Source organism: Geotrypetes seraphini, chromosome 12 (assembly GCF_902459505.1).
Source record: "Geotrypetes seraphini chromosome 12, aGeoSer1.1, whole genome shotgun sequence".
Taxonomy (NCBI): Eukaryota; Metazoa; Chordata; class Amphibia; order Gymnophiona; family Dermophiidae; genus Geotrypetes; species Geotrypetes seraphini.
This window is the reverse complement of record NC_047095.1, coordinates 30,566,992-30,711,170: the sequence shown is the minus strand read 5'-3', so window position 1 is coordinate 30,711,170 and position 144,179 is coordinate 30,566,992. Positions and strand designations below refer to the sequence as shown.

Here is a 144,179-nt window from a genome sequence, read left to right as displayed (position 1 = left end):
TGTTTGGTACCCTTTAGTCCCAGCGTCCTGGGCTAGACCCTCACCTGGTCCATGGGTTAAGCCGGTCCTGGTTGGTGCTCTCTAGACCTGCATTGATGAAATACAAATCCACATGGCATTGGCATAGTGCCTATTTTTTTTCTGGCACCAGCCATGTAGAATAGTCTTCCTTCCCAAATCCATACAAAACTGTTTCAACAGGCTTATGAGAGACCATGACCTGAACAGCGGTGGAAGTCGTGTTTGAGGATAGATATTGTGTTTGTGTGTATGAATGTTTGGACTAGCTTACCTCTTCACCTGCATCAGCTGAACACATATTACAACTTTTGGCAAATGCTAAAGATCCATTTCTTCGCTCCAAACCAATAACTCAAAAGCTTAGACATTATAGAGCTCATAACCAAAACAAAAAAATGTCTAAAAAGTGGCCTAAATCGGTACTTGGATGATCAAAGTTAGATCGTCCAAGTAGCGATAATCAAAGCTGGTTTTAGACGTATCTAAAACCAGCTCAGGCCTTTCCCCTGCCTCTAAACGCATAGAGCGAAAAGAGGCATTTTTAGAGGAGGGGAAAGGGCAGGAGGTGGGCTGACCTAGACATAGTCATACAAATTGTTTAAACCTAAACAGGTTGCCTAGTTGACACTTATACGTTTTGACTTAGACCAAGTCAAAACAGGTATAAGTGCCGAAAAAGGGGCCACTGAGCTAATTGCGGCTGCCGCGATCAGCTCAACAGCCCCGGCAACTTGCCCACCCCCCACCTCAACTATCGTGGCAGGAGAGATGGATCATCTCCCCTGCTGCAATGGCAATCGCCCATCCCCCCCAAACTGCAGCACTCTGGGGTGAAGATTGCGGCAGGGAAGATGAGGCATCTCTCCTGCCGCAGTCGTTAGGGGGGGTGGATTCTATAACTGGTGTTATTTTTGACAGATACCGGTTATAGCAGGGGTAGGCAATTCCAGTCCTTGAGAGCCAGAACCAGGTCATATTTTCAGGATATCCACAACGAATATGTATGAGATGAATTTGCATGCACTGCCTCCTTGAGATGCAAATCTATCTCATGCATATTTATTGTGGATATCCTGAAAACCTGACCTGGCTCTGGCTCTCGAGGACCGGAATTGCCTACCTCTGGGTTACAGAATCCAGCTTTTAGGTCAGTGGTTCCCAAACCCTGTCCTGGGGGACCCCCAGCCAGTCGGGTTTTCAAGATATCCCTAATGAATATGCATGAGAGAGATTTGCATACCTGTCACTTCCATTACATGCAAATCTCTCTCATGCATTTTCATTAGAGATATCTTGAAAACCCGACTGGCTGGGGGTCCCCAGGACAGGGTTTGGGAACCACTGTTTTAGGTGAAGAACTGGCCCCTCCTTCGCCTAAAAGGTCTGGTTTTGGGCATTAGGCTGTTTTTGGGCTGATTATGTGTTGTAAGTGTAGACATTCTGGTAACTTAATTACAAATTACTAACAATAGCTCTGCAAGTTTATTTTTCAATTCTATCTGTACTCTGGGATGTATACCATCTGATTCAGGAGATTTGCTACTCTTCAATATTTTAAATTGCACCATTACATCTTCCAATGTTACAGAGATTGTTTCAGTTTCTCTGACACATCAGCAGTGGCGTACTAAGGGGGAGGGGGGGTCGATCCACCCCGGGTGCAAGCCCCGAGGGGGTGCTCCCGGTCCAGTTCCCCCCCCACTGCACCGGGTGTCACGTCTGGAAACAGCCTGCACAAGATTGCCATGCCAGCGATCTTTGCCTGCTTAAGATGTTTCCTCCGCCGTGGTCCCGCCCCTCTTCCTCTCAAGGGCTGGTGAGGGGGGGCAGCTTCGTGCAGCCGCTCCTTCACTGCATCTGCCTGGCGGATAAAAGCCCTGGGTGACCCTCCCGAAATCCGCTTAAGCCACGAGTGGCCGCGCGACTGCTGCGGGAGATAGAGCACGAGCTGAGAGCAGCCAGAGGTGCGCGAGACTCATAGCGGAATGTTGAGATCTAGCAGCTCACACCGCCCTCTGAAGCTGCTCACCCCGCTGCACAATCTTTTATATTGCTGACGTCACGCGTCGTCAGAGGAGGGGAGGGACTGCGGCGGAGGAAACAGCTGAAGCAGGCAAAGATCGCTGGCATCGCGATCTTGTGCAGGCTGTTTCCCCAGGTAAATGGTGCGAGGAGGCCAGGGGGATGAGCAGTCCTTCGTGGTCGTGGTCATGGTGGGGACGAGTGGTCCTTTGGGGGGGCAGCAGGCCTTCAGGGTGGGGCAGGCAGGCCTTGTGGGGGGGGAGACAGGCATTCAGGGGGACAGGCCTTCGGGGGGGGGCAGCAGGCAGGCCTTGTGGGGGGGGGAGACAGGCCTTCAGGGGGACAGGCCTTCGGGGGGGGGGGACAGGCCTTCAAGGGGGACAGGCAGGCAGGCCTTCAATGGGGAGGGACAGGCCTTCAAGGGGGGGGAACAGGCCTTCAAGGGGGGGGACAGGCCTTTGGGAGGGTGCAGGCCTTCAAGGGGAGGGGACAGGCCTTCAGGGGTGGGATGCAGACCTTTAAGGGGGGGACAGGCCTTCAGGGGAGGGGGGGCCCTGGTGTAAAAGTACATGGAGGGAAAGGGGAGGGGTTCAAAGAGACGTGCATATGCCGGACTTTGGGTGGGAAGAAATAATGGGTCTGAAAATAGAGGAGAGGGAGAGAGATGATGGACCATGGGTTTTAGGGAGGGAGGGATCAGAAAGGGAGAGAAGTTGGACACAAGGGATGATGTGGAGGGGGGGATAGAGATACTGGTTAGGAGGGTAGTTGGAAAAAGAAAGAGAGAGATGGTGGACCCTGGGGTGGTGGGGAAGGAGGGAGAGCTGCTGGATGAAAGGGTAGTTAAGAAAAGGTGGATCTGTGGAGGGAGACGAAAAAAAGGAAAGATGCCAGACATCTGGGGGAGGGAAGGGAAACGGAAGGGGAGGACAGAGATGGCAGATGGATGGTTAGCATGGAGAAAGAAGAAAGAAGGAGACCCTGGCAAGCAAGTTATCAGAAGACAACCAGAGCCTTGGACCAACAAGATTTGAAAAATAACCAGACAACAAAAGGTAGAAAAATTAATTTTATTTTCTGTTTTGTGATTACAATATGTCAGATTTGAAATGTGTATCCTGCCAGATCTGGTGTTAGACCGCAAACGTGAGCTAGGATTTAACAGAGAGAGGAAAAGTCTTTTTTGTTTCTTTATTTTATTTACACCACAGCGCTAGTGTGGTTAGGAGAAGCCAAAGGGGGGTGAAAAAGCTATAAAATAAACCCACCAGGATGTTTGGAAAAAACACCCAATTGGGCAGGAAAATCAAATCGATAAACCAATTCAAATGGCTGAATCGAATCAAAAATTTTTTTCCTGAATCTGGCAGCACTAGTTTGCACTACTGTCTTAGACTTTAGGACCTGGGATTGGGGAGAGATGGCATCCTCAGTACTTTATAATGCAAGTGAAATGAGGATTTGGTCAGACTTTTGAAGGGTCTGCAGAAGAAAAATATTGTATAGGCCGGGGACATGAGACAGCAGGAAATGGGAACTTTTCTTCCTTCTATTTTTGTGAATGGAAAGGCTGAGGATGTCAGAGAGTTCAGTTAAAATATGTGCTTTATAAGAAAATATAATAATGTGTTTTATAAAGTTTATAGCATTGCTGGCCTACCCGGTAAGGTGTTCCTAGTGGTGGTAGTGGCAGCGTGTCAATGTGTTGAGAGAAAGAGGTGGTCTGGGAAATTCTGCTGAGCAAACTCCGGACCCATTTCCACCCCCCAGTTAGTCCACTCCACTCAACTGGTTCACACACTGAGTGGGTCTTTGGGTATTGTGCCTAGGTAGTTGTTTTGGGATCTCTTCCAGTGGTTTGTCAGTATCTCCTTGTGGTCCAAGGAAGGAAACTTTGTTAACCTTAGCATTGACCTTTTGTAACAGTGCTGCTTGTGTGGCATTGTAGTGATCGAAAAAAAAACAAAAAACAACCCCAGACCTTTGCACATTTTTGCACTATAGGTGGGTGTATGAGGAGATTCACATTTCCTGCACAGCTAAGTCCGTATGAAGTTCCCTTGTGCTGTATTTGACATCTAGCAAGGTCTCTGTTTGGAATGAAAGATCTAAGCTTAAAAATGAAGTGGCCAGAAGTTATGGTAAAAGCAGATAGCTTAGCTGGTTTTAAGAAAAATTTGGACAAATTCCTGGAGGAAAAGTCCATAGTCTGTTATTAAGACATGGGGGAAGTGTCTGCTTGCCCTGGATCGGTAGCATGGAATGTTGCTACTCTTTGGGTTTTGACCAGGTACTAGTGACCTGGATTGGCTACCATGAGAATGGGCTACTGGGCATGATGAGCATTGGTCTGACCCAGTTAGGCTATTCTTATGTTATGTTCTCATCTGTAGGGGCCTTTGTTTTCACTTCTTATTTTAATGTATTTTTTTTCTGGGAACTTATCAGTGTTTTTTATAATGGGAACAAAAATGGAAGAGAATTAATGTGTGTGGAATGAGGGGGTAACTAATTTCTTCAGCTAAATAATTCAATCCACCTCAACCAGACATAGGAGAACTCACGCACCATTCACACACCCTCCAACCAAAAACGTCAAAAGAAAAAAACTGTTCCGACAACCTCCTAGCCATTCGAGCTGCAACACTCGACCCCCAACTCTACAACCTATTGACCTCGACCACAGACTACAAAACCTTCAAAAAGAAATAAAAACCCTTCTATTCAAAAAACACAATCAGAACTGTCCCAAGCATCACCTACAACTACTCCATATGTACTTCTGATGTCATGACAATTCAGACATAATTTATGTTATGTTATGTTTGGAATAATGGTTACATATATGAGGTTCAATAAAAGAAAATTTTCACTGCCTGTTTCTGTTCTGACCATTTATTCCTTTTCATGGTCATTACAAAAAATATTTTTTTACATGGGGGGGTGTCAAAAAATGTTGGGCCCCGGGTGCCACATACCCTAGGTACGCCACTGCAAATCAGCACTGAATACTATTTCTGTTTTTTAGTCTGTACATCACTTTGACCTACTTATTTTGATAAGATGGTACAGCAAGTTTTAATAAACTGTAATCTGTTTCATGTGCGGTCATTGTGGATGGTGGCTGCATGAAGGAGAAATGCCTTCTGCTTATATCCAAATTAAATTTTGCTTTGATTGGGAGAAAATAAAATTCATACTGCAGCAAAATAAAAGAACAAAGGACAATTTTTTATCTAAAGCAATCCAGATTTTCACAAAAGCATTCAAAATTTAATTAACTAAGTACCAAGAAAATGGTCACTGGGTTCCCAGATCATTCATATGGCTAACCATGAAAGAAACGGTACATTGTAATTTTGCTTGGATGGCTGTCCCACAGTGTTTTCATTATGGGTTCAGCTCATTATAATGAGTAGTTTATGCACTCAGAATACATCTCCAAGAAATAAACTGGCAGGAAATAAGTACAAAGCTGCTCATAATCATGTGTGTAAACTCAGTTTGAGCTTTAATTTAAGAAAATTGTTTCCAAGTGATGATTGCAAATTCCTTTGCTATCTATATTTGATTGGGCTATATGGACTTTGAGAGCTAGCATCCCGTAGTTCCATAATGAAATAACTAGACAAAGTTATAACCTGAATCTTTTTTGGATATGATCTAGTATCAAGCTTTAAAAGGTGAATATATTATGAAAATGATTATGGCAATAGTTATACGCTAATTTACATAATGCATTCAGAATGCATTATATTCAAGATGATTCAGCCTGTTCCATTATGTATTGGTACATTTATAAGAGTATTCATTAAATAAGCTTTTGGGAGGCATTAAGTATAACACATCTGTTCTAGACCTTGAATAAAGTCCGAACCAAGAACCGAACCATGAGGCACACCACTGGTAACATCCTATCCCTCAGAGCGATCTCCATTGACCACTACCCTCTGTCACCTTCCACTCAATGAGTTCCTGAGCCAATCCGTCGCTTTGGGGCCCATACCGAGGGCACTCGGTTTATTTATGAGATGCCTATATGAAACACTGTCAAAGGCTTTGCTAAAATCTAAATACTTCTTTACACTTCTTGTATTACACACTCACTTCTCCAAGTAACTTGGCTGTTGTAAAGTCATCAAATTAAGATCTCGTAGGTCAAAATATTTTATATACTTCTTAATGGATCTCAAGTGTTCGCAGTCCTAACACCACTCGAACATGTCCGGTGTATGACCAAGTTTACGAACTATCATCGGTCCAGAAACTTTGATGACTTTACAACAGCCAAGTTACTTGGAGAAGTAAAATCTAAATACACCAATCTATCCAATTATCTGGTCATCCAGTCAAAGAAATTGATAAGATTTGTCTGCCAAGACCCGCCTCTAATGAATCTATGTTGACTCGGGTCCTGTAATCCACTGGACTCCAGAAACTACACCTTTCCCTGTTTAAAAAAATGTTTTCACCTTGAATAAAGCGATGTAAAACATTACTGCTGGTCTCAAAACACAAGCAGTAGGATACATCAGTAGAAAGAAAGCCACCCAATCCAGAACCATAAGACTCATCCCCTACTGTTGCAACAAGGATTGAAATTTCCATACGTTTCTATAGATTGCATAGGGAGAGGTATGGATAGTAGGAAAAAGGAGGTATTGATGCCTCTGTATAAGACTTTGGTGAGACCTCATCAATAATAAAACTCTAAGCGCACATGCGCACTTGAAACCCGTGCCTCCGCATGCGCAGAAGAATAATTTGCCTTCTGCTGCCGATCACCTGTGCCTGAGTCAGCTGATTTCCTGCCTTCTGTCCCGATCGCCGATGCCAGCTGACTTCCTGCCTTCTGCCAGCTATATGCTGCTAGGACTCCTCTTCTTCTCACCCCCGGACCAGCAGCTGCAACTCAGTGTGATTTTAACTTAGTCACACAGCTGCCACTAGCTTTAGTTTAGCTTTAGCTGCGGTTTCATCAAGCAGCCGCAGGGCCTTTGCTAGGCCGGCCCACTTCGATGATGCAAGGCAGGCCAGCCTAGCAAATGCCCCGAGGCTGCCTGATGAAACCACGGCTAAAGCTAAACCAAAGCTAGCGAATGCTGGACAGGGGGAGCAGGGAAGGAAGAAGGGGTACTGCTGGACAAGGGGGAGGTAAAAGGAAGGGAGAAGGGCTACTGCTGGACAGGGGGAGCAGGGAAGGGGTACTGCTGGACAGGGGAGAGGTAAAAGGAAGGGAGAAGGGCTACTGCTGGACAGGGAGAGCAGGGAAGGGGTACTGCTGGACATGGGAGGTAAAAGGAAGGGAGAAGAGGTGCTGCTGGACAGGGGAAGCAGGGAAGGAAGAATGGGTACTGCTGGACAGGAGGTAAAAGGAAGGGAGAAGATGGAGGAGGGAAGGAGGACCAGAGGAGAAGCATACAGGAAGCCCTGGAAACATAGTTAAAAGCACAGAAAAATAAAAGTCACCAGATAACAAAGGTAGGGAAAATGATTTTATTTTCAATATAGTGATTGAAATGTGTCAGTTTTGAGAAAAGAAATTAACTGTGAGGGCCACAGAAAAAATAGGGTACTTGGAGGACTGCAGATAAAATAGTTAATGTCTTATTAAAGAATTGACAATTTTGCATGAGGTAAAAACTCTTTATAGTTTATAAATCTTTGCTTTAACAGTTAAAGGAAATATTTATAAACTATAAAGAGTTTTTACCTCATGCAAAATTGTCATCAATAATAATAAAGCCTACGTGAAGGTTGATGGGGAAAGGGGAAATGGAGATGGAGGTGAAGGAAAGAGAAAAGGGACAGTTTTTTAAGTTGGTGGAAATAGGGAAGGGGAAATGGGAGCCTGAATATGGGGGTAAGACATAAGAAGAATAGCCATACTGGATCAGACTAATCTATTCTAGTACCTGTTAATGTAACAAGCTTAAACACTAGTTTAGAATATTGTGTACAATTCTGGAGGCCACACCTTCAAAAAGTTATAAAAAGGATGGAGTTGGTCCAGAGGAAGGCTACTAAAATGGTATGTGGTCTTCATCATAAGGCGTATGGGGACAGACTTAAAAGATCTCAATCTATATACTTTGGAGGAAAGGCAGGAGAGGGGAGATATGATAGAGATGTTTAAATACCTACATAATGTAAATGCGCATGAGTCGAGTCTCTTTCATTTGAAAGGAAACTCTGCAATGAGGGCATAGGATGAAGTTAAGAGGTGATAGGCTCCAGAGTAATCTAAGGAAATACTTTTTTTTACAGAAAGGGTGGTAGATGCATGGAACAGTCTCCCAGAAGAGGTGGTGGAGACCAGTGGCGTACCTAGCATATGTATGTGTAAGTAACTCTTCCAATGGGAGACAAATGTGGTCATAAGATGTTATGATACAATTGTTGCAGAAGCTAAAGAGAAGCAGTATCAAATCTCTATTGCTCTAAAGGAAGGAAAAACGCCTCAGAAAGGGCCCCCCCACCTCCACAATGGTGGATCTTAAAGGTGGTTCAGCGATAACCTCATAGGCGAAAACCTTCTTAATAAAGTGAGCAATTAAATCATAAACTATGCTTCACACAAATGCTGAAATAGATAGAGGCAAAAAAACCACTTATCTTAGAGCTGATCGGCACACCGACGGAGGCCAGCGTTTCACCGACAGGCTACATCAGGGTGTGACCCGACCGATCAGTCTGCAAGAATAAAAAAGAAAACACAGGAACTTAGCAGTTTCACAATGAGTTAACTTTTTTAATGTAACAGAGCAAAACGTACCTAATCAAGAGCGTGTACTACGCTTCAAAAGTCCAAAAAATGGCTCCCATGGGGCGGCTCCAAGATGGCGATTTTTAAATTTTCGCGGTGGGACACGTCACCACCGGAAGTGAATGAAATGACAGCTGAGAAAAATCTAACAAAAACAGATCTCATCCCTTTAAACAGAAACAAGAACATGAACCAAACAAAACAAAAAATGGTTGCACTTTTAAATGTAACCAACGTTTGGTTAAATATATGTCTTCTTTCTTATGTTTCACATTTTCTGTTTTATTTATATTATTTATTATGCTTGTATAATTTATATTATCTCTCTTCCTTGCTTTCTTACTAGCGACTCCTGATAAATTCAATGTAATTTCTATATGAAAATTTTTGGTCGTGTTCCTGTTATTAATTTAGAAAAGGGTCTTCCAAAAAGATTTAGCAAAAGTTGTTTTAATAAAACGCACTCCAATCCAATCTCTGGTTTAACCCCACAGGCTCTTCGCTGTTGAGTAAGTGAATCCAAAATTGCTCTGCTCGCAATAACTGGGTAGGGCGATTGTTGACTCCTTCTAATATATGGTCTATGACAAAACAGCGTAGATCTTCAAAACTGGTGGCACATTGTCTTGAACAGAATCACAGTTTTGAAGATCTACGCTGTTTTGTCATAGACCATATATTAGAAGGAGTCAACAATCGCCCTACCCAGTTATTGCGAGCAGAGCAATTTTGGATTCACTTACTCAACAGCGAAGAGCCTGTGGGGTTAAACCAGAGATTGGATTGGAGTGCGTTTTATTAAAACAACTTTTGCTAAATCTTTTTGGAAGACCCTTTTCTAAATTAATAACAGGAACACGACCAAAAATTTTCATATAGAAATTACATTGAATTTATCAGGAGTCGCTAGTAAGAAAGCAAGGAAGAGAGATAATATAAATTATACAAGCATAATAAATAATATAAATAAAACAGAAAATGTGAAACATAAGAAAGAAGACATATATTTAACCAAACGTTGGTTACATTTAAAAGTGCAACCATTTTTTGTTTTGTTTGGTTCATGTTCTTGTTTCCGTTTAAAGGGATGAGATCTGTTTTTGTTAGATTTTTCTCAGCTGTCATTTCATTCACTTCCGGTGGTGACGTGTCCCACCGCGAAAATTTAAAAATCGCCATCTTGGAGCCGCCCCATGGGAGCCATTTTTTGGACTTTTGAAGCGTAGTACACGCTCTTGATTAGGTACGTTTTGCTCTGTTACATTAAAAAAGTTAACTCATTGTGAAACTGCTAAGTTCCTGTGTTTTCTTTTTTATTCTTGCAGACTGATCGGTCGGGTCACACCCTGATGTAGCCTGTCGGTGAAACGCTGGCCTCCGTCGGTGTGCCGATCAGCTCTAAGATAAGTGGTTTTTTTGCCTCTATCTATTTCAGCATTTGTGTGAAGCATAGTTTATGATTTAATTGCTCACTTTATTAAGAAGGTTTTCGCCTATGAGGTTATCGCTGAACCACCTTTAAGATCCACCATTGTGGAGGTGGGGGGGCCCTTTCTGAGGCGTTTTTCCTTCCTTTAGAGCAATAGAGATTTGATACTGCTTCTCTTTAGCTTCTGCAACAATTGTATCATAACATCTTATGACCACATTTGTCTCCCATTGGAAGAGTTACTTACATATACATTGGTTTCCATCATATCTGAGTTTTTTTAGCTAGTACCTAGCATATGTGACACCCGGGGCCAATCATTTTTTGACACTCCCCTCATCTATATAAAAATATGATTTTTAGTAACAATCCACATATCGCACAACAAGAGTGTACCTAGGAAAAGGCAGCATCTTAAACACTGCAGTGAGCACTAGAACACCAACACATACATTGTAAAACTAAACAAGCCAGATCCTGCACAGTCAATTGATCCTGTACAGTCAATGCCAACAGAAAACCATGTCCTTTTCATACACACAGAAGAGAGATACACAAACTAAAAATAGAGATTTTGGAGTGCTGGTAAAGAAGTTGAAGCAGATAGGAGCACAGGTGGTCTTTTCATCAATTCTTCCAGTAAGAAACAAAGGCAGAGCTAGAGAAGAGCGTATTCAATGGACTAACGAATGGCCCCGAGAATGGTGCATAGAAATGAACTTTGGATTCCTAAACCACGGCGAGACGCTCCAGGGACTACAAGGACCAGACGGACTCCACCTATCCAGAAGAGGTAGAAGCGTATTTGGACATCGATTGGCCCGCCTACTCCATAGGGCTTTAAACTAGGTACGTTGGGGGAGGGTACATACTTATATTCCAGAGCAGTAAGAAACCACCCTGAGGAGGCAAGTCGCACTCACACTACCAAGTCTAAGGTAAGTACCAATGATATCCACAATAATTCAGGGAGAAATATCACTGATAATTTAGGAGCCACACTAGCTCATAAAGGAATCTCTTCACAGATATGGAGGGCTATGTATGTTAATGCACACAGCTTGGGCAATAAAATTCTAGCATTAGAGACTGAGATAACAAATGCCGATCTTGACGTGATAGCGATATCCGAAACCTGGTTCACGGAATCGCATGGGTGGGATATGGTTATACCAGGGTACAACCTACTTCGTTGCGACCGAGAGGGTAAATTGGGAGGAGGAGTAGCGCTATACACTAAGGAAAGCATCAAAACCACCAGAATCACAGATGTTAGATACACCGGGGAATCCCTCCGGGTGAACCTGGCCAGAGGGAATGAAAAATGCCTATACCTTGGGGTGATATATAGACCTCCCAGGCAACAGGAGGACAAAGACATGGAATTAATCGAGGACATAGAGAACATCACACTGCGCGGGGACATAGTAATGCTAGGAGACTTCAACATGCCAGATGCAGATTGGAACACACTCTCCGCGACTACGGGGTAGCAGCAAAAGAATATTAACCTCCATAAAGGGTGCACGTCTCAAGCAATTGGTATTGGAGCCCACCAGGGACCAGGCGTTACTAGACCTAGTTCTCACCAACGGAGATAGCATCACGGAAGTCTCAGTAGGAGACACACTGGCCTCCAGCGACCATAATATGGTATGGCTTTTGCCTACTATGTTGCAAAGTTTGGTGTCGTCGGCGAACAGTGATATGACGCAAGGACTTAGAGGAAGGGTATCACTGTTCGCCGACGACACCAAACTTTGCAACATAGTAGGCAAAAGCTTATTACCTGATAATATGACACATGACCTACTGTTGCTGGAACAATGGTCAACTACTTGGCAGCTAGGCTTCAATGCTAAAAAATGCAAGATAATGCACCTGGGTAAGAGAAACCCGTGTAGAACTTATGTACTAAATGGTGAGACCTTGGTTAGGACCACGGCGGAACGCGACCTAGGGGTGATCATTAGTGAGGACATGAAGGTTGCCAATCAAGTGGAGAAGGCTTCCTCCAGGGCAAGACAAATGATGGGGTGTATCCGCAGAGGTTTCGTCAGCAGGAGACCTGAAGTTATGATGCCGTTGTACAGAGCCATGGTGAGGCCTCACTTGGAGTACTGTGTTCAGTTTTGGAGACCACACTACCGAAAGGACGTGCTGAGGATCGAGTCGGTTCAGCGAACGGCCACCAGGATGGGGCTCAAGGATCTCACGTATGAAGAAAGATTTAAAAAATTGCAGCTGTACTCACTTGAGGAAAGAAGAGAACGGGGAGATATGATTAAAACATATAAGTACATCACGGGACGCATCGAGTCAGAAGATGATATCTTCTGGCTCATGGGACCCTCGACCACCAGAGGGCATCCGCTGAAAATCAGGGGAGGGAAGTTTCATGGCGACTCCAGGAAGTACTTCTTCACCGAAAGAGTAGTGGATCATTGGAACAGACTCTCACTCCAGGTGATAAAGGCCAGCAGCGTGACAGATTTTAAGAGAAAATGGGATACTCACGTGGGATCTTTAAGGGAGTAAATTCAGGGGAGGGGATACTTGGAATGGGCAGACTTGGTGGGCTATAGCCCTTTTCTGCTGCTTTTTTCTATGTTTCTATGTTTCTAACCACCATGAAACCAGACTCTGCATACAATGCAACACCACAACACCACAGAAATAGTGACAAATATCCCCTAATAATGTGCAAAATATAAAGCCAGTAGATGTAAATTTGAAAAAACTGATACATAACAATCACCACTTTACAAATTAACAATAGAAATAAAACAAATAATGAGAAATAAGAAAATACATTTTATAGGACTAATCCATTTTTCAATTAGCTTTCAGAGGCCAATCTTTCTTCAGAACAGTACAGTATACTGCTGTTATGGTATCCTGTCCTGATCTGAGAAAAGGGGTTTAGTAAAAAAAAAAAATAAAAAAAAATTGCCTCATTTCCATTTGCTATTTATAAACTTTATCAATACAGTTACAATACTACTTGATTCTAAGTAAAGCAACAACAAAATCTTTTACCTTTTGTCATTTCTGCTTTAATCATCTTCTCTTTGCTCTCTTCTTTCTATACATCATTTGTCCTCTCTCCCTTCCATGCAAGATCTGCACCCCCCCCTTTTCCCCTTCCACCCAGCTTCTGCCATCTCTTTCTACCCCTTCCATCTACTGCCTACACTCTCTCTGCCCCTTCCATCCACTGTCCACTCTCACTCTCTCTTCCATATGGCATCTTCCCTCTTTCTATGTCCCTTCAATATCCTGTGCCCCTTCTCTCCTTTGTACATGATTCATTTCAGCTTCGCCCCTTCTCCATTTTTCTGTCTCCACCCCTCCCCTATGCTTTGGCATCTCTCTCTCTTCTCCTTTCTTTCCTTTCCACTCCACACCAAGGTCTGACATCTCTATCTTCTTCCCTTCCTTCCCCCCCCAAAGCCCTGGCATCTCTCTCCCTCCATGCTCTGGCACCTCCTCCCCCTCTGATCTGGCATTTATCTCCTTAGTTTCCCTTCCCTCCCTCCATGCCCTGTCTTCTCTCTCCTCTCCTTCCAACTCCCCCTTCCCCTCCATTATCTGGCATCTCCTCTTCTTCCTTTCTCTTCCTCCCTCCTCTTCCCTTTCCCCTGGTCTTGCATCTGTCTCCTTCCCTCCCCCCATGCCCTGGCATCTCCCCTCCCCCTCCATGGTCTGGTAACTCCTTTCCTTCTTTCCATTCCCTCTTCCTCCTTCCCATGGACTTGGCATCTCTGGTTCTTCTCCCTTGTCTTCTTTCTCCCTCCTTCCGTCTCTCCCCAATTGTGTGCTTCTGCTGCATTTTTCCCCACCACTTCCCTGTGCAGCAGCATTTCTCCCCCCTTCCCTGTGCAGCAGCAGCATTTCTCTCCCACCCCCTTGCCTGTGCTGCAGCAGCATTTATCTCCCCCCTCCCTTCCCTGTGCAGCAGCAACATTTCTCTTCCCTGCCCTGTACAGCAACAGCGTTTCTGGCCGGTTCCTTGCTGCAGCCGGTTTTCCATTCCAAGCCATGGGCGTCGACACCCCGTGCGATCCGTGGCTGCGTTGGAAGCTTTCTCTCTGACGTTGTGACATCAAAGGGAACGCTTCTAACGCAGCCATGGATCGCGTGAGGAGCTGGTGGCTGTGACTTTGAGCGGAAAATCTGCTGCAGGGGAACCAGCCAGAAGCTAAATACCCGCCGAAGGGAGCACAAGCTGGGCCACGGACACCCCTGATTTAAAGTTTACTGCCACTGCTGCTGATTAGGGAAAGCAGCAGCAGCAGAATATGGAGGGTGACCAGCTGTGCACCCCCTTGGGGCGTGTACCCAGGGCAGACCGCCCCCACCCCCACCCCCACCCCCACCCCCACCCAATACCCTTGGTACGCCACTGGTGGAAACAGAGACTGTGTCTGAATTCAAAAGGGCCTGGGATAGGCATGTGGGATCTCTCGGAGAGAGGAAGAGATAATGGTTACTGCAGATGGGCAGACTAGATGAGCCATTTGGCCTTTATCTGCCATCATGTTTCTATGTTTCATATTTTAATTGGATGTCTCCAGTTCTGGATGTATACTCCTGATGCAGGCATCTGCTGAAGTGTGGCCGTGTTGGGTTTAGTTGATGTACAAATAAATTTCCTCTGTTGCCATCCTGGTGTCTTTTCGTCTTCTTTGGGATTTCTTAGTTGCTTTCTGTAAACACAGAACCTGATCAGAATACTTTCTTTTACCCAGGGTAGGATTTGTTTCCATAAGTCTTCATCTTACCATTTGGGAATTATTGTCTGTTTGTCCCAAACATACTCAGGTGAGTTACTGCAGTGACCACCCTGGGCCCTGTGTCCTACCATTTAGCTATTGCTCCCATTCAATTACTATAACAATCGTCCCACCTCACCTCTGCTCACACACATTTTACCAGGGGCTATGAAGGCTGCCTGGGCTATATCCTCAGCCCTAGCCAAGCTAGGGAGCAGAAGTCCTGACCCTGGGGGAAAAAAAACCTGAGAACTTTCTGTACTGTGGTACTGAGCATGTACTCCAGCAGGTCACTCCCAGAATGATATTTCCATTTAAACTGGTGACTTCATAAAGGAACGCTGACAATTTTAGGCTGAATGAAGACAAGCTGACAAACCAACATATCACAGATACTTTTGCCCCGGGTACAAAATAAGTACCTGTATAAATAAATAAATGTAAACTGCTTTAAATGTGTAGCCACGAAAAGGCGGTATACAAGTTCCATTCCCTTTCCCTGCTATCGGAAATATACCACTACAGCAGCCTGCTGTCCGCTAGAAAGAGGTTTTCTGAAGCAAACCCTTCATTCTGCTGTTACTTGTGAAATCCACAAATGCCTCTTTTGATAAGGAGATATGGTGTTGTAAAGTGCTAGCTGCTGAAGGTATTCAAAATATTTACATTTCTTAGTCAGTAGAAGTAGGGGCTTAGGCTAATCTCTTTTCTTAATGACTCCTGTGGGCAGCTGGGAGAGTGTTCCTGCTGCAGGCAGCTTCCCACCTTTGTTGTGGCTCTATCCTGCTGGTATGACAAAACAACATCACTGGTCTTTGTTCAGAAAAAAAAAAAAGAAAAAGTGAATTCCAGCAACATTTGGACCACATTGGATTATCAGCTGTCAGAAGACACTAGATAAGAGGCTGTTATTACTTTGCCACGCACTTGACGTGACACCTCTGCATGCTTATGACATAGGCCCTGTCGGGGCATCTATTGACAGGTCAAAGCCTGCAGGTCTTGAAAGAAGATGGTTGGAAGCCAAGCAAACTGGTTTGGCTTTCAGCCCTTAGGCCCTGCTACAGCTCTATTGAAGTTACTTGGCAGCTGCCTTTGGGAGTGCCACCACAAGTAGATGAAGGCTCCATTACAAATCAATAATACCCAGGCCTGAACTTTAGAAAACTAGCCAAGGGAATTAACGATCTCAAACGTGTTTAAACAATTCATTTTTCAACTGTGTTAATCTAAAGCGCCCACATAGTCTTCATTTCTATTTTTGATAAGAAAATATGGTATTGTGCAAAATCTAGATGTTATAGTCACATTCCCGTACTGTTCTGTTTTCCTGCAAGTATAGTATAGTCCAAAAAATTAATTCTTCCTCATCTTTGGCTTCTCCTGTTAAAATATATTTTACTGTGATACTTTATTGTTATCTAGAATTGAGTTGTTGCTCGTGTGTCTCAACTACTGTAGACTGGGAGCTGGGAGCTACAGGGAGGCCTGAAGAGGCACAAACGCCTCCAGTTTGGGCTCAGGCTCCTCCATTGCCCTAAAACGGTTCAACTTTCAACTTTATTTAAAATACTACAAATTAGTAATAGGTAAGCAGTACACAACATGAAAATAAAAATGGATAAAATTGGTAAGGAAGAAAAGGGAGGACCTCTCAGGGGAGCTAGGTTATAAATATTCATATATTAAGGAGCGAGGATTGACATATGGGAAATAATTAAACCCTAAGAAGAGCCAAAAGGAAGGGAGGAAGTGACAGTAATGGGTGACACCTAGATGAGATACCATCCAGTGCTATAACTGGGCACCCTAGGTAAAAGTCGAGGAGTCAACAGATTCAGGAGACATAATAATGGAGCTGGTGAGGATCCTCAAACCCCACCAGCCAAAAATACTTGAGTATAGGGCCATCTTGAGGACTGTGTGAGCAGTGCAGACACATAGGACACAAGGGAGATGGGGGCATAAGATTAGGTTACCTCGATAATCATCTTTCCAGTATAAAGAGACATGAGTCTTGACCAGTGGGTTACTTCCCTTCACTCTTGAGAATTGCAGAAGGCATCATCTACATTTTTCAGTTCCATCTCCTTGTGTCACTAGGCAGTGCCTCAGCTCCTCAGTTCGTACCAAAGCAATGGATAACCCTTATGAAACAGAGAAACATAAAACACGATGGAAAATAAAGGCTAAGTGGCCCATCCAGTCTGCCCATCCAAGCATCCACAGCATTCACTATCTCTTCCTCTCCCTAAGAGATCCCACATTTTCTTGAATTCAGCCACAGTCTTTGTCTCCACCACCTCTACTGGGAGACTATTCCACTCACCTGTCACTCTTTCAGTAAAAGAGTATTTCCTTAGATTACTCCTAAGTCTATTATTGTATTTTTCGCTCCATAAGACACACCTGACCATAAGTCGCACTCTAGAGTTAGAGGGAGGGCGCCAGTATTTAAAAAACTTACAGGGGGCAGGGGCCTGGGAAAAAGTAGGTACCGGGGGGGGGGAAGGGAGGCTGGGGCCTGCCTGTCCTGCTGAATTAAAAATAAGGAGGAAGGAGGGAGAGGCTGGGGCCTACCTGGGGGGGCAGGCCTGGGGAGGCCTGGAGGGGATGCCTGCCTGCCTGCTCTGTCCCCACCTGCCTGCCAGCCACTAGGCCTGCCTGCCCTGTCCCTGCCTTCCCTGTGCCCTGTCACTGCCTGCCTGCCAGCCACTAGGCCTGTGTAGTTTTCAGAATCAAAGTGGTTTACATATTTTAGACAGGTACTTATTTTGTACCTACGGAATGAAGTGTTAAGTGAGCTCAGGCCCATATTCTCAAAACTTTAACACGGTCGCTAAACTGGTTTCCAAAAGTTTAGCCTACATGCATTTTAGCTGCGGATTATCAAAATGGCTTATCTAGGTCTTTAGTGAGCTTTCTAGCAGACTCCGACACTGTCATGGGCTCTTCAGTAATGAAATGAGCACTCCAGTGACATCTTAAAAATCGCAGAGCCATTCTCCAAGAGCCTGGGGGGGGAGGGGAGGGTTGGTTGCTGGTGGGAGACATTGAATCTCTCTCCCACTACCGGGGACTATGTGTCGGTTGGGCGGGAGACGTTGGGCATCTCTCCCACTGTTGTTGTGGGGTTTTTATTTTTTTTTTGGGGGGGGGGTTCATTTATTCTGTGCATGTGCCCATCCCTATAACTAACGATGGGCATATGCTAATTTAGTGAGTCTTCGCTACTCTCCACCAACCTCATTTGCATGAGTGATTTTTAGAGAATGACTCGCTTTTTTAAAAATCGCTACTATAATGGCTGCAACAGCAGCCCCTCGGGTTTTTTACATGTGTTTTTTGAAAATCTAGCCCTCAGAGTCGCAAGGAGCTGCAGTGGAAATCAAACTCACAACCTCAGGGTACTGAGCCAGCTGCTTTAACTACTAGGCCACGCCTTCACTTCAATATGCATTACAGTAATATAACGAATATTATTGCCATTTAATGCTCATTAAAGGAAAATAATGTGCAGTATTACTGTAATGCACCTTAATGACTACCCCTCTTAGTTACCGATTTTGAGAATTCTTTGTATGCGGGATGCAGTGATCCACTCAGTTGAAATCAACAAAAGTAAAGCGCGCAACACTTGAGCCTCCAGAGCCTGCATTTCAACAGCTAATTGAGGCGGTCCAGAGGAGGGCGACGAAAATGATAGGAGGCTTGCGCCAGAAGACGTATGAGGAGAGACTGGAAGCCCTGAATATGTATACCCTAGAGGAAAGGAGAGACAGGGGAGATATGATTCAGACGTTCAAATACTTCAAGGGTATTAACGAAGAACAAAATATTTTCCAGAGAAAGGAAAATGGTAAAACCAGAGGACATAATTTGAGGTTGAGGGGTGGTAGATTCAGGGGCAATGTTAGGAAATTTTACTTTACGGAGAGGGTGGTGGATGCCTGGAATGCGCTCCCGAGAGAGGTGGTGGAGAGTAAAACTGTGACTGAGTTCAAAGAAGCGTGGGATGAACACAGAAGATTTAGAATCAGAAAATAATATTAAATATTGAACTAGGCCAGTTACTGGGCAGACTTGCACGGTCTGTGTCTGTGTATGGCCGTTTGGTGGAGGATGGGCTGGGGAGGGCTTCAATGGCTGGGAGGGTGTAGATGGGCTGGAGTAAGTCTTAACAGAGATTTCGGCAGTTGGAACCCAAGCACAGTACCGGGTAAAGCTTTGGATTCTTGCCCAGAAATAGCTAAGAAGAAAAAAAAATTTTTTTTTAAATTAAATTGAATCAGGTTGGGCAGACTGGATGGACCATTCGGGTCTTTATCTGCCGTCATCTACTATGTTACTAATGTGTTTCTATCATGTAGGGGGATTCACGATTCCCACTTGAACATCGGAGAGCTTATTATTGCACTGAACTTTATCCATGACTCACAATGGCTCTTCATCATCAAGCACATTCCTTACCTGTACCGACCAAAGTTCTCAAACGTTTCTTCCCAAATCTTTCACTAGCACTTCAAAGCACAAGCTAATATTTAATCTGCATAGACTTTGTTTGCGCGCAAGCCATCTAAACTTTCTCTTTTCCAACATTCCTGCTTCTGTGGCTGGTACAGGTTTCTTGTCTGTACTAGAAACACCTAAAACTTTGAATCAAATTCTTATGAGAGACTACGGAAACCTCAGAGGTTTACAATCGGGCCGAACAATCGCTCGAGCATTGTCTTTTCTAGGCAACAGAGAAACTCCTGGGTGCATCTCTGAATCTTGTGATTCTGTGTTGACTCAACTTGCTCCCGATTAGAATATACCAAGTCTAAGGGAGCATTTCAACTTTTCAACAACTAGGGTGAGATGCTCCAGCACAGATGTAGTACCAAATTTGCAAGGATAAATAGCTTTTCATAGTAAAAAGGCACTTTTCCCAGACTTACAGTGTCTGTCTGGTGTCCCCAGGCTCCAGGGCTTTCTGGGGACTGTTGGTTGACTGTTGAAAAACTGCTTTAACAGATTCTTCTCTAACTGAAAGAATGCAAGAATATGGATTATTTACAACGTCTATTGTTCTCTACATGCAGACTGCCCCAAGACAACATCTGCCAGCTCGAATCCATTGAACGCAGCCTGTGTCCTAGCCTTTATATGCACAGACCCTCCCAATCGTGTGCTCAGTTAACACAATTTATTGGCAGCTCTCAGGAACCACTCCATCTGGAGCTCTATTTGAGTGGGGCAAAATGGCACATTACCATTTGGTTTATTGCATGAAAATTTCTGCAGTCATTTTTATTGTGTTGCCACAGCCAGAATCTTCATGCAGGATTAAAAAAAATATATATATATATATCCCCAAGTTCAGTTAGTAATATCCCAGGAGTAAGTTGAGTGGATGTTAATGAAATATGTTTACAGTATGTAATTACTCTAAAATAGAATATTAATTGCACCTTATCTAGCTTCTTTTATTTGTAATCTGTTTGGAACCTTCATTGGCAAATGGTGGAACATAAAAACTGTAATTGTAACTATTACCTAAGGCCATAGTTCTTTATCTGTATACACCCGGTGAGAGAAAGTATAGAAACTTTCTCCCAAGTCCTACCCCCTTTAAAAAAATAGTGGCACCCCCTGAACCCTCCCCATACTACCCCTCTTAATCCAGGTGGGTCTGGTGGGGAAGGGTATTAAGCGTACAGTAAACCCCCGCTTAATCGTTTTTCAGATTTCGCACCCCCCAGTCATTCGTGTTTTTTTCAACTGCATGGGATCCCTATATAGTTCGGGCTCTCAAAGTTCATAATGGCATCGATGCTTCTATTCAGACATAGAAAATCCTCCTTGCCACCATGAAGAAACAATGACAGCAACTTCCCATCACAATGTTCCTCAAACCTATGAAGGAAAGCCAGAACAAAACCCCACCCAGAAGAAGACCTGTCAGAAGATATGATTCTTCCTGAAGCGCCTGAAAAAGAGGCACCACCCGAGCTGTAAAACCTTTGCTTTGCTGCTTTCCTGTGCATACATATGAACATAAGAACATAAGCAATGCCTCTGCTGGGTCAGACCTGAGGTCCATCTTGCCCAGCAGTCCGCTCACGCGGCGGCCCAACAGGTCCAGGACCTGAGCAGTAATCCTCTATTTATACCCTTCTATTCCCTTTTCCAGCAGAAAAATGTCTAATCCTCTCTTAAATCCCAGTACTGTATTCTGCCCTATAACGTCCTCTGGAAGCGCATTCCAAGTGTCCACCACACGTTGGGTAAAGAAGAACTTCCTGGCATTTGTATTGAATCTGTCCCCTTTCAACTTTTCCGAATGGCCTCTTGTTCTTTTATTTTTTGAAAGTTTGAAGAATCTGTCCCTCTCTACTCTCTCTATGCCCCTCATGATCTTATAAGTCTCTATCATATCCCCTCTAAGTCTCCTCTTCTCCAGGGAAAAGAGACCCAGTTTCTCCAATCTCTCAGGGTATGAAAGGTTTTCCATCCCTTTTATCAGACGTGTCGCTCTTCTCTGAACTCTCTCGAGTAACGCCATATCCTTCTTAAGGTATGGCGACCAAAGCTGGACACAGTATTCCAGGTGTGGGCGCACCATCGCCCGATACAGCGGCAGGATAACTTCTTTCGTCCTGGCTGTAATACCCTTCTTGATTATACCTAGCATTCTATTCGCTCTCTTAGCGGCCGCTGCGCACTGTGCAGTCGGCTTCATTGACCTGTCCACCATTACCCCCAAGTCCCTCTCTTGGGTACTCTCATTCAATGACATCCCTCCCATCGTATAATTGTACCTCGGGTTTCTGCTTCCCACATGCAATACTTTACATTTCTCAACGTTGAACTTCATTTGCCATTTTGTCGCCCATTCTCCTAGTTTGTTCAAGTCCCTTTGCAATTCTTCACAGTCCTCTTTAGTCCGAGCTTCCCTAAATAGTTTGGTGTCATCTGCAAATTTTATTATCTCACACTTCGTCCCTGTTTCTAGATCATTTATGAATATATTAAATAACAGCGGCCCGAGCACCGAGCCCTGCGGAACACCACTCGTGACCCTCCTCCAGTCAGAGTAGTGTCCCTTCAACCCTACCCTTTGTTTCCTACCTGCCAACCAGTTTCTGATCCATCTATGTACGTCTCCATCCACCCCATGGTTCTTCAGTTTCCGGAGTAATCGTTCATGGGGCACCTTGTCAAAGGATTTTTGGAAATCAAGGTATATGATGTCTATGGGGTCACTTCTGTCCATCTGTTTGTTAATTCCTTCGAAGAAGTGTAGTAAGTTGGTTAGGCACGATCTCCCCCTGCAGAAACCATGTTGGCTGGTTATCAGAAGTTTGTTTCTTTCCAAGTGATCATCGATGCTTTCTTTTATCAGTGCTTCCGCCATTTTTCCGGGAACCGAGGTCAGACTCACTGGTCTGTAGTTTCCCGGGTCACCTCTTGATCCCTTTTTAAAGATGGGCGTGATGTTGGCCGTCTTCCAATCCTCCGGGATCACGCCTGTTTTCAGGGATAGATTGCATATTTGCTGCAGTAGTTCTGCTATCTCCTCCTTTAGTTCCTTCAGAACCCTTGGATGGATTCCGTCCGGACCTGGAGATTTGTCTATTTTTAGTTTATCTATCTGCCTGCGCACATCTTCAAGGCTCACTTCCATGAATGTTAATTTTTCTGCTTGATTTCCATTGAAGAATTGCTCAGGTTCCGGTATGTTGGTTGTGTCTTCGTTTGTAAATACAGACGAAAAGAACATGTTCAGTCTTTCCGCGACTTCTTTCTCCTCCTTCACTACTCCCTTCCTGACTCCATCATTCAGCGGTCCCACCTCCTCCCTAGCTGGCTGTTTCCCTTTAACATATCTGAAGAACGGTTTGAAATTACGAGTCTCCCTGGCTAACTTCTCTTCATACTCTCTTTTAGCTTTTCGAACCACACGGTGACATTCTTTTTGATACTTCCTGTGCTCTATCCAGTTTCCTTCAGTTTTGTTCTTTTTCCATCTCCTGAATGAATTTTTCTTATTACTTATCGCTTCCTTCACTATTTTAGTCATCCATATCGGGTCCTTTATTCGACTCTTTTTGCTCCCCTTTCTGAATCTGGGGATGTAAAGATTTTGCGCCTCGCTCACCATGTCCTTGAAAAAAGACCAGGCCTGTTCTACCATCTTCCATTTCTTGGAAGTGTTCCTATGTTTATTCCTTACCATTTTCCTCATTGCTTCATAGTTTCCTTTTCTGAAGTTGAAAGTTGTCGCCATGGTTCTCTTTCCTTTTGGTATTCCTGCTTCAACCTTGAACTTGATCATGTTATGGTCACTGTTTCCCAACGGTCCCACTACTTCCACTTCCTTTGCTGGTCCCATTAACCCATTTAGGATTAGATCCAAAGTGGCATTTCCTCTCGTCGTTTCTCTAACAAGCTGCTCCATGAAGCAATCTTGTGTAGCCTCCAGGAATTCTGTTTCCCTAGCGCATTTTGAGTTTCCAAGACTCCAGTCTATCCCGGGGTAGTTGAAATCTCCCATAATAACTGTGCAACCGTTTTTGCATTCTTGTTTCATCTCGGCTTCCATTTCCTTATCGATATCTCCGGTTTGCCCGGGTGGGCGATAGTATAGGCCCATTTTTATTTCATGTCCCTTTCTTCCTGGTATTTTAACCCATAGCGATTCCAGCTTGTTGGTCGTCTCCGCTGTGTCTATTCTTGTCGATTGTATGGTTTCTTTTATGTACAGGGCTATTCCACCTCCTTTCTGTCCTGACCTGTCCTGGCGATAGAGCTTAAATCCCGGCAGTGCTGTATCCCATTTGTTTTCCTCATTCCACCATGTTTCAGAGATTCCAATGATGTCTAAGTCTTCTGCATTGGCCACGGCTTCTAATTCTCCCATTTTGTTTCCTAGGCTCCTTGCATTAGTATATATGCAGTTTAGATCCTGGCATTTAAGTGTCTTCATTTCCTTTCCCTGTGTTTCGGTCTTTAGTGTCTTCTCTTTTGGTACACTCCTTCTAACCACTTCTTCTGGGTTAGTCGACTCCTGTAATTTGTCCTTTGTTTCTTCCGAGCCTTGCATTCCCTTAGTATCATCACGTGATACCTTCTTCCGAATCATCGACGCTAGGTCGACTGTCGGCTTTCCCCTTCCTCTTAGTTTAAAGCTGTTCTATTCCTCTCTTGACGTTTTTTGATAGAAGTCTTGTTCCCGCCGTGCTCAGGTGCAGTCCATCTCTCCTGTAGAGCTTGCTCTTGCCCCAGAACGTTGTCCAGTTCCTCACGAAGTGGAATCCTTCTTCCTCACACCATTTCCTCATCCACGCATTTATTGATTGTAGTTCCTCCTGCCTTTTCACATCTGCCCTCGGTACCGGTAGGATCTCTGAGAACGCTATCTTCTGGGTCCTCATCTTCAGCTTCATTCCCAGGATCTTGAACTGTTCTATCAGCGTGCTCCTTCTGTAGTCTCTCCTGCTGACATCATTCGTCCCGATGTGGATCATCACTGCGGTCTCTTCCGTCTCCGCTCCTTCCAGGATCTTCCCAATTTTGTCCACGATGTCCTTGGTTCTTGCTCCTGGGAGGCAAGTCACCAGTCGATCCTTTCTCCCTCCTGCTATGTGGCTGTCCACATGCCTTAGGATCGAATCTCCCACTAGGATTGCTGACTTTCCCTTCTTTTCGCTTCGGTCTCAGGTCAATGTCCCCGGTATGCTTCGCTCTTTCTTCTTCTGGGCATCGATTAGCCAATTTCTCTCCCTCTTGTGGTATTCCTCTGTGGGTGTCTTCTTTGGGGTCATCTGCTTCTTGTTCTCCCTTCCGTATTGGTGTTGGTATATCTTCATCTTTCATCTGAAGTTTATCCTCTTCCACCCTCCTCCTGTATGCCTCCTCAATGAAATTCTCGAGTTCTCTGACTTCCTCTTCGATGTGTCTCTCACTCATGAAGTCTTCAGCTGTCTTGACTGGGTCCTCCATGGTGTAGAGTTCTTCTAGCTCCTGTATCTTGTCCTCTAGTCGCTTGACTTCCTTCTTCAAGCTTTTCAGCTCCTGGCACCGACCACATACATATGACTGTCTCCCCGAGGGGAGGTAGTCATACATATGACAGTCCGTGCAGAACACTGGAAAGCTCATCATTATTGAACACTGGAATACCTTCATCATTATTGGTGAGTACACACATTTTACTCTATTTAAATGTGTTTTGGAGGGCATATTTAGGCATTTTAGGACCACATCCAATATTCACAGTTTTTCAAAATTTGTGGGTGCTCCTGGAACGGAACCCCCATGAAATTCAGGGGAGTACTGTATTTGGTGCACTAGGGCCTAGACCAATGGTCTCAAACCTGTGGCCTGGGGGCCATATGTGGCCAGCCAGGTACTATTTTGAGGCCCTCGGTATGCTTATCTTTATCACAAAAGTAAAATAAAACAGTTTCTCGATCATATGTCTCTTTAGCTATAAATTACAATATTATTAAGACTTAGCAACCAAGCCAAATATCCTCTGATAACAATAAGCTTCTACTCATTATGACAGGGGTTGCCATACAACAGATTACGAATAATTGGAAAAATTGGGATAGGCTGAATTATAGCTTTTGGTGGAACTCTTGTGTCACATATTCAAAATGGAAAGGATAATTGCCATGCAGCAGGAAAATTTTAAGAAATTTCAGGTTATTTGGGAGCCATTAACAAGATACTGTAAAGATTGAAATTACTGCATAGAATAAATATGAGTTTTTTCCCTTTTGTTCATACACGTCCAGGGTGGGGGGGGGGGAATTTCATAATTTCTTTTGCTTATGAATAATTGTTGGGTATAAGGGAGGGGGAATATTTGATGAGAGTTCGAATTTGATGATATATTAAGTGATGTTAAAGTATAAAATGATTGTATTATATGTTCCACTTATTGTAAGCTTTAAAAATGAATAAAGATTTATTAAAAAAAAAAAAAAAGACTTAGCTAAAAGGAAAGATTTATAAACTATAAAGAGTTTTACCTCATGCAAAATTATCATTTCTTTAATAAGATATTAACTATTTTTTCTGAGGCCCTCCAAGTACTTACAAATCCAAAATGTGGCCCTGCAAAGGGTTTGAGTTCAAGATCACTGGCCTAGATGCACTAAACAATCGTTTACCGATGGTCGCTGAACCAGTTTGATTGGTTTAGCAACCGACTGAATTTGCTGACCCGATTTACAAAATGGCTCACCGCATGGTTTTCGGTGCATTCGTATGTTCTCCGACTGCCAAGAAAATGGCCTCATTACTATTAAAATTAGGTCATTAGTGTTAAAATGAGCCATACGATCGATGGCCTAACATTCCAAAGGCATGCACTAAATTTTGCGACCAGTAATACTGTCCTGAAAAAAGACAACAGGTCTAGCAAGACCTGTCTGTAACTGTGTTACGGACAGGTCTGCCATATTTTTCCATTTGTTTTAATGAGCGCAGATGTTGGGGGGGGGAGTGTAACACATGCACATCTGTCCCATAAAATAAAAAAAAAGTTGATCCCCTCCCTCCAAAAAAAATCCATTCTACTGTTACACCATTTGTAAATTGGAATGATTTGCTGCAATAAAAGTCATTTCCTGCTACCATTGTTTACATCAAGGTGGAGTCACTGTTGAATTCTAGAGACAACTGTATTCACTGATTATTTATATTGATTTTTATTGACTTCTATTTCATGTGATTGATAAACCTGTGAGCTTCCAGTTCATCTACTCCACTTTGCCAGTTTTTGATTGACGGCTTTTTGTTTTGTGATCTCTTCTTTTTTCAACGGAGGTATGAGGTTTTCTGTTTTGTTGTAAGGCTAAAAATAAAACATCCCCCCCTTTTTATCAAGCTGCACTAGAGGTTTTTAGCATGGGCTGGCGAGGTAAATGCTCTGACACTCATAGGAATTCTATGAGCGTCAGATCATTTATGGGCAAATTCTATAAACGGCATCCCAATTGTAGGCAGTGGTAGGTGTCCTATCGTTGTCTAACCAGCCAATCAAGACACACATTTTCTATTTTTTAAAAAACCCTGAGGCAAGGAGGCGCACAGGGATGCTTAATCTCACCCAAAACTGGACAGTTTCACCCAGATGTGGCCTTGGGCATGCTTAAGTGGCCCTAGGCATCTCCTAAGGCCTGTGACAGGCACCTGAAATGTAAGCCATTAAAATGCCGACCTACATTTCAAATAGATGTGGCTGCTAACCTGACCGCGGCAAGGAAATCTCTCTGCTGCAATCAGCTGAGTGGCCACAGCCCCCTGAACCCCACAAGTTGGCCTGCAGGAGGGATGCCCTCTCTCTCCTGCTGCCACCCCTGAACCCCCTCCCCGACACTGTCCCTGGCAGGAGGGATGCCCAATCCCTCCCGCTGCCACCCTCCACCCGAACCACTACCCAACACTGTCCGCAGCAGGAGGGATGCGCAATCCCACTCACTGCCACCCCTGAACCCCCACCTCGAAGTATCCCAGCAAAAGGGATATCCACTCCTTTCTGCCATTACCCCCGAAACAACCCCAACCCACGTTAGGCAGGAGGGATGCCCACTCCCTTCTGCCAGCAGGCCCCAAACCCATCACACCACCCCCCAGGTCCGAACCCATCACCCCAGCAATCCACCAGACCTGAATCCCCCACCCCGACACCCCCCAGTTCCTTCTGTAGTTTGGCTGGAAGGATGCACACTCTCTGCTGCAACCACTTCCGAACCTCCACCCGCCACTGTCCACAGCAGGAGGGATGCCCAATCCTTCTCACTGCCACCCCCATCCCCCTGAAGTCCCCCAGTAGGAGGAATGCCTACTCCCATCTGCCAGCAGACCCCCCCAAACCCATGACACCACCCGCCAGACCCGAACCCCCACTCTGGCACCCTCCCAGACCCGAACCCCCATCCCGACACCCCCCAGTACCTTCTGTAGTTCAGCCAAAGAGAAACCTACTCCCTCCGGCTGCCAGGAGGCTTCCCCTTCCGGTGCATCCTGGGATGCACCGGGGAGAGGTCTAAGACCCTGAATGACCCAGGACTCTAAGGCCCCTCCCATATGATGGGCCTTAGACAACTGGGCCAACCAGAGACTTAGGTCTTTGGGAGAGGCGTTTGGTATCTGGCCAATTGAAATCTTAGGCCACTGGCCCCAACTGAACTACAGAAGTTACCGGGGGAGGGGGAGTGTTGGGATGCTGGGGTGGAGGTTTCAGGGATGGCGGCAGGAAGGATTGGGCATTCTTCCTGCCACAGACAGTATTGGGTGGGGTTTTGGGTGTGGCGGCAGGAGGCATTGGGTATCCCTCCTGCTGACCAAGTTTGCGGTGGGTTTTTTGGGGGGTTCCCTGCTGCAGCCACTCAGCTGATCACAGCAGGTGGATTCCCTTGCCGTGATCAGTTGATGGGAAGGGATCAGGCACGATTCTATAACTGGCGCCTGTGACATGGGCGCCGGTTAGAGAATCGGGCTGGTTAGGAGGGGCTGGGCATCTGTCCCTTAGAGCAGACAAGATTCTGTATAGGACGCCAGTGTGTGATTCTCAGCTGCAAAAACCGGCATCCTATACACAATTTCCCTCTTACTGCGCCAGCCCATGCTAAAAACCTCTCATGCAACTTGATAATGGGCATTTTGATAAGAAATATAGCATTTACAGGAGAATCTAAGTTGGCTAGTAGCCCCCCCCCCCATGATAGAATAGCTGAACATGTATATATAAAAAATGTTTATGCCTAAATTGCATCCATCTAGAGATGTCTGGAAAACAAACACACTTGCTCCCAGAAAATTGGTATTTGAAGATTTGTAATAGTCTCAGAAGTGCAAAGGATGCCAATAAAGTAGTTCTCCTAGAAACTTCTACTTCCAATGACTCTAGACAGCTGTTTGAGCATTTTGAGTTTGTTTCTCCACATCTGTTATAGGTAAATGATATTAGTCTCAGGCAGTTTAAGGACCAATATCAAAAAGTGCTGAAAAAAAATCCCTAATACTAACTAATTTACAGACTGGGGAAATTAAACAACATAAGATTTAGGCTTCTATTATTATTCTCTAAATTCTTGATTTTTCTATCAGTATAATCATATCATGAGAATGCTGAGAGGTCACAGTTTTTAGTTCCTGTATACGAGTAGAAGCTTCCTCAGTTAGTGTCATGCTCAAGCAAATTTCTTTCCTAAGTTTGCAGCTTAGTAGAAGCATTTAAAGAAAGAAATACAAAGGAGGGAAAACCTTGAGGAGACTTTCCACTGCTGACCACAAAGGCTCCAACCTCACCTCTTAAGGCTTCACTAGGGGTTGAAGAGGGACTAATTGAGTAAGCACACCATATTGGGTACTTCCTACAGCTTTAGCTGTTTCTCAGTGCCTCTCTCGCTCTGAAATCTCTTCCCCCAAAGTTGGCACCAAAGCACACACTACTGCCAATAATGAATCTAAAATACCTGGTGTCAACTGAGCAGCTTGAACATACAGCCCAAGTTCCATTTTGGTCTCCTCCCCAGACCTGAGCAATCAATCCCAGGATCAAAGGAGAGGTGGGCCCCAATGGGCTCGGTGAAATTTAGCTGTCCAGGTCAGAGTCTTTCTTAATTTTGACAGAGGAGATGCCCAATGAGGGGACTATAAAGGCTGTTATAGAAGACTGTTGCAGCAGTTAACTCACTGAAGGGGAGGGAGTTACACCTTTCAGCTGTCACTTATGTTTAGACATAAGGAAGAAGGTAAGAAAGACAAATAGTTCAAAAGCACAGCAAGCACCTTGGGAGCCTCTACAACAGTGAGACACTGCTAGGCGCGAATCTTTTGTGCATAATGTGTTTTATTACCAGTTATGCAGTAACAAATTCCCTGATAAACAACTTGTGTTTTCTAAGAATCTTGACAATAACCTCTCATACTATTTATAGCTCGTCTATCACAAATGACATTCGCTGAGAATAGCAATGGGTTGCGTTACCTATCTGAGATGAGGGGATGGAGCTCCAGACATTATACAACAGTGGTCCAGGTCTAACAGCTGGAAGACTGCCATCAGACTGGTTAAGCCAGATGGCGGGATGAAGCTCCTGCTAACTAGATATGAAGAGTCAAGATACTGTAGCCCAGACTAAGGCTGGCTGCAAGCTGTGATGTGCTGATGATTTCTTATTAAAGGACTCTCATCAGTTCTGCTCAACTTGGTAAGACAGTCTGTTTTCATGTTTAAAAATGTAAAAGGCCTCTCAGAAGCCTTCCTAGAGTTTTTTTCCCTCTAAAGAGCAGGAGAATGCTGCCAAATTTTACAAAAAAAGAAAACAGGAATGACAGTGAGTGAAGATGGCCATGCATGCTGCTGATTAGAGGCTGAATGGTTTATTTATGTACAGAGAAGCCAAGCCATGAAAACTGCAGGCACTAAAAGCTACCTTCCAAAAATGAATTCTATGTTCGAGTTTGGCAATGAACGGGCTTCTTTGGCACTGAGGGCATGAAACTCCTCCTTGTTGCCCTCTCCCTGTGGAAGTGTGCTGTGTGGTGTATTGTTAGAAGGTTTGGCACCTCCCACGATTTAGCTTGCGGGGCCATTGCTCTCTTTAGCAGTTGGCATGCTCCCAGCCAAACCCTCAGCAATTCGTCCTATTATACTGTGCAAGGGTTTCATTCTAAATATATGATGAGGAAAAGAAGAGAGATGCTGAGGCAGCCAAGACAGTTCTTTCTTTTTTTTTAATTAATAATTTTACAACCATGTCAGGTCTTGCAGGTGAATTAAAGTAACGTTTATATGACCTTACAGACTTTTCTTATACCATTAAAAACAGGATGAGGAAAACAAAATCTAATTAATGAAAATTTTCAGTAAATGTGTTCATAAAAGGAACCTTTTGTTGGGCTCTCAGGTTCCCAGTCTGAATGCGTAATGGATCCCAGTTACACAGCACTTTAAGCCATCTTTAGATCATGGGCTCAGGAATGGTAGTCAGTCGTTTTCAATTGAAGCCAGTCCAAGGAGGGAAGGAGTGGCCCGGTTAGAACTGCTGTCTCAAGGGGGAAGGAGTGGTCCGGTTAGAACTGCTGTCTCAAGGGGGAAGGAGTGGTCCGGTTAGAACTGCTGTCTCGAGGGGGAGGGAGTGGTCTGGTTAGAACTGCTGTCTCAAGGGGGAAGGAGTGGTCCAGTTAGAACTGCTGTCTCAAAGGGGAAGGAGTGGTCCAGTTAGAACTGCTGTCTCAAGGGGGAAGGAGTGGTTCGGTTAGAACTGCTGTCTCAGGGGGAAGGAGTGGCTCGGTTTGAACTGCTGTCTTGAGGAGGAAGGAGTGGTCCGGTTAGAACTGCTGTCTCGAGGGGGAAGGAATGGCCCGGTTAGAACTGCTGTCTCAGGGGAAAAGGAGTGGCCTAATTAGAACTGCTGTGTCAAGGGGAAAGGAGTGGCCTGGCACCTCAGCACCCCAAGGTTGTGAGTTCAAGCCCAGTCTGCTCCTTGTGACTCTTTCTTTCCTGAAATTCTCCTTCAAGGGCCTGGGGGCCAATCCATTTCTCTGACAGCACCTCTTTCCCCCAGTTTGAGCCCTGCCAACAGCTGACCCTGATATAGTAGATTTAGACCTGCTGTTATGATTTCAGGATACCAGGAGAAACAAGCACATCATGTTGTTGTTTTTTTTTCAGGGCAAGGAAGAGGGGGAGAGCTGTAGCTCACTGGTAGAGCTGCTGCTTCTGCACCCAGAGCTTGTGTGATCAAAGCCCAGTGCTGCTCCCTGTGGCACTGGGCAAGTCACCCAATCCTTCAGTGCCCACCACCTTGAATGTAAGTTTTGAAATGCCAAAGGCAATATACAAGTCCCCTTTCCCTTCCCCCATGTCCGTCTCAACAGCAGACCATGAATTTTTCCTCCAGGAACTTGTCTAAACCTTTCTTAAACCCAGCTATGCTAACCACTGTAACTACATCCTCCGACAACAAGTTCCAGAACTTAACTATTCTTTGAGTAAAATAAATATTTTCCTCCTATTTGTTATAAAAATATTCCCATGTAATTTCATCGGGTGTCCCCTGGTCTTTGCAATCTAGTCCACAGGGCTTTTGTGCTCTTCATAGCACTGAAACTTTATTGCTAACTTTGTTAGCAGAGATTAGATCCTACCTCAGCAAAGGAAAAGATATAATTCTTATACCATTTGACATTTCTGCTACTTTTGATACTATAGCCCAGTGGCCCGCAATCTTTCTCAAGCTGCGGCACACTAAAGGTAGTGGCCGCAGATTGAGTCACCCAGAAGTGTGTGGGCATCGCCATGATGATGTCACACGCATGCGCGACATCAACATGTCGACATCCACGCTTGCATGAAGGCCCTTCAGATGGGCCCTGAGACGCCAGTGGGGGGTGTCAGCAGGGAACAGGGCTGGAGAGAAGGAGAGGCGCCAGCGCCGGCTGATTGCCTACAGGATGTGCCTCTCGCTGCGAGGTAGTCAGCTGGTGCCTGTCCTCCTCCCCACTGTGTTGCGGCATACCTGAAATCTCAGGAGGCACACTATGCACTGCTATAGACCAACAAGTCCTAATATTCAGGCTAAATGGGCTAGACATTTCAGGTTCTGTCCTAGAATGGTTGACAGAATTTTTAGGCAAATAGCCATATCGAGTACAGAAGGGTGAATTATCTGGTCATTGGCAACCTAAGTGTGGAGTTCCACAGGGCTCACCACTCTCTTTGTTATTATTCAATATTTACCCTCCCCCCCCTTGACAAAACCATAGCGTGGTTTTTAGTGCCAGCTGTAGCGGTAACAACTCCAACACTCATAGGAATTCTATGAGCGTCTGAGCTGTTACCACCGCAGCCAGCGCTAAAATCAGCACTACGGTTTTGTAAAGGGGGGGGGGTACGTTATACTGATGACATCTTTTTACTTTGTCCAGCATTGGACTCATGCCCATACTACTGAGTCTCTAATTAAAGGCCATTGGTGTGGTGAATACCTGGGCTACAGATAATTTTCTCAAACTAAACAAGCAAAAAACGAAAATCTGGTTTGATGATTATGATCTTCTACAAAAAAGAAAATCTAATATCTTAATAAAATATATTAAGAGTATAAATATTCAATGACAGTGCTCAGTGAAAGCCATTTAGAACTTCAAGGCATGAAGAGTTTTTAGGTATTTATAAGACATGTGTGAGTTTTGATTGTTTACTGATACAATGCTGCTTCTTTCAGAGTGCCGAGTTAATCTTCCTCTTGAAAAAGCCAAAGAGGGGAAACACGTATTGTGTTACCGAAGATTTGGACTACACATACTGTGTCGAGGAAGTTGAAGGATTAATAGAATAATTTATGGATTTTTTTAATGTTATGGAATGGTTGGATTGTGACTTTTTTGTATTTTTGGGGTTTTGTTTTTTCGTGTGGGGATTTTTGAATGGTTGGGAATACTGAACACTGAGCACTTGATTGGACTTGAAGCAGAAGCCGGGGCTGCTTAACAACAAAGCACACCAGCTGAGATAAGTACTTCTCTACTTATACACTTATATAAATTTACAGCTTTAGCTTTTTTGAAATCTTTAAAAGTCATATTGGTAGGAAGAGAGGAGTGCTATGATGGATTTAAGCCAGAACTGGTAGAGTCCCGTGCTCTTCATGCCTTGAAGTTCTAAATGGTTTTCACTGAGCACTATCGAATATTTATACTCTTAATATATTTTATTAAGATATTAGATTTTCTTTTTTGTAGAAGGTGTTAACTAGAACAGAAAATTTATATTTCGATATTTATAATTCCCAAGAATATTGAGTGTGTTGGTGATTATGATGACATCCCTTGTAAATGTTTCCAACTTCTAACTGGAGAAACTCTCCAAATTGAGAATAAATCCAAAGTTTTCTCGGGATTAACTATGAAGAACCAAGTAAATTTTCTTGTTAGGAACGTAGCCCACAAATTACGTTAGCTACGCAGTATTAAGTCATCTTTAAACCGCAATAGCTTTTGTACTATAGCTCAGGCTATATTGTTACCTCAGTCTGATTACTGCATTTTACTATCCCTTCCTTTTACAAAATTGCGGAAGTGGTTTTTAGCACAGGCCAGCGTGCTAAATGCTCTGTGCGGCTCCCAACGCTCATAGGAGGGGGGGGGGGGGGGAAGAAACTGCAAAACTGAATTCAGCTCCTGCAAAATATGGCAGCCAGACTGATTAGTGAGCTAAAAGGATTCTTCACAATCTACTTGTGATTTAATCGCTTTGAGCAATTTTTTGTCATTGGCAAATCTGTTCACCTCACTGGTCATTTTCTTTTGCAGATCATTTATAAATATGCTAAAAAAGTATCCATCCCAGATCCCTAGGGCATTCCACTATTTATCTTTCTCCACTGAGAAAATTGACCATTTAGTGCTATTGTCTTTATTCCCTATCTTTTACCTAAGTATCTACAACTGGATTTTGCCTCCTATCCCATTTTAGCTTCCTCGGGAGTCTCTTTTGAGGATATTTGTCAAACACCTTCTGAAAATCCAGATATATTATGGGACTCGTTTTCAAAACAGATAAATGTCCAAAAAGTGACATATAGGGGCAGATGGGTGGGTGGTTGTTTTTTTTTGCCAAAATGTCCAAATTGCTATTTTCCAAACCCTTGTATGTGGTTTTTCTATGTTGCTTTCTGCATTGCATCTATATCTCAAGGGAGCATGTTGGGGGCATGTTTTGGAAAGGCTTATAATTTGGACAATTTTCTGTAATAATGGAATACTGTAGAAAATGTCCAGGGCAAAAATTGGATGTTTGAGGTGTTTCAAGGTGCCCAGACTAACCAGATGACCATTGAAGGGATTAATAAATTCACTTGAAATGGTCACTTATTGGTGGGAGCTCTTACATACAAGATATATTTAGACTCTGCGCCATAGAAATTCAAATTAGTAATACTGTTCCTATCAGACCTCAGTGGCGACTGGTTTCACTCACCAAACTCTTCATCGGTCTCTAACTGTATTTAACCACTGTGCTAACCCTTATAATAATTATTATTGTTAGAAACTAGTATATCCAATCACACTTACATTATTAAAACTGAAGTGTGCTCTATGATTCTCCTACTTAATAGCCATGAGCTGTTTCACAGTAGCTGCTGTCTCAAAGCAGGTCCTGCATGAGTTTAAGAGATTCAACAAACTTTGTGATGCAAAAGCATTTGGAATACTCAGTACTGAGATGTTGAAGTTTATATTTGAGTAGTTAAAAAAAACATAGTATGTGGGATCACAGGAGAGATTGAGGGACCCATTGACAGAAATATATTGCTTCCAATTATTTCAATCTGAATGAGATAAGTGCCTATCTTTATAAACATAGAGGACTGCTATCTTGAAATTGATTTGCTGGAAGGGCATTGATTAAAAGTGTAAAGTTTTTTCACAAACAGTGGGGTCGCTCTGAGCATTTTTTACACATAATATAAAATATGTTTAAATGAATGGAAAAAAAAATGTTTGCCTTATGATGTGTGTTGAATAGATAACATGAGACATTGTATTTTTGATATTCCCAAGATTTAATTTTTATGTTTATCATTCAACATTTCTAAAAAGTGGGGTTTACATTTTTTTTTATGTTTGCTTGATATGTTGGGTTTTGTTTTTTATATGTACTAATAAGATTTCATAAATGCAAGGTCAGTCCTATTTATAAAACTATGTAGAACCTGAATCACAAAGGATTCTTTCCCACTTTTTCTGTACAAGTGTATAGGAAAACACCTTTATAAATCAGGTCCATGTAACAAGTAGCCCAGTGCATCAAAGGGTTATTGCTCCCTCTAGTGACAGACATTAAGAGCTGCAATTGAAACCCAGAAGATCTAATGTTTATCCAGCGGACAGCCTAGTCTAGCTTGTGGTTTAGTGCCTTTCATGTGAGAGCTGCTGTCTCCAGAGTAGTTCATGGCATCTACTGTTCAACAGGACAACCGAATATGGATGTGAATCTTTTGAACCTGAATAATAACATACTAACATAGTAAATGATAGCAGATAACAATCAAACTGGCCCATTCAGTCTACCCAGTTGTGACTCTTCTGCTTTGGGATAGATGAGCATATAAATCCCCATACACAAGCCATCACCAACTCCCTCCTCCTTCCCCACAGATACACATATCTCATTCTGTTTCATCAGCAATCTATACAGTGGTAATATCACCTCCTTTTTTCTTCTTTTTATTGCCTCTCCCCATACTGCAGTCTACCGTCTCTCTGCTCAATCCATCATTTTATCACACTCTTTTGCTATCTTGAGATCATCAGACACAACCGTCTGGTGCATATGAACTCCTCAAGCTCCGTCCCACTGTGTACCTCTCCCTTGGATTACTACACCTCTATTGCATGACCACTTTTTTCTATTGAATCTTATCTGCCAAGCTTTAGACTCCTTCAGTTTTCTTAGATGACTACTTGCTTTGTCTACTCTCTCAATGGTATCTACTCTTTTGAAAATCTTAGTACCATCTGCAAAAATGTAAACTTTAACTCCTAATCCCTCAACATTGTTCGTAAAGACGCGGAATTGAACCAACCCTGGAACAAATCCCAACATATTCCACTAATTACCCCTCTCTCCTCAGAATGAATTCCAGTTACCACTAGCCATTTTTGTCTATCATTCAAGGGACCCACCCCTTGACTTCTCAGTTAATTTTGGACCAGGAGGAGGAGTCTGCATTGCACTGGCTCATGTGACAGAAGAAGGAAGCGTCACACTCACCAGAGAGAAGAAGTGGCAGGCTGTAGCTGAATCAGAGCTCAGACTTAGCAGATGAACTGGTAGGAGTGCTGGAGAGTGAGAGTGTGTGTTTGTACTTGAATCAACCATCAATCTGATGGTGATGGACTGGAGGTGTGAAGGGCAGAGTGCCAAAGGGGAAGGAGAAAGAGAATGCATCTGTGAGAGAGTATGAGGTAGGGAGAGAATAGAGGCATAATGTGATAACATGAGCTTGTGTGCACCCTTCCCCAACTAATCTAATCTAAATCTTGTATTTATATACCGTGCCATCTCCCCAAAAGGAGCTTGACTCGGTTCACATAAAGATCAATAATCAAAGTGAAAGTAGTTAGATTAGAGAAAAAATAACTTATTTATGAAGACCCTCATCCAACATCTTAGAGAGAAGATAGCTAATTTTCCTTAGAACAATTTTCTATGAATTGTTGAAATAACAGTGTTTTCATAGATTTACGGAAAATCTGGAAGGAGTGAAGAGTTCTAAAACAAGAGTGAATCCCATTCTAAATCATTGTAAAAGAATATGAGAAAGATCGAGTAATATTGCCAATAGATTTTATTCCTTTTAAAGATGGAAAGGACAGTTAAAATTTCTGACCACCACTTGTGACCCCTTGCACATTTTGAAATTCCAAGACACCAGTCTATACCAGGATAGTTGAAATCTCACATAACTATGGTGTTTGGGTTCTTGCATTCCCTTCTCAGCTTGGCTACCATTTCTGTATCCTCAGCTTCAGTTTGCCCAGGTGGACGGTAGAACAGTCCCATCTTTATCTCGGATCCGTTGCTTCCTGGTACTTTGATCCACAATGTCTCCAGTTAGGCATTTGTCGCTGCTGTGTCCACATTGGTTGAGTGAATGGTATCCCTTATGTATAGTGCTATTCCTCCCCCTTTCTGGTAAGTCCTGTCTTTTCGGTAGAGTTTGTATCCTGGCAGTACTATGTCCCATTTGTTTTCCTCGTTCCACCATGTTTCCGTGATCCCTATGATGTCTAGTCTCTCATTATTGGCCATGACTTCTAGTTCCCCAATTTTGTTCTTTAGGCTCCTTGCATTAGTATACATGCAGTTCAACTCCTGGCATTTTCCCTTCCTTTCTATTTTCCCTTGCATTCCATTCTTCATTCTGTCCCCTTCCTGCCCTGCCAACTCCTGAGTATTGTCTTTTTTGTCCTCTCTTTGTGGTAGATTCCTATTGCCTTCCCCTTGTGGCGTGTTCCTATTGTCCTCCTCCTGTTCCTTATCATCCAGTCCCATTTTGACTTCCCCTTTCAGCATGCTCATCCTTTCCCCCTCTCGCTTCATCTGACTCCCTTGTTTGTTTATAGTCTGTTGCTTGCCACTTGTGTCTTCCCCGTAATCTTTCCCCTCAGTACCCTCACTGGATACTGTTTCCCGAACCGTCGATACCAGGTCGACTGTCGGCTTTCCCCTTCTCCTTAGTTTAAAGCTTGCTCTATCGCTCTTCTGACGTTATTTGCTAGTTGTCTAGTTCCCGCCTTGCTCAGGTGTAGACCATCCTTCTTGAAAAGCTTGTTCTTTCCCCAGAACGTTGTCCAGTTCCTCACGAAGAGAAATCCCTCTTCCTCACACCATCTTCTCATCCATGCGTTAATTGATTGTAGCTCCGTCTGCCTCTTCGTTTCTGCCCTCGGTACTGGCAGGATCTCTGAGAAGGCTATCCTCTGGGTCCTCATCTTCAGTTTCCTTCCTAAGATCTTGAATTGTTCAGTCAGTGCATTCTTGCTGTAGTCCCTCCTGGTGACATCGTTCGTCCCGACGTGGACTATCACTGCTGTCTCTTCCGTCTCTGCTCCTTCCAGGATTCTCTCAATCTTGTCAACGATGTCCTTTGTTCTCGCTCCTGGGAGACAGGTCACTAGCCGATCCTCTCTCCCTCCTGCTATGTGACTGTCAACGTGCCTCAGGATTGAGTCTCCCACCAGGATTGCAGATTTCCCTTCTTTCAGCCTCCGTGTCGGTCGCAGGTCTGTGTCCTTGGTGTTCTTCGTTTCTTCCAGCAAGGTTCCTCCGTGGGTATCCTCTACCTTGGTGTCAGATGTTTCTTGTCTGCTCTGTGTGTCTTCCTCATTTCCGTGCTCCTGTTCTTCCACTCTCCGTGTCAGTCGCAGGTCTGTGTCCTTGGTGTTCTTCGTTTCTTCCAGCAAGGTTCCTCCGTGGGTATCCTCTACCTTGGTGTCAGATGCTTCTACCCTGTCTTCTGCCCTTGCTACTGTTCCTTTGATGTGTGGTCCTTCCTGGGCCTACTCCTTCCTTCTTTTCTGTGTTTGCTTCCCTTTTGCTTGTGTGTGCGTGTATGTGTATACTTCCTTACCTTGCTGTCTTCCTTTCTTGGAGTCCTTGAATATAGTGACCCGGCCTGCCCTTCTTAAGGCCCTTCGCAAAGGCGCTCGCCTTCGCCGCGCGCCGAACGGCTGTGCGCCGTTGGCTCCCCTCCTTCAAGGGGGAGTCTGGGCGATGACGCTGCGCTGACGCGGTGGGGGTGGGCGGAGCCTCCTCTCGCCGCTACCCGCTCCTCGCCGCTTCTGAAGCTGGTCTCCGGCCCCTGTCTCCTCTCTCCGGCTCCCCTGGCTTGTCTCCTCTCACTCCTCCTCTCTTCGCTGCTGCTATCACGCGGCTCTGGTTGCCTTCGTGCCGCGGCTCCCCTCCTTCAAGGGGGAGTCTGGGCGATGACGCTGTGCTGATGCGGTGGGGGTGGGCGGAGCCTCCTCTCGCCGCTACCCGCTCCTCGCCGCTTCTGAAGCTGGTCTCTGGCCCCTGTCTCCTCTCTCCGGCTCCCCTGGCTTGTCTCCTCTCACTCCTCCTCTCTTCGCCACTGCTATCACGCGGCTCTGGTTGCCTTCGCCTGAAGAGCTGGAACTCTCTGGTTATCCAATTATATACAACATAAAGCATCAGTAAGAACTACTAATATTCTCTTAAACTGAAAAGAGAAAGTCTCCTGCTCATTAGTGCTTTAAGAAACAGTATGGTGAAGTGATGTGGCCAGTTCCAGGCTGGAGATTTTGAAACATCCCTGGATTTTTGACCATCATGGTGTATTTTGGGACTTGAAGCCCTGATTTCAATGGGTAGAATCAAGCATGGGCATCAGAACTGGGGTGGGCACAGGGCTACTTGCAAGAAACATCAAGAGAGAAATTGAGAAGTTTTTAAACTAGGAAGAAGGGGAAAGCCGACAGTCGACAGAGAGTCGATGGTTTGTGAACCGTGCAGAGGATACCATGCAGGAAGATAGTGGGGAAGACTCACTGGATCATAGGCAAGACAGAAATCCTGACAGATCGAAAGGGACACAAGAGGGAAAGAAATGCAAGAAAGTAACAGGCCACAAACTCAAGTGTATGTACATGAACGCAAGGAGTCTAAGGAATAAGATAAGTGAATTAGAAGCTATGGCACAAAAAGATAACCTTGACATCATCGGCATCACAGAAACATGGTGGAATGAGGAAAACGTCTGGGACACTGTGCTGCCAGGATACAAGCTATACCGCAGAGACAGAGTGAGTCAAAAAGGTGGGGGCATTGCCTTATACGTCAAATAAGGAATTGAGTCTACCAGAGAGAACACATCGGAAACGAAGAATAAGTTAGAGTCTCTATGGGTAAAAATTCTGGGAACAAATGGAACGGAAATGAAGATCGGCATCAACTACTGACCCCCAGGGCAGTCCGAAGAAATTGATGGAGGGATGACAAATGAGATTAAATGCAACTGCAAGGGAGGCAACGCAGTGATCAGGAGTGCCTTCAATTATCCTGGGATAGAATGGAACCTAGGCATCTCCAGCTGCGGTAGGGATGCTGTAGGCGATTGCTTCCTGAAACAACTTGTCAAGGAAAATATGAGAGGAAATGCAATTCTGGACTTAATTCTAAGTGAACTACGAGGCGCAAGATGTAGAAGTAGAGGGGATTATGAGAATCAGTGATCACAATATGATCCGCTTCGACCTGGACACAGGGGCGAAACATCGATCCAGAACGACGGCCATGGCACTGAACTTCTGAAAAGGGGATTACAAAGGGATGAGACTCATGGTGGGGAAGAAGATTAAGAAGATGATAAGCACTGTAAAAACACTAGAGCAAGCATGGTCCTTTATAAGGACACAGTTACTGAGGCATAAAATCTATATATACCGCGTATCAACAAGGGATCCAAGAGGAAAAAGAACAAGGAACCAGCGTGGCTCACTGTAGCGGTGAAGGAAGCGATCAGAGACAAGAAGACTTCATTTAAGGAATGGAAAAGGTCAAAAACGGATGAAAACTGGAAAAAGCACAAACAGCATCAAAAACGGTGCCAAAAGCTGGTAAGAGGGGCCAAAAGACACTATGAGGAAAAAATAGCCAAAGAGGCGAAAAACTTCAAGCTGTTCTTTTGAAATATTAAGGGGAAACGACCCGCGAAGGAAGCGGTGGGGCTGTTGGATGACCATAGAATAAAGGGAGTGCTAAAGGAGGACAAAGCCATCGCTGACAAACTGAACACATTTTTTGCGTCTGTATTTACCAAAGAGGATATACACAACATACCGGAAGCTGACAGGCTATATGTGGGAAACGAAGACGGGAAACTGACAGGGTTGACGGTCAGTCTAGAAGAGGTAGGCAGGCAGATTGATAGGCTTAAAAATTATAAATCCCCGGGACCAGATGGCATCCATCCGAGGGTAATCAAGGAACTGAAAGGGACTATAGTTAAACTGCTTCAACTGGCAGCCAATCTGTCAATCAAATCGGGAAGGAGTCCGGAAGACTGGAAAGTGGCGAATGTTACGCCGATCTTCAAGAAAGGTTCGAGAGGAGATCCGGGAAACTATAGACTGGTGAGTCTGACCTCAGTATCGAGAAAGATGGAAGAGGCACTCTTCCATCTCTATTGTTTTCTCCATATATGGTTCTCCTCTGTACTTTAAAACACTGAATTGTAGTTCTGTTCCCTCTTACCTTGTGTATTAGTCAGTCTGTAAGTCTATTTGTCTAACCCATTATTCTAAATTTTTTATTGTATGTCTAAATATATGTTTATATTTTTATCAATTTTGTACCTTGCTTAGTAAAACTAAATAAGCGATTCTTCAAACTAAAATAAAACTTGAAACTTGACCGCATCATTGATCACCTTGACCTTCAGCAAGGGGAGATCTTGCTTGGCAAACTTGTTGCACTTCTTCGAGGGAGTAAACAGGCAGATAGACAAGGGTGAGCTGGTCAACATTGTATATCTGGATTTTAAGATGGCGTTTGACAAGGCCCCGCATGAACAACTACTACGAAAAATTGCAAGCCATGGAATTGAAGGTGACATACTCATGTGGATAAAAAAAACTGGTTGGCGGATAGAAAACTGAGAGTGGGGGTAAATGGACAATACTCGGACTGGAAAAGAATCACAAGCGGAGTGCCGCAGGGTTCGGTGCTTGGACCCGTGCTCTTCAACATATTTATAAACGACCTGGAAATTGGTACGACGAGCGAGGTGATTAAGTTTGCAGATGATACGAAGGTATTCAGAGTAGTGAAGACACTGAAGGATTGCAAAGACCTGCAATAGGACATAAACACGCTCGAGAAATGGGCCGTGACATGGCAAATGAGGTTTAACGTGGATAAGTGTAAGGTGATGCATGTTGGTAACAGAAATCTTATACACGAATACAGGATGTCCAGGGCGGTACTTGGAGAGACCCCCCAGGAAAGAGACTTGGGAGTACTGGTCGATAAGTCAATGAAGCCATCTGTGCAATGCGCGGTGGCGGAGAAAAGGGCAAACAGAATGCTAGGAATGATTAAGAAGGGGATCACGAACAGATCGGAGAAGGTTATCACGCCACTGTACCAGGCCATGGTACACTCTCACCTGGAATACTGCGTCCAGCACTGGTCGCCGTACATGAAGAAGGACATGGTACTACTCGAATGAGTCCAGAGAAGAGCGACTGGTTAAGGGGCTGGAGTTACCGTACAGCAAGAGATTAGAGAAACTGGGCCTCTTCTCCCTCGAAAAGAGGAGACTGAGAGAGGACACGATAGAAACATTCAAGATACTGAAGGGAATAGACTTAGTAGATAAAGACAGGTTGTTCACCCTCTCCAAGGTAGGAAGAACGAGAGGGCACTCTCTAAAGTTAAAAGGGGATAGATTCCGTACAAACGTAAGGAAATTCTTCTTCATCCAGAGAGTGGTGGAAAACTGGAACGCTCTTCTGGAGATTGTTATAGGGGAAAACACCCTCCAGGGATTCAAGACAAATTGGACAAGTTCTCAGTTAGGGCTCTGGTCTTGACCTGGGGACCGCCACGGTAGTGGACTGCTGGGCGCGATGGACCACTGGTCTGACCCAGCAGCAGCAATTCTTATATTCAAAAAAATTGTCAGAAAAGATTACTCTCATTTTAAATCTTCGAGCAGTGGCAACAAGTGAGCCTGCTGCTGTCGGTATGCCCCAGAAGTCTTCATTTTGCAGCATCCAGTTGCTGCAGATTGAAGACTTCCAGGGCAGGCCAATGGCAGCAGACTCAGTCATTGTTGCTGATAGCTGGCCAAAGATTTAAAATTACAGCGGCCAGGGTGGAGCTGGGAGCTGGATAGAGAGGTCTAGGGCGGAGCTTTGCCCTGCCCCCCCCCCCCAACAAAAAGCATTTCACTGCCTAAGAATCAAGCACTACAAAGCCCACACTGCTTTGGGATATAAGTTCAAAACTAGAACTAGTCAAAAAGTCTCCAGCCTGGAACTGGCTAACTTGGCATCTCTGGTGCTGACTAGACAAGGAATGAAGCAGTGTGAGAAGTTCACTGCATTTTACTTGAGAAAGAAGCAAATCATGCACAACTTGATGTGGAAGACTCTCGGGATCCAAAATCAACCATATTACAAACAATACTCCCTCTAAGGATTGGTCAGGTGCACGCAAATTTTTCTCATGTGAGTAAGACATTCTAAAAACCAACAATTTTCCAGATTTGCAAGTATTTTTGTGAGCGACACTCCTAGAATATATGAGCAATTGCTCACATACTCAGCTTAACGGGAACACAGATTACAACCACCTCAGGTCAGTAGCAGATCTGAGAAACAATCCCCTACCCTCCATGTGTCTCCTTTCCTCCATGTCCTCTCCTAGCTTGGATTGTAACATAACTGCCTTCTGCCTTGTAAAATACTGTGGTGGACAGGAACATCCTATATAGTAATAACAATTTATGATGAAAGTGTACAATTAAGATGATCACCATGCTCCAGGTCTTAAGGAAAACACAAGTTTTCAATTTGGGTTTCAAAGTGGGGCGCTTTTTTAATATATAGAAAAAATCTCAGGATGCATTTAACAAAATCGGTTGGAGTCAGATATCACTCAGTGTAAAACTAATTCAAAATAGTACTGTCTCCAGGACACAGATTCTCACACCTGGTATTCCAAATATTCCAAATTCCAGCCAGTCTCTTAACACAAACAGGCATAAGGCAAGAATGCAGAAAGCTGATTTACTCCAAACAAAGGTGAAAAGCAGAACGCTGGTAACCGCATGAAAGAGCCCCACCTGTGCAAGGGCATCCCCCTTCCTGTCAATCAGGGAACAATCTGTTCTTCACACCTGTGTTTGATGAAGGCAGCATTGCTGTCTCAACCTGTACAAAGCACACCCTTAAAGCAAATCAAGCTGTAAAGATTCTTCAGACTACCCACTTTGTTTTATTTCCCCCCTGAGGATGTCACAGAGCCAGCATTCACAACTGAGGGAGGGGGGGGGGATTCCAGCTATTGTGCTGTAGCGACACCTAATGATCAGGCTCAAGGAGATATGTGCTAAAGGATCTTTGCGCAGTGGTTAAAGCTACAGCCTCAGCACCCTGCTCCTTGTGACCCTGGGCAAGTCACTTAACCCCCACATAGCCCCAGGTACATTAAATAGATTGTGAGCCCACCGGGACAGAGAGGGAAAAAAAGCTTGAGTACCTGAATAAATTCATGTAAACCGTTCTGAGCTCCCCTAGGAGAATGGTATAGAAAATTGAATAAATAAAATAAAATAAATAATAAAAGGTTATTAATACTCCGGAAAGTGCAGAATTACCTTTTGATACAATATGTTTCCCCTTCCTGCTGGCAGACTCAGACATATTGAAGGGGGTGGGAGTGTGTGTATGAAGTGTGTGAGACCTCTGTTTGTATAAGAGAGCTGCAAGGGAATAGGGATTGCAGGATTCCCACGAAGATGGAAGAAGTCACTTAACCCTCCATTGCCCCAGGTACATAAAAACAAACAAACTGAAATTGTGAGCCCACTAGGGTCAGAGAAAATACCCGCATAGAATGTGAACAGCACTGCATACATTTGTAGCACTACAAAAATGATTAGTAGTAGCAGTAAGAAGTTGCCATGGGATTCCTGCCAGGATGGTAGAAATTGCTGTAGGATTCCCACAGGAGTGTAGTCAAAATCTCTGGTGATTCCAGAATGAGGTTTGGAATGCACTGAGAGAAGCAATTGGAGCATCAGAATGAGGCTTGGAGAGCTAGTCCACCAGACTGAGGCTTGGAACACTCATTGAATGAATAGTGAATCGAATACCATAAAAAAAAAACCCACAGGAGGCTGTAAGGGTTGGGAGGAAACAGAAGACCATGAGCATGTAAATAATAGCATCAATTCTTGCGGATATGGATGGGGATGGAAGAGATTATGGGAATGGACTAGATCTTGGAACAGGAGGCAATTTTGGTACATAGGTAGGAGTGTTTTATAAGTCACCTTAGGCTTACAATGAAGTTAATGGCAACATCTCAGCAACATTCCTATTTGTAAGAAGCATCAGACAAGGTTGCCCCTTCTAAGTGTCATATCATTAGAAACATAGGCAGAAGGATCCAGACTTCTCTAGATATCAAAGGAATAAAATGGGCCAAGGTCAAGAAAGCACTTTTTGCAGTCAATGTCATATTTACTCTGATTAATACCCAATTTATTGCTTGAACTACAAAAATTTGGAGCTCTGTTGGGCTTCAAAGTAAATATGGCTAAATCTGAAGCCCTAAAAGTAACCTCAGACAATCACTAAAGAGGCAGCTGCAACTACGTTTCCAATTCAAATAGATTAAGGCAGTGGTCTCAAACTCACGATCCGCCAGATACTATTTTGAAGCCCTCAGTATCTTTATCATAATCACAAAAGTAAAATAAAACAGTTTCTTGATCATATGTCTCTTTAGCTATAAATTACAATATTATTATTAAGACTTAGCCAAAAGGAAAGATTTATAAACTATAAAGAGTTTTACCTCATGCAAAATTGTAATTTCTTTAATAAGACATTAACTATTTTTTCTGCGGCCCTCCAAGTCCAAAATGTGGCCCTGCAAATGGTTTGAGTTTGAGACCACTGAATTAAGGGATACATAAAATATCTGGGGATCTTAATATCTAACACCCTGGCAAACCTATACTCCCTGAATTATAGGCTGCTGCTGTATAGACTTGATCTGGGTTGATCCTTTACTGGTTGCAACAAGTAGCTATCATTAAGATAATGGTATTACCCAGATTTATGCATTCATTCCAGACCCTGCCCTTGTTAATCACAAAATACATCTTTCTACAAATGCAGAAAAAGTTGCTCTGGTTCAACTGGAATAGGTGGCTACCCAGAATGGCTTGGCAGTTAATGACTAAATTGAAAGAGGATAGAGGTTTGGCTATTCCAGATCTATATAAATACTATTTAAATATGTCTCAATTCCTGGAATCATCGAAGGATTTTATAGCCAAAAGAGCAACACTGTTGGTCACTTTTAAAACTGACATAGAAAAACAAGACATTCTTAAATTATATTTTATAAATAAGAATGCCCTGTTTTGTGGTCAACAGATAAACATCTTTCCAGATGTCTCCAAACAAACACAATACAGGAGGAAACAATTCCTACATCTCAAGACTCGAGTCTTGGGTGTAGGAGCCTCCTTTTTCCTTAAATTCCCATGCAAATGTTTGGTGACTTATCAAAATGTTAGATATGTTTTTGTAGATCCAGCTCATTTAGAGAATTTTCTTCAAGATAAAAATAAAGTAAATATTTTACCTGAAACTAATACAGAGATTGAGGTTGAGTGAAATATAGAAGTTCTTCTTTTGCCTGATCTGAAGATTATTGAATAATTTATTTCCTGTTAATCTTTTTCTTATGATTCGGTGATGCCAATAGAACAAGCAGCCCTCATATAATGTGGATTTGAATTAGATTTTCTTTTATTTTGATGTATTTTCCTTGATTATTTTTTTTCATGGAATTGTTATAAGTTGTAACAAATGAATAAATTTATAAATAAAATAAAAAATAAAATAAATAAATAAATACTATGGGGAGCATAATCAAAACTTTTAAACATCCAAAAACCTGCCTAAGTCAGCACTTGGATGTCCTAATAGCAGTGATGTCCAAGTGCCAATAATCAAAACCAACTTTCTGGACATGCAGCAACACTTCTAAGCTGCTGTGCATCCAGAATTCAAAGAGGGAGGTGTGTTATGGGTAGGAATCAGGCAGGCCTCCGCCTGGATGTCCTGAAGCAATAATCAAAACTTTTCTAGACCTCCTAGGTGGAACTTACTCACCAGAACTTAGACCAAAGTAAAACAGATCTAAGTACCCCAAAGGTGACCAAACTGACATGATGACCACTGGAGGGTTTAACAAAATCCACTGGAGGGTTTAAAGCATGACCCCCTCCTACCACCCAGAGATGGGGGGGGGGGGAAATCACATTGAAGGCATACCATCAGCTGAACATGGCAGAGAAATAACATCAGCTGAGTCAGTTTTGAGGATACCTGTTGGCTCAGCTAAAGGGGACTCCCCATGCCAGAATCAGCTGGAGCCCTATACCCCTCCCTTGACCCCCCCCAACATCCCTCCACACCCTTCAACACTCCTGCCTCCCTTCTGATACCTCTGACATCAGGCAACACCCCCAACACATCACCCGAAACCAGCAACAACCCCCACATCACCTGACACCCCTATACAATCTGATGCAAAATTGGCAGGAGGGAAGCCCACTACTGCCTACAGGGCCACATGCTGCGAATAACGGGCCTTCCTCCTCCCAATGCATCTTGGGATGCAGTGGGAGGGGCCTAAAGCCCTGATTGGCCTTTTAACTTTAGAGAGTGCCCTCACGTTCTCTCTACCTTGGAGAAGGTGAACATGTCTCTATCTACTAAGTCTATTCCCTTCATTATCATGAATATTTCTATCATGTCCCCTCTCAGCCTCCTCTGTTCAAGGGAGAAGAGGCCTAGTTTCTCTAATCTCTCACTGTACGGCAACTCCTCCAGCCCCTTAACCATTTTATTCGCTCTTCTCTGGACCTTTTCGAGTAGTACCGTGTCCTTCTTCATGTACGGCAACCAGTGCTGGACGCAGTGGGGGCATATCATGGCCCAGTACAGTGGCATGATAACCTTCTCCAATCTGTTCATGATTCCCTTCTTAATCATTCCTAGCATTCTGTTTGCCCTTTTTGCCGCCGCAAATCCTCAAGGTGACCTGAATAAGGTACATCAGTCCCTTCAAGATCATTAAACCACTCACCCACCCCCACTTTACAAAGCTGCTGTAGCGGCTGCTGTGCAGCAAATGCTCAACACCCATTAAATCCCTATGGGCATCAGAATAATAATAGCTTTATTTATATCCCGTCATACCTTTCAGTTCAAGACGGTTTACAAGAGAGGCTGCAGGAATGCAGCGAAGTTCCATCAAGAGCATGAAGTAGGAGTAAACAAATAGGCATGTAACATAATTATATATATCAGAAGGCAGGAGCATGCAAGTAGACATAGAGGAAATCGTTTGAGGAAGTTTAAACGAATTTATCAAATAAAGGGGTTTTCAGTGATCTTCTGAACGATTACCACAGCAGCTTTGTTAAAGGAGCCCTCAGTTTGCCAAAGCTATATAAAATGTTTAGAAAACCATAAAGGGCTTGGATAAAAAAAAACTTTAAAAATACCTATAAAAAAACAAAAAAACACACTTCTTGCATTAAAACTAAAATTTCTGTCATTGGTATCTCAAGGTGAATTACATACAGGCACAGTTGATATTCCCTCTTCCCAGAAGGATCACAAATGAAGTGTGTACCTAAGCCAATGTGACTTGCTCAAGGTGACAAGGAACAGCAGTGGGATTTGAAGAAAGGTTTTCCTAGTTCTTAGCCCACTGCTCTAAACCAGTAAGATCAGGAAGAAGAAACATATCCATATGGACAGACTGATGAATAGACTTGCTTGAGCAAAACATACCTAAGTACATAAGTAAGTACATAAGTAGTCGCCTCCGCCGGGGCAGACCAGAGGTCCATCCAGCCCAGCGGTCCGCTCACGCGGCGGCCCATCAGGCATATTGCCTGGTCAGCGGTCCCTGACTAATTTTATTGCCTACCTCTACAGTTATCTCTAAACCTTCCACTGCTCTTATCTGTACCCCTCAATCCCTTTGTCTTCCAGGAACCTATCCAGGTCTTCCTTGAAACCCTGTACTGTGCTATTTCCTATCACGGCCTCCGGAAGGGTGTTCCATGTGTCCACCACCCTCTGTGTGAAAAAGTACTTCCTTGCGTTTGTTTTAAACCTGTCCCCCTTCAATTTCATCGAGTGACCCCTTGTTCTTGTGGTTTCTTTCAAATTGAAAAATCTGTCTTTGTCAACCTTTTCGATGCCCCTCAGGATCTTGAAGGTCTCTATCATATCTCCTCTGAGTCTCCGCTTTTCCAGGGAGAACAACCCCAGCTTCTTCAGTCTGTCAGTGTATGTAAGGTTTTCCATACCCTTAATCAGTTTAGTTGCTCTTCTCTGGACTCCCTCAAGCATTGCCATGTCCTTTTTGAGGTACGGTGACCAGTACTGTACACAGTATTCCAGATGCGGGCGCACCATAGCCCGGTACAGTGGCAGGATGACTTCCTTCGTTCTGGTCGAGATACCCTTCTTAATGATACCTAACATTTGGTTTGCTTTCCTCGAGGCTGTGGCGCATTGTGCCGACGCCTTCAATGTCGTGTCTACCATCACTCCCAAGTCTCTTTCCAGATTACTGACCCCTAGCATTGATCCCCCCATTTTGTAAGTGAACATCGGGTTCCTTCTCCCTATATGCATGACCTTGCATTTCCCTACATTGAAGCTCATTTGCCACTTTTTCGCCCATTCTTCCAATGTCGTAAGATCCCTTTGGAGATTCTCGCAGTCAACCGTGGTTTCAACCTTGCTGAATAGTTTGGTGTCATCTGCAAATTTGATGACCTCGCATTTTGTTCCCTCCTCCAGGTCGTCAATGAATATGTTAAACAGGAGCGGTCCCAGCACCGATCCTTGAGGAACCCCGCTCGTGACCCCTTGCCAGTCCGAGTAATGGCCCTTTACACCAACCCTCTGCTTCCTGTCTGCCAGCCAGTTTTTGATCCATCGGTGGACCTCCCCGTGCACCCCATGGTTCCATAGCTTCCTGAGCAACCGCTCATGTGGTACCTTATCGAAGGCTTTCTGGAAGTCTAGGTAAATTATGTCTATGGGTTCTCCTTTGTCCACCTGGTTGTTTACCCCCTCAAAGAAGTACAACAAGTTTGTGAGGCACGACCTACCCTTGCAGAACCCATGCTGGCTCGACCTTAGCTGTCCATTTTTTTCGATATGGTCACAGATGCTGTCCTTAATCAGTGCCTCCATCATCTTTCCCGGGACCGATGTGAGGCTTACCGGCCTATAGTTTCCCGGGTCGCCCCTCGAACCCTTCTTGAAGATGGGCGTGACATTAGCTATTTTCCAGTCCTCCGGGATCTCTCCAGTTTTTAGGGATAGGTTGCATATTTGCTGAAGTGTCTCTGCTATTTCATTCCTTAATTCCTTGAGCACCCTTGGGTGAATGCTATCCGGACCTGGCGACTTGTCGCTCTTTAGCTTGTCTATCTGCCTGAGGACATCCTCCTGGCTCACCTCTAATTTGACCAGCTTGTTATCTTGATCTCCATTTTCTATTTCCTCTGGTTCCGGAATGTTGGATGTGTCCTCCCTCGTGAAGACCGACGTAAAGAAGTCATTTAACTTGTCAGCTATTTCTTTTTCCTCCCTCACTACTCCCTTTCTATCCCCATCATCCAAGGGCCCCACTTCCTCCCTCGCTGGTTGCTTCCCCTTTACGTACCTGAAGAATGATTTGAAATTTTTTGCCTCTCCCGCTAGTCTCTCTTCATATTCCCTCTTTGCTCTCCTAACCACTCGGTGGCACTCCTTCTGGCTTTCCTTGTGTTCCTTTTGGTTGGCCTGCGTTTGATCCTGTTTCCATTTTTTGAACGATGCTTTCTTGTTACTGATCGCCTTTTTTACAGCTGCCGTTATCCATGCTGGGTTCTTTATTCGATTTTTCTTATAAGAATAGCTTATAAGGCTGCATTTTGATTACAATTTTAATTGTGCAATTAAAGATATGGGGGGGTTTTCTCCCCCACTTAACCCTCCACTGCCCAGAATCACAAGGCGCTGCAGTGGGGAAAAAATAAGTAAATAATGTACTTTTAATTGTATGGATTACAAATTTTAATAGAAATTCAGCTCTAAAATATTAAAGAATGAAAAGTAATGAAAAGATAAGAAACACAAAATACAAACTGAAAAATTACATATTAAAGAATCAAAAACAGCATGCTGAATAGCTATAAACAGCTTTACAATAGTCACAGCCTACTTTAGAAATGAAACCCTAAACGATCAGAAATTTTGCAAACAGGGTGATAAGAAAGTAGTAAGGACTGGGAGATGCTCAGAAGGAACTCCAGTGCCGTAGAGAACAACACCAGAAAACACTGCAGGAACAGCACAGAGAAAAACCTTCCTAATGCTCAAAACTAATAACATGATAATTATATGTATGCTATTAGCATTGAGCTTTGGAAAGTCAAGGGGGAGGAACATGCCTGGCACATGCACAGAAGTTTTGTGGTAAGCACAGTTCTTTCGCGTATGCCCAGGCAAACCAGAAGTAAAGCATACACTGCACTGTTCTACACCTTTAAATATAAACTTTTCACTTTTTTTATTTTTTTTTTTTAAGACTTATACAGTAAAACCTTGGTTTATGAGTATAATTTGCTCCAAAAACATGCTTGTAATCCAAAACACTCGTATATCAAAGCAAATTTCCCCATAAGAAATAACGGAAACTCAGACAATTCATTCCACAACCCAAAAACTTTAATACAAAATACTATATGTACTTGTATTGCAAGACCTCGCTCATTTAGAACAGTCGCTACACTCCTGCAGCGTCAGAGAGAGAAGAACCATCGGCTCAGTTGTGATGTGACTGTATACTGTATGTACTCGTATTGCAAGACATTTATTGTATCTAAAGTTAAAATTTAATAAAATGTTTTGCTTGTCTTGCAAAAACACTTGCAAACCAAGTTGCTTGCAATCCAAGGTTGTACTGTATTTAAGTGCAGAAAGCAGGCACTGATGTGTACGTTCACTTTTGGGTTTGCTCTGATTTGCACACATTGGTCTCTCATTGCCAGCACTTACAAGGCTTACACAGACTTCCTTCTGCTTCCAAATAAAATAAAACCCAGCAGATTTTAAAGAAAAAAATCATGGGAAATTCTCTTTTTAAATAACCTAATGCTTGCTCCGAGCTGACGTTATTTTTTTCAGTGGCAAGGTGGCCTTGTTTTGTGCACTGTTCTCTGAGAATTAGAAAATGACCCCGTTAACATCCATTTGACTACGTTTGCATGCTATTTGTGCTAGCCTTTGGCATGCATGTTGTCTCCCATGCTAAAGCTCTCTCAGCTAGGGTTACCAGATTTTTACTATTGGGTAAATTTCACCATATCACCATAACTCCAGCATTTATATATAAATTATTAATTCCATACTATCCAAACAGAGCTTTAAGATCTAATGAACAAAATTTATTAACTATTCCTTCGCTCAAGATTATCAATACAAGACGGCAGTTTATTTTTTCGGTAACCGCTCCACAGACTTGGAACGCCCTTCCAATTTATTTACGAAAGGAGCATGATCTGGGAAAACTCAAAAGTAATCTAAAAACATTTCTTTTTAAAGATGCCTTTGGTATTTAATTTAATAATCCTTAGGCCAATGATTTTACTGTATTATATTATGTTTTTAGTTGTTTCCCTTGTGTACTTTTCCTTTTTTGTTCTGCTTTTCTATATTAAATTGTTTTTCGCATCCCCTTTTTACCTTATGTTATGAATATGATGAGCTAATTTTTAGCCCTATGTCATTGTTCAAAGTTTGTACTGTATTGTTTCCCACTGAATGTATTTTAAATTGTTCATCGCTTAGAATTATGATTAAGCGATTAATCAAAAGAACCATTAAACTTGAAATGTGGTATCTGAGCTCCTGCTCTAATGGCATTTTAGATAAAAAAAAGTCTCTAATGTAAATGTGGAGGTATGAATATGCCTTTAGAGGCTGACCACATTTCAGGTTTAGTTACAGTGCCAGAATTGACCTAAAAAAAAAAAAAATTCTGCCGTTTTGTATTCAGGTAAAGGTTATTTTGAGTTTCGGACATTTTTGAGTTTTGACTGAAAATGACTCTGTTTTTGAACATAAGAATAGCTTTACTGGGTCAGACCAATGTTCCATCTAGCCCAGTAGCCTATCCTCACGGTGGCCAATCCAGGCCACTAGTACTTGGCAAAAACCTGAATAGTGGTTGAAGCTGAAAATTTGTGCTTTGTCCCTCCCTCCCTCTCTCTCCCCTTAAACAGGAGTTGACCCTCCTCCTGGTCCCCCCCCCCCGTACCCCACCCATTGGTCATCCTTGGCTTATCTTACAATTTCTAGTGGTCTAGAAGTGTAGTTGGGGCAGGAGCAATCTCCAGTTACTCCTGCCCACTCTGATTCTGCTCTCAAAATGGCCACTCCAAATAAATACTTTTGATACAAATTTTAGCAGTAATTTAATTCTTTAAATTTAGAATAAGTTCCTTAGGAATTAGCCTGCTGGCAAGTCAGTCAGTTCGCCTGAGTACGTACACCCAGTCAGCCCGAGTTAACCAAATCAGTTGAGTCTGCCTAAGTCAACCTGTTCACGTCTAGTACACCCAGTCAGCCTGCGTTAGTCAAGTTGGCCAGAATATATCCAGTCAGCCAATACATCCCAGTCAGCCTGAGCCAACTTGAATCAGCTTGAGTACACCCAGTCATCCCAAGTCTACTGAGTCAACCCAGATCAGAGGTTGCTTTCAAGAAGTATGTCGATACAGGCCTGGTTGCATGAGTGGTGGTCAGAACTCCCAGTTTTTCCTAACTCACTGACTCACAGTTGGTTGACAATGAGTCCAGACTGTAGAGGCTGAGGAGTGAATTCATGAAAGGGCGTTAAACAACAAGGGGGCATCCGTGGAAAATCAGGGGCGGGAAACTGCACGGTGACACTAGGAAGTTCTTCTTCACTGAAAGGGTGGTTGATTGCTGGAATAGTCTTCCACTTCTGGTTATTGAGGCCAGCAGCGTGCCAGATTTTAAGGCTAAATGGGATAGACATGTGGGATCTATCCGCAAAGATAGATAGGGAGGGTCATTGGGGTGGGCAGACTTGATGGGCCGTGGCCCTTATCTGCCGTCTATTTCTATGTTTCTAAACAGGCGTAATCATGTTAGTATGCACTAACAGCTAAATCCACCCATTATATTCCTATGGGCATCTTTGCTGGGTAGCGTGTACTAACATGCCATGTTTTTTTTTCAGCCCAAAATGATGTGTTTTCATGGAAACTGAAAATTTTTGCTATGCCTTTAGCTGAGTCAGTAAAAACTTATGGGGCGTTGAAATTACATCTAGATAACACTGTCACTAGCTCTATGTCATTGGACTTTGTAATGCTCTGGACATAGGTCTGAATAAGAAAATGGTAGGTAAATTACAATAGGTTGAAAATGTGGCAGCAAGGGCAGTTATGAAGAGAAAAAATAGCACTAGACCGTTATTGATGTTGCTTTATTGGATACTCATCAATGAAAAAAGTATATTTATAAAATAATTATTTTGATTTTTAAAGTCTTACATAATCAGATGCCATTACAATTATATCAATAACTAGGGTTACCATATGGGTCCAGAAAAAGGAGGACGGATTGAGATATCTGGGTTTTACTTCCATTGCTTTTAAAATCCAGATGTCTCTATCTGTCCTCCTCATTTCCATTGCTTTCAGTGGAAGTAAAACCCAGATGTCTCAATCCACTCTGGAGCCATATAGTAACCCTACCAATACCTGTGTCTTTATGGACCTGCCAGATCTTTTCAGTCCTCAGAGAGAACTACTTTGAAAAAAATTGTACCTGAGAAAGACCACTATTAAAGAAATCTACTTAATGAAGTGGTGAAGAAAAGTAGCAACAGCTGAGCTTTAATAAGCTCCTTTACACCTTTTTAGAAAAAGCTTGATTGATATGTGATTGTTTCTGGGAAAACATAACTAGTGGAGTTAAGATATTGCAAATGGCCAGTTTTTCATATCATGAGAAAGTTATATTTGAACTTCTGTAACTTTATTTTTTCACAAGAAAGGATGAGATTGGGCTTGTTGTATTACAAATTGGTTGATCTAACAATTAATTAAAACCTCATTATTTGCTCCTGGTGACTTTAGTTACCTTTTCCCAGAGAGGGTCACACTTTAAAAAAAAAAAAAAAAAAATTAAATTATATTCCACAAATCCTACAATTCTGTGCGGAATACAAATTAGTCAGGTACTTTTTCAAGCATTTTTCCCTAACTGTCCTGGCGGGCTCCCACTCTATCTAATGTTGACTTCTTTTACAATTGTTATTTTATATTTGTACATCATCTTGAGTGGAGGGTATATCCAAACTTTTAGAAATAAATGGAGCATGCATCCTTGCCTATTGTGTCAATATAACCAGTCACCTTCAACATGCTCTCCTGTTCCAGATTCTTCACATCCTTCTGTTAGACCAGTGGTTCCCAACCCTGTCCTGGAGGACCACCAGGCCAATTGGGTTTTCAGGATACCCCTAATGAATATGCATGGAGCAGATTTGCATGCCTGGCACCTCCATTATATGCAAATCTTAGAGGAGACTTAGAGGGGATATGATAGAGACTTACAAGATCATGAAGGACATAGAGAGAGTAGAGAGGGACAGATTCTTCAAACTTTCGAATAATAAAAGAACAAGAAGGCATTCAGAAAAGTTGAAAGAGGACAGATTCAAAATGAATGCTAGGAAGTTCTTCTTTATCCAATGTGAGAGCGTAATAGGGCAGAGTACGGTATTGGGGTTCAAGAAAGGATTGGACAATTTCCTGCTGGAAAAGGGGATAGAGGGGTATAGATAGAGGATTACTGCACAGGTCCTGGACCTGTTGGGCCGCCGCGTGAGCAGACTGGTGGTCTGACCCAGCAGAGGCATTGCTTATGTTCTTATTAGGGCTAGTCTGAAAACCTGACTAGCCTGGTGGTCCTCCAGGACAGGGTTGGACACTGTGTTAGACAATGATACACTTCTTTCCCATTCTTCAGGATCAGGCTCTTGCCCGTCTTTTCTTTTAAGTGGATACAATCTTGAAACACTGGAGCTGAACTGGTTTGACATCAAGCCACTGTTTTGTGCTAGCATTTGTGGTAGTATTTATTACTATGATGTTAATGTACTGTAAAAGGTCAACAATTCCAGCACTGGAATGCAAAATATCAGCACTAATTAAACATTATCCTATTGTAAACTCATTGACAGAACTCCAGTGAATTGCAGCTTTTCTTAACAAGCAGATGCACAGATTACAAGGGTAATCTGTGTATTATAAATTAATGCCATGCCAATGAAAATGAACCACCCAAAGGCATGTTTAGTTAGCATGGTGAAAAGACTTCTGCACTTTGCTATATAGCCCACAGCCAAGCTGCAACATGACTGACACCCTTAAAGCATTTGGCAGGTCCAAAATGCCACACAGGTTTACTGCAAAGTTAATGTTAGAGTTGAAAAGATTAATAAAGAAACCAATGTGTATTTGGTTCATTTTCTGAATTCTATTCAGCACATCTTGGCTATCCTAATACAACATTTAGAAAAGCCTTAGTTCTAATAGGGTCATGGGCAGGTTATTGCATATATATAATGAACGTACAAGCTGGAACATCACCCTAATGCAGACTTTAAATTATTCTGTTTACATTCATTCATTCTGGGGGCTCATATTTTGCCCTATTCAACATTGCATTTTGTACAAGTTTTCACTTGTATACATTTTTTCAGTCCATTTTATTTTGTTTCCAGATAAAACTAAACCTTGGGGCAAAATACAGGTAAAGGCAGACTATAAATGCAAATTGTAAGGTAATGTAGCTTAATTGCTTGAGACCATCTCTCTTATGATCAATGCCATTTTAGTGTTTCTTTCTTACCATTACGTTCAGTTCCCTTTCATCCAGTTTTTATCTGGCAGAATTGGGATGTCACAAGTAATCATTCTCCATCAAAAAGCCTGGGAATCAATTTTTAACCAAGCTGTCAATTCCATAATTACAAATTAAATACAATAAGATATCTTGAGACTAAATCAAATGCTTTTGCCATATCATAATGCATCAAAAATTCTTGTTTGCCAAAACTAATCTCACTTCTAATCTTTGATAACAATGTTCCTAGTACTGTAATCCTTTCTGAAGGGAAGATTAAGTTCTTAACTCGATAATCTTCTTTCTGGTATAAGGGGCATCTGAGTTTTGATGAATGACTTTTTCTCCCCTAACTACGACTTGTGCAGAAGGCTTCGTCCTTGCAGCTCATGGGACATTACCACTCTGGTACCCCAAGACCAAGTGTGCAGCTTGGGCATTACACTGTACGCTGGTCTGACTCTTTCAACACAAATCTCCAAGGTAGAATCCTCCTCTGTCTACTACTTACGGCAACTAAACTCATCCGCCATTACTTCACTGATTCTGACTTCACCCAATTGTTATATGCTTTTGTTCTATCCCGCCTGGACTATTGCAATTGTCTTTACACCGGTCTACCGGCTAAAGAGCAGAACTGTCTACAAAGGGCTCCTTTTACAAAGCTGCGCTAGCGTTTTTAGCGCACGCTATCCGAAAAACTACCGCCTGCTCAAGAGGAGGCGGTAGCGGTTAGCGCACGGGGCATTTTAGCGCATGCTATTCCACGTGTTAAGGCCCTAACACAGCTTTGTAAAAGGAGCCCAAAGAATCCAAAATGCTGCAGTGCGACTCCTAAAAAAAACCTTGGCCCTTTTGATCATATCTCATTACTAATCCAGGTCCACTGGCTCCTAATACGACACAATATCTTCAAACTAGGATTAGCGTTTAAACGCTTCCATGACATGACACCTGACTATGTAGCGAAGAAACTCCCAATATACCACTCTCAGTGGTTCCCTCCGTTCACAACGGGATCTCAGACTTTCCAACCCTGTAGCAAACAGCCTCCACTGGGAGACAGCCCAAAAGCAATCATATTCCTATAACATAACTAAATTATGGAATCACCTCCCTCCTGCCATTAGGGCAATTGATAACCTACTGACCTTCCAGACAGCAGTGAAGATGCTTCTTTCCATGGACCAGATTAATTCTGGCCTCAAACTTTGACGGATCTTGCTTCAACATACCTTACCTCAGAACACCTGTGCCTGCTAACCAGTTCTTCTACCGTTCACTGCAGATATGTTAATACCTATTCATGACTCTATGATTTATTTTCTTAGTTTCTGCAAAGCATGTGTTCTTAGTCATTATGTAGTTGTTAAGTTATTGATTCTATAGCTTTGTGTTTTGATCCTGTAGCACATTATTGACTATGTAATGTATGTATCTCTGTTCCTGAAAACTTTGTGTATGTATCCTTGTAACCCGTTCTAGGCTCCTGGGGAGGACGGGCTATAAAAATGAATAAATAAATCTACATTTTTCAGCTCCACCTCCTTCCTCACTGGGCTGTACTATATTTCCTCAGTTTATACCAGTGGTTCCCAAACCTGTCCTGGGGGACCCCCAGCCAGTCAGGTTTTCAAGATATCCCTAATGAATATGCATGAGAGAGATTTGCATACCTGTCACTTCCATTATATGCAAATCTCTCTCATGCATATTCATTAGGGATATCTTGAAAACCTGACTGGCTGGGGGTCCCCCAGGACAAGTTTGGGAACCACTGGTTTATACCAAAGCAGTGGCTGACCACTATAATAGAAGAAATAAGGAAGGGTACGGGAAACCTCCCCAACAAGACACTTCTGCTCTGCTCTGTAACAAAAATAGTAAACAGCGCTAAAAAAAAAGCAAAAAAAACCCCAAAACCAACCCAAGAGAAAACAAGATGGAATCAACAAGTCACCTGAGTGCACACAGCACCAACACTTAGGGAGCTCTTATACTCACACTTGTCTTTGTACCCATAAAACTGGTATTTTACTCTTCCTATCTGACTGGTAGAAGAAGATTCTAAGCTCCGAACCCATATACCTGTCCGAACCAGTAAACAGGCAAAATTGTAAACTGACAGGGCAGGACGTCGAAACTCATATGCCCTATCCTATTTTTAATGATGTTCCATTTCAATTTTAATGATGCATTTTATTGTAAACTGCTTTAAATTGTGTTGCAGCTTAATAAACAATAAACCAATCCAATCCTTTTGTTTTATGTACCAATACATCCCTCATAGAGGGCTCAACTCGGTTTACAAATGTTAAAAATCATAATAAAAGAGAATCATGGTTGACAGATAAAATATCATTAATTAGACACAGATAAATTTTTAGAGAGTTTTGAAACAAGTAAGTTAACAACTTTTTCTGAAAAGTTGATAATTGAGAAAGGAGTCTAATCTCAGAGGAAAGTTCATTCAATATCTTTGCAAATAAAAAGGTAAACGAATGACAGAAATTAGCTTTAATTTTGATATCCTTTAAGGTGGGAAAACTGAGTTTATATTTGGGGGCACTTCTAGAATTAAATGGCAAAAAAGAATTGAAAGAAATACTGGTAGGAACAATAGGGGAAAAGATCACATATATAATTTTAAAAATTATACTAACACATTTAAAGTGTATTCTCCAATAAACTGGAAGCCAGTGAAGTGCTTTTAACAAAGGGGTAACATGATCATATTTACGTTTACCAAAAAACAATTTTGCCGCTGTATTTTTAATAAGTTGCAAACTTTCCAGGTTGCATTTATGTGAAACATATGTGAAGTGAATTAGCATAATCTAATTAGGGTAGATTAACTGCTTGAACCAGAACACCAAAGTGTTGTTGAAAAAATAAATGACGAACCCGTCTAAGCATCCAGACTGAAAAAACAAACATAAACGATACCAGAAAGATGATTATTGAGGTAAAAACCTAATTTTCCATTCTGGTGCAAAGAGCATACGAGTCTTAACAAGCAGTCCCTCAAATCTAGGGCAGATAAGCCTACCCTTAATACCGAGAACCCAAAAGTGGCATCCTTTTGTGCGGTCACATACTCTCTGTAAAATTTTGTAAGATATGGAGTGTGGATCATGTAGTTTCCCTACAAATTTCCTCAGGCAGAATTGCCTGGGCCTTTGTTCATTAAGAAGCCACACTTCTAGCCATCAGCCTATGTATGCCGACAAAATCACCATGCAAATTCATCTGGAAATGGATGCCTTAGATGCTGGCCTGCCAAGCCTAGTTGGACTGGTTAGTACAAAAGAGCTGGAAATGATGATAATATAAAATGCATATAATAATTATTAGTCACCTTGAGATACCAAAAACTCTCCCCACATTCAGCCTGTGAAATGGATCATGGGTAACCGAACCTCCTGGTTAATTTTTATTTGGTTCATTTTACATCCCATTCTCCCCAATGAGCTCAGAACAGGGTGCAAGTTAGAGGGTTGACATACATAATGCATAAACAAATTGGTTATAAATTTGCATGTGTATAGTTTGATTGACATAGCATTAAATCTTAGCTGCCAAATTTCAGACCATTTCTCAAGCTTCGCTAGGTCCTTCCTCATGTTTCTCACACCATCAGGGGGATCCTCTTTGCTGTCTCTTTCAACTGAAGGTAGCTTTCTATCCACATTAGGTTTGCTCACATTTTCAATACATTTGGAATCCCCAAACATTTTGGAGAGAGGAGATATAAATGACATTTCCTCTGCATCAGCTTTCTTTGTTTTAACTCCTTTTATTAGAATATAATGGGAGGCCTCTTCAGAGACAAGTTTTTTTAGTCTCCATGTCTTTCAAGAAGCTACCTAGTGCTCACACTGTGTTTGCATTTCTTTGGAGTCCTGCTCAATCATCTTCTCTGTACATTTCATATGTGCATATTAAGGCTGTTTTTCTTCAGCAGGTCTTTCAGCTGGTACTCAAATGTAAGAGCCTGCATCGCTGCAACAGAGGCATTTTACAATGTCCAACACCATGGTAGGCATAGCTAACACCAGAAGCGGTGTTAAGCGTCATAAAGCACCTCTGTAGCCACGATTCAGGTGAAAGGTGGGTGCCAGAAATGTAGGCCTTGAAAACCCTGGCTTACATTTTTACTGCCTACCTTTTCACAAAATAAATTTCCTTTAGAAATTACAGGGAAACTTCTGATTGAAAACAGAAGGAAGTCAGAAAGTGCTTATATCAAAAAGTAAACTGACCTCACTTAAAACCTGTCTATGGAGATTGAGTAAAAATTTTTAGAAGTTGCTCAAAGACATGAAACTCTTCAGGGAAGGTTTATACCCCCCTAGTATTAGTACAGAGTTTATCTTCCAGTCATTGGAGCTTGATCACGCTCCAAGCCAGGAAAAATAAAGAATATATCACAGTCCTTTAAAACCACTTCAAAACATGATGGCATTCTTTGTATGCTTCATAAAAGCAAACATCACTTGAGATAGGTGAATTATAATAATGTTACTTAGCTTTATAAAAGGTTTGGAGCGTGATCACTATTGAAAAAGCTGCAATGATTGGAAGGTAAACTCTGTACTAATACTAGGGGGGTATAAACCTTCCCTGAAGAGTTTCATGTCTCTGAGCAACTTCTAAAAATTTTTGATCAATCTCCATAGACAGGTTTTAAGTGAGGTCAGTTTACTTTTTGATACCTTTTCACAAAGCCAGAATCCTGATTGAGAGTTATGCAAGATGTTAAAGTGCTTCAAATAATCGCTAAGCTGTTTGGCTATTATTTCTTCCATCACTTTTGTTAGCAATGGAATGGAGGCTACTGGCCTCTAATTACTGATCTCATTTTGTTTCCAACACAGTTCTTAGGGATGGGCATTAAAATATGGCTAATGTCCCAGGAAAAAAGCCATTATCAAACATATATTAATGACCCTAAAAAATTTTCAGAAGCTTCTCTCATTAAATAGATCGGACAAGTGTCCAATAGATACCAAGATGAAGGATACTTTTCCAAACTCTTTGGTTTTGATGGCATTCGAAAATTTGTCCAAATAACATAGTAGCATAGTAGATGACGGTAGATAAAGACCCAAATGATCCATCCAGTCTACCCAACCTGATTCAATTTAAATTTTTTAAATTTTTTCTTCTTAGCTATTTCTGGGCAAGAATCCAAAGCTCTACCTGGTACTGTGCTTGGGTTCCAACTGCCGAAATCTCCGTTAAAACCTACTCCAGCCCATTTAAACCCTCCCAGCCACTGAAGCCCTCTCCAGCCCTTCCTCCCCCAAACAGCCATATACAGACACAGATCATGCAAGTCTGCCCAGTACTGGTCTTAGTTCAATATTTAATATTATTTTCCGATTCTAGATCCTCTGTGTTCATCCCATGCTTCTTTGAACTCAGTCACCGTTTTCTTCTACACCATCTCTCTTGGGAGTGCATTTCAGGCATCCACCACCCTCTCCGTAAAGTAGAATTTCCTAACATTGCTCTTGAATCTACCACCCCTCCACTTCAAATTATATCCTCTGGTTTTACCATTTTCATAGTTACAAATCTGTTATAACTATGTTCCTCAGAGTCAGATTCACACAAATCCAATGCATCTCTGCTCTTACAAATTTTACTGTTAAAGAACCAAGCAAATTAAGCACAGTCTTCAACAGAAAGAAGGGGATTCATTGGTGACTTTTAGACTGAAGGTTCATTAATTGATTAACTAAGCCAAACTATTTTTTGTGGTTGAAACCTTTTGTCACCTGAAATGGAAAAAAAAAAAAAAGAGCACTTTGCTTGTATGATCTTAACTTTTATAATTATTAATCAATTTTATGTGAATAGTCTGTGAAACATGTGGAGAAAGAGAAAATTAAGTACTAAGATAAGCAGTCAGATTTTTCATTGTTTTGGGTGGCACAGGCTCAAGTAAAGCAGCATAAGTTACATCTTATGAACTCCAGAGGGACGGTCTCTTTGCCACAATGCAAATACTACAACAAACAGTAAATTTGAGAGACTGAGATCTACTCTACACACTCTGGCTTAGGAGTGAGGTTTATTACTGTCATTTGTAGATATTACCCCCAAGAAAACAATTGAAGCATTAATTTATAAAACTGTACATTGAAATGTACAGTTTAAGATTCTTTCAATCATCATACAGCAAATATTATATCACATTTCTCCAAGGGCACTAAAGGAGTTTTTTTGAAATCTATCAACCCAGAAAATGTTTGAGATCTGAAAATGGTATGAAGTTGAATTTGGAGGGTAAGATGTTAGTCTCTCATGTTAAGATTGGGGCAAAAATGCTGTCTTTAGCAGGTGCCAAGCTTTGGAAAGCGCTGTCTGGTATTCTGTGATTTTGTGATGAGAGACTGAATTTTAAGAAAATGTTGAAAACACAATTATTTGTTAATACCTTCATGTGCTAATGCTATTTGCTGCTGAAGCCTTACTGTCCTATAAATGTTTTTATGGGATTTTGTCTTTCCATCTTTTTGGATGAATTTGAAAAAAGGTTTTAATAATGATACTATTAGTTAATGTTTTATTGTGCTTGTTGTCAAAACATGTTTTAGTATTTTTAATATGTATGCATGCAATTTTGTAAACCACATAGTTTTTATGTGGTATATAATTTTTTAAATAAAAATATTTCACTATTAACTAATAATGTAAATATACTACACACTGAGAAAGAATAGTCATTTTGTTGGGATTTCTAAAGCATTTTCTTTAAAATAAGCTTTGATGCAAGTTTCAAACACTTCTTCATATAAACTCTTATGTATTTAATGATGATGATATTATATTTATGGATGTATTGACATGTATACAATGCTTTATTGTTGTATTATGTGTAATAACAATGCATTCCAATGACCCAAGCTGAAATGTTAAGTCTGCAAGTCTACATTAATAGATGCTCATGTTCTCACAGTGGCACTCAGTTTCAGGGCAGGAGAATCATACCTGGTGGAAAGCAGCAGTTCTCCAGAGGGCCCAGGTGTAGAAGACATGGTCAAGAAGAAATGATAACATAAGGGCCTACAATGTTAAGCGTCAGACCTGATGAAGATAGAGGATTGAGTGAGCCACTAGATTAATCAAAACTTAAGTGCCTCAGTTACGACTATATTCAGTGTGGCAGAAAACATAATGCTAAGTAATAAAACTCGGTCCAAGTGATGCTTTACCAGTTATTTATCAGTTTCAATGAATGGATAAAGCAGCCTGGATGCGAGCCCTGCATTGAATGCTTATGGGGAAAAAACCCTCTTACTTAAAGTCTATTGGAATTACTGGCACTAACACACACAATGAGCCAAATACAACTGAGAAGCTACTCACTGTGTGTATTCAATGTAAATTTATTTCCAATGATCTATTTACACTTTGTACATGCACTTCTAATCCAACTCTGCAGCATAGTCACAATACATTAGATCAGGGGTCTCCAAAGACCCTCCTCGAGGGCCGAATCCAGTCAGGTTTTCGGGATTCCCCAATGAATATGCATTGAAAGCAGTACATGCACATATATCTCATGCATATTCATTGGGGAAATCCCAAAAACCTGACTGGATTCGGCCCTCGAGGAGGGACTTTGGAGACCCCTGCATTAGATAAATTCAAGCCATCTTTCTATACCTTTATAAAAGGTTTTAGAATAGTGTAAGAAAGTGTGTGCAGTGCAGCTGCCTACATGATACTCAGCTTGTAGACAAGTATACTGACAAAACCTTTCACAGATGCTGTCCAAATAATTTTAAAACATTTTGGGTCTATTTGAAACTGCTTAAAAATAACCAGTCTATTAAAACTGCTGTACAGCATCTATCACTGCATATCCCCATAGTATCTGGCACATTACAGATGGCACAAAGTACATTCTAAATAGCAAAGTCCTATACAATAATCCAGAAGAATAAATAGGAATAAAACGTGTTTTGTGTCCAGTTTTAGAGCAGAAGTGCTTTGGCAGTCTCTCTCTTTTCAGAAAAAACTATTTTCTCTTCTTTATCCGCTCTTCCGTCTCAATTTTGCGTTTCTTAGCAGAAGCTGGCTCATCGTCATCTTAAATAAAAGACAGTATAGGTCAGTACTATAGAAAAATGAACTTGCATATATAGTATGACAAGTGATCCAACAGCAATTCAACAAGCAGCAGGAACAAATGAAAGCCAGTGGGCCAATAACTCCCTCCTCACAGTTGTCAAATCCCCATCCAGAAAGCTCAACAGGTCAATTCCTATAGAGCAAAGGGAAAACCAGAAATGACCAGAAAAGGGTGGGACTCTGGATTTCATCTGCTGTGACTAAATGAAAGAAAATTATCAGGTAAGAACATAATTTTTCCTTCCTTATCAGCAGCAGATGAATCCAGGAGATGAGCGGGATGTAGCAAAGCAGTCCTCGGTGGGGTGGGATATTGAACAGAACATAGAAAGATACAGATATCAGACCAAGCAGTCCAGTATCCCCCAAGTAAGTAATGGAAGGGCCACAGTAGAACTCTCATCTCTAAGAATAACCGAAGGGATGTCCACTCGAAGGAGATCAACCCGAACGAGTGGCACCTAAAGCCTAGGCGGCTAACGAATAAGAAGACGTACAGGCCCTAAGAAGTCGCATCTTAGATAGGTACTCAACCACCCAGGAACGCAACTCACATGCCATCTACAGAAGAATGTGCACTCAAGAGATGGATAAAGCTAGATTTGCGCCCAGGGCCACATGCAACAGCTAGGGACTGAGCTACCTGCAGGAGCTTCACCTGGTCACAAGCGATGAAGGCACGTGCAACCTAGGGCAAAGAAGCAGCACCGGGCAAGCAGCCATGGAGCCACTGTTAAATGGATCCACATTCCAGAACCAGCATTGGAGCCTTGCTCAGCATCCAGTGGGGCTGTTAAGTATGTCTGTAGATTGAGCTATGCCCAACTGGCAGCTAATTCTGCGCTCTAGGTCCACGGATGAGGAAGCAGGCAGAGCAGCACACCGTACATCCAGAGATGGAACAGTGCAAGTCAGCCAATGCCATGCTCCGTACAACCAGAGACAGAGCAGTGCCAGATGGTCAGCTGGCGCAGCGCTCCATACGTCTAGAGACGGAACAGTGCAGACGGTCAGCTAGCGCAGCGCTCTTTAAGCCCAGAGATGAAGAAGTGTCAACTAGCCAGCTGGCACAATACTCTATACGTCCAGAGACAAAGCAGTGCCAGACATAACAAAAATGTATTTATATACCGCGGTACCTTAGGAGTTCTATGCAGTTTACAAAAGAAAACTGAAACAGTGACAATAAAAACAAATGACCTACAAATTACAAAAATTTCTTAAATAAGTAGGTTTTCAATAATTTCTTGAATTGCTAGTAAGACACAGAGCTGAAAGCGCCAGCGGGCCAAAATCCCAGTGCTATAAGGAACAGCCTTACTGAGGAAGTAGTAGCTCCAGAGCATACCATAACCTGGTCCCCCGCGCAGGAGACCACTACCAGGGTCAGTCTCTCAAGGCTGATAAAACTAGAAATGGATCCTCTAACAAAAAATCTGTCCCCAAACAATGGCAGTACACCCACAGGCCCATTACCAACAGTATGGGAGATTGCTGCAGGCCAGACTACAACCGAGATCACACCCGAATGGACACAAGCATCCAGATCTCCTGTGCAGACCTACATGTGCTCCATCATCCTCAAAGCAGGAAGAAAAGGTCCAAGACCTGCTGCCAGTCCATCTGTCTGACTTCACCACTGAGAGTCTCCCTTGTCAAGCCACAGTCCTTCACCAGCATTTGGACCCAAATCACACACCCCGGAAGACACTAAAAGTTCCCCTATGCTGCCAGGAACAAAGTACTTTTTTCCCGCATGCCGCCGAAAGGAGGCTGGTTTGCCACCAAAAAGCTTGGCAGGAAGCAGCAGCACTGCCATGGCACAATGCTGTCAGTGATCTGGAAGGGACAGGAGCCGTCACAACAGGGTAAAAACAGGAGGGAGTCCAAGGAGAGACCGGACCAAAACAAATGCTCAAGTTCAAAAGGAATAGCCTCGCGGGAACCAGAATCTGCTCACGATTCTTGCAGGAAGAAGATCCAAACTATGAATGCAAACGTTGAGGATCCCTTCCTGCCACAAAAAAAAGCAGCCACACTGACTCAACAACAGCTGAGGAGGACCCCTGTGATTTCTGAGAGAATGAAGGGTACCGAAGCATGTTTGTTTTCTCTCTGCTTTTTTTTTTTTTTTTTCCTAAAATCATGACGGCATAACAAAAGACAATAGTGAAATGGCCCAGGAACTGTGAAGTTTGACAGCTGAGAGGCCAGACAGAGGACAACCTAGAGCTAGAAACATACTCATTAGTAGTAAAGCTGACACAAGGTACAAACACACAGCTGGTTGCTTTTGTCCACAGAAATCCCCCAACCTGCTGCACAATCTCTGGGTTTACTAAGCAGTGATTTTTCTTTTAAACATATGAGGAGGGAGCAGGCGTGCAGGGCAGATATAGATGGGGCTACAGAGGATGGGTAAGGAACTGGCACCATCAGCTGTACCCTAAAATAGACACCCAGGAAGCCTAATTCCCTGGCTCAACTGAGTCAGCAATGTCAAAACAGGAACCTAACTGCACCTAGCGGAGCCAGACCTAGCCACTGCTGTAGCAGATGAAACATGGAGCAGACAAGAGACCATTCTTCCACCTGCAGAGGTAGAGAATACTAAATTACCAGTGAGCAAACCATCCTATAGATGACAGAGCTCAACTTGGTGCTCGTTATCTCTGTCTGCTGGTGGATGGACTTAACCATTCATCTCTGGATTCATCTTCTGCCGATGACAAGGAAGTGCTGCGAAAAATGTCCACTAACCTGCCATCCTCGAACTAGACAGGTTAAGGGCAGGCGGAGGGCAGAATTAGGGCAGAGCATCAATTTAACCAGTTAGTGGCAATTTTCAGTCTGCTAACCAACTAAACAACTGCATAAAATTAGGACTGCAGAACAGATGTTCTGACTTTATGCATTGAGTTAACTGGGCACTGGTCTGAATATTGTCCAGAACCTGGTTAACTTCCAGGTCAGTGGATATACCTGGATATTCAGGCCAGGAGTTATATATGTCCTGGCACTGAATATTGAGTTAGTTCAGCCCTCGACTGTAAGCAGCTTATCAGCTGCTTACCACCAAGGGTTGAATATCGGGTCTCAAATTTAAAAAAAATAAAAAAATCAAGCCAAAATAAGAAAAATTAGGGAAATTTGTTCTGGTTTTTTTTAAAGTTATTAAACATTTTTGGTAAGTACTCCAAGTTTTCTAAATATTTTTCCACTCCCTCTCTTTTCAGGAGCTTTGATCTCTCAAGTCCACCATGGCAAGTACTTCAGTTCTACAGCAAAGAGGTCACTGCATTCATTTCTCAACCTAACTCCCCCTTTTATCAAGCTGCGCTAGAAGTTTTTAAAGTGGGCCGGCGAGGTAAGTGATCCAATGCTCATAGGAATTCTATGAGCGTTGGAGCATTTATCTTGCGGGCTTGCACTACAAACTTCTAGCGCAGCTTGATAAAAGGGGCCCTAATTTCTTACCCGATTCTGGTGGCTCTTCATCTTTCTCTTCTTCTGGTATGAAGCATGCTTTGTTTGCATTCTGTGGAGCATCATCACCATTGTCCTGATAAATGTTGGACCACTTTATCGCCATATCCAGTTCGGGGGGTGGTGGCTTTTTTACTTCAGTTTGGTAAGTCTCAGGAGGTGGTACTGCATTAGTCTTCCACACTTTAAACTCCTTAGGGGGCTTTTGGAAAAACAAATTTTTATAGGAAATTATTATACCCCAAAAACAAACAATTCAGATGAAGCTGTTTTTAAAATCAAAAGCTATTTTACTAAGAGAAATAAAGTGTTTTGCATTGTAGATGCCTCCTGACACCCAAAAGATAAAAGTGAATCCACCCTTCAAAATACACAAAGGATGGATACAATAGTAAAACAATTGCTTGGTGCCCAAATGTTGACATGTAACAAACATCGCACTAAACATGCCAGAATACTCTGCAAACTGTGAAGGGGTATTTTTTATCAAACTAATAAAACAAATAACCAGTGATATTGAATATGATTTTTCAAGGTCATGTCTTATCTTTAGATGTCTTCTTCAGAAGACTTCTATGTACTTTCTAAATCTTCTGTTCAGCAACACTTTAAATAAGTTTCAGATTGTTCTGGACAGTATGGCAGCTTACTGAAAATCCAGTTTACTTCAGAATCAATACAGTTATTGAAACATCACACTACTAAATGCTAGACACTTAGGCCAGCCCATTCAGAGGATCTGCCTGCCAATGTGCAATCAAAACACCAGGAGTTGGAACCTAAGGACAGTGCTGGGCAGATCTCTAAAGTCTATGTCCCAGAATTGCCAAAGAAAGACAATTTAATCATGAATTAATATCAAGGGTGACTGCTGGGCAGACTGGATGCACCCTTAGAATATAAGAGTTGCAATACTGGAACAAATCTTTATCTGCTGTCATGTATGTCATGACTGGACTTAGTACACACAAAACAGGTGGTTTCAGAAAGAGCTTGGATTTATTTCCCATCAAGAAAGCAATCAGCTTTAGGGCCCCATATGCACATGCTTTTTGATTGCCTTTGCCCAGTCAACATCAAAGCTTTCTGGCCCAACCTGCTAGTCAGACATTATTAGCTCATAGAGAGAACATAGGTAGTAATATTTTATTTTTTAATCATGAAACGTCCAAAAAAAATCATCATTCAAATAAAAATCACTGGTCTATATAAAAAAAATCATAAATGGAAAAATCTTAAAAAGATCTAAGACGACTATATCCCATATTTCATGTTTTGTAGTCAGACATTAGCTAGCATGAAATGTCGGGAACGAGGTGTCCGGCTCTTTTCTTGCTTTTTGGCAACTGTAATTTTTGCATTATGACCTTATTTTGGGGAATTTTGTCTTTCCAAATACTAAACACACTATCTAAGGAGATGATGCGAGTGTCGACCACAACAAGAGAGTGTCAGTGTGAGAGAAGACCAGGTATGGCCTGTTTTGGTTTTTACCACCCTGCATGGATTTCTCGCCTTTCTTATGGAAATCACCTGGAAAAATAGGTAGTTTAACTCTGTGATACAATAGGGTTAAGAAGAGAACTGCAACCGCCTGTACAGTTAACTTGAGATAACGAAGCAAGGCATGGTGGACGCGGTCTAGCAACACATCCTTCATGCCGAGTCCGGATCTGCTCACCTCCTCGGGAGCCCGCAGCACCCGCCGCTCCCAGTCGATCTGCTTGTTCAGCGGGTTGCTGAGAAAGGAGGGTCGCGTGACGCTCTGGAAGAGCTCGTCCGGTTTCGGGAGCCTTTTTATGGCCTCGACCCGGCCCTGAGCCTCGTTCTCCACCGCCGCTCCCAGCCCCCGCCTCACCGGCTCCTCGTCCCCGCTGTCAGAGTCCGAACTGCTACTGCTGCCGTAAGCAGCGAAGTAACCTAGAGGGTCTTTCTGTTCGGCGGCCGCCATGGTGCACTAAGGGCGCACTGCTTACCACCTCCGGCTGCAACTGCACCCCGCGAGAGAAAGGTTCCGGCCTGGCGCCCGTTCCGGGGCGTGGGAGTCAGGAAGTCGGGCGGAAGCGCGAGGCGTCGAGCGTACCCAGAGCGTGCTCTTTCCTTAGCAGTGGCTGAGCTGCTGAAGAAGGCACCGAGCGGGAGCGCTTGTTAATCAAGATCGGAGGAGTGGATAGGCTAAACTGGCAGCCCATCGCTGCTGAGGTTGTGGAAACAAAAGGGTATATGTCCCCCCAAACCGGACCTATGCTTTTGAAGTCAATCATCGTTATTCTTTAGCTTTTTGCACAAGTTTAGGAGGTAAAAATGGGCTGGTAGCAGTTCCCCCAAGAGCAGAGGTGGGCAACCGTTATACAGACAGGGCTGTATTAAATTATAGGAGCCAGCGCTGTGGGTGTTTGATCACCCCAATATTGATTAAATTCATTGCCTTTATCCAGAGTTGCAGTAATTACCTTCAGTTTAGCACCCGCCCATAATTTTGTGAACGTTGGCTCCTATGGAATGAATGTCAGTACAATCCCTATCACATTATATCAGAAGTAGAAATGCACAGAATTCCATAGATAACCTGTTATAAGTGAAAATTTTAACTAAAAATGGTAGAACCGAATTTCTAAAGTAGCTGTTCTGAATATATTTGCAAAATGCATTATTTTAAAATCACCAAAACCTTCGTTAATGACAGTTTTGGGGTATACATTCCACAATCTTGTGAACCACATAAAATTAAATGGTGCCACGGGTTGCATATACCTGATCGAGATTTTTTTTTTTTTAGCTAAACTGAAATTAGGCAGCAACAAATGCCAACAGTGAATGGTCCATCCCACTGCTGAAAAATCCTAGACGTTTATCTTGCAGGTCCCAGTTAAAGAATGACACAGAACTCATTTCCACCTCCCAGTGAGTTTTGGTCACTGTCCGTCTCTGCTCCATTCCTGTTAGTTTTGCCTTAACCGCACAAGCCTCAAACACTTATGATTTTAAAGTGTTTGAGGCTTGTGCAGATGAGGACGGAGCTTCCAGGAATGGGGAAAAGAACTCGACAGAACAGGAAAATGAGTTCCCACAGAGATGTCATTCTCTAGTCCCAACTGATGTATTAAAATAGCCCGATGTTGTCTATGTAATTTTTTTTTTTTTTAATTTCATTTTTTATTCAATTTTTCTATACCGTTCTCCTAGGGGAGTTCAGAACGGTTTTACATGAATTTATTCAGGTACTCAAGCATTTTTCCCTGTCTGTCCCGGCGGGCTCACAATCTACCTAATGTACCTGGGGCAACGGGGGGATTAAGTGACTTGCCCAGGGTCACAAGGAGCAGCGTGGGTTTGAACCCACAACCCCAGGGTACTGAGGCTGTAGCTTTAACCACTGCGCCACACACTATACACCATCAATCCACAACAGCATATAATAAACTTCAAAGTGCCTAATTTCTAAGTAATCTTTTTTTTTTCAGATGATACCTTTCTAAGTACCTCTATTGTCTTCAGTTCCAACCAGCCAAATTATTTGAAGGCTTGTTTCTCTTTCTGGCTTTTATTCATCATCAGACCTTAGTTTTTGGTTATTTTTTAAAGTTCTTGTGCTCTATGTTCTATGTTTTGTGCAAATCGATAAACTTTTCTTATACAACTTTAAAACTTTTGTACTTAGCTTTAGCTATTTCTTCATTCTTTTTTTTAAACCTCAGGAAGGACCTTAAGGTTCAACCAGTTTCGCCCAAAGGCTTTTTCAAGAAAGTTGAAAGATGTGATGGACACCCTTCTGCAAATGGTCCGTAAGCATTGATTGACCCTCTAATGTACGAATTCCTGTGCATATGTAACAGAATTAAAGATTCCCCCCTCAATGTCTCTCCATAGACTACAATGGACTGTACTCGCATTTCAATTGGAGCTGTGGCTGCTTCAGTTTAAACAGCAGCTGGACGATGGAGAAGATTGCTGCCTCAGACAAGCATGTAAAGAAGATCCAAATGCTTCTTTCTTTGGGCTGCCAGTCAGACCATCAAATGGATCGAGACCCCAGATCCTAACATCTTCATGTGCATAGTCAGGGGTGGAGAACATAACCTTAGGATCAACATGGACACAGCCTGCGCTCAAGCCCCATAATAACCAGAAGAGAGTGTTGCTATTAGGGGAGCCATTCCCGAGCTTTCCAAAAGTGTCAATGCAGGTCTGCTAGGTAGGTGTCCTGTAAAAGGGTTCTGACAGACGAGTCTGTTTAATTTGCGAGATGTGAATAACCCACTGGATCAAGATGCATGTCTTTTGCACTAGAAAGGCAAGGTTACAATAAAGATTGTACTATTAATCTAAATTGATCTAACAATGTATTTTTGAATTCTTTTTCTATAAAATAAAAAAAAGATTATTTTTAACAAATTAATTGACTTGTTCCATTGATTAATCTTCAAATCTTTATTCCTTATATTTTCATATGTTAACTTAGGCTGATGGAAGATTACATTTTTCAGTATAAAGAAAATATCAGTATTTGGATTTCCCTATACCTCTATTAATAAAAACTGAGGGCTCCTTTACAAAGTGGAGCTATGGATTAGCGGTGTGCTAAATGGAAAGAAGCCCATTCAACTCCAATGGGCTTCTTTGCATTCAGCACATGCTACTTGGTAGCATTGAATTTGTAAAAGGAGTCCTTTTGTTCTTAATTTAAAAAATGAGTAGCCCTAAATGTAAGTGTATTTCTGAATCATTGGTTTCATATTTTCAAGTATAAAATTCACTGAAAGTAGGATGGTAATATCGTCAGCACACATAAAAACTTGGAATACAGCTTGCTCTATTTCTATCCCCAAAGAATACATTAAGACATTAAACAAAATTGGCAGCAATAGGGAGCTGTGTCTTCACTTGTCCGAGGAGGGGTAATTTGTGATGGATTTAGCACCCCAACTAGTCTGAAGAGTTGGTTCCCATGACTACAACTACATAGGCTGATACTGCATGGGTAAGGGAAAAGAGATGGGTTTGATGTACTACTGCCTTTCTGTGGTTACAATCAAAGTAAATAACATTACATACAGGTTTAAGTGACAAGCAAAGTCTCAAGGAGCTGAAGTGGGACTCAATGGCCTGGTTCTCAGGCCATTGTACTATTAGGTTACTCCTCCGCTTCTATATGTAGTTTGCATGCATAGCTTGAGGTTGTTGGTAGGCAGAAGGTAAGGAAATAATATTGGCTATGAGGGAATGTGGACCAATTCAACACCACCACACACATTTGGGAGGGTACCCCCATCCCCATATAATGTCTACCCTCAAACTATGCCTACTATCATTTTCTATATAGATTGGCATTTGCTGCTCTAAATGTGACTTTCAAGTATCTTAGCAGCTAGTAGGATTTTTTTCTATTACTGTTCTTCTGGGAGCAACATCGCCAAATGGGTTTATTTCTTTAGCACATGATATGTCACTATTGGACCTTGCTACCAGCAGTATGATCTAATTTCTTAAATTTACTGAGAACACTTGCTGTAGTACTGTACTTGCATCAACAAAGATAACTTTCTTCTAGAATTCATAAAGTTGTGCCATATATAGGCATGTGTGCTTGAAAATTCCTCTCCATCAAGCCTGTGATTCCCACAACAATGTGAAACATTTCAGTATCTTTCTGCTACACTTTCTGACTGCATTCTTGGTACTTAAGGATCTTCTCTCCCCACAATGCACAGAATAATCATTTGGCACCAACACTTTTATCATGAATGCAGGTTTATATCATCAGCAATTACTATTCAGTTCAGGGCCCCGTAGTCCTCAGGAAATACAGTGAGGGATTTGGCTCATACTATAATACTGCAAACTGAAACAGTCATATGTGGGAATTCCAGCAACATGTCAAAGGATCAAGATATGGATGTTTTAGGGCCCTCACTGCCTACAGCCTTTTTGATTGCTTTACAACAGCTGGAGGAAGTGCAAACAAAACAAATAATGTATCAGTGATGCAAGTTCAAATCAATTCCCAGGCCCAGTCATTGCGAGAAGACAAGCTAAACCAAAACAGGTACAGCAGGTTAAAGATCTGTAATTGATCAAAGATAAGTATGCTAAACAGATGTCTTATGTCCAGCCTTCCAATAAAAATACAGAACTTTGGTTCATCAACTATCATATTCCTTGCGAACAGTTTTATGTTATATTTAGTGAGCCAGCTGCACTGTTTTTATAGACTTTTAAATAGTAAATACAAATTATATCTTATTATCAACAAGACATATCCCTAAATAGAAATATGAGGGGCTTTCAAAAATGTATTTGAGTATGAAAGAACATAGCAAGCATATTGTGAAATGTTTCAAGGTTACTCATGCATAGTTGTAGCTCAGTCAGAGTCTAGCATTCCAAGAGACAGGATGTCAGAAGAGTCCTCATGCGAATCAAGTAAGAAATTGTTAAATTTGGAGCGCCGTTCAGTAATAAAAGTTCTCACAAAAGAAGGGAAAAAGTCAAAGGAGATCCATGAACACATGACTGCAGTTTATGGTGAGTCTGCTCCATGCTACAAAGTAAAATGGAGCAAGCAGTTTAAGTGAGGTAAAGAGTATCCATTGAAGATGACCCTCACACTGTGAAAGCAACTTTCACAGAAATTTGTTGACTGGAGATGAGACTTGGGTATATAAGAGATCCTGAGTCCAAAATGGAGTCAATGCAGTGGAAGCACAAGTCATCCCCCACCCCAAAAAAATTAAAGACAGAAAACTCTGCAGGCAAAGTCATGGCAACTGTCTTCTGTGATGATAAAGGACTTTTGTTTCTGGAGTTCATGCCACACAAGACAACCATATCCGGGGAGAGTTACGCCAACCCAATGATCAATTTGCAGGAGTCAATCAAGGAGAAAAGACAAGGAAAACTCACAGCAAACTTGCCACTTAATGCACTGGTGCACATGTCATAACAATTGGAGGCTAACATCCAAGAATGTGGGTTTCAGCAGCTGAACCATCCACCCTATAGTCCTGACTTGGCCCTCTCAGATTATTTCCTGTTTTGAAGAAATCTCTCCATGGACAGTGGTTTTCAAGTGATGAAGATGTCAAGGAAACAGTGACGTCCTGGTTTGAAGGTCAAACAGAAGAATTATTTTCAAAGGTGTTAGAAGTCATTGCAGGAAAAGTGGATGAAGTGTATGGACCTATACTAAAAAAAAAATTTGAAAATGCCCCTCCTATGTCTTTTGTCTGTCTTCTGTGTGTGTGTGAGATATATACATACACACACAGGGTGGGCCAAAAGTAGGTATACAGTATTTATTCATAACATTCATGTGAAGGTTTTGTATCATTTCACTTTTACTTGATTAATGTTCAATAGTGTATTATAATTTCAAAAATAAGAACCCACTATAGAAAAATACAGGTAAAGTTGATAACAAAAAATTCTTCAATAAAGCCAAGGGATCTTTCACTAACTAACCCTGTCTGGAAAGAACAAATGCCAACTCTGCCTTATGATATCGGCATGTAGTTCTGAAAACTGAAGATACTCCCTATATCACTTATCATTTAATGTAATTTGGTGACACATCACTGATCGTGGGCTGCTAGCTATTTTTCACTTCATTATTGAAGAATTTTTGTTGTCAACAATAATGTATTATACCACAGAAACATAATGGCAGATAAAGGCCAAATGGCCTATCCACAGTAAATATCTCTTCCTCTTTCTAAGAGATCCCATGTGCCTATCCCAGGCTTTCTTGAAATCAGACAGCCTCTGTCCCCACCACCTCTACCGGGAGACTGTTCCACGCATCTACCACCCTTTTGGTAGAAAAGTATTTCCTTAGATTATTCCTGAGCCTCTTAACTTCATCCTATACCCTCTCATTCCAGAGCTTCCTTTCAAATGAAAGAGATTCGACTCGTGCACATAGGTATTTAAACATACTTATCATATCTCCCCTCTCCCACCTTTCCTCCAAAGTATACAGATTGAGATCTTTAAGTGTGTCCCCATACGCCATGTGACAAAGACCACACATCATTTTAGTAGCCTTCCTCTGGACCAACTCCATCCTTTTCACATCTTTTTGAAGGTACAGCCTCCAGAATTGTACACAATATTCTAAATGAGGTCTCACCAGTCTTATACACATGTATCAATACCTCCTTTTTCCTACTGGCCATACATATGCACCCTAGCATCTTTCTAGCTTTCGCTATCATTTTTTCCAACCTGTTTGGCCACCTTGAGATCATCACATACAATCACACCCAAGTCCCGCTGTCATGCACATAAGTTCTTCACCCCCTAAACTGTACCGTTCCCTTGGGTTTTTGCAGCCCAAATGCAAGACCTTGCATAATTTAGAATACAGCTCTTCGATTGATTTTTAGTTTAAAAAATGACCATATTAGCCCATATTATCGTTTACTTCATTGGCTGCCTTTGGAGGCAAGAGTATTATTCTAATTTTCCTGTTTCTGCTTTAAGCTGATATCAGGATTGTCTCCAGCTTACCTTTTTCCTCATTTTGTGTTGCATAGACCATCAAGAGAAACTAGAAACTTCTACTTATTTGCTTAACCAAAAATTAATGGGTGTAGATATAAGACCTTCTTAGATAGGACCCTAGCATTTCAAGCTGGTAGGCAACAATTTTGGTTGGGTAAATGTATTCAGCAAGCTGTGTTATCCTATTGGTGTTTTTAGAAATTAGATTGTAAACAATTTTTATTGACTGAAAACAGGCAGAACCAGAGAAAAACAGTTGTATACAAAAGACATCAAACAGAGGCAGGATATCCGCTAAAACAAATCAGAACATTACAAAATCATGTGTCATTTATACCAACCCACGAATCCCAGAAATCTCTTCCCAATCACCCTCCCACCCACCCCCTGTTCACCCTGCGAAGGTGTTCCCCAGGTGCACGGGGGGCAGATACCCCTGTTGCATGAAAAGCCCCCCCCCCAAAAAAAGGATCAGACATGCCAGTCCCCTAAAAAGAACAAAAGATCGCACATGATTCCCCCAAGGTTTGGGCTCTGATGACCCCAGGGCATTCAGCAGGGCTAAACACCCTCTCCCCCCAAAAACCCCCCAAAAAACAAAACCAATGCAGATCCCCCCTCCCCCACCTGCTCCCCATCCCCAGAGCAGAGAGACGCGAAAAGCCAGAACTAACGTGGGTACACCCAACAGTTATCATCCTGGGTATCTACTCTATTGTAGATTTTGGGATCATCTACAAAGAGCAAATCTTACCCGATAGCCCTGCAGCAATATCATTTATATAAATGTTAAAAATTACAGGCCCCAAGAACAGAACCTTGAGGCACACCACAGGTAACATCCTCAGAGCGATCTTCATTGATTACTACCCTTTGTCGCCTTCCACTCAACCAGTTCTTGACCCAGCCCGTCACTTTGGGACCCATCCCGAAGGCACTCGGTGTATTTATTAGACATCTGTGTGGAACAGTGTCAAAGGCATTCCTAAAATCTAAATACACCACATCTAGTCTACTCTAAACAATTCTCTGGTCACCCAGTCAAAGAAATTGATCAGATTTGTCTGACAAGACCTAGTGAATCCATGTTGCCTCCGGTTCTGTAATCCACAGGATTCCAGAAACTTCACCATTTTCTGTTTTAAAAGTGTTTCCATTAATTTGCTTACCACAGAGATCAGACTTACCGGCCTGTAATTCCCTACTTCTTCCTTACTTCCACTTTTGTAGAGAGGGACCACATCCGCCCTTCTCTAGTCCTCTGGTACCACTCCCAACTCTAGAGGCTTATTGAAAAGGCCAGTCAGCGGAGCCACCAGAACTTCACTAAGTTCCTTCAGCACCCTCAGATGTACACCATCTGACCCCATCCCTTTGTCTACTTTTATTTTAGCTAGCTCCTCATGAACACAATCCTCTGAAAATCGATCAGGGTCTATCACGCCTCCATCCCTATTCATGTTTGTCTTCTGTGATCCCACTCCTAGCACTTCAGCCATGAACACAGAAGAAATATTTGTTAAGCAATTCAATACATGTATGATAAAAATAAATAATGAATAAATACTACTTTTGGCCCATCCTGTATATATCATATGCAGATTGTGTACATATATTACAAAGTCCTTACAGAAACAATAAGGAAACAAAACCTCATGAAAAATAATCAAAAACAGAAAAAGTAGGGATGGAACACTACACATCAACTGGAGATTAATGCACATGGTTTAATCTTAATGATGATGAAATGTACTTTATTGGTGAAAATAGACCCAACAAGGTCCATGTTTTGGTTCAAAAGCCTGCCTCAGTCTTGATTTCTAAATGTTTTTAAAAAATGCTTATGTGGGAACTATTACACCAGCGTTTTGATAACTGTGTGCCGCAGCGAGATTCCGGGTATGCCATGAGAGGCACATCGTGTAGGCGAGTCAGCCAGCGCCAGCACCTCCCCATTGGCATAATCATTTTAGGGTTAACAAGCTCAGGGCCCCATTTCGAGGGCCTCCACACATATGCGTATGTCAACATGATGATATCACATATGCGATGTTATCATCGCATCGACTGCGCACGTACAGAGACCCTCCAGTCGTAGCCCCAAGTTTAATGTGCTGGAGCTTGGAAAAGTTTGCGAGACACTATACAAAGTCTGTTCAAAAAGTTCCAAGACTGATTTTATAAAAATTTATTCCACTGGATCCCTGTCAAAGTACTCCCTTTCCCTAGGTATATAAGAACATAAGAATTGCCACTGCTGGGTCAGAACAGCGGTCCATCGTGCCCAGCAGTTCGCTCCCACGGTGGCCCTTAGGTCAAAGACCAGTGCCCTAACTGAGTCTAGCCTTACCTGGGTACGTTCCGATTCAGCAGGAACTTGTTTAACTTCGTCTTGAATCCCTGGAGGGTGTTTTCCCCTATAACAGCCTCCGGAAGATTGTTCCAGTTTTCTACCACTCTCTGGGTGAAGAAGAACTTCCTTACGTTTGTACGGAATCTATCCCCTTTTAACTTTAGAGATTGCCCTCTCGTTCTCTCTACCTTGGAGAGGGTGAACAACTTGTCTTTATCTACTAAGTCTATTCCCTTCATTATCTTGAATGTTTTGATCATGTTCCCCCTCAGTCTCCTCTTTTCAAGGGAGAAGAGGCCCAGTTTCTCTAATCTCTCATTGTACGGCAACTTCTCTAGCCCCTTAACCATTTTAGACGCTCTTCTCTGGACCCGCTAGAGTAGTACCATGTGCTGCTTTTTCATATACGGCGACCAGTGCTGGACGCAGTATTCCAGGTGGGGGCGTGCCATGGCCCAGCACAGTGGCATGATAACCTTCTCCGATCCGTTTGTTATCACCTTCTTAATCATTCCTAGCATTCTGTTTGCCCTTTTCGCTGCCGCCACGCATTGCGCAGACAGCTTCATTAACTTGTCAACCAGTATTCCCAAGTCTCTTTCCTGGGGGGTCTCTCCGAGTACTGCACCGGACATCCTGTATTCGTGCATAAGATTTTTGTTACCGACATGCATCACCTTACACTTATCCATGTTAAACCTCATTTGCCATGTCGCGGCTCATTTCTCGAGCATGTTTATGTCACGTTGCAGGTCTTCGCAATCCTTCTGTGTCTTCACTACTCTGAATAATTTCGAATCATCTGCATATTTAATCACCTTGCTCATTGTACCAATTTCCAGGTCGTTTATAAATATGTTGAAGAGCACGGGTCCAAGCACCGAACCCCGCAGCACTCCACTCGATGCTTTTCCAGTCCAAGTATTGTCCATTTACTCCCACTCTCTGTTTCCTATCCGCCAACCAGTTTTTAATCCATATGAGTATTTCACCCTCGATTCCATGGCACGCAATTTTTCAAAGTAGTCGTTCATGTGGAACCTTGTTGAACACCTTCTGAAAATCAAGATATACAGTGTCAACCGGGTCACCCTCATCTATCTGCCTGTTTACTCCCTCGAAAAAGTGCAGCAAGTTCGTCAAGCAAGATCTTCCTTTGCTGAAGCTGTGCTGGCTGGTCCTCATCAGATTGTGTCCGTCAAGGTGATTAATGATGCGGTCCTTTATCAGTGCCTCTACCATCTTTCCCAGTACCGAGGTCAGACTCACCGGTCTGTAGTTTCCCAGATCTTCCCTCGAACCTTTCTTGAAGATTGGCGTAACATTCACCACTTTCCAGTCTTCCAGAATCCCTCCTAATTTGATCAACAGATTGGCTATTAGTTGAAGCAGTTCAGCTATTACCCCTTTCAGTTCCTCGATTACCCTCAGATGGATGCCATCCCCACATGGATGCCATCCCATCGTTTCCACTTCTGGAAACAGTCCTTAAATGCATCTTCAGGAATCGCCAAAAGTTGCTAAATCAAATTTTGCTTTATGCCTTCAATGGTGTCGAATTGTTTTCCTTTCAGCATAGATTTAAGTTTAGGAAACGAGAAGTCATCAGGGGCCAAGTCAGGAGAGTAAGGTGATGCGGGAAGAATCACATTTTTTGTGCAAAATTCACAAATTTTGACAACTGCATGAGCGGGTGCATTATTGTGATGCAGGAACCACGACTCTCTCTCCAAAGTTTGGGCCACTTCCTCCTGAATCTCTCACGGAGTCGTTTCAACACTTTCAGATAGAAATTTGGTTGACAATTACACACACACACACACACACACACATTTATGAGTGTATCTATATAAAAATACACAAAACAAACCAGCAGCTTTACATAATATAAAATAAGAAAAAAATTTAAAACAGGAACTTCCACATAGTAATTGACCATCTGATCAAAAATTAACCATTAATGTACACTATTCTTTTCCTTTCATGGTCAAGTGAACTCTTGCCACAGAACATTAAAAGAACTCTATACATCTGTTTGAAATGTGGCCGATACCTTTGTTCATTCTTTCTGGAATTGTTGGATGGTCCAAGTATATTGGCAGTCTATAGTCCAGTACTTACAGGGCTTATTTTGGAGTCCCATTGCGGGTACCATAGCGCAACTGGTTTTAGACCTACCGGGAGCCTTCTGGGGCCTGCTTAAGGGGGAATCCCTCTGGTGTCATAAGGTGTGTCTTCTTGCTCACAAATGCATTTTGCAAAGCTGGACTGCTTCGGAGCCTCCCTCTTTTTGAACCTGGAGATCTTTGGTGCATACTTTGGCCATTTGGGAGGCTCAAGAGGCAATTGGCCGCCCTCACCGCAGACATCGTTTTTTGCTGGTCTGGGGAGTTTGGCTTCCCTCTCTCCTAGTGGACGTAGCCTCATATTGAACCCTCTCGCTTAGCTTTGCTGCTATGCACCATGCTAACTACCGGGATCGGTCACTGCAGGCTTCTCTTCCTTTTGTGTTTCTCTCTTTTTTTTTTCTCTTCTTTTCTCTCTTTTTCTTTGGAGGGGTTGACTTCTTATAGTAGTTCCATGGGCCACAAGAGTACGGGCCTTTGGGTTCCTAGTGACCTCTTGGTCCCTTATTGTTTCACGGGGGGGGGGAGGGGGAGGTGTTGGACGGTGGGGTTGGGGAGCTGAGGGGAGGGGAGGGATTGTTGCTTCTGTTTATTGTTTATTTAAATCCGTTGTATTGTTGGATGCTGGTTTTTTTTATTTTGTTCTGCTCCTTGCTGTCTATTGCTTCGCATTCTCAATAAAAAAAAGATTTGAACATAAAATAACTCTATACAAACAACGGCCTGATCCAGTACAGTCCATCATCAGTAATTGGAGATTTATTTTCAGAAGAATTAAATGGCCAAATGAATGTTCTGTGGAAAAGCTCACATTCACCTAAGTCCCAATGCTTCACTATACATTATTCCTGTAAATCCTTATAGGAAAGCAGATTAATAGTGTATGGGAGCCATATTTAGAGCAACCCATGCATATTCTGCCAAGCAAGTCTGTGTGGTGCAAAAAACTAAAAGACAAAAAACAGATGTATGTATGCGCTCTGGCCCTAGTTTCCCAAAAATTCCAGCACTCAGCCACATGACAAATACAAACAACAACAACAGCAACAAAAATCTTCATTTAAAAGCCCACTTATTAATAAAAGTATTTTCAAGTTATGTTTATTCAAATGGTTTGTGTTAAAAAAATGTTGAACATATAAAAAAGCATTCTACCATATTCATTTTTATATTTAAGTAGATAATACAGTGAGATAAAACAGACCAAAATAGAATCAGATTCATAATTCCTTTAGAGGCTTCAAAATTAATCTTTCAAACAACTGAGGACTAGTAACAATCAATCACTTTAACCCCTTCTTCTACGAAACTGCGATAGCAGTTTTTAGTGCGGTGAACCTCGCTGAATGGCACACGCTGCTCCCGATGCTCAGAGTTCCTATGAAAGTCAGGAGCAGCGCGGGCCACTCAGTGCGGCTCTCTGCACTACACGGATTGTGTAAACCATCCAAAAAAAGGAATCTATGGTAAATACTTCTACACTCATTGGTGATAGCAAATTAAGGCCCTCTTATCAAGCCATGTATGGTTTTTTGGTTTGGTTGGTTTTTTTTTTAATCGCAGGTCGCTAAAAGCTCCGATGCTTATAGGAATTCTATGAACGTTGGAGCTTTTACCGCAGTGGCCGGCGATGAAAAAAAACCCTAATGCAGCTTGATAAAAGGAGCCTAAATTACAGTATGTATTACAGCAAATATTTTCTTTTTTAATCTCTGCATTAGATAATATATGGTCCCAATTTTCTAGAAAATACACACCTGTGAATAATTAATGCCTGACATTCAGCAACCAGTAAAAGTTATGCCCACTCTTTTCTATTAAAGGGTTTAAAAAGTAGAAAGTCAAGTTTATGACATTACCTTTGGCTGATAATAAACAAGCTTCACCATGATGCAAGGATAACTGGAGTGCTTAAAAAAACATTTGCACTTCTATTTCTTTGTGTGTAAAGCATTAGTAAACCTTAGGTACAGTCCTTACCCCAAAAAAGACTATTTCAGGTTCCTGCGGACATGTTATTTACTAAATTACAAAGCACACAAACAGCAATCAGGAGACAGGCAAAACCACTAACCTGAGCCTTCTCTAGAATTTGGCAGGGCACCCTTTCTCAGAGTGCATGCAGAGCTTTTCTTCACCATTCCCTTAAGATAGTTTAAGGAGCTTTTCCACACATCATAATGGCAATTATTTTAAACGTTTAAATTGCAGTTTTGAGACAAATCCAGAACATTTTATAAAAACCATTCTGCTCAGCCCTAAGGAAGTCCTTGATTGGCTCAGATGCCTCAGGCCCCTTCCAAGGGGGGAGGAGCCAGAGGCGCCTGAGCCAATCAGGGCCTTAAGCTCCTCCCTATGCATCACATAATGCACCGGGGAGGGGCCTAAGGTCCAGCCAGACGCGTCGATGGAGTTGGAGGAGCAGGAGGGACTGAGCACCCCTCCTGCTTCCAACATAGAGTAATGGGGGGCCTGGCTGGGCCATGGATGGGGAGGCCTATGGAGCAGGAGGGACTGAGCACCCCTTTTGCTCCCAACTTTTGGTTGCCGGGGGTGGGCCGTGCCGGTCGGGGGGAGAGGACGAGGGCTGTGCCGGTCGTGGGGAGGGAGGGCGCTGGCCATGCCGGTCGGGGGGGGGGGGGGGAGTACCCTATAGGTAAGGGGGTGTCGGTTGGTGGCAGGAGGGATAGTTGGCATCCATCCTGCCATATTTGCACGGGATGGGGGGCATCAGGAATGTGTTGTTTTTGGTGTTTTTGAAGCGCTGGTGGCAGGAGGAAGTTGGCATTCCTCCTGTTTTTCTTGAGTGGGGGGGTGGGGCGCATTTTCTTTGGGGAGGGGTGTGTTTGTGTGTTGGAGGGGGGCACATTTTTTTGACAGGCCTGCCTGTCTTTTATTAATTTTTTTTAATGGGGCAGATATTTTGTGTGTGTAACACAAGCAAAATATCTGTGCCATGGAAAAAAATGAATAAAAAAAGACAGGCAGGCCTGTCAAAAAACCTGCAGACCTGTTAGTAACTCAGTTACCAACAGGTCTGCAGCAGTTGGGTTTGCCAATAGTAAAACCCAATTCAAAATAGCCAAACAATTGTTAGTGAATCAATCGCTTGGCTATTTTGCATGGGGTTTTACTAATTTGCATGGGATGATCGGGATCGGATCGCTACAGGCTTTAGTGAATGGGGTTGGAGGGAAATCTGGTCACAAAGGGCTCGCAAACCGATCGGTACACGATCGATTTGCTTTGTGAATCTAGCCCTATATTGGCTAGGCACACTAATACAGGCACCTAAATTTAGGCAGGCTATATAGAATCTGACAGAAAGTATATAGTCTGTCCAGACAAAAGCCCACTATCATTCACTCAAAGATTACATTCAAGGTCTTTCTTGTAGCCTTACAGAATCTATCATTTAAATTCTACACTATTTCCTCCCACATATCATCTAATAAATGGCAAAGACATTATCACAACTGAGCAGGAGGCTATGCCATAGGTTGATCAAATAGCAAATTACTAAGGTGCTAACTCTTATTTATTTTTTTTTAAAGTAACATCTGCCACATTCAGCTCTTGAGAACTTGCAGTTCAATTTGATGAACTTCTCCAATACTCAAAGGTAGATATATTGTGCTACAATTAACTTGTACAACAGCTTTAGGTTAAATGAAATAGTACAAAAACAGCGGACAGTTTTCATTAAAAAATAACAGGAGACAATCTACTGAAATGGATTGAAGATAATGCATGATGCCTTTGTGAATCTGTGTCTCATAAAACTGGTAACCTATTAATAAAATGAATACTAGCAATGTATCAATAACCTGTTTTATCACTCCTGTACTAGGTACCAGAAGGATCAATTCTTCCGAGATCAAATTGCAGTAGAGCTTATTTCACATTAACTAATTTGCCACTGCAGGTCTGGAAGAGTACTTCAGAAAATGGGGTATAAAGCATCTCGGATAAGCCCAATCGCACATTCTCTAGGTTGAAATTTTTCATATGAGTTTACAGTGCTAACACAGAATATCATAGGTCAATTTCTTTCTATAAATGTTACTAGCAAATGAACAAAGCTATTTTCACAATTAAAAGTTCAAATTTTTCAGTAAATCTGACAATATCATTTCTATGTATATAAAACTTAGTTTAACACAACTTTAGTTAACCTCCTATCTGTCCAAATTTTTCTTCACAACAATGGATCTAGTTAGTCATGTGGGGGGATGACGACAATTAAATGAGTGAGTAAAAGTAGTTGCAGGGGTGTGTGTGGTTAACGAATAGATGCATGGTAGGGGGCCCCTGAATCTGGCACCTTATGATTACAATAGTGCCAGAAATTTGAATTAACTTTACTTCACTTTAACCCAGGAACTAAACTTCCACCAGAGTGGTGCGAAAAGGTTTTGGCCCCTTCTACAAGATTTCCCCTATTATTGTATATATGCCATACTGAATGATTTCTGATTTTAAAATAAAATTTAATATTAGATGTGGAGGGGCATTTTCGATAGGATTTCTAAGTCTGACTTTGGATGTTTTCTCACCCCACTTTTGGTTTTCAAAACCACTAGATGTCCAAAGTTACTTTTTGAAAATGACCTGTTTGGATGTTTTGGCTGTCAGGACATCCAACCTTAGGATGCCTAACTTTTTTGGCCATTTTTGATCACAAAAATGTCCAAGTTCAAAATGTCTAAATCCAGACCATTTGGACGTGGGAGGGGCCAGCACTATAATAGACTGGCCACACAGACAAGCCAATAGAGCAGTGGGGCACCTTAGAGTGCACTGCTGTGAACTTCACAAAAAGTACCAGATGTACATCGCACCATAACCCCCCTTATAAATTCATAATGAGCCCTCCACAACTCCCCCAAAACCCACTATACGCACCTGTCTATCACCCCAATAGCCCTTATGGCTACAGGTGGCACCTATATGGCAGTAGAGTTTTGGTTGCCTCACACTTTCCACCATAAATGTAATGGTTAAAGTAAGATATGTGCTGGGGTCCCCATCTCTTTGGTTCACTACATTGCCCACCAGGTTACTCCAGATACCTGTGTGCAGCTCTGCTAGGCTTTCCCATACCAGGTGCTGCTGTTCTAGAGAGGTATGTACTATTTCATTCAGATCTTTGTGGAGTGGAAGCAGATCAGTGACCACTGGGTGATTCTGTGTGTGGTGGGATTAACATTTATGCACACAAGTGCCAAATATCACCTAAATGCTATTCTGTAAATATATACATCTTACATAGCACATATTTTACAGGTAGGCATATGCATGTGTAGAGCACACAGGTACACATGTAACTTATAATATACTATAAGTTGCATACATATATATGGCATTTAGGTGCTAGCATTGATACCAGTTCTATGGCTGGCATAAATCTCACACCTAACAGCAGCATACATGTCCATATACCCAGTTACGCAATGTGTGCTGTTATAAAATTGCCCTAAAACACCCTCATTCTATAAATGGTGCCCAAAGATAGGCTCACAATTGGGTACACAATTATAGGATAGTTTATACATATAAATGACCCTAATTGGCTGAACTGGCACTTAAATCGACAATATCAATAATTAGACTTAAGTGCTAAAGCACAGCTACTTATCATAACAGGAGTTATCCAGGGACAGCAGGCAGATATTCTGACTGATGGGTGCCTTCACCGACGGAGCCCTGGTACGAACCACTTTAAAAGTGCATCGCCACTTTAAGTCTTTAGAAAGTTCGCGACAGCCCGCACTGTGCATGCGCGAGTGTCCTCCCGTCAGACATAGGCGCACGGTCCTCCGTTAAGATAAGCCAGCTAAGAAGCCAACCAGGGGAGGAGGATGAGTTGCGAGAATATCTGCCTGCTGTCCTTGGATAACACCTGTTATGGTAAGTAACTGTGCTTTATCCCAGGACAAGCAGGCAGCATATTCTCACTGATAAGTGACCTCCAAGCTAACTAGAATGGGATGGTGGGATTGCTGGCCTTTAGGAAAATAAATTTTGTAATACAGATTGGCCGAAGTGCCCAACTCGTCTAGAGAAAGACTCCAGACAATAATGAAAAGTGAAGGTATGGGAGTAGATCTAAGGAAAGCAACAGAAGCTACCATAGCTCTGATTTTGTGAGCTGTGACACAACTCTCCACTGCCAGTCCAGTCTGAGCATAGCAGAACGATATACAAGCAGCCAGCCAGTTGGAAATCATTCTCTTGGAAATAGGATGCCCCAACTTGTTTGGATCAAAATGAGACGAAGAGTTGGGGAGGCTTTGTTCTGTCGATGTAATAGGCCAAAGCATGTTTACAGTCCAAAGTGTGTAATGCCGTTTCTCCTGCGTGAGAATGAGGCTTAGGGAAAAAAATTGGGAGAACAATCGACTGATTGAGATGAAACTCCATGACCACTTTCGGTAGAAACTTTGGATGCGTGCGGAGAACCACTTTATCATGGTGGAAAACTGTGAATGGAGGATCTGCCATCAACGCTTGCAACTCACTGACCCTCCTGGCAGAGGTGAGAGCAATAAGGAAGACAACTTTCCAAGTGAGAAACTTGAGATGAGCTGGGGCCATTGGTTCAAATGGAGGTTTCATCAACCTGGAAAGAACCACATTACGGTCCCAGACTACAGGAGGTTTGAAAGGTGGTTTAACATTGAAAAGTTCTTTCCTGAATCTGGAGACCAGAGGATGAGCAGTGATAGGCTTTACCTCAACTGGTATATGAAAAGCTGTAATAGCGCTGAGATGGACTCTGATAGACGTAGATTTGAGTCCCGAGTCAGACAGATAAAGCAGATAATCCAACACCAAATCCACTGATAAGGAAGTTGAATTGTGATGATAAAGAAGACACCAGGAAGAAAACCTAGTCCACTTTTGTTGATAGCATTGTTGGATAGTTGGTTTCCTGGAGGCTTTGAAAATATGTCAAACAGGCTGGGAAAGATGTATGTCAGATGGAGTCAGCCTGAGAGAAACCAAGCTGTCAGGTGCAATGATTGCAGATTAGGATGTAGAAATGATCCTTGATGCTGAGTAAGCAGAGTAGGAAAAACTGGAAGCGGTATGGACTCCAGGTAGCTGAGCTGAAGTAGAAGGGAGAACCAATGTTGTCTGGGCCACTGAGGAGCAATGAGAATCATGGTGGCCGCCTCTCGTTTGAGTTTGAACAGAGTCTTTAAAATGAGAGGGTTGGAGGGAATGCTTCGAAAACAGGCCCGTCCAATCTTTTTTTTTTTTTAACCGAAGGCAAGGTAAAAGAAAAGAAAGCAAAAGAAACACGAAAAATGACTACAAAATCGCATGAGCGAGTAGGCAAAAATAGTTTCAACGGCTGTTGAAAAATGTCTTCTTAGCTCCGCGGAAACTAAGAAACTGAGGGACCGCATGCCATGTCTGGCGGGAAGGCACTTATGCATGCACAGTGCGGGCTGTCACGAATTTTCTAAAGACTTAAAGTGGCGATGCACTTTTGTTTAAATCATTTTTATTGAATTTTGTACATGGAGTAAAATACAACACTATGCAAGAAATAATCCACTTCTCAACAATACACAAATTCAAAACCATCCCCAAACCCCTCCCAACCCCTGCAACCCCCCTCCCAGCCACCTCCCTGGAAGCAGCAGCAGCAGCAGATAACAAAACAAAGGAAATCTGTAGGAGTATAAGCAAGAGCACAAATTAAAAAATAAATAAATAAATTAGGAGCCCCAAAGTTGTTGTCTAACGTATGAGTGTGGTGCTGAAGGGTGTCCAACATAGTTGAAATAAATGTCCTGCATGAGAGTTCAAATCAGCAATGGCCTTTTGCTCCAGTGATACTTGAGTCAACATGAGGGATCTCCAGTGAGCGATGGTAGGAGGCTGTGGTGAGAGCCATTGCAACAAAATGCTTTTCCAGCCCATCAGTATAGTTTTCCGAAGAAATACTAAACAGCCAGGACGAGCAGGATGAAATCGGACTTGCAGTGTAAATAAAAAATTTGGATGGAGTCGCCAAGAACAGCCCCATAAATGCGCTACATAGGACATGAGGCGCGTCCAAAAACGAGAGATATGGGGACATGACCAAAACATATGGCCAAGACTGGCCTGAGGATGAGCACACTTGGCACAACAATGTCCTGCACAAACACTCATTTTGTAAGCCCTATTTGGCACGCAAAATGCACGCAGGATAAATTTGTAATTCCTTTCTTTCTGCGGTACTTCACTGTAGGGCTTGGTCCTGGGTCCAATCCTATTTAATATCTTCATACTAGACCTGCCTCAGGGACTTCGGAGTAAAATTGCATTATTTGCCGATGATGCTAAATTATGCAACATAGTGGGTGGAGGTACCGTTCCCGACACTATGACCCAGGACATACTTTTACTGGAGCACTGGTCTACTATTTGGCAGCTGAATTTTAATCCCTCCTTTATATCACCCAAAGCTGCCTCGGTTAAGTGTGTCACTGCCGCCACAGGACTAACCGCCATCTTGCCGTCAGCAGGCCGCACACGATCACAATCTTTCCTGGCAGATTTAGTCATCATGGAGACCTGGGACCGGGTAATATACCTGCCATATATTGAGAACCCTTTGAAAAAGCAGCGCTTGCACAGGGAGGCTGAAGTTTGCCAGTGAAAATGTAAAAGATAGCTGGGTTGCCCAGGAGCAAGCAAGGAGCCGTCCTCACTCGCTCATCACATCACGTGACCTCCGTCGATACACTTTTAAAGTGATCTGTACCGGGGCTCTGTCGGTGACGTCACCCATCAGTGAGAATATGCTGCCTGCTTGTCCTGGGATAACTGGCATTAATTAATAGGTTACATGTGCAACAGTTCTAAGCTCCTATTCTATATACAGTGCACCTAATTTCTATAGCATACGGCAAGGGAGGAACATGAGTGGGTTTGGGATGTGCCCAAGCATTTAGGCCTGCTTTTACAGAATACTTGCATTTATGCACCTAAATACCAGTAATTAAATGTAAACATTTACACCAGACACTGGCTCATACCTAAAGTTAGGTACAAAAATGCGGACAACCTATAATAGCAGTTCCACACAGAATTACTGTTATAGAATGTGTAGTGTCTTATATTCTGGTACCTAACCTTTAGGAGACCTTTACTGAATCTACCCCAATCTGTCTATGGAAAATATCAGTTCTACTTAAAAGCATAAGCTTCTGTTCTAAATGGTGATTTTTATTTTTTTGAAGTAACACAATTTTAGGCGACATTCAATTATTCTGGTTTGTGTACAAACTCAAGACTACAAAACTGCATCTTCTTTTTGAAAATAAAACTGCACCAAACTCAAAAAGCTGTCTTACTCTTATGATTTCATAGATTACTTTTCTACTCTAATTTCCATCCACTCAAACCTACAATTTCCTGAAGTAGGGAGCAGTTATACAGAGTATGTGGCATCTTCCATTATTTCCAAAATGAAAGACAGGGAACGTTTTACTGAAATGCATTATAAATTGCATTTAGCACATTTTAACATGGGACATTCCCACATGCTAAGCCCATTTTTAACACTGCCGTAAAACAGGGATTTAGTTACTTACAAAAGCGCGGAAAGTTTTTAGCGCCGGCTGGCATGCTGCATGCTCTGCTCCAACGCTCATTCAGTGTGCTGGCCAGTGCTAGAATCCTATTCTGTGCTTTTGTAAAAAAGGGGGGGGTAAATTTTTGAAGGTGCTCATTTTTCAATTTTTGCATTTTCCATTGCAAATTAACATAGGCGGCAGTAAGTGCTCCCATGTTATCTCTACATTAACAAGTTAGTTCATGCTAATTGGAACACGCTAGTTAGTTAATGCAGACACACCAATTTCCCTCTTGTGGTATGGCCCCTTCCAAAAATGTTTAATTCAGTAGCGCAGAACACTAGCATATTTTCCTATGTGCTAAGCAGATTTTAGGGCATAATGCCCTTTAGTAAAAAAGGACCTAAAATTCTTAGTTAAACAGGCCTGGTGGCTCATGGTGACAGGCACCATTGCCATACAGAAAGCTAATCTGTTTGTTTCCTGAGTTGGCTGGGGCGATGCAGAGGTAATTCTTAGAGCCTCTACCTGGGGTAGAGCATAATATGCAATAGTGAAAAACCTCCTTAGTTAATTATGCATGAAGGCTCAGCACTAGATCATACCGCTGGTTCCAATCAAGCTGGAGCCCCAGAAGAGCAGAGGAAAGTGCTAGGTCAAAACAAAGCAATCCACCACCATAATCAGCAGTCATACAGAGCATGTCAATACAGGAGGCAAAAACAAACAGCTGCTTATAAATTTCCATTCCATCATTCCTCTGTGCGCTCTTTTTATATTTTACAATGTCCACCTCCCTTCACAAAGGGCATAGTAATTAGTAGTCTGGGTTTTGAAAAAATGCGTTAGAATAGAGCTATCAACCTGGATCAATCAGAGTTCTTGGTACATTTTCATGTTGCTTCCTTCACCTATAACAACATTAAAAAGTTTAATACTGCCAAATTGATTTTTAAGAGCTGATCTAAATTATTCCTGTATTGGTTGGTACAGTGCATGGTAAAATGAAGAGAAGAGAGGAAAGAGTAAAAAAGGAGAGAAGGGGAGATGTCGAACAGTATATTCTGGTGTATGTAGTGGAACAGAAAGCAGGTGCCTGTGTTCCTCACATGTAAGAAGGTGAAAATGAGAAGAGACCTCCAACAGTAAAACACAAGACAGGTTTGCCACTAGAGAACACCAACTGCCGAGTTTTGGCACTTTCAGATCTACCAGAAAATACTAACCAAAATCTCCGCTGATCTGTAGCAAAAATCTCAAAGATCCAAAGTTTTCTGATAAACCTAATAGAGGAAAGGCATTGTGAAAATAAAAGCAGGCTAGAAGACTTAGCTAGAAACCAAAGGGGTGGGTAAAAGTTTGGAAGAATGGGTACAGGCATTTAAAAAAAAAAAAATTTTGGCTATCAGAAAAAGCTATTTAAGTCAAAGCGGTGAGAGTGAGCGAGATCTCAAAGGCAGAAATTGGCTTTCGTTGGCACTTGTGCAGTCTTCCTGCAGTTCAGTTTGTAATTCTGCAGGAAGGGGAGGTGCACCAGGGTCTCCAGGCCGTGGAAGGCTGCTTGAGAAGAGAGGATTTTCTAAAGTAGTGCTTATTAGACTGCCTTTTTCCATAATTTGCAGATTCATCGAGTGAAAACAGACTGTGGAAGCTGAAGACAGTAAACTGGATTCGCCTTCAGGATGACAAAGGACAGTGGATGCATATAAATTGCACTCTTTGGAATGCATTTTCGAGAGATCATTTGTTGCTTCATATGGTGGCCCACAGATAGTACAGCTTAAGCCTACAGGAGAAAAAGGAGAAATAATTGAACTATACAACATATTCAACAGATCAGCACTGCAGTACCAATATGTCCTGTAAAAATTTCACTATTAATGGTACCTAAGCACTAGGATAAAGATTCCAACAGCATTCATTAGGTTTTCAGCTTAAATAAGATTCAAATAAAAATCTAAGGAAACAGGGCAAAAATTAATTCAACTTATAGAAAATGAAAACAGCTTCAGGAGATGTTATCTAAAGAATACTAAGTGAAGATTTTTGGGGTATTTCCCTATACTGAACTCTGTTGTGTTATCCTTTAGTCAGCCAGTTTCTGCCAACTTCCACCTGTCATTTCTGAAGATGGGAACCTGAAATGGAGGTGCAAAGACTACTTAGAAAGAAAGTAAATAAGAGTACCACTTAGCCAGAATGGGTTTTCAGGATATTCACAATGAATTTACATCAGATAGGTCTGCATATCAAGTCTCATGTGAAGTCACTGAGGACAATCCTGAAAATCAGACTGGCTAAGGCAGGGGTGTCAAACTCAATCACACTAAGGGGCCAAAATCCAAAACACAGGCAAAGTCACAGGCCAGACTCTGCCCAGAATCTGCCCCAGAATCTTCGCTCCAGACCCAGCCCCCATAATAATACTAATTATAACACAATTTTTTCCATTAATTTCTCATATATATACACACACACACAATATAATCTTATTAACACATAATGGTAATTGTTAACCACAAAATTAAACTACACAAAACACACTGTATGCTTCTCAACTTTCATTCCTACCAGAACATAGATAACCCCTATGCAAATACAGGGCCAAAAACTAAAAGTACTAATATATAAAAATGAAACCCTAAGATTCAAGAGTCTGCATGCAGTACAACCCCAGAGAAAAATAAACAAATGTATTTCTTCCTGATCAGTGCAAAAGTTAGCAGATTAAAACTCTCAAAATTGACACAATTTAATCACTAAATTGAAAATAAAATAATTCCCCCTACCTTTGTCGTCTCCCTCCCTCACTACTGCGGCTGTGCTGAATATTACTGGAGGCAGGAGAGGTACTCATGCTCCCCCACCCCCTGCGCACACTGTACTGCTGGGCCAGACCAGTAGGGAGTTGGAGCTGGAGGAGGAAATCAAGAGGGCAAGCCTATGGTTATAATCAGCGCCCCCCCCCCCCTCTTTCTGCCTCAATTTTCCTCTTGTGGTCTGGCTTCCTTCTCTCTTCAGCAGTAATTTACACCGCCGTGTGGTTTGTCAACTCGCGCATGCCGGCAGAGCACCAGAAATGAATTTAACTGTGTCGGCCCCAGTGACGCATCTTGGCTGGGGCCGGCACAGTTAAATTCATTTCTGGTGTGCTGCCAGCATATGCAAGTTGACAACTACACGGTGGTGTAAATTACTGACTGGCACTTAAATTACTGTAGGGCCGGCACTGGGGTGCGTCGCTGGAGCTGGCAGTTCAATTCATATCTGGTGCGCTGCCAATCACACCGGCGGTGTAAATTACTGGCCGGCAATGGGGTGTGTCGCTGGGGCCGGCCAAACAGAAACCAAGGCAACATCTTGAAGCCCTGTTTACTTCCCCCTGAAGCTGGCCCTGAACCGCGGGCTGCATAAAACAGCCAGGCTGCCCTCTGCTTCCAGACATTTGGCCACTTTGCAGGGATCTTTGAGCTCCTAGTCTGACCTCCATGGACCGAACCTCAACCCCTCAAACCTCTCACAAAAAGGGGAGGATGGGAGATGAAATGCAGCTAGCACCATAAGCACCCTGAAGGAATGCTATTAAGATCTAAACAGCCTGCTCCAGCCCCTGACCAAGTCAAAGGGGCAAGCAAACACCAGGGGAACAAGACCCTGAGCTCCCCTAATCTTCAGCAGGCTGGCTGAAACAAGTCCCTGAAGGTTACACCTGCCAGCTACAGATTTAAAATATGCTTCTCTCCATGCAGGCAGAGTAGACCCTTATCAAAAGGGATCTCTGATTTCACAAAAGAGACCATGACTAGAGTGAAAAACCACAAAATTAAATAAAAAATAAAATGCAAAATAAAAAAAGAAATGAAGCAGATCAGAAAACACCTTTCATGTTCGCCTGCAAAAAGAAAAACTGAAAGGGGCAGCAAACTCCTGGGAAGAGGAGGTTTCAAAAGCTGTGATTGACATCTTTCTACAGTATGCTCGCAAGAATGGACAGAGTATCCTAAGGTTCAGCATAGAATTCCCATTGCATTGGAAATGAAGCTGCAAGGAGGGAAATTTAAAAGCCACATTGGGAAATATTTTTTTTCCACAGAGAGAATGGTAGATGCCTGGAATGCTTTTCTATGGAAAGCGGTAGGTCAGAAACTAACAGAATTCAAAAAGGCATGAGATAAACACAAACTCCCTATTTGGCATGAAGATGAAATAAAAGTATACAGCATTTCTACTCGCACTAAAACTTAAAATAACTTTCACACTTTAAAGAAATAAAAAAACAACAAAAAACCATAGCATAGCATCAGTTACAACCCTAAAGACTACAAAGGGGAGAATAGCCCACACAAAGTCACAGGTACAACCCTGGTCACATTTCTGGGCAAACATAATTAATAATTTGACTCTTTAGATTAAGAGCTTAGAGAGTACCTCAACACAATATAGATTAAAATGATGCCATTTAGTTTAGTGCAGTTAAAATGATGGATGCACCTGCCATCATTTACCATGTTAGGAAGCATTTGTTCCAATATTGGTTAGTTCAGTTTCATGCCATCAAGACAGACTCATAACAACCCTCAGATTCTTGTTGTATGTTTTGTTTTAAATTAAGGCTATACATCAATTAAATTTTTAATTGCACGATTAATCACAATTAAAATTTTTAATTGCGACTAATCGCATGAACCAGATGTAAGAACTGAAATAAATTTAGCATTTATGTACACATAGTGATTTTTATTGATTATAAACATTCAACCAATAACTGATTCCAGTTTCTTCATAATTACTACAGGCATGTGAAAGACAATTCTATAAACATTCAACCAAAAACTGATTCCAGTTTCCTTAATTCCTTCAGACATGTGAAAGGCAATTCTATAAGCTCAAACATACAGACATATGCCAATTAAATGCCAGCACATGGCTTTTATATTCCTAAACCTCTCTCTTCCCTTCCCCCCACATTGGTCCAGCATCTTTCTTTTTCCTTTCCCCCAGTCTGGCATCTTTTTTTCTCTCTACCCTCCCCCTTCCCGTAATCAGACATTTCTCTCCCTCCTTCCATCACCCTTGTCTGGATCTGACATCTCTCCCTTCTTTAAGTCATCTCTCCTTCCCCAGTGTAATATTTCTCCCTCCCTTCATCCTTTCTGCCCCCCGTAGTCCAACATCTCCCTTCCCTTCCTCCTTTCTGGCCCCTCTTAGTTCAACATCTCTCCCTTGCTCCTTTCTGGCCCCCGCCTACTTCAATATCCCCCCTCCCTTGCTCCTTTCTGGCCCCCGCCTAGTTCAACATTTCTCCCTCCTTTCCCTCCACCAATCCAACATTTCTTTCTCTGTCTCCTATATGCTTCCTCTCCTCTGGTCCTCATTCTCTCCCAACCAATCTCTATCCCTATTCCTCAATTAGTCCAACTTTTCACTTTGCCCTCTCCCCTCTGACATTTCTCCTTCCCTCCTTTTTGCCCTCGCCATTCAACATCTCTCCCTCTCTCTCCATGAGTCCAACACTTTCAGCTTCCTACACACCTTTTCTCTCTCGTTGCCCCATTCCCTTTAGTGTGACATCCCTCCTTCCCTAAGTCCATCTCTCACAACCCCACTCACAACTAACATGCTCTCTCCCCATGTACCATTTCTACTTCCTCTTCACACCTATGTCCATTTCTCCCTCTCTCACCACTCTCGTCCCTCTTGCAACAATTCTCCTTCCTTCCCTCCTCCCCAACCCCACTCACAACATGCACTCTTCCTAGGCACTATCTCTCCCGTTCCTCCACCCCATGTCCCATTTCTCCCTCTCTCATCACTTTTATCCTTCCCTCAACACTTTCCTTCCTTTCCTCCCTCTCAACCCCAGCCTCATTCACAACATGCTCCCACTTGCTTCAGTGGGTTAGTGGCAGCGATTCCTACACGCTGCCTGCCACTAACCCAGAAGCCTCTACTCTGTCGCGTCCTGCCCAGGTAGAAACAGGAAGTTCTGAGAGAGACCGGACATGGCAGAGGAGATGCTGCCGGGTTAGTGACAGGCAGCATGTAGGAATTGCTGCCGCTAGCCCACTGAAGCAACAGAGTAGTGCAGAAGAAACAGGGACCACGTCACCAAGACAACAGTGGCTCCACCAGGGGACTGAGGAGGAAGGAGAATGGGAGACCAATGCAGCGCTGTCAACCTCCCACCCCCACCAGCATTTCATGTACTACATGTTGAGAACCTCTGGTTTAGACAAGTGGTACAAGCGGATTAACTCTCTGTAGGGGATGCAGCGGTGGCACTGGCAGCTCTATGAGAGGGGACGACAACAGCGGCTATGAAGCAGACAGAGGTAGTAGTGGCAGCTGGAAGAGCCAGAATCCAGCAGTACAAATGACTTGTAAAAGGAAATCCGACTGATACTACTTCAATGTTCCTCCGACATCTTCAGCATGGTATCATTTCCAGTAGAGACAGACTGAAAGTGGTAAGAGAGGAAGTATGGCCGTGACTGGGAGAGGCTCTCAAAAGGCAGGGTGAACCGCATTAAATTTTTTCTCGGCTGTTAAAGAATTAATGCATTAATCGTGCTATTAATATGTTAATTGTTCAGTCCTAAATAGAAACAGGGAGAACATGGCATGCTTGCTTCATAAATTTCATGTACAAGTTCTTACGATATGAGATGTACAATTGTAAACAGATTGAGATGTACAATTGTAAACAGTACAGAAATCTTATTACCTTTAAAAAGTTCAAGCCTTTCGTTTTTTATTCTCTGCACTTCATCAGTTATCTTTTCTATTAAGAAATTCTGTGTCTTTTCTTTTCTAATTGATTCAACCAAGGCATCCAGTCCTTTGGGATTTTGCACTATGTAGTCAAACAATGCTCCAGCCTTTTTCTTGCTAGTTGTTTGACAAGAAATCTCTTCTGCATCTTCCCTGGTAAGTATCTTTTTTGAACGTAGATAATCAAAATGTCTCTCGGCTATTATTCTCTCAGAAAGGTACGGCCTCAGTTTTTCTACTGCCTAAAATGGGGAGGATAAAAAATGAACACACATTAAATACAGATCTTAACTTTTTTCTCAGTTAAAAAAAAAAAAAGAGGAACTCACTCGGGCTCTTCTCTGTTCTACTACTATTCAAGGGAGAATTGCTTCCTCCTCTGATGTCAGACCCTATACAAGCACCTGTGAGTACTCTTAAAAGAGATGAAGAACAAAACTAATAATATCATACTTCTGTGTAAGTCTTTTGTGTGTTCATACCTTAAGAACTGTGTGCAGTTCTTGTCATTTCATTCCTATGAGAAGGGCAACAAAAATTGCATATGGGACAGAACATTTCCTTTATTGAAGGGAGGCTAAATAAGTGAGGGCTTTTTAGTTTGGAGATTTAAAAAAAGCTGGAGAAATACAAGAGGCCGCTGAAAAGTTCTCAGCCCAACCAAGATGAGAATGATGTGGAACTATGAAACCTACAAGTTATTCTATACTTTTCTTGCCACTGTTTGTTTCATTCCTCTTCGCCAGACCTCCACACCCCCTCCACGGACCGGGAGCACGCAGGGCAGAGCAAGACTCAATCTGGGCGTGGGAGTGAACTCCGCCCCTCCCCTCCCGACGGTGCACCGCTGAGCCAATTAAAAGGCTCAGCGCCCAACGGTGCACAGCCGTTCGGCACGCCGAAGGCGCGCGCCTTAGCGAGAGTGCCTTTGCGAAGCGACCAAGACCTGACATCCACACCAAACCTCTCTACCACAACCTCCATTCCTATAAACTCCTTCCACAACTCATACTCCTACCCAAACAAAGTACATAAACAACAACCTAATCACTGAGAACAACGCTGCCTATTACCACCTGCCCCAATCTTCATAATGAAGCTAATACCTCAAACAAACACCCAGATCCTCCTATTAATAATCCTTCTTATCTCCAGCTGTAAGGTAGAAGCAAACAACCTACCCAAATTTCCCACCAACTCAATTACAAACAAAACACATCACCCTAACAGGAGAGCTCCATCAGACAGAAACCCTAACCACCAAACAAACATTCAACACCCCATAACCCCTACTTGGGGAAGAAGAGCAACACAACCTAAAACCAAACCTCACCAGAATCCAAAATCTCTCGCCTACCCTAAAACAAATCAGAAACACCATACTGAAACCACAACTCTTAAATGTGCCTACCTAAACATCAGAGCCTTAGGCCCAAAAACAGACCTCATAAAAAACTGGTTAAAAAACGAAAACCTAGACTGCCTCTTCCTCACAGAAACTTGGCTTACATCGGACACAGACCCTAGAATTACGGAAGTCTGCCCTCAAGGATACAAAATTACAGTGACCTGCAGAGAGAAAAAAAGAGGAGGATTAGCAATCCTAATTAAAGACTCCCTAACCCTAAACATACTGGAAAAGACATCCACCCTGCACTTGGACCTTCTAGCATGTCAAATCTCAGCCACCACACTAAAAAACTCACTAAACTGCATGCTCTGTTATATAACACCAGGTAACTGGGCCACGGCTAGGCCCAAATTTGAAAACTTCATATACCAAAACTCACTAACGGCAGCACACAACCTTATCCTAGGAGACCTAAACCTTCATCTTGAAGACCATTCATCCAAACCAGTACAGAAACCTCCTGTCCTTCCTCAAAGCCTTATCCATCCAAATTTTAAACCCACAAACGACTCATGAGAAAGGACACCAACTTGATATTACAGCCTTCATGTCCCATCGAACATCCACACCAGAAATTCAAACATCTAATGGAACCTGGTCCCCATCCCTCTGGACAGATCACTACGCATACACCTTCGAAATTAACTGGACCAAAAACAAAACCAAACCAACATCCAAAACAGTAACCTACACATCACGCAAACCACATCGAGCCCACCATATTCTGGTCAAAAGTAGATGAAACAATCCAAGAAGATAACCCCAAAGACTTCATAGCACACTGGGGCAAACTGAGCAATAACATCCTTGACGAACAAGCCCCACTACGAACCAAAATCAGAACCTGCAGAAGATCAGACCAATGGTTCAACGACGAATTACTCACACTCAAGAGACAATGTAGACGACTGGAAAGAAAATGGAGAAAAACCAATCTAGATCACACGAAAACCGCCTGGAAAAAACTAACAATCAATACAAACTTCTATTAAAAGAAAAGAGAAAAAACATTACACAAACCTAATAGGCACGGAAACCCAAGACACCAAAAAATTATTCCAAATATTAAAAGATCTAACAAACACCAAACTCTATGTGACCACAAACAATAAACCCTCCCCTTCAGCCTCTCTCCTAGCAGAACACTTCAAGAATAAAATCACAAACACCAGAGCAACCCTCAAGAATAACCCAGCCCACCTAATTGATGTCATAATACCTCCTACAGAAAATGAATCATGCGCTGCAGACAGAACTTGGTCCCAATTCCCAAAGATACATTGGACCGAATTCAACAAACTCTACAATAAATACAGCCATGCATTCTGTGAACTCAACCACTGCCCACCTTATCTCCTATCATCAGCGAGCACTAAGTTCCGTACCCTACTCCTACACTGGATACAAACCATGCTCACAGATGGCACCTTCCCAACTAACCTCAGCGAAATCATCATCACCCCAATCCTAAAAGACCCAAAAGGTCCAACAGACAACCCATCCAATTACAGACCAATCGCCTCAATACCTCTATACATCAAACTAACAGAAGGACTAGTAGCCAAATTCCTCAACAACTATCTCGAAGACCATAACCTACTCCACCTCACGCAATCTGGCTACAGAACTAACTTCAGTACTGAGTCACTACTAGGCTCCCTTATCGACATAGCAAGACAACACCTCACCATTGGAAAAAAAATGCTGCTAATACAGCTGGACCCGACGGCGGCTTTCAACCTAGTTGACCATAACATACTTCTCCAAATTTTGGACACAATAGGCATCTCAGACAAAGTATACTCATGGTTTGAAGGCTTCTTAAAATCCAGATCATACAAAGTAAAATCAGACAAAGAAAAATCCAAACCTTGGTCCCACCCCTGCGGAGTCCCACAAGGATCTCCACTATCCCCTACACTCTTCAACCTATATACAGCCTCTCTCGGCGTTTACCTGAACAAACAAGGTCTAACCTCTTACAGCTACGCTGATGACATCATCATCCTCATACCCTTTGACCAACCAAAGCTAGCAATGACAGACACACTACACCGAACACTAGCTACAGTTACGACGTGGATGGAAAATCACAAACTGAAACTCAACCCAGACAAAACTAAATTCATCCTCCTAGAAAATAACAAAGTCTCTACCACTACCAACTTAGTAATCAACTCTATCAACTACCCTCTACAAACCTCCCTAAAACTACTTGGAATGACTATTGACAGGGGCTGCACCATGCAACCACAAATAAACAAAACGATACAGAAATCTTTCACAGTCATGAGACACCTTAGACAAGTCCAAAAAGTCTTTGAAAGACCACAATTTCTGCTTCTAGTACAATCACTAATCCTCAGTATACTCGACTACTGCAACATCCTTTACCTCCCCTGCCCGGCAATAATGATTAAACAACTACAAACAATTCAAAATACAGCTTTGAGACTTGTCTACTCATTGAAGAAATATGACCACATCACTGAGGCATACATTGATTCACACTGGCTTCCAATCCAAGAAAGAATACAATTTAAATTCTACTGTATACTATTTAAAACTATAAACGGGGACAGCCCAACCTACCTAACAACCGCCTTATCCAAACTACCTCTACCAGGCATAGAAAAACACACACCCCTTTCACTCACCCCACAATCAAGGAAGTAAAACAGAAAAAAACTTTACGACGGCCTACTAGCCACTCAAGCAGCAAGATTAGATAACCAAATTTCCACCCTATTGATATCGACCCCTGACTACAAGAGGTTCAGAAAGGATATAAAAACTATACTCTTCAAAAAATCCCTGAGTAAAGCCTAATACCAAGAATACCTCCCTCTCCCCTACCCCTGATCCTACCTTTCCCTCTCTCAGAAACAATCTCTGATCTAACTTTGTAACCCTTCCCTCCACAACTCTTATTGTAATCCACTTTGAACCGAAAGGTAATGGCGGAATAGAAATCTGTAATGTAATGTAATGTAATGTATTTTCATATCATCGAAACAAAGCGTGTCAAGAAAAGCATGGAATAACTCATAGGTTTCATGGCTCCACATCATTCTCTTCTTGGCTGGGCTGAACTTTTCAGAAGCCCCTTGTATACAAGTCAGAAGTTTAACACATTATAAATGGAGTGGAATAGTTAAATAGAAAAGATGAAATTTTGTCAAACCCATTAACTACTTTTCCTTTAGTCCGGCTATACCATCCTGAACAAGTGTGTGTTATCCCTTCCTGCCATAAGATGAAGTAGAGAAAGTGAACTTTCCCAGCGATATCACTAGTATCTAGATAATTTGGGGGAATCCTGCAAGGTACTTTTCACCTGGATTGGCCACTGCTGGAAACAGGATACTAGGTTTCAAGGACCTTTAATCTAACTCACTATGGTAACTCTATGCTGTTATGTATTTTTTTCAGAAGTATTTGAGAAAAGTTTTAAATTGCCACTTTAAATCATCATTTACAGCTGTACTGGACTTGACCAGGAGTTCTAAAAGCAGATTCTACCTGAAACCACAGCATCCTACTCTGCATTGTCTCCTGGCAGAGAATCCCGTGTGTTTCCCTACCACACACGATGATGGAAGAGGATTATCATTAAGTGGTAACAGAAAGGTTTCACATTCAAATGTTGCTGCCCTGCCAGTGGGACCAATTTTCATCTCAGGGTACAACAAAGAACACCTCCAGAGATATGCTCACTTGAAACTATGACTAGCAACTGCTCGAACCACTAAGTGGTCTGTAGTTTTAAACCAGCGGTCTTAAACACGTGGCCCCCCAGGGACTATTTTGCGGCCCGCGATCTGTCCTTACCTAAAGCAGGAGTCCCCAATCTGCTTCCCTTCCCACTGCCCTCCCCCAAGCCACCGCAATCGGGGAACAGGCCAGCGACCGAGGTCTTAGCTCTCCCTGCATATCTTCCCCTGCTCGGAGCCGACCAATTCTCGCCACCCGACGTCAATTCTAATGTCGGGGAGGAAGTTCCGGGCCAGCCAATTGCAGTAGTCCAGTGTACTCAGCACCTGAGATTGAACTAACAGTCTGAAGGATGAAAAATCAAAATAAGGTTTTAGTGTACATAATGTCCAAAGAGTATAGTAACTTTTTTAAAACACAAATACACACAACTCAGGACATGGAATGAGAGGTTTAGTTATTGCCTACATAAATCTATACATTGTGGTTTGCTGTACATTTGTGACTGACAAGATTTCTGGCCAGAATTTATTGGGAAGACCAGGTGGGGATTGAAGGCAATTCCGCCGTATCCAATTCTGCACCAAGAGGCTTTAATCAACTTTGAAAAGTGAACACTACGCTTTTGGATAAGGAGAACATATTTTTAAAAAATATTATTTTACAGGTCCACAGCTGTTTACCCATGGAAAAAAGGGACTGCTGAAAACTCCACCCTTTTGTAAGTAAACATTCCAGACTTTGGGTTAGATTTAGGGCCTATGACTGCAGAATTCCAGCAGATGGTGCATTCCCCCCTTTCACTGTTGCTTAGATGAGCTGGAAGGAGAATATTAAATAAGGGAAAAACATTCATGGGTACTTTTGAATGAGGCTCTTGGTGCCACAGACCAATACAGGTTAGTTCTGATTTATCTTTAAGTCCAAAAGAACAGGAGGAAAAGCCACAAGGCCAAAATAAAAACAAAGAAACATACATTTGTAAAATATGTGCAAAGGTAATGCCAAAATAAAGCAAAAAACCTGAAACTAAATGTAGCCAAGTACAGCAGCCTCATCCTCAGACTGAGCTTCAAAACACCCTGCTCATGCAAATTCTCCTATTCTAGGAAAATCTTAGTGATTCTGGGGAAATCCCCTTGTTTAAATATAGTAAATGTTACATATGTTCCAGTTACACCCAAGAACAATAGTGATCATATTGTCATAAGCTTAACAAGATCATACAGGTACTGAGAAGTTTGTAAATGAATTTAAAAGGAAAATGTTATCCACTTGTGTTGAATGAACATTAGAATGAAAAGCTATGCTGATTCTTAAACAAAATAATCTGAGCAAATACAGAGTGATTTCCCACACTGCAAACTTGATGTTATAAGAAAATAAAAACTGTAAACAATATATACTCAAAGCATTTCAAATAAATACAAAAGCAGGATCGTTGGAATTTCTGGTCAGGTTTTTCAGCCATTTACATCATTTCTACGCAAACATTTTCCCGAGTAGATGTGTAGGTAAATTGCATATACGAGTATGAGATTGGTAATAATTTGGTAGGAAATGGTGTGCAAGTGGATGGAGTGCAGGTAGGTGTGGATAGGATGCATGTGTTTGCATATGAAATGCATGGTGCACTCCAACACTTCAGTTGTGCACTTGAGAAGGACTATGGCTCCTGCTCTCCATCCCCACTCGAGTCTCTCTCTTTTCTCTCACCCTCTCTTCTCTACTTCTTGCACTGCTCCCCCCCTCTCCCAACCCCCTTCTTTGTTCTTTCTTGTACCTCCACAACTGTAGGAGCTGCCTCCTCCTCCTCTTATGCTATAGCTGATCTCAGCTGGCCCACTGATCAGAGCCCCAATGTGGGAATGCCTCCTTCTGCTGGCAGGGGTAAAGCCCCCAACAGCACAGCACACCAAGACTGCTCTGCCATAACAATGTTATTTTTCTATTTTTCACGAGGTGGGCTGTGGGGCTTGGGGTCCCACAGCATAGATTTTTGTGCTGCTGCCTCAGATCATCTGTTATCGGCAGCCCTGGTTAAGTCTCCACCACAGTTCTTCCTGCTTTATTGGTATGCATGCAGAAAGCCATGTGTACACAAAGACATTTCCAAAAGCACAGTTACTTACCGTAACAGTTTTTATCCAGGGACAGCAGGCAGCTATTCTCACAAGTGGGTGATGTCATCCGACGGAGCCTTGATGCGGACGCCTCACAAGCAGACTTGCTTGAAGAAACTCGAAGTTTCAAGTCGCCCGTACAGTGCATGCGCGAGTGCCTTCCCGCCCAGCGCAGGGCGCGTCTCCTCAGTTCAGATAGATAGCAGAGAAGCTAACCCGGGGAAGTGGGTGGGATGTGAGAATAGCTGCCTGCTGTCCCTGGATAACAACTGTTACGGTAAGTAACTGTGCTTTATCCCAGGACAAGCAGGCAGAGGTATTCTCACAAGTGGGTGACCTCCAAGCTAACCAAAGTGGGATGGTGGGAGAGTTGGCAACTTAGGAGAATAAATTTTGCAATACCGTTTGACCAAACTGTCCATCCCATCTGGAGAAAGTATCCAGACAATAGTGAGAAGTGAAGGTATGAACCTAGGACCAAGTAGCAGCTCTACAAATCTCCTCATAGGTGTAGATCTGAGGAAAGCTACAGAAGCTGCCATTGCTCTGAACTTATGGGCTGTGACTTTACTGTGAAGGGGTAATTCAGCCTGGGCATAGCAGAAAGAGATACAAGCCGCCATCCAATTGGAGATTGTACGCTTAGAAATAGAATGTCCCAACTTGTTCGGATCAAAGGAGACAACAAGTTGAGGAGCAGTTCTGTGTGGTTTGGTGCGTTCCAAATAGAAAGCCAAAGCACGTTTACAGTCCAGAGTATGAAGAGCTGATTCAGAAAAAAACACTGGAAGAACAATGGATTGGTTGAGATTAAATTCAGAGACCACTTTAGGAAGGAATTTCGGATGAGTGCGAAGAACCACCTTGTCATGATGAAACACTGTAAAAGGAGGATCCATAACCAATGCTTGGAACTCACTGACTCGTCTAGCGGAAGTGAGGCCAATGAGAAATATCACTTTCCAAGTGAGATACTTCAGATGAGCTTTGTCCATTGGTTCAAATGGAGGTTTCATCAGCTGAGAAAGAACAATACTGAGGTCCCAAACCACAGGAGGCGGTTTGAGAGGAGGTTTGACATTGAAAAGTCCTTTCATGAATCTGGAAACCACAGGATGAGCAGAGAGAGGTTTCCCTTCAATAGGCTGATGGAAAGCAGCAATTGCATTAAGATGGATTCGGATCGATGTAGACTTGAGGCCAGAATGAGAAAGGTGCAACAGATAGTCCAAAACTGAAGATAAGGAGGAATGTTGAGGCTCCTTATGATGAGAAAAACACCAAGTAGAAAATCTAGTCCATTTTTGGTGATAGCATTGTCTAGTAGTAGGCTTCCGTGAAGCTTCTAAAACATCCCTCACAAATTGAGAAAACTGGAGAGGAGCTACGTTGAGAGGAACCAGGCTGTCAGGTGTAAAGACTGCAGGTTGGGATGAAGCAGAGATCCCTGATGCTGCGTAAGCAGAGAGAGAAAAACTGGTAGAGGTATTGCTCCCTGCTGCTGAGTTGAAGGAGAAGGGAGTACCAGGGTTGTCTGGGCCACCGAAGAGCAACCAGAATCATGGTGGCATGGCCTCTTCAGCTTGACCAGCGTCTTTTGTATGAGAGGGAATGGAGGAAACGCATATAGAAAGAGATTCGTTCATTCCAGAAGAAAAGCATCTGCCTTGAGGCGATGAGGAGTGTAGATCCTGGAGCAGAACTGAGGCAGTTTGTAGTTGTGGGGGGTTGCAAAGAAGTCTATCTCAGGTGTTCCCCACTGAGAGAAGATGTGATGAAGGGACGTGGAATGGAGAGTCCCATTCGTGAGGCTGTAGAAGACGACTCAAGTTGTCCGCTAAGGCATTGTCCGCCCCCTGAATGTATACAGCTTTGAGGAAGGTGTTGTGGCGAACTGCCCAATCCCAAACTTTCAGAGCTTCCTGACAGAGGGAGGCAGATCCCGTGCTGCCCTGTTTGTTGACATAATACATTGCAACCTGATTGTCCGTTCAAATGAGGACTACACGGTCGTGAAGTAGATGCTGAAAAGCATTGAGAGCTTTGAAAATCGCCCTGAGTTCCAGTAGATTGATGTGACACTGACGATCCGTACTGGTCCAATAGCCTTTAGTACGGAGACCATCTAGATTAGCCCCCTAAGCGTAAGTTGAAGAATCGGTCATGAGAACCTTCTGATGGGGGGTGTGGGTGTGAAAAAGTAAGCCTCTGGATAGATTGGAAGAGAGCATTCACCAGCGAAGAGACTATGTCAGAGCAGGAGTGACCTGGATGTGTCGAGTCAGAAGGTCGGAAACCTGTGTCCATTGAGATGCCAGGGTCCACTGAGGAACTCTGAGGTGAAGTCTGGCAAAAGGAGTCACATGTACTGTGGAAGCCATGTGACCCAGAAGAACCAGAAGAACACTGCATGACAAAGCTGGAGAAGGGCTTCCAGATGTTGTTGAGGAAGGAATGCTCTGAGTTGGATCGTGTCCAGAACGACCCCGATGAATTGAAGATTCTGAGACTTGGGAAAGTTTGGGATTTGGGAAAGTTGATTTCGAATCCCAAACTTTGCAGGAACTAGATAGTCCCCGTTGGGTCGCTACGACACCGCCTTGAGACGTGGAGTCTTTGATGAGCCAGTTGTCGAGATATGGAAATACTTGAAGACCATGGTTCCTGAGAGCAGCGGCCACCACAACCAGGCACTTGGTGAAGACTCTGGGTGAGGAGGCCAGACCGAAAGGAAGTACTCTGTATTGAAAATGTAGAGTCCCCATCCGAAATCTGAGGTACTGACGGGAGGCCGGATGGATAGGAATGTGTGTATAGGCCTCCTTGAGATCCAAAGAGCATAACCAGTCGTTCTGCTGGAGGAGGGGATAAAGAGATGCCAGGGTCAACTTGCAAATTTTTTCTCTGACTAGGAATTTGTTGAGCACCCTGAGATCCAAAATAGGCCACAGATTGCCCATCTTCTTTGGAACAAGGAAGTACCGGGAGTAAAAACCCTTGTTCTGCTGAGCCAGAGGAACGGGCTCGATAGCTCGAAGCTGAAGAAGAGCTTGAGCTTCCTGAAGAAGAAGGGCGGTCTGAGAGGGATTGGAAGGATACTCGCTTGGAGGATGTTCCGGAGGCACTTGATGGAATTGAAGAGAGTATCCCTCCCTGATGATGGAAAGGACCCAGAGGTCGGTAGTAACCGTCGTCCATCGGTGGTAAAAATGATGGAGATGACCTCCGATAGGGGGAAAAACTGGAAATGGCAGAATGACTGAGTTTATGCTCCGTTCTAGTTAGTCAAAAAGGCTGAGGAGCCTTAGGTACAGCAGGTGGGTGAGGCTTTTGCTGCTTCTGGGGATGCTGCCTCTTAACAGGCTGACGAGTAGAAGGAGCCTGTTTTGGAGGAAAACGGCTCTGATATATTTGAGGAGGGCATGTAGGACGAGGAGGAGCTGGCTTCGGCCTGAGAATGGATGCAAAAGGCTTCTCATGGTCCGAGAGCTTCTTGGTGGCTGCCTCTATAGACTCGTCAAAGAGGTCATTGCCAGCGCAAGGAATATTAGCCAGCCGGTCCTGTAGGTTAGGATCCTTTTCGATGGTACGGAGCCAAGCCAGACGTTGTATGGCTACAGAGCAAGCAGTAGCTTGAGCAGACAGCTCAAAAGCATCATAGGAGGACTGAAGAATTTGCAGCCGGAGTTGTGACAAGGATGCGAGAACTTCTTGGAATTCAAAGTGCATACGAGAATCCAGATAAGGCATGAACTTTGAAAGAATGGAGAGAAAGAACTCAAAATAGGTGATGAAATGAAAATTATAGTTGAGGACTCTGGAGGTCATCATGGAATTCTGGTAGATGCGACAACCAAATCTGTCCATCGTTTTACCTTCCCTTCCCGGAGGAACAGTGGCATAAACCTGACAAGGGTGAGAACGTTTCAAAGAAGATTCAACCAGAAGGGATTGGTGAGACAATTGAGTGTTGTCAAATCCCTTATGATGTACTGTCCTGTATCTGGAGTCCAATTTGCCTGGAACAGCTGGAATGGAATAAGGAGTTTCCAGACAGCGGACAAAGGTTTGATCCAAAAGCTTGTGAAGAGGAAGCTTGAAGGATTCAGCCGGAGGTTGAGGCAGATGCATGATCTCGAGATACTCCTTGGAGAACTTAGATCCAGTATCAAGTTGAATATCTAAGTCAACTGCCATCTGACGCAGAAAAGATGAAAAAGACAGCTGATGTGCCAAAGCCTGGCCTCGAGAGGGACTCGACGATGTCAAGGCAGCCTGATCCAGCGAAGAAGGAGATCTGGATGGAGAAAAAGAACCCACTGGGTCCTCGAGGTCCGGAATCAGAAGGTTCGATGTAGGTGGTGGAGAATATTGAAGAAAAGGCTGCTTGAGATGAGGCGAGGCATGCCTGGATGAATGCTTCGAAGAATGCCTCGATCTATGATGCGAGCTGTGCCTCGAAGCAGGCCTCGATAATCGAGAAGAGCGTGTCCCCGTTGAAGTCCCCAGAGAATGCACTCACAAAGAATCTGCTCCTTGCTTCAAGTGTGAGGGTTCCAACGGAGGCATTGGCAAAGAATCTGCTCCTTGCTGTCCATGCCTAGATGCCAGACCAGATACTCGCAGAGACTCTGCTCCCTGCAAAGAGTGTGTATACGACTGAGGCACAGGAAGCAGCTCTACCTCGGTATGCCCAGGCTGGATTTGTGAGAGAAGCTTCGGCCCCATGGTAGTAACGAGCTGAATGAATTGCTTCTCTAACAAGGTCTGGAACGAAGCCGGCAAGGATGGATCCGCGTCTCCAACGGGACCACCTGCACGGGCTACATGTTCCCTCGAGGCAGTGTGAGAGTGCTTGGACTTAGAAGCCTTAGGCACTTTAAGCACCACCGGGGGAATGGGCTGCCGCCCTATCTGACCTGAAGAGACAGAGGAAGGCATCGCAGCAGGCGTCGAAAACAGAGCCGGGACAAACGAGGCAGGTTTGATGAGGCTCGGAGTAGAAGCTGTGGAAGCCGGAAGAGCTTCGGATGAGGTCGAGGGCGAAGCACCTTTCGAGGTTGAAAGCTCCATCGAAGACTCCATGTTGAAGAGCTGCTCCCACAGGATGCAACGACGCTTGAAAGCACGAGACTTAAGTGTTGAGCAAGGCCAGCACGATTTCGGGTGATGTTGAGGCCCAAGACACCAAAGACAGCGTCGATGAGGGTCCGTGAGGGAAATCGCGCGCTGGCACTTGGAACACTATTTAAAACCGGTTGCAGGCCGGGACATAGGCTGAAAAAGCGCCGCCGCAAGATCGAAGCCACAGGGCTGCGGCCACGAGGCCTGCCTGGTCGAACGAATGGAAGAAATTTTTTTTTTAAAGAAAAGAATAAAACAAAGAATACCGCAGTACTGAAGAAGGCACAAGTGAAAACACTTCATGCAGAGAGTCGAAGACGGACTTCTCGGCTCCGCAGAAAAGTAAGAACTGAGGAGACACGCCCTGCGCTGGGCAGGAAGGCACTCGCGTATGCGCGATGCGGGCGACTCAAAACTTTGAGTTTCTTCAAGCAAGTCTGCTTGTGAGGCGTCCACATCGAGGCTCCGACAGATGACGTCACCCACTTGTGAGAATACCTGCCTGCTTGTCCTGGGATAACAGGTGCTAATACTTAGGCAAAAATGTACCTTAAAATTACCACTTGTTAAGCACCAGGAAATAGCCCCAACTCCAACTGAAAATGTTAGGAATTAATTCAGATCTCAAACCTTCTTTGATTCTAGAACCCAGATCAGCTGCAATGGGGTGTCACTCAAAATCTATAAAAAGGGTCATTCAAATGGGGTGAGTGAAGGGGTAGAAAGCAATGGTCAGCTGCTGACAGGTCTTTCAGCCTCCCTCTACTCCAGGGGTCTCTAAACCTTCTGGGCCAAGGGCCACACTGAACTTTTCAGAATATTTAAAGGGCAGAAAATTTTGCTGAGCGAGTGTGGTGCTCCCTCCTCTTGTTCTACAGTCACATACTCTGAGGCTCTCAGGTAATAGTCTGGGAACCAATGGCATGAAGGTGAACAGTCTTCCGTCTCCCCTCTCTCCCCACCCCCATGGCCCATTATCTCCCCTCTTTCTTCCCTCCATTCTCTTAACACCTCCCAGCTGTGACTGGCAATAACAGTGATTAACAAACACTACTACTCCCAGTCCTAGAGATTTCCTTTCACTGCAACCCATCCCTCCGACTCTAACTTCCTGTTTCTAAAAAGCTTTGAAAATAAAGGCAAGTTTGAAAGATCATGAAGGAGGGGAAGGAAAGGGAGGAAAGAAAGAGATGCTTGACTGTTATAGAGGGATCAGGAATAAAAAGGGTAGGTGACACTGAAACTAACATTACCAAGTGCACTGTCACTTTAAATTTTTAGGCAGCGCCCATACCATGTGTGTGTCAGTTCCTTCCCACCTGACACTGGCTCGTGGGACAATCAGTTCAGTAACAAAGCTACGAAGCCAACTAAGGGAGGTGGGTGGGTTATGAGAATATGTCTGCTGTCCTCAGAGAACACCTGCTACAGGTAAAAATCTTTGCTTCTCCAAGGACAAGCAGTCATAATACTCACATGTGCGACTCTCAAGCTGCTAGGATCATAACTTTGAACGAGAATAGTAGCAGCAGAGTAACATAGTAAACGACAACAGATAAAGACCTACGTGGTCCATCCAGTCTGTCCAACAGTTACATTCATTTTAACTAAAAATCAAGTAATAATTCATTTTACTTGCTAAGTTCTCCTATAAGATGTCTTCCGCTCCCCCAAGATAGGCAAGACCTGCACTCAGATGATATGAATGTGGTATATACAAAAAACATGAGCCTGGCAAAACCCAAAAAGGTTGGAAGGAAGTAGAGAGATTCTGCAGAAATGCTTGTCCAAACCACCTGTCTATTCTGGAGTTTTGTTCCAAACAGTCGTGAGAAGTAGCCCTGCCCAATTCAGGGAAAAATCTTTCAATTCAATTTGGTCTACTGAATCGACTTTCTCGCCCAGGCATTTTTTTTCCAACCATCCTGGTGGATTTATTTTGTAGCCTTTCCACCCACTTCACCCCCCTTTGCTCTCTCCAATCCCATGCCGGTGCTGTGGTGTAAACAAAATAAACAAAAAAAAGCCTTTCCTCTCTCTGTTAGGTCTTAGTTCATGTTTGCTGTCTAATACTAGCTCTGGCAGGATACACATTTCAAATCTGATATATTGTAATCACAAAACAGAAAACAAAATTATTTTTTTCTACCTTCTACTGCCATATCCAACATTTGTTTCTTTCCCACTGTCTACCATCTTTCTCTCCCTGTCTTATGCCCTGGGTCAAATCTCTCTATTTCCCTCCATGCAGCATTTTTCCCTTCCTCCCCTCTATTATCATGTGCAACATTTCTTTTTCTCTTCCCAAGTACCATCTCTCCCTGCTCTCCACTCTATGTTCAGCATTTCTCCCTCTCTCATCTCCATGCAAATCTCCCTCCCCTCCAACATATACAGGATTTCTCCCTCTCACCCCTTTCTACCTCTGTTTCATCTCTCCCTTCCTCTCCTCCACCCCAACAATTCTTCCTCTCTCCCCCATGTGCAGCATCTTTCCTCCCCTCCCATCCATCCCCCTGTGCAGCAGCACCCACCAACCCTCCCACCGTGAGACCTGACATACCTCCAAGCCTTCCAAAGCAGCAGCAGCGTGGCTGTGGTTGGCCTTGAAGAAGCAGCACTGTAAATAGGCTGACTGCAGCCTGCCCCACCAGGACTTTCTTCTACCTCTACCGCATCATATGTGATGCAGCAGATGGAAGGCCAAGGGGGACAGGCCACAAGCAGCCTATTCAGAACGCTGCCTCTGTTGACCGGCCACCAAATCGATTCACCAAAGTGAAATTGGTGAATCGATCGCGAATTGGTCAGCACTAGTGAGAAGTAAAGATATGGATTGAGGACCAAGTAGCCGCTTTGCAGACGCCCTCAATAGAAGCAAAGCAGAAATGAGCTACTGAAGCAGCCATAGTTCATACACTGTGGGCTGTTTCACAGTCCTTTCGCGTCAGCCCAGCTTGAGTAAGGAGATGCAGTCTGCTAGCCAATCGAAGAAGGTTCTCTTGGTAACAGGAACTCCAAGACTGTTAGGATCAAAAGCCACAAAGAGTTGGGAAGATCCTCTATGAGGTTTAGTCCAGTCCAGGTAGTCTGTCAGAGCACGTTTTCAGTCCAAGGTGTGAAGAGCTGCTTTTCTACAATGGGAATATAGCTTTAAAAAAAAAAAAATACTGGCACAAACATGGGATTAGTTAAGGTGGAATTCTAAGACAACTTTGGGAGGAATTCTGGATGAGTTTGAAACACATAAGAACTGCCATACATATCAAAAGTCCATCAAGCCCAGTATCCTGTTTCCAATAATGGCCAACCCAGGTACCAAGAACCTAGCTAGATCCCAAGGAGTAGAACAGACTTTATGCTGCTTATCCTAGGAATAAGCAGTGGATTTCTCCAAGCCATCTCAATAACAGCCTATGGACTTCTCTTTTAGGAAATTATCCAAATATTTTTTAAACCCTACTAAGCTAACTTATTTCACTACATTTCTCCAGCAATGAATTCCAGAGATTAATTACACATTGTGTGAAGAAACATTTTCTCCAATCTGTTTTAAATCTACTACTTAGTAGCTTCAATCGCATGCCTCCATTTATAGAAAGAGTAAACAAGTGATTCACATAAGAACATAAGCATCGCCTCTGCCGAGAGAGACCACAGGTCCATCATGCCCAGCAGTCTGCTCCCGTGGCGGACCCAAAGATCAATGACCTGTAAGTGATCTAATGCTCCAAAGCATTTTGTACTGTATAGTAACCCTCTAATTGTACCCTTCAATCCCCTTTTCCTTCAGAACTCGTCCAATCCCATTTTGAAACCCAAAATCATACTCTGCTCTACCACCTCTTCTGGAAGCGAATTCCAGTGTCCACCACCCTCTGAGTGAAGAAGAACTTCCTAGCATTTGTTCTGAATCTGTCTCCCTTCAATTTTTTTGAGTGCCCTCTAGTTTTTGTTGCCCCTGCCAGTCTGAAGAATCTGTCCCTCTCTACCTTCTCTTTACCCATCATAATCTTGTAAGTTTCTATCATATCCCCTCTAAGTCTCTGCTTTTCCAGGGGAAAGAGCCCCAGCTTCTCCAGCCTCTCAGCATAAGGAAGGTTCTCCATGCCCTTTATCATTTTTGTTGCTTTTCTCTGGACCCTCTCGAGTGTCGCCATATCCTTTTTAAGGTACGGTGACCAGTATTGAACATAGTACTCCAGATGCGGTCGCACCATTGCCATATACAGCGGGAGGATAACCTCCTTAGTTCTGGTAGTGATACCTTTTTTGATAATGCCCAAGTCTGTTCGCCTTTTTTGAGGCCGCTGCGCATTGTGCTGCTGGTTTCATTGTTTTATCCACCAAAACCCCCAAGTCCTTTTCTAGATTGCCTTCCCCCAATATCATCCCCCCCATTGTGTAGTTGTACATCGGGTTTCCTTTCCCTATGTGCATGACTTTACATTTTTCTACATTGAAGCTCATCTGCCATTTATTTGCCCACTCACTCAGTTTGTTCAGGTCCCTTTGAAGTTCTTTACATTCCTCAACAGATCTAACCGTACCGGAGAGTTTTGTGTCATCCGCAAATTTTATAACTTCGCACATTTATCCTTTCCACTCCGTATTTTATAGACCTCTATCATATTACCCCATGAACCGTCTCTTCTCCATGCTGAAGAACCCTAGCTGCTTTAGCCTATAATCATAGGGAAGTTGACCCATCCCTTTTATCATTTTCATCACTCTTCTCTGTACCTTTTCTAATTCTGCTACATTCTTTTTTTAGAGATACGGTGATGAGAATTGCACACAGAATTGCACATATTTTCTTTGTTTTCCATTCCTTTCCTGCTAATTCCAACATTCTAGACCCTTTTCCTGGGCACTACTCTGTCTGAAGTTCACTTACACGTTGTGCAGAGGTGAGGGCAATGAGAAAAATAACTTTCCAAGTGAGAGGTTTGAGAGAGCAAAATGTAAGCGGCTCAAAAGAGACATAAGAGCAGATAGCAAGTACCAAGTTAAGATCCAAGCAACAGGCGATCCTGCCCCTAACGTCAGAGCAGGGGCAGGACCGTAGCAGAGAGAACATGCCGCTGAGGACGACGGGCAGCTGCAGGGATCGTTATAGCACCAACGATCCTGCAGGCTGCCGTATTAGCTGCTTAAGGTAAGAGCAGGGAAGCTGCGGGAACATGCAGGCCTTACTTACTGACCCTCCCCCCTCAAGCAGGAGCGGCAGCGGACGGTCAGCAAGAGGCAGCGCTGCCGCTCCTGCTTTAGGAAGGCATGGGGGAAGGGTCGGTCATCGAATCGGAAGGTCGGTTTTTTAAAAAATTGAATCTATTTTAATCGTGAATCGGGCAGCACTAACCGATAGCACTGAGATGTACTCAAACAAAATTGGTTTGTAGACCAGAATTAGAGAGGTGGAGAAGGCAGTCTAGTATTGATGGAGGTGGACATGCGATGAGTTCCAAAGAATGCAATGCATATGTGACGATGTATATCCCATCACCTAGGCTGAAGAGGCCTAGGAGAAAGCTTCCTGGAGAAAAGTGCTATAAGAAAACAATCTGGATTTGAAGGTGGTTTAACTTAATCCCTCTTTCCATTGAGGTGAGTGATACGGTCCTTTAGTAGGAGGAAGTAGAGGCTACAAAAGGAGGTGATAGGACTAGGCTACTCTTCTTTTCCCAGCATACGTAACTGTATTGACTGATGGGAAGACACCAAAAAGGGAGCCCAAGGAGGTCTCAACGATGAGACAATCAAGGCACAACAAAGGAATTGTGAGGATGAGATGTCAGTAATTCAGCCATGGGTGTAAAGTTCAAAGTTCACTTTATTGATTGTAGCACTGCTGGGACTCGAAAACGCGACACTGACAGTGTTTCAGCATCTATGCCTTTGTCAAGAGTCTATTGAGCTGTGACAAGTTAAAAACAATAATAAAAATAATATAAAAACACATAATATAAACTAATAAAATCATAACTAATAAAAGCACATCAAGAAACCCCCCCAAAAATGCATTAAACAGAAAATAATAAAATCAATTAGCAAAGACAAATGGACCAATACATTGAAATTTTGAAAACATGATTGTAACTAAACATACTGTTAGACATTTATAAATCAGATAAACATCTATTAGAAGTACACAAGTAAAAAAGAATAAAATTAAAAAGATAAATAATGATACACTTAAAGATACTGATTGAAAGTAAAGTGACTGGAAAGTAGAAGGGCAGAAAGGAATAGAAGGCTAGGTGAATGTAATACAGAAAGAAATCTGGTGAAAAAAGGAAACTGCATAACACAGGTTAAATATGCCTACCTCAATGGTGGTAGTTCTATCACAAAAATAGAGCATTCAATACAGGTCAACTGATGGGAAGTCAGAGTGCTTTGTCCTAAAAGATTCCATGGAAACAATTTGCACTCTCATTTGCATATTAGAGAACATTTGATTATGAGACTTTATTTGGTGCAAAAGGGACCCATATAGGAGCCCAGAATGACAAAGAGATTTAGGTTCTTACCTTGATAATATCTTTTCCAATAGATAGAAATGGTATACTGGTTGTCCATGGTATAGGTTGTCCATGACTGCTTGCGAGCATTCTGCAGAACTTGTCAATCACAGCTTTTCAACTCCTCCTCCTTCTCTCCGGTCTCTGCTGCTCCCTTCAGTTTGCACCAAAGACGGTGACAGCCCTACAGAAGAAGACAGCAGAAGGAGGGGTACGGGGAATTCCCCAACACCAAGTGTCTGATCTGCTCAGATGAATTTTAGAACAATCATTGAACAAACAGCAATATAGTGAGCGGAACAATGAATGTAAGGAAAAAAATGCAAATTAAACAAGAACATAACAGCCTAAACATTTATGGAGCTCAACCATTCCTCCAATTCAGCCAGTTTGGCTCCAAAAGGTCATTGGAGCTCAGGCCTGGCCTGCTCAACTGAGAAACAGATACCAAAGGAGAGGATGCTTTCTGGGTCGACAGCTATGTTAACTGATTTGGTCTCATTTGAAAGGCTCTCCACATCAGAAATACAAATTTGGAGAGAAGCCTTGTGCAGGGAAAGCAAATGTAGCCAGCAGAACCTCCGTCTGGGCTCTCGTGGGTTCTGCAGACTGCACAGGCCTTCACTTTGTGTCATCACGAAATAGGGGATCTGGACGGGAAATTTACCCATTTCTTATACCCACAGTGGTTCACCAGTCCTGAAGGACATGGATAGGGGGCTAAGCACGAAGCTCATGTATGTTTCAGCATGCGGCACATGGAAGCTCCACTATCGAACAACCTGTACAATTTTTAAAAGTAACTGTGTACTCACATCCTGAGAAGTCCATCCCAGTCAATAAAAATAAAAATCGAGGGGTTTTGAAGCAGCTAGAGGCTTTTCAAAAAAGATAGATTGGAATCCAAGATGGCTACCACCAGAAAAAAGACCTGTGGAGACTTAATTCAAAATAAGTGAAAAAGGGGCTTTGGGAGTGGGAGACCTAAACCTTAACCTCAGAAACCCTCAAAATTGAAGATTTTCAGACCCACCCCAATTTTCCCATAGGAAATAATGGAGCTGTATTTACATTTCTCCGGAGGTGCCTGCCTGTTAGCTATTTCAGTGCAGCTGGAGAGAAGGAAAGGACTTTCTGTCTCAGATGCTTCCAAATCCAACTCCAAAACAAGAAATCTTCAGGCTGTTAGTCTGTAATGGACTGTTTTGGGCAGTATATCAAGAACTGGTCTATTTTGATGACATCTGGTTGTTAATATTAAGATTATAACACAAGAACGAGTCGGTGGAAAACCATGATTTATTTTTAAATCAAGTTTTTCTGACTAGTGATTTAAATCGATTCGATTTAAATCAAATCCACCCTGGTTACACCTACGTGGCAGAAATGCACAGGAAGAGTGTCTTTCAATTGAAAAGAAGCTCTGGAATGACAGGGCATAGGATAAAGGTTAAAGGGGACAGACTCAGAAGTAACCAGAGGAAATACTTCCTTACAGTGGTGAATTTGTGGAATGGCCTCTTGCTGGAGGTGAAAACTAAATATAAATTTAGTTTAAATCTTTTTATTAGAAAAAAAAAAATACCCAGATAGCCAAAACAAATTTAAAAAAACATGCCAGAAATACAAATAAACAGGCATATCATAAAAGAACAATAGCTGTCTAGTGTTTTTACCGATATCCCACCTACGCCCCCAAGATATAACCCCTCCCAACTTTTCCTTCAATCCTCTACAAAAAAATAAAAATCCTAATTACGTGACCTGATTGGCAAGCCCAGTCATGACAGTAGAGAAAATATTCTTGCTGAAATCCTTCCAGTCGGCTTTCTCCCTTGCAAAACAAAACTACTACACCCATTTGACTAATTCTTTTGGATGCAATCCCCACCATCTCTTTACCATGCTGAACTCTCTACTCAATGTGCCAGCAAATGTTCCCGATGCCTTCAAACATGCCATAGTTACCCCTCTCCTCAAAAACCCTCACTGGACAATGTCTGCCCTTCCAGCTATTGCCCCCTCGCCCTCCTCCCCAGGCTCCCTGCATTCCACAGAAACTGTCCATTCTAAAATCTCCAATGACCTGTTCCTGGTCAAATCCAAAGGTTTCTATTCTGTCCTCAGTCTTCTTGATCTATCTGCTGTTTTTGACACTGTGTAGACTGTTCTTTCTTGTTCTCTTCTTATCTCTCACATCACACTTTTAGTGTATGTAGTGGTGGATCCTCCTCCACTGCTATCCTGCTATCAGTTAGGGTTTGCCAGGGCTCTGTCCCAGGACCTCTTCTTTTTTCCATTCCCTTAGTGCTCTGATCTCCTCCCATGGTTTTCAATATTCACCTCTATGCTGACAACTCACAAATCTATTTCTCTACACCAGAAATCTTTGCAGGAATCCAAGCCTGGGTCTCCACCTGCTTGTTCAACACTGCTGCCAGGATGTCTTGCTGCCACTTAACCTGAACATGGTCAAGACTAAGCTACTTATCCTGCCCAAATTCACCTCTCCTCTCCCTATGCTCTCTCTCTCGGTGGATAACACTGTCATCTTCCCTGTCTTATCAGCTCACAACCTCATGGTCATCTTTGACTCCTTTCTCCTTCTCTGCACATATCCACCAGACCGCAAAAAACTGCTGTGTTTCTTTCCCTGTTAACATTTAAGACCAGACAAAACAATCAACCAGAATTTATCAATAATCTTCTTACCCCTTATAATCCTAAGATCAACAGCTAATAACCTTTTCTCTATTCCGTCACTGAAGTTTATATATAAAATGAGGTCTACTATCTTCTCTGTCACTGCCCCCTCTCTTTGGAATAGTATTCCAAATTACTTATGCAAAGAATCAATTCTTAATAACTTTAAGACGAAGCTAAAGACATTTCTCTTCCTTGATGCCTTTGAGACCTAACTGTACTTTTAAGGGCAATTAAGTGCAAATACTATTGAGTTCAACGTTATTTAGAGCAGCCCCTCCTATTGTTTTTTCCTTAATTGTTCTCTTTTACTTTGACTATTGTAGTTCTTGCCTTTTACCTTTTGTTCCTGTTTGTCTTTGTCTTTAAAAGTCTTCAAAAGTTATTAAAAGTTACAGTTTGGTGACGTAATGTTAGCTTAAATTTGTATTTTAGCTAAAGTTTGTTTTATGTTTTTATGAATTTGTACACCGCCTAGAAGGTTGATTGGGCGGTATAAGAAATTTTAAATAAACTTGAAACCTATAACACCAAAATCCAAACCTTCCTCTCCGAGCTCACTACCAAAACCCTTATCACCTCGACTATTGTAACCTGCTTCTCACTGGTTTCCTGTTTAACCACCTCTCTCCCCTTCAATCTATTCAAAATGCTGCTGCATGACTTATATTCATGCCAAAGTTGCTAAGCTCGTATCAACCCCCTCTTCAAGTTGCTTCAATAGCTTCCTGTCTGTCTCAAATACAGTTCAAACTCCTCTTATTGACCTACAAGTGCATTCCCTGTAGCTCCTCAATATTTCTCCTCCCTTCTCTCTCCCTATACTCCTCCCTGGGAATTCCGTTCACTGAGCAAGTCTCTCTTATCTGTGTCCTTCTCCTCTATTTAACTCCAGACTGTCCCTTCTCTCTTGCTGCACCGTATGCCTGGAACAGACTGCCTGAGTCGACACGTTAAGCCCCGTCCCGAGCAGTATTGAAGTCCAGGCTAAAAGCCCACATTTTCTTTTTTTTGTAACTCTTTATTTAACCACTGCGTTACAAACACTACAGGTACACCTGTACATCAAAACCATACAATCATGAATACAGTGTATACATTAGATTCCCCATGTCCCATTCCCAACCCACCCCTCCCCTTCCCCCCCCAACCCCCCCTAACCCTCTAAATTACCCATCTCCCAATAACATCTAATTCCCCCCCCCCCACATGAAACATCCAAAAGGAAGAAGTAACATAACATAATCCTAATAAGCAAGAGATGCAACGGTGGTCCCCCTTCAGGGATGCACCATCTAAGCATGTAATACAAATTACTCAGAGTTTCCCTCCATCTCTAGGAACCTTCCCCATAGGTCCTCAAACTGTCGCCTTTGGCGGGTAAGTAGAGCCGACAGCCTAAATTTCTCACATACCCATCCTAATTTCACTCGCATCATCGCTACCGTAGGTATCGTGGGGCTCTTCCATAGTGATGCCAGCACCAGTCTAGCAGCTGTAAAAGCCAATCTAACTAACTTGTCCTGCGTAGCCTCCACTGTCCCTGGGAGTACCCCCAGCAAAGCCGCCTCCGCTCCAAATGGCAATCGACATTGCAAGAGGCACCCCACATAGCGGAACACCTGAGTCCAATAATCCACAAGACGGGGACACTCCCACCACATATGAATGAATGTACCCCTCAGGCCACACCCTCTCCAGCACTCCCCTGCACATGAGGTACCCATCTTTGCAAGCACCACAGGAGTAACATACCATCTCACAAGGAGTTTAAGAGCGTTTTCTACCAATTGTGGAGCCACCGCCACATGATGTATTCTTAATGCAATTTGTTCCCATTCCTCTGCCGTATAGGTGTGCCCTAAGTCTACCTCCCACGCCCTCATATATGTGGTCTTCCGATCAGGGTCGGCAAGCAGTAAGCGATATAATTGTGAGATGCAGCCCCGACGCACTGGGTCCCCCAACATTAACTCAAACCTCGAGCACTTATATGCTGTAGGGTCCCCCGCTTTAATGCGCATAATATAATCCTTCACCTGCAGATAGGGGAATACATCACGCTGCTCCAAATGGAAAGAGGCTTGGACTTCAGGAAATCCACGAATTCGCTCCCCCTCCAACAGTTGGCCAAACCATCTCAGCCCACCTCGCTCCCATCTACAAAAAACTCCACCCTCCCTACCCGGAACAAAATCCTCTGCATACCTAATAGGCAAAAAATGTAGACCCTGCATCCTACCCACCAGTTTTCTACCCGCCCCCTTCCAGACCCATAGCGTCCATCTTATAAAAGGATTAGCAATAGAAGCAATATCCGTCTCCCTCAAGCCCACCCACGGTAGATAAGACAGAGCCGGTATGCCCCTAGGATCTCCCAAGAGACCCTGTTCCACCCGAACCCACAATTTAGCTGGATCCGCATGCCAATCCACAACCGCCCTAAGCTGCGCCGCCCTGTAGTATAGTTCCAGATTGGGTAACCCCAGTCCTCCCTCCTCCTTAAATTTGAACATGGCATATCTCGCTACCCGAGGACGCCTACCCTTCCATATAAATCGCAGAAGGGACCTATGCCAACGCGTAAAGCAAGCTTTAGGGACCTCAACCGGAAGCACTTGAAAGAGATAAAGAAATCTGGGCAGGACCATCATACGTACCACCTCCATTCTGCCCATCCAGGAAAGGTACAGAGGGTCCCATCTATCAAGATCCCTTCGCATTGTCTCTCCCAAAGGGAGATAATTAAGGCGGAACAGGGTATCCCACTCCACCCCAAGCCATATCCCCAGGTATTTAATAGGGCCCGTCACCCAACGGAATGGTACCCCCTTTTGCAGTTCCAGGGCCTCCGCCGCTGGTACCGAAATATTCAAGATCTCCGTCTTAGACAAATTAGCTTTAAAGCCCGAAATCCGCCCATAATCCCGCATCAAATCCCGCAAAGCCAACAGCGACCTCTCCGACCCCTCCACAATGGCCAAGATATCATCCGCAAAAAGGGACAGTTTATGTTCACCCCCCTGCACCTGCACCCCCTTCACAAGCCGAGACAGACGGATGCTTTGAGCCAAAGGCTCAATCACCAAAGCAAACAGCAGGGGAGAGAGCGGGCACCCCTGTCTCGTCCCTCGATGTAGTTCAAAGGGCTTGGAATAGACCCCATTAACTTTGACACAAGCCATCGGGTTATGGTATAGCGTAAGGATCCAAGAAATGAATCGCGACCCAAATCCCATCTGGTGTAGCACCGCCTCCATAAACATCCAATCCACCCGGTCGAACGCCTTTTCGGCATCCACCGCAACCGCCACCCAAGGGGACCCTGATCTACGGGCCTCCCACACCAAGTTCAACACCCGCCTAATACCATCCGCCGCCTGCCGCCCCCCAATGAACCCCACCTGATCCGGGTGGATCAGGTCCGGCATATGGGTCGCCATCCTATCGGCCAGAATACGAGCCAGGATTTTGGTATCAATTCCTAAGAGAGAGATAGGTCGATAGCTACCACACACAGACAGATCTTTCCCTGGCTTGGGGAGTATCGTAATCCCTGCCAAGCGCATATAGAATGGCAAGCGCTCTCCCTCTTTCAGGGAATTAAATAGTCTAGTCAATAAAGGTGCAACCAAGGGAGAAAGTTTCTTATAAAACAGCCCAGTAAACCCGTCGAGTCCGGGTGACTTACCCGGCTTCAAATGTCTAATAACGTGCAACACCTCCTCCACCGTGATATCCCCCTCCAGCCCCAGTGCATCCGAGCTAGATAGGGAAGGCAACCCTAAATCCCTCAAATAGGCTTGGCTCTCCACCTCCGAGCCCTTAAGCTCTGGTGTATAAAGCTCCTGGTAAAATTCCCGAAACCGCCTTTGTATTCCTACCTCGTCCGTAAGTACCGTGCCATCTCGCTCCTTAATAGCCAAAATATTACTCCTAGACTGCTGCAATTTGACCCTATGAGCCAAAAGCTTACTAGCCCGATTTCCCGATTCAAAATATTTAAGCTTCAACTTCTCAAGATTAAACTTAATCACCTCATCTTCCAACTTCCCAAGGGCCATTCGGGTTTCCTGAAGCCGAAGCCTCACCTGCGGTCCTCCCTGTCCCCTCTTATGTTGATCCACCAGAGTGCGGAGCGTCTCCCGGAGCTGCAGTTCCTCCTGCTGCCGGGACTTTTTCTTATAGGCTGCTATAGAGATCAATTCCCCCCTTAACACCCCTTTTAAACTTTCCCAGATCGTCATGGGGGAGAACTGATCCACCTTATTAAACTCTAGGAAGTCATAAATCCCCGTTTCCAGCTTATGTACTATTTTCGGATCTCCCAGCAGGGCATCGTTCAATCTCCAATACGTATCTCCCCCCCTAGGTCCTCCCCATTTCAGATCCACCCAGAGCGGGGCATGGTCTGACCATCCAATGGTATCAATCTTGGTATCTATCACTTTACCCCCCCACCCTTTATCCACACATACCATATCAATGCGAGTGTATACCTCATGTACAGGGGAATAGAAGGTGTAGTCCCGACCCATCCAATGTTGAACCCGCCACCCATCCTCCACATTAAGAACTTCCAGAAATCTCTCCAAACATTTTCTATCCTTCTTAAGTCTATCTCCCCCCTTACCCGTGGAATCCCATTCTGGATTAAGAACCAAATTAAAATCCCCCCCCACCACCACCGGCCCCACCTTAACCGACAAGATCTTAGACAGGAGGAGGTCGAAAAAGGGACCCTGTTGAGAGTTAGGTGCATATAAATTAACCAACGTTACCCGAGTCCCATCAACAGTACCAGTCCAGATAAGCCACCTCCCTCCTTCATCCCTCCATTCCTTATCTGGGACCACCCGCAACTTGTGGGAGAACAAAATCCCCACCCCCGCCTTTTTCCGCTCCACCCTATTAGAAGCCCAAACCCTCACGGGATACTCCCGAAACTGTACAAGCTTTTCCCCAGCTTTTACAAAATGAGTTTCTTGAACAAAACAGATATCAAATCGTAGGCGCTTAACTTCTTTCAACAACAGTTGCCGCTTACGTGGCATGTTAAGCCCCTTAACATTCAAACTGCCCAATCTGAGTACATTATCCCCCCCCATCCCCGGCTATAGACATCACTCCCATCACCTCTGCACCTCCCCCCACCTTCTCCCTTCGTAACCTAGTCCCCCCTCCCCGTCCCTCCCTCCCTCCCTCCTCCCCTCCCCTCCCCATCTCTCCCCACCCCCCTCCCCACCTAACCCACACTCCCATTCTCCCCACTCCCTCCAAGACTTCAAGTGACTTCACCACCCCCCCATGTCACCTTTGTGATACCTCCCGTCCCCACATCCACACCTCATATGCACCATGACCCCCCACCACTCATTCCCCAGACCCTCACCCATACATGCCCAGTCACACTCCCAAAGTCAACACTAGATCAGCATCAAGGTCCAAGACCCAGCAGCGGGTAGTCTCGCCCGCCCGCAGCCAGCCACTCAAGTGTCCGGGGCCGCAGCTGCACTCAGCTCGGCTGCCTCTCCGTCCTGTCGAGCGCTCTGCCGTCCTCTCCGTCTCTGGGGCACCGCTTTCCACTGGTACCGCTCCAACTTCTGCGCCGTCACTTTACTCAAAACAGAATCTCCCATTTTCACCAGGCCCTCCTTCAGAAGTACCGCCTGCAGCTCCGCCACGGTCGTCACCCGCTTATGCACTCCATTAAAAGTAACCAGTAGACCAAACGGGAACAGCCAGCGATATCTCAAGTTGTTCTGCTTCAACACCTCCAGCAATGGGCGAAACTCCCTCCTCTTCTGCAAAGTGATGCTCGAGAGATCCTGAAATATCTCCACTTTCAAATTCTTCCAATTGATAACGCCCAGGTCTCTAGCCTTCTTCACCAGACGATCCTTATCAGGAAAATGGTGAATGCAAGCAATAATATCTCTCGGGTAATCCCCATTCTTCGGACCCAGGGTTCGGTGCGCCCTGTCCACTCTCAGGCCCCCAGAAGTGTTATCAGGGGCTCCACCATCAGCCAGCAGGAACCGGCTGAGCTCTTGCACCACTGCCACAGCGTCCCCATACTCAGCTGTTTCCGGAACTCCCCGGATCCGAACATTGTTCCGTCGGGACCTATTTTCCAGGTCTTCCACCTGGGCACAGCAGTCCAGAAGATCTTTCTGGACTGCCTTCACCTGAGTTGTGAGTCCCTGAACCGACTCTTCTTGCTCTCCCAAGCGCTTTTCAGTGTCCTCCACTCTGCCCAGCAAGTCTGCAAAGTCCTGCCTTATCTCTTTTACAGCCTCTTTTATTTTGCCTTTCACAGCCGCCACCTCCTCTTTAATTTCCGTAGCCCACAGTTTCAGGTCGGCTTTCGTAACTGCCGCCGCCGACCCTGCTCGCCGTAGCCTCGGGGAAGCACCGCGCTCCGATTCTTCTTCCGACGCGCTGTCTCCCGACTCGCGCGCGGACAAGCCCGAGGTCCCGCGCACGTGGCGGAGGCCTCCCTGCTCACCTCCACGCTCCGACAATCTGCCGGGCTCCACTCGTTTTTTTGAAGGCATCACGCAAGCGCCCCGAGCTTCCCCCACACTCTTCCGACCTCGGGCACTCTGAATTCGGCGTCCCGCAACGGGAAAGTAATGCGCTCTGGAGGGGAGAGTCAGAGCAAAGTCTCTAACCCTCCATCTTGGATCGTGACGTCACCGGAAGTCCAAAAGCCCACATTTTCAAGGTTGCAGTTAACTCATGTCCGTCTCGTATCTGCCGTCATCTACTATGTTACTATGTATGTATGTATTAAAGCACCAACTGTATCCTCCTTCTGACCTTGGGCAGATCGCTTGGCATTCCATTATCCTAGGTACAAAAACTTAGATTGTGAGTCCACTAGGGACAGAGATAGTACACTTCTCCCTTGTCATTCGCGAGGGATACGGGCAGAGCAGGACTGCGAATGCTGAAAAACCGCGATTATCCGGCTCTGACCCACCCCCACCTCCCTGCCGCCTTCCCGGCCTTACCTGGTGGTCTAGAGCAGTGTTTTTCAACCTTTTTTGGGCAAAGGCACACTTGTTTCATGAAAAAAATCACGAGGCACACCACCATTAGAAAATGTTAAAAAATTTAACTCTGTGCCTATATTGACTATATATAAAGTAATTCTCTTGAATAGGAATCAAATAAACACAAAGAAAGTATTTTATAATTACTTTATTATGAAATATTAAGTAAACAGAATAGTGAAAAATTATAAAATACTTTATTCAGTGCGAAACCTGGGCCTGTTTGGCTGAACACAAAGCTGATATTCTGGCTGGAATCGAAGAAAGACACACACGTAGCTCTTCGTCTCTCTCTGTATTTGGTTTTTATAGCAATCATGCTTGAAAAGCTAATCTCACACAGATATGTAGTGGAAAATGGGAGCAATGTCAAAATAGCTTTGTTTGCCAGAAGGGGGAACTCCTTGGCGGTATCCAACCAAAAACTGTCCAAAGGTAGATCAGCAAATCTTAGCTTGAAACCACGATTTTGTCTCAGTTCAGTTAGTTCCTCCTGCTCCTGTAAAGTCATGTCCTTTCCACCAACTGATGCTGAGCTATAAGGGTCTCTAACCCAGTCAAGGCATTCAGTGGAGACTGAAGAGAAATAAAATGACAACTTCTCCTCAAGAGTTTTTAAATGTTTAACTATTATCTCACACAGTGCAGCAGTGTGAACACCTTGCCATTGCTTGGTGAGTGTGAACATTTCAAGATTGCCACTTTCCACGTGTTGATGCCAGAGTTGCACCTTTGAACGGAATTCATTTATTTTATCTGTACTTGTAAGCAGGTTTTCATTTCGGCCTTGCATTCGTGTGTTCAGTTCATTCAGATGATAAAATATATCTGCCAGGTATGCCAGCCTTGCACACCACTCATCACTTGCAAGCTGCTTTGCGTAATCTGACCTCTCATTTGTCAGAAACACTTTAAGTTCCTCCCGCAGCTCATACACACGAACCAAGACCTTGCCAAGCGACAACCACCGGACCTCCGTATGAAACAGCAAGGTTTTATGCTTCGCTCCCATCTCCTCACACAAAGCTGCAAATATGCGACTTTTCACGGGTCGTGACTTTACAAAGTTTACCATGCACACAACATCATCCAACACATGAACTAGGACTGCTGGTAAAGTCTTGGCTATGAGGGCCTCGTGGTGTAAAAAACAATGCGTAACAATCACATCTGGATTTCTTTCCTTCACTCTGCTTACAAAGCCTTTGGTGCGCCCGACCATGGCTGCAGCTCCATCGGTGCAGACACTTGTGCAGTTTTCCCACTTAAGTCCTCCTTTTTCAAGGTATTCTGATGTGACCTGAAAAATTTCTTCTCCTGTTGTTTTTTCTGGCAATGCCTTGCAAAAAAAGAAGTTTTCTCTAATTGCATCACCATCAACAAAACGCACATTGGCCAAGAGTTGAGCATGTCCACTGATATCAGTAGACTCGTCAAGTTGCAATGCAAATTTCTCACCGATACGGATCTTTTCCAAAACCACACTTTCGATGTCTGCAGACATGTCATTAATACGTCTGGAAATTGTGTTGTCTGAGAGAGGGACTTTGGCTATTTCCTTAGCTGCTTCAGGTCCGAGCATCTCCTCTACAATAGCTTTGCAGGCAGGAAGTATTAATATCTCTGCCACAGTGTGCGACTTTTTTGACTTGGCTATAAGTTCAGCAACTTGATAGCTAGCTTTAAGAACTCTTTCATTTACCTTTGTGGTTTTTCTCATGAAAGTTACCTGTTTCTCCGTGTTGTCACGCAGGCGAACAAAATAGTCCGCATTCTTGTTTTGAAGCGAATGGTGTTTCGTTTGGAGATGGCGTTTTAAGTTTGCTTGGGACCATAGCACTGTTAGCTAGCTTTTCACCACACACCACGGACAGTGGAGTTGGTTTGTTTGCATCTCCAGTGAAAGTAAATCCAACTGAAATATAGCTTTCGCTATATTGCCTTGCGCCAGATAATTTGCTTGCGCTAACCATCTTTGCTTTCTTTTGACCCCCACTCATACTTGGGCTCTCATCTGGCTCCAAATTTTGTTCAGAGTCTAGTTCTTTCCTTTTCAAAAACTTGTCCATCACTGCAGTATCTCACTGTCACTCAGGACTTACTGCGCTTGTCTCCTCCAGATAGCCGCTGTCCGTCACACTCAGCACTCTTCTGATCGATCCCCGATGAGCCGGCGGATGACAGCTCTGTAAAACTAAACAAGCCAGACCAGCACAGATCAATCCTACACCGTCAATCCTAACAGAAAACCATGTCTTTCAAACACACAGAACACAGAAAACACCTTCGCCTAGTATGGAATATGTCATCACAAACTAACCCCTCACCCTTTTACAAAACTGTAGTGTGGATTTTAGCCACAGTGGTAACAGCCCTGACACTCATAGAATTCTGAGCATCAGAGCTGCTACCACCACGGCTGGCGCTAAAAAACGCTCCACAGTTTTGTAAAAGGGGGGATAAAATAGAAATACACAGTTTCAACGCTGTAGCTCAGAGGTGCCCAAACTTTATGAGCTTGTGAGCTACTTTAAAATGACCAAGTCAAAATGATCTACCAATAATAAAATTAAAAAACACAAAGCACACTATACGCTGAGAAAATGTTAATTATCATTCCTATTCTTGGTTTTTTTCAAAGAGGTCAAGGCAGATGACTCTATGCATTGTCACCTCAGTAACAACCATACAAAAATAGACAAATATACCCTCCATCCTTTTTATTAAACCACAATAGCAGTTTTTAGCGCAGGGAGCTGCGCTGAATGCCCAGCGCTGCTCTTGACGCTCATAGGCTCCCTGCGCTACAAACCACTATTGCGGTTTAGTAAAAGGGGACCATATTGTAAAATATAGACAGCAGATATAAATTCAGAACTGTGCATAGTAAGTGAAGGGAAGTTTTCATCTCTGGGAATTTACCCAGTTAACTATTAAGTTATTTGGGCAAATTCCTTTGAAAACTGTGGTAATACTGCCTCCACTTTGCTAAATTTAAAATAAAATCATTTTTCCTACCTTGTCTGGTGATTTCTGGTTGCACTTTCTTCTTCTGACTGTGCATCCAATCTTTCTTCCCTTCTATCAGCCTGTATGCTTTCTCTCCTCCACACCTCATTCCCTCCCCCAACTTTTTCTTCCTCTCTCCCTGACCTTTCTTTCTTTTTTTCTGTTTCTCTTCTTTCCTTCTGTTTCCCTGCCTGCCCCCTTTCTTTCTTTCTCCCTGCCGTTCCCCAAGCCACTGCCACTGCCGCTGCCATCGGGGAACAGGACCCACCAATGGATAACAGGCCCCAAAGCCGACGCCGATACATGCTCTCCCTGACGTCAATTCTGCAATCGGAGAGGAAGTTCCGCCCAGCCAGGCAGCGATTGGCTGGCCCGAACTTCCTCTCCGACTGCAGAATTGACGTCGGGAAGAAGAAGACTTATCGGCTCGATAGATTAGATCGCCAAGACAAAGTGAGTCCTGGGTGATCGACTCACTTTGCCTTGGCGAACTACTGGCGCCCCTGCCTTAGAACACTGCCTAGGACCCTGGGGGAGCCCGGGCCCCCTGTCAGCTCCGGGCCCCTGAATGCAGGACTGGTAGTACTGCCCTGATGGCGGCCCTGCGGCACACCAGGCAACATCTTGCGGCACACTAGTGTGCCGCGGAACATCGGTTGAAAAACACTGGTCTAGAGGGCTTTCGGGGCAGGAGCGATCTTCCTACACTCCTGCCCCGTGCAGATTGCCATCAGGAAATGGCTGTAGGGAGTTCCTGACGTAGTCTCGAGAGACTACGGGAACTCCCAGCAGCCATTTCCTCATGGCGATCTGCACACAGGAAGGAGCGTAGGAAGATCGCTCCTGCCCCAAAAGCCCTCTAGACCAACAGTTAAGGTCGGGAAGGTGGCAGGGAGGAAAAAAAAAAGGATTTTTTTTACATAAAGACTGGGTTTTTTTAGTTTCCCCCTCCCCAGAAAAAATCCCGATTATATGAAACCGCGAGTGCAGGAACCGCAAATGGGGAGGGGGAAGTGTACCTGCATATAATGTGTACAGCACTGCACAGGTCTAGTAGTGCTACAAAAATAATTAATAGCAGCTGTGATGGGGCGATCGCTCACTTTAGTGACTAGCCCTTAGTCGCCACCACGCACTGAGCTGAGGGTTTCAATGTATCCTCAAAAATGACACCTAGATCCTTTTCCCAGGTGATGACTCCTAACATGGAACTCTGGATCATGTGGCTATAGTTTGGCTTCCTATTTCACACATGCATCACTATGCACTTGCTCACATTAAACGTCATATGCCATTTTGATGCCCAATCTTCCAGTTTCGCAAGGTCCTCTTGTGATTGCAATTTAACAACTTGGAACAACTTTGTATCATCAGCAAATCTACGCCCCTTTTTACAAAAGTGCAGAAGAGGTATTTAGCACCAGCTGGCGCGCTGAATACACTGCTCCGACGCTCATAGGAATTCTATGACTGTCAGAGCAGCGCAGAGCATTCAGCATGCCAGCCAGCGCTAGAAACCTCTTAAGCACTTTTGTAAAAAAAAATGGTGGGGGGAGGGGTTTAATTATCACACTTGTTATTTCCATCTCTAGATGTCTGATAAATATGTTAAAAGGTAGCAGTCCTTCTTGGGGAACCCACTATTTACTCTTCTCAACTGAGAATACTGACTATTAAACCTACTCTCTTCTATTTTTTAACCCGTTCTTAATCCATAATAGGACATTACCTCCTATCCCATGGCTTTCTAATTTTCTCAGAAGTCTTTCATGAAGTACTTTGCAAAATGCCTTTGGAAGATCCAAATACACAAAATAGACCATCTCACCTTTATCCATTTATTTTATTTATTTTTTGACTAAATAAGACAAAACAGCCACACATCTCTTTGGGAGACATCGGCATATCAGGGATGGGATGAAAGAATCAGCTGTTCTGCTCCAAGGGGACAGGGACCTCCTACAAGAAGGTGAGGTACCTCTTACAGAATTAGTTATCATGCTGTGTATCTAATTTGCTGGCTCTGCTATCCTACATATCACTCCAGCTGGTTTAGGATGTCAGCACAAAACCTGTAGGCTACCTATGCTAATTTTATGCATGGCAAGGTCTACAGATTTTGAAGACACACTTCAAACTGGCAATATAATAAACATTCAAATTTGATCCGAATAGAGCAGAGTACTAAAGGTTGTTAGTCCTTGCTGTAACCTGTTTAGTGTTTAATTGCTATAACTTTTATTAAAGCTTCTGTGACATGCCAGCCCTTCGGCCATGTCAATCTGGAATTATAAAATACTTCTAATGACAACTTGGAAACAAGTGGATGAAAACTGCTACACTTAGTGAAGTGCTTTTCAGTGTGGAAGCTGTTTTCCGGTCCACTGAATGCTTAACTTAGAAACCCCAGCTATCAGAAATTGTGGGTTTCTTCATAACCTTCTCTACTTCCACATCTATGTTATTATTAGCATGCAGCCATAGTGCTGGTTCTACATTATGAATCAGATATTATCTGTAAAATTTCTACTACTATAAACTTTTGTCTGGCATGCACTATTCACTTAAAGCTCTCTCCTTTATTGTAATGTATAAATTATTTAGATTTAGCTTGTGCCTTTCTACTGAAATATGCTTGCAGATTTTTGGATCAACTACAAATATTGGATTACCTGACTGAGGTGGAAAATCTAGACAGCTCGGGTACTAACCAACAACTTTTTTATGAGATATAGAGCAAATGTTCTTCCTTGTAAGCTATTTTGCTCTTTATTTTGTCTATTTTTGAACTTTTACTACTTGTTTTGCTCTTTTTTCTGGTTTGAACACATTTTGGATTCTCTTTTCCACTTTTGCTTCTTTTGTTTTGTCTCAAAGATTTTCTTCTTTAGTGAGTTTTCTCTGTCTCTCATTTTGGTTTTGTTTTATTCCCTCCTCCTCCCTCAACTAAATGTTTTCTTATCAAATGAACAGTCTTTCACATCTCCCTTGATGAATTTTAGGAATACAAGAACAGCCACCCTTAGTATGACTAAGAGCCACCGAGCCAAGAATCCTGTCCCTGACAGTAGCCAGTCTACATTACAAGAACCCAGCATATTTCAAACAAGTTCATTTTGGCCTGTTCTTCCATAAAGAAATGTTTCATCTCTTCATATTTGAGGGTTTCCTTGCAAAAACAGCTCACTTGCCACTTTGGCTGTAAAATCAATAAACCAAAGTTTTGATGCCATTTTTCTACTGTCCAACCCCAACTCTTATTATGTATGGTAAATCTATGAGAAATTTAATTACAGAAAAAAAAAATTAAAACAAATATACCACATAATTACATTACATTAGTGCCTACTATTCTGCTTATATCTTGCAATTCTAGGCAGATTACAAAAAAAGATAACTGGACATTTCCAGGAAAAATTACAGGATACAGTGCTAATTACAAGGTTGAGAGTTTGTTGGAAAATTACAAGATTGGGGACAATAAGGAGATGATTTAGTTTTTCTTGATAAGTTTTCTGAATAGCAGGGTTTTAATTTCCCTTCGGAATATTTTGTAGTCGGACATAGTTGTCAGTATGTTTGAGAGGTGGTGGATGTCTAATTTCGCTGCTTGGTATATTGTAAGTTTGAACAAAGAACCCAAACAAAAAAAGTATAAAATGATATATTTATCATATATTATGTTGTAAGCTTTTATTTTGAAACTACTGTAGGGTCAGTCAACATATTTTTAGCAACTTTACTCCACCTACAATTACTTACGATTCTGACCAACTTCAAAGCTTTTTATAATATTTTAAGAGTTTAGGATGGGACTTTGAGCTGACCAATCCGAAACAATAAATCACTTCACGTAATACTGTCTTACTTGCTACATGACCCACATTCATCTAACTTTCAGCTCAGATGGCTTGACATTCTTCTCTATAGTCTTCAGATGTAAAACAGAATTTATGGTTAATCAATGATGGCAAAGTCAACAAGGTCCCGATGCAACAAAAGCTGCCCCACCCCAAGATATTTACACCAACATTTTACTCCTGGAATATGGTTCTTACTTTGGAAAGCAGTGTTTGTTTTTCACCAAACAAAATTTTTGTTGTGATCTAGAGCCAGATCAAGTTTAGGGTCTTTTTAGAAAAGTATGCATTTTTGTTTTCTGAGCAAGTTGGGGGTTCTGGAATTTAATTTTGTTCCTATGTGGTGTGATGTTGGGGGCAAATTAAAGAGGGGAAAGAAAGAAGGGATAAAGTTTCAGGAAAACAAGAAAGTGTGATTGAGCAATAGGGGGCTGGAATTATGAAGGAACAGTACAAGGGATTTGTGCAGAGTAAGTAGGAAAAAAAATTCAATGAAAGCTCATAGCCCATGGTACCATTTCTAAAAATGGAACCTACAGTAGTTCTAAGGATTTTGATTGTAAGGGATCTGATTGTAGAAATGAGCTATATTTTCTCTATGTAACTGAAACCTGTTACCAATAATTTTTCATATTAAGTATAAAAGAGATTACCATATTTTTCCCCTCGCAAAAGTGGGTGGAAATGTCTGTGCGTCTTATAGAGCGAATATTACCTTTTTTCTGCCTTTTAAAATTCTGGTGGTCCAGCCAGCGGTGTATCGGCAGGAGCGAGCTTTCTGCGCTCCTACCTGGGTCTGCGCCGCTCCATGAATGACTGCTGCCAGTTTTCGTGGGACTCGCACCAGGATTTAAAAAGGTACGGGGGGGGGGGGGGTAAAAAACATGGAAATACCAACAATGATGTGCATTCTTAGACGGGGGAGGGGTAAAAAACGTGGAAATGCTCAACAATGGAGGAAGATAAATAATATGAAAATAACTGAAGACAGCAATGAACCCTGGAGCTGGAAAGAATTACTGTACTAATTTTGCTGCTGACTGTGACATTCTGATGACAGGAAATTCCTATACCAAAAGGCACAATAAGGTGGCACATCTTCCCCCTCCTCCTGTCTAGAGAATGACACGGGGAAAAAATCTGTCCCCGTCACCGCCCTGTCACCGGCCCACCATCCTCTGCACCGCCCCGTCACCGCCGATCCCTTCACCGCCCCGTCACCGCCATCCCTTTCACCGCCCCGTCACCGCCGATCCCTTCACCGCCCCGTCACCGTCACCGCCATCCCTTTCACCGCCCCGTCACCGCCACTGCCATCCCATTCACCGCCCCGTCACCGTCCCCGCTGCATCCATATAAGCCTTTTTCCTTTCACTCCCTCCTTCCAATTTGAGCCGGGAACACTAGCGATCGCACGGTCCCCGCGGCCACTACCTGCCTGCCCGGTCGATCCTGGTGTTTGGCCGGCTCTCTCCCTTCTCCTCACCTTGGTTTGTGGGTTTTCTTTTTCGGCAACCTGCGCGCTTTCCCAGGGAGCCGCACACGCGCGGCTACTCAGTGTTCGATCTTCTGCTCTGCTGCAACTTCCTGTTTCCGGTTGCGTCAGAGCAGAAGATCGAGGCTGAGCAGTGGCGGGTGTGCGCGGCTCTCTGGTAGCATGCGGGTCGCCGAGGAGGAGGATCTGCGGACTGGGGTGAGGGGAGAGAGCTAGCTGGACACTGGAATCGATTGGGCGGGCGGGTGTGAGCTGCGGGGACCGCGCGATCCTTCATGCCTCACTGCGGGGGATAAGACCATTCACCGCCCCGCGGGCGGTGAATGGCCTTGTCCCCGTCGCCGCAGCGACTGCTAGTTTTCTTCCCCGTTTTCGGCGGGTGACCCGCGGCTAAAATGCAGTGGCCGCGGGTAAACCGCCACCGTGTCATTCTCTACTCCTGTCCTACCACTAGACCACCAGAAGTCTTGAGTGTGCCAATGCTGGAAAGTCTTCCATGCCATAGTGGAAGCAGATATAGCAGTTGACTTCTTAGAGAAGAGTTCCAAGGACTACATCACAAAAGCCCTTGTGATTTAAAGCTGCACGCTCAAGAGCCATGCCGGAAGAACAAAGCGACCCAGGGTCCTCCTTGCAGATTGAACCCTGCGGAAGTAGCTCAGCATGAACGCTCCAAAGAAGGCCTCGACCCGAAATGACGGAAGTGATTAGTGGAGTACCACAGGGCTCAGTCTTGGGCCCAATCCTATTCAACATCTTTATAAGAGACTTGGCAGAAGGGCTTCGAGGTAAAATAACATTATTCGCCGATGACGCCAAACTGAGTAATGTAGTGGGCAAATGCACAACAGACGAAGATTCAATGCCTGACAACATGATGCACGACCTACTCCTACTGGAGCGATGGTCTAGGACATGGCAACTCAACTTCAATGCCAAAAAATGCAAAGTTATGCACCTGGGCAGCCAGAATCCATGCAAGTCTTATACCCTTAATGGCGAGATCCTAGCAAAAACGGTAGCAGAACGAGACTTGGGGGTAATCGTCAGTGAGGACATGAAGTCTGCCAATCAAGTGGAGCAGGCTTCGTCCAAGGCAAGACAAATCATGGGCTGCATACGAAGGGGTTTCGTCAGTCGTAAGGCGGAAGTCATTATGCCATTGTATAGATCCATGGTGAGGCCCCACCTGGAATACTGTGTGCAATTCTGGAGGCCGCATTATCGCAAGGATGTGCTGAGACTGGAGTCGGTGCAAAGAATGGCCACCCGGATGGTCTCGGGACTCAAGGATCTACCATACGAAAAACGGCTTGACAAATTACAGCTATACTCGCTCGAGGAGCGCAGAGAGAGGGGAGACATGATTGAGACGTTCAAGTATCTTACGGGCCGCATCGAGGCGGAGGAAGATATCTTCTTTTTCAAGGGTCCCACGACAACAAGAGGGCATCCGTTGAAAATCAGGGGCGGGAAACTACGAGGTGACACCAGGAAATTCTTTTTCACTGAAAGAGTGGTTGATCGTTGGAATAGTCTTCCACTGCAGGTGATTGAGGCCAGCAGCGTGCCTGATTTTAAGGCCAAATGGGATCGGCACATGGGATCTATTCACAGGGCAAAGGTAGGGGAGGGACATTAAGGTGGGCAGACTAGATGGGCCGTGGGCCCTTATCTGCCGTCTATTTCTATGTTTCTATGACCCTAGTGAAGATACATCAAATCTGCATACCACGGTCTGCAAGGCCAGTCTGGAACCACTAGAATGACACGGCCTGGAGGTCCATAATCTGCCGAAAGATTCAGCCTATCATGGGCCAGAGAGGAAAGACATACAGGAGGAGTCTCTGAACCCTCGCTTCTGAGTTTGGACCTTCAACTGAAGAATCGAGCTGCATTCAAGTTCTTAGCTGTGGTCATGAGGTCGAAGCAGGGCCTACTCCAGCACTGCACAATGGCTTGGAATGCCGCCAGGGCCAGCACCCAGATGCCCCGATCCAAAGGCTATCTGCTGAGGAAGTCAGCCTGAATAATGTCGACTCCTACCACATGCACTGCTGAGAGTGCCTGGAGGTGGTCTCTTGAGACAGAAAATTGCTCCTGGCACCTTCCTGGCAATTGACATAGGCTACTGTCATTGCATTGTAGGAGAAGATTCGGATCGTTTGGCCCTCCAGTCTTCTGCAAGTACACTACAGCCAGCTGAATGGCTGGCTCTAGTGGTCGATCGACCATTTCCATCGAGAGGGCATCCAAGAATGGGACGCTGAATGCAGTGGGCTCTCCAGACCCGAAGGGTGGCATTTGTCAGCTCCAAGACCTAGGAGGCAATCCGCAGTGGTACACTCTTGAATAGCGATTGCAGGAGAAGCCACTAGAGCCTCCAGAGTCCAGGGAAGACTGTTCTGTAACGCATTCCTGTGCAAAGTCAAATGAGAGAGTAATACATGCTAGAAATGCTGCATATGCGCTCTCGCCCAACTAACCACATCCAATATGGTAGCCACACATCCCAGGACCTGAAGATAGTCCCACGCCGAAGGAGCTTGAGAAGTGAAGAAATTCGGAAAAGCAGAATCTGTCTACATGCCCCTGGAAGAGAGATGCAGCCTGCAGTTGTGTCAAAGAGAACACCCAGGTATTCCAAGATTGCACAGGTGAGACTCTGCCCGTTCTGTAATTCCAACCAAGGTCCTCGATCACCTGGATCACCAGATCCACCATGTGATGATCCTCGGCCAATGAGGGAGCTCTGATTAGCTAGTCGTCCAAGACAGGGTGTACATGCAGACCTATCTTGCTTAAGTAAGACTCCAGGACCACCATCATCATGGTGAAGAAACAAGGAGCCATCATTAGTCCAAAGGGCAGAATCAAAAACTGATAACATTTATGCAATGTGAAACCGCAAGTATCTGCGGTGAGCTGGAAAGATCAAAATGTCCATGTATGCTCTCAAGAATCCAGAGAGGCAAGTAACTCTTCTGTGGCCACGCTTCTATGCCAGATCGCACTACTGCCATGCGAAAGTGCAGAATCTGGAGAGCCTCATGTACATGATGCACCTCCATAATAGGCCTCCAATTTTCTGAGTCAAGAATTGGCACGATACAGTATATGGTGCATCTGTCAGAGCCCAAAAGATCAGGCGGCATCCACTTTAGAGTTTGAATATCCATCAAGCACTGTACAGTGGCCGGCACTTGGAGCGCTTTGTCCGGGCATCCTGCGAGAGAGTCCAGGAACCAACCAGTTTGAGGCCAGGCGAATTCCAATCTGAGCCCAACCAAGTCCAGAACCCACTGGTCAGACCAAATACAAATCCAAACAAGTAGGAACACTGACAACCTGCCCCCTATCTGTAAAGGGGGGGTCCCCCAGCCAGGCATCATTGCGCCTTCTTGACAGGGGTCGCAAGACAGGAGTCAGATGGTTGGGCATGTCCTTAGCAGGAGTTCCGCAGCCAGGAGCTCTAGCCTGAGGCATGGCATTGGAACACAAGTGGTAATGCATGGAGCCATGAAAAGCAGAGTAGGAATGATATTGAGAAGCATACAGTGTAGTTTAATTTTGTGGTTAACTGTTATGTATTGTTAATAAGATTATGTGTATATAGGAAAAATTAATGGGGAAAAATGGCATTACAATTAATACTACCGTGTTTCCCAGAAAATAAGACACTGTCTAATATTAAATTTGAGCCAAATAAAGGCACTAGGTCTTATTTTTGGGTAGGTCTTATTTTTTTATGTAAATGATCATCTCTCCCTTCCTCTCCTCCATTCCAATTCTTCCTATTTCCTTTCTCTCCCCCACATGTGCAGCATGTTTCCTCCCCTTTCACCCATCCCCTTGTGCAGTATCTTTATATCCCTCGCTCCTATCCCCCTGTGCAGCAGAACCCTTGCAGCTTCTATCCCTCCCCTTGTGCAGCAGAACACTTGCAGCTTCTATCCCTCCCATTCCTTGTGCAGCAGAACCCTTGAAGCTTCTATACCTCCCTTCCTTTCATCTCTCCCTTCCATGCGAACCCCGACCGCAAGCCGAAATACCTGGAAACAAACGGTAGTGTCGGCAGCACAGACTGTATCGCGGCCTGCCCTTCTCATGGTCTGGGTGCTCCTCTGCCGAATCACTGATGATGTCATCAGCAACGCAGCATGGAACTTGAGCAGGGTTTAGGATGGGGCTTTTGAGCACCTCCAATCATTTTGAAAAGTTGGTTCCTAACACAGAACCCTGCAGCACATAGTATACAGTAGTTCGGGGGTCCTCTTTCCTACATGCATCATTTTACATTTGCTCATGTTAAATGTCATCTGCCATTTTGATGCCCAGTCTTGCAAGGTCCTCTTGAAATTTAACAACTTTGTGTCATGAGCAAATGTAATTATCTCGTTAGTTATTCAAATCTCTAGATAGGTACTGATAAATATGTTAAAAAGTAGTGGTCCCAGCACAGACCCATGGGGAGCTCCACTATTTACCCTTCTCCAATGAGAATATTGAACATTTAAAACCTACTCTGTTTTCTGTCTTTCAACCAGTTCTTAATCCATAATAGGACATTACTTCTCCCTCCGTATTCGAGGTTTCAGCAATTGCGGTTTTGATTATTCACAGTTTATAGCTTGCTGGCTCCTCCCCCCAAATTACATCAGCTTGCATAGAGAAATTGCAGATTTCAAGCATTTACAGAGAAAATTGCTTATTTCCAGCACTTTCTTCACCGTGTTTTGCCTTTCCTTCAGGAACAGGCCAGGTCTCCCACCATGTTATTCGCGGTTTCACCATATTCACAATGGTTTTTAATAGAAAACCGCGAATAACATATGAAAAAGTTATTTGCGGTTTTGTTAATCCCCTATCACAGCGAATATGGAGGAAGTGTTCCCGCTAAGCTGCGCTGGCCTGCGCTCGCGCACAAAATATTACATCGCAGCGCAAAGTTTCTCTTCACAGCGCACACACGCGTCGGTAAGGTAAGGGGACGCATTGGGGGGATTGCACTTCCCCACAATTGCCATGCTTCGGTTCCTCTTCTTCCTTCCTTCCTCCCCCCCCCCCCCCGCGGGACCCTGCGGCACCATCAACTCTTACTCCCTCTAATGTCGGCCCTGCAGCTCCAGACTTCCTCGCACCTTCTCCCCTCCCCCTTTGGATCGCTATTATTTTAAATGTTATAGCCGCGGAGCTGTATCCATCAGTGGAGATGTCTAACCTCGGCCTGCCCCGGAACTCTTACTGCAACAGTGACTTCCTGTTCCTGCCTAGACGGGCGTCTGCTGCAGTAAGAGTTCCGGGGCAGGCCGAGGTTAGACATCTCCACTGATGGATACAGCTCCGCGGCTATAACATTTAAAATAATAGCGATCCAAAGGGGGAGGGGAGAAGGTGCGAGGAAGTCTGGAGCTGCAGGGCCGACATTAGAGGGAGTAAGAGTTGATGGTGCCGCAGGGTCCCGCGGGGGGGGGGAGGAAGGAAGGAAGAAGAGGAACCGAAGCATGGCAATTGTGGGGAAGTGCAGAGCTGCAGGGAAGAGTGTTGCGGTACCCAGCTGGAGGGAGAAGGAAGATGAGGGAGGGAATTAAAGGAGATGCCAGGGCTTGGAGCGTAGGAGGAAGGTATGCCAGTCTAAGGGAAAAGGAAGGGGGAGATGTGAGAGCATGGAGGGGGAGCGAAAGATGGAAGAAAAGGAAAGGAGAGAGATGCCAGAGAATCAGGGAAGGGGAGATACCAGACTATGAGGAGAGGTGTGGGAGAGGGAAGGCGAGGAGAGAGATGCCAGACCAATGGGGTGAAAGGAGAGATGGAAGGGGGAGGCATACAGTTTCTGGAAGGGGCATAGAAGGAGAGAAGATGCCATATAGGGGAAGAGAGACGGCAGACAGTGGATGGAAGGAAGAGAGTTACAAGAAGATGAGGAAAGGAGAAACCACAGAAGACAAAGGTAGAAAAAAATTTCTATTTATTTATTGCTTTAGGAGACATGTGTCACTGTTTCTGTGAAGCATTGTATGCAGAGTCCAGCTTCTTGCTGGTTCAATTTAACCTTTGTCTATGTATTTTTATTTTATCCCCCCTTTTACAAAACTGTGAAGCGTTTTTAGCACCAGCCTTGGTGGTAGCAGCTCTGATGCTCAGAATTTTATGAGCATCAGAGCTGTTACCTCCGTAGCTAAAATCCACACTACAGTTTTGTAAAAGAGGGAGGGGTTAGTTTGTGATTACATATTCCTTACTAGGCGAAGGTGTTTTCTGTGTTCTGTGTGTTCGAAAGACATGGTTTTCTGTTAGGATTGACGGTGTAGGATTGATCTGTGCTGGTCTGGCTTGTTTAGTTTTACAATGGGTGTATTGATGTACTGCTCACTGCAATATGTAAGATGCTGCCTTTTCCTAGGTACTCATGTGTGACGTGTGGTTTGTTACTAAAAATCATGTTTTTCTTACAGATGGGGGGGGGTGCCAAAAAATGATGGGCCCCGGATGTTACATATGCTAGGTACGCCACTGTATGTAAAGATACCAGAAAGCTGGCGTAGCAAAAACTTCTAAGTTTTGAGTATTTAACCCTCCCACAATCTCACGGGCACTCGTTTCAAGTTTATTGAGATTTTGATTTAAACGCAATATCAAATATTTTCAATGCGTATAACAAAAATAAATTTGGGGAAATAAATAAAACCATTTGAACCAGTGTTCCCGCTAAGCTGCGCTGGCGCACAAAATATTACATCGCAGCGCACACGTTTCTCGTCACAGCGCACAATCGGAAGAGGCGTACGGCAGATGGCAGGGCGGCGAGAGGAGAATCGGGCGAGTTGGCTTATAACTTGCTGGCGCCCGATATTTTTGGCTCACGGTGAAAAAAGTTTGCTCACAACACCCGCCCGCTTAGAGGGAACACTGAAGACGTGTACCTCCTATCCCATGACTTTCTAATTTTCTCAGGTGTCTTTCAAGAGGTTCTTTGTCAAACGCCTTTTGAAAATCCAAATACACAATCTCAACATGCTCACTTTCACACACATGTTTATTCAACCCTTCTAAGAAATATAGTAGATTGGTGAGGCAAGATCTCCCTTGAATAAATCCATGTTGGCAGTAGCTTAGCGAGGTGACCAATGCCTGGGGTGGTGGCACCCCTCTCCCGCCCCTGCCGCTCACACCCCTGCCGCATCAGCTTCGACGCTCTCTCTGACATCACTTCCTCCTGGAAATAACATCAGAGAAAACGCCGAAGCTGACACAGGCAGCAACTTCGTCACTGCTCACACTGAAGTTAAAAAGGATCAGGGAAGGGACACGAGTGTGCAGCAGGGGGAGGAGAGGAGGGATGCTGGCGCCCCAAGGAGGACCCGCAGCCCCTTTACTACACCACTGCATGTTGGCTTTGTCTCATTAATCTGGAATGTTTAAAGACCAATGATTATAATAGGTATTATAACAGGAAAAGTATAAGCTCCCTATATAGTTATATTTTGTTTTGCGGCAATTCTGGAGGAGGAACGGAAATATTTGATGATTGACACCATTATTGAATAAGCTTCCGAGACTCCCCTGGGTAAGACGTAAATGTGCATAACACGTAACGGGTTGTGTGAAGCCAACGAGCCGCTAAGCACACAACTGTGGCCAGCCCAGTCCAAATTTACTTGGTACTTTCCCGGCAAATTCTAAAAGAGAGATCTATTCCCTGTTGCTCAATTCCACATTTCCTAATACCCGTCCGCACCTTATTTAAAGCAATAAGCTGACTTAACAGAATGAGTATCTTCGCTTTGCGCCCACAGTTCTCCCCAAAAAAACAGGAGTCAAACTGTCCTCGGCATCATCACTCACCTCCCGCTTCACCTCAGCCATTTCGTCCTCGCTTAACTGCAGAGCGCTCATCATATCCGATAGTTCACTGCGGAACGCTACAAGGAAACGGAGCAGAACCGAGGCGGAAACACCGCACGAGCCAAACCCCTCCGCGCCAAAAGCAATACCGAAACCACTGGCGTCACCACACAGGAGCAGCCTCTTCCTGGAGGAGAGGTTTTCAAGTAGCCCGTGATTGGTCGCTGTTAGACTGCTCCTGATTGGCTCGCTACGCCTCTTTCTCATAGGCTTCGGCAGTATTAACGCTGACTGCTGGGTAATTTTGTTCTTTAAAAAAGGTTGATTGGCTCCCGGCTCGTGCCGGTAATAGAGAAGGAACGTGATTGTTTTTAAATGATTCGATGTTGCTTCCGCCTTTGGAATTTCTTGGATTTTACGTATGTGTCACAGCTCTGCTGCTCGACTTCCTGTGAACTCTGCATCGGTGGCCTCACCTTCTCAATCTGGTTTTTAACATTTATTCTGTGGCCTCTTATCAGTAAATTTGTGAGGGTTTGTGGGTAGCTCTTTGGTAGACTTCGAGCTCTGGTTATCAGTAGTTTCTGAGGGGAAATACTCCGGGCCTGATTTGTCACGGAATGATTTTTAGGTGGGGGTAGTGCCTTTGATGAATTGGTCTTATCTGCTGCAGGTTTTAAATCTGTTCTGATGCCCTTTCAGGTTTAGAGTATAATCTCGTAACACAAAACGCCTTCCACCTATAAAGTCACTTTTAATATATGATCCATGTTTCAAAAATATGTTTTAGTTTGTGTGTATATATATATAACCACTTTGTAAATATTGTGAATCACACTAAAATCTTATATAGATGCGCTGTCACACAAATATATGCACACATCCATAGGTATTCTAGAGAAAAATAGGGGTCTCAAGTGCTCACAGCCAGAAGCCTGAGATATACTTCAAAGCTAATGACTGATACAGTGAGCTATCATCGGTCCCGTTTATGTTCTCTATACCAATGGTTAGTGGTTATTAGTATTTT

The 144,179-nt window shown here is 43.5% G+C and overlaps 2 protein-coding genes and 2 long non-coding RNA genes across 4 annotated transcripts; 2 read left to right on the top strand and 2 right to left on the bottom strand.

Moving 5' to 3' along the window:
• The first annotated feature begins 29,649 nt into the window (after window positions 1–29,649).
• LOC117346338 lies at window positions 29,650–34,047 on the top strand. The gene is made up of 4 exons (XR_004536568.1): window positions 29,650–29,769; window positions 29,956–30,228; window positions 31,695–31,833; window positions 33,250–34,047. It is a non-coding gene; the product is annotated as an uncharacterized LOC117346338 (long non-coding RNA).
• Window positions 34,048–65,301: 31,254 nt separating this feature from the next.
• On the bottom strand, window positions 65,302–71,051 carry C12H1orf52 (chromosome 12 C1orf52 homolog). Its single transcript, XM_033916914.1, has 3 exons — window positions 70,635–71,051; window positions 68,945–69,155; window positions 65,302–65,425 (listed from the first exon to the last, which is right to left on the bottom strand). Exons 1-3 carry the CDS (start codon window positions 70,902–70,904, stop codon window positions 65,355–65,357), a joined length of 552 nt encoding a protein of 183 aa, XP_033772805.1. The 5' UTR covers window positions 70,905–71,051; the 3' UTR covers window positions 65,302–65,354.
• Window positions 71,031–73,346, top strand: LOC117346806. The gene is made up of 3 exons (XR_004536663.1): window positions 71,031–71,172; window positions 72,652–72,734; window positions 72,824–73,346. It is a non-coding gene; the product is annotated as an uncharacterized LOC117346806 (long non-coding RNA).
• A 17,798-nt stretch (window positions 73,347–91,144) lies between these two features.
• On the bottom strand, window positions 91,145–143,440 carry BCL10 (BCL10 immune signaling adaptor). Its single transcript, XM_033916871.1, has 3 exons — window positions 143,150–143,440; window positions 98,237–98,525; window positions 91,145–93,298 (listed from the first exon to the last, which is right to left on the bottom strand). Exons 1-3 carry the CDS (start codon window positions 143,414–143,416, stop codon window positions 92,937–92,939), a joined length of 918 nt encoding a protein of 305 aa, XP_033772762.1. The 5' UTR covers window positions 143,417–143,440; the 3' UTR covers window positions 91,145–92,936.
• Between the last annotated feature and the right edge of the window lie 739 nt (window positions 143,441–144,179).

What these genes read in the sequence shown, in the direction of transcription:
- C12H1orf52 (XM_033916914.1), bottom strand. Translation starts at nt 70,904, where the DNA reads ATGGCGGCCGCCGAACAGAAAGACCCTCTAGGTTACTTCGCTGCTTAC. An exon ending in TGCTGCGGGCTCCCGAGGAG is followed by an intron (nt 69,156 to 70,634) that starts GTGAGCAGATCC and finishes TTTTTCCAAAAG; the next exon opens with CCCCCTAAGGAGTTTAAAGT. An exon ending in TGAAGAGCCACCAGAATCGG is followed by an intron (nt 65,426 to 68,944) that starts GTAAGAAATTAG and finishes CTTTTATTTAAG; the next exon opens with ATGACGATGAGCCAGCTTCT.
- BCL10 (XM_033916871.1), bottom strand. Translation starts at nt 143,416, where the DNA reads ATGAGAAAGAGGCGTAGCGAGCCAATCAGGAGCAGTCTAACAGCGACC. An exon ending in TGGCTGAGGTGAAGCGGGAG is followed by an intron (nt 98,526 to 143,149) that starts GTGAGTGATGAT and finishes TCCCCATTTTAG; the next exon opens with GCAGTAGAAAAACTGAGGCC. An exon ending in AAGGCTTGAACTTTTTAAAG is followed by an intron (nt 93,299 to 98,236) that starts GTAATAAGATTT and finishes TTTCTCCTGTAG; the next exon opens with GCTTAAGCTGTACTATCTGT.